The sequence below is a fragment of the Salvelinus fontinalis genome, chromosome 5 (genome assembly GCF_029448725.1).
Source record: "Salvelinus fontinalis isolate EN_2023a chromosome 5, ASM2944872v1, whole genome shotgun sequence".
Taxonomy (NCBI): domain Eukaryota; kingdom Metazoa; phylum Chordata; class Actinopteri; order Salmoniformes; family Salmonidae; genus Salvelinus; species Salvelinus fontinalis.
The window spans coordinates 11,738,451-11,851,791 of NC_074669.1; the positions used below are offsets into that span (position 1 = coordinate 11,738,451).

At 44.0% G+C, this 113,341-nt stretch overlaps 4 protein-coding genes across 6 annotated transcripts; 3 read left to right on the top strand and 1 right to left on the bottom strand.

The window, feature by feature from the left end:
• Window positions 1–3,225: 3,225 nt before the first annotated feature.
• Window positions 3,226–20,184, top strand: LOC129855109 (uncharacterized protein C1orf21 homolog). Its single transcript, XM_055922446.1, has 6 exons — window positions 3,226–3,333; window positions 10,161–10,290; window positions 16,065–16,150; window positions 17,581–17,651; window positions 18,182–18,242; window positions 18,519–20,184. The coding sequence occupies exons 2-6, from the start codon at window positions 10,200–10,202 to the stop codon at window positions 18,564–18,566; spliced, it is 357 nt and encodes a 118-aa protein (XP_055778421.1). The 5' UTR covers window positions 3,226–3,333; window positions 10,161–10,199; the 3' UTR covers window positions 18,567–20,184.
• A 5,309-nt stretch (window positions 20,185–25,493) lies between these two features.
• On the top strand, window positions 25,494–53,221 carry LOC129855108 (procollagen galactosyltransferase 2-like). Its single transcript, XM_055922444.1, has 12 exons — window positions 25,494–25,824; window positions 38,870–38,980; window positions 39,344–39,461; window positions 39,656–39,790; window positions 40,268–40,472; window positions 43,251–43,370; window positions 44,852–44,925; window positions 45,149–45,255; window positions 45,591–45,723; window positions 47,513–47,640; window positions 47,793–47,999; window positions 52,358–53,221. The coding sequence occupies exons 1-12, from the start codon at window positions 25,574–25,576 to the stop codon at window positions 52,635–52,637; spliced, it is 1,869 nt and encodes a 622-aa protein (XP_055778419.1). The 5' UTR covers window positions 25,494–25,573; the 3' UTR covers window positions 52,638–53,221.
• Window positions 53,222–60,833: 7,612 nt separating this feature from the next.
• LOC129855111 (Krueppel-like factor 9) lies at window positions 60,834–66,166 on the top strand. Its single transcript, XM_055922450.1, has 2 exons — window positions 60,834–61,217; window positions 64,293–66,166. The coding sequence occupies exons 1-2, from the start codon at window positions 60,875–60,877 to the stop codon at window positions 64,514–64,516; spliced, it is 567 nt and encodes a 188-aa protein (XP_055778425.1). The 5' UTR covers window positions 60,834–60,874; the 3' UTR covers window positions 64,517–66,166.
• LOC129855110 (ral guanine nucleotide dissociation stimulator-like 1) lies at window positions 65,651–97,795 on the bottom strand. Of its 3 annotated transcripts, none has more exons than XM_055922449.1 (17): window positions 97,467–97,795; window positions 92,949–93,059; window positions 88,435–88,643; window positions 88,031–88,105; window positions 87,667–87,860; window positions 86,080–86,213; window positions 85,622–85,941; window positions 83,394–83,475; window positions 83,203–83,292; window positions 82,969–83,055; window positions 78,696–78,728; window positions 78,456–78,577; window positions 76,080–76,169; window positions 75,647–75,830; window positions 75,171–75,419; window positions 74,941–75,055; window positions 65,651–74,836 (listed from the first exon to the last, which is right to left on the bottom strand). In XM_055922449.1, the coding sequence occupies exons 1-17, from the start codon at window positions 97,509–97,511 to the stop codon at window positions 74,649–74,651; spliced, it is 2,328 nt and encodes a 775-aa protein (XP_055778424.1). In that variant the 5' UTR covers window positions 97,512–97,795; the 3' UTR covers window positions 65,651–74,648. The 3 variants fall into 3 exon arrangements, with proteins under 3 accessions (XP_055778424.1, XP_055778423.1, XP_055778422.1); XM_055922448.1 differs by having other exon boundaries at window positions 92,949–93,080; XM_055922447.1 differs by lacking the exon at window positions 97,467–97,795 and adding an exon at window positions 94,900–97,438 and having other exon boundaries at window positions 92,949–93,080.
• Between the last annotated feature and the right edge of the window lie 15,546 nt (window positions 97,796–113,341).

Genomic DNA, 113,341 nt, shown 5'->3' on the forward strand with positions numbered 1-113,341 from the left:
CTAAAATAACCTTCAATTGTCTGGTAAATAACCTAAAATAACCTCTCCTTCAGGTTGAGATTTAAAAGGGAATAGAGACATTAAATGCCATTTTAATTCACATGTGCCGAATACAACTGGTGTAGACTTTACAGTGAAATGCTTGCTTACAAACCTTTCCCAACGATGCAGAGTTTTAAAAAATGTAATAGTAACTAACACGAGGAATAAAATACACAAGATTGGAGATATGTACAGGGAGTACCAGTACCAGATCAATGTGCATAGAGGTACTTGAGGTAGGTACTGTATGTTCATGAAGGCAGGGTAAAGTGACTAGGCATCCAGATAGATTATGATTATAATAGAAGTAAAATAAAGAACAGAGTAGCCGCAACAAATGAGTGTAAAAGTGTGTGTGTTGTGTGCATATGTATTGTTTGAATTTGTGTGGGAGTGTCAATGTAGTGTGTGTGTGTGAGTGAGCATGTATATGGTGTGTGTGTATATAAAGTCTAGTGAGTGTGTGTGTGTAGGGTCAGTGCAGGTAGTTTGAGTACCATTGATGAACTATTTAGCAGTCTGGCTATTTGGCAGTCTTATGGCCCGTTGGTCCAAGAGTCAATGCTCCGTTACTGTTTTCCGGATGGTAGCAGAGTGAACAGTCTGTGGCTGGAGTCTGGCAATTTTTCAGCCCTTTCTCTGACACCGCCTGATATGGAGGTCATGGATGGCAGGAAGCTCGGCCCCAGTGATGTACTGGGCTGTCCGCACCACCCTTTGTAGCTCTCCCACCTTTGTAGCTCTTTGCGGTCAAGATGCCCTTTATGATGCAGCTGTATAACTTTTTGAGGATCTGCGGGCCCATGCCAAATCTTTTCAGCCTCCTGAAGGGAAAGGGCGCTGCCGTGCCCTCTTCAACTGTGCAGGTGTGTGTGTGGACCATGTTAAGTCCTTAGTGATGTGGACGCCAAGGAACTTAAAGCTCTCAACCCAATCCACAACAGCCCTGTCGATTGTAGATGGGGATGTGCTTCCCCCTCTTTCTCCTGTAGTCCACTATCAGTTCCTTGGTCTTACTGACGTTGAGGGAGAGGTTGTTGTCCTGGTACCACATTCTTTATTTTAAGAATGTGAAATGTCAGAATAATAGGAGAGAGAATGATTTATTTCAGCTTTTATTTATTTCATATTCCCAGTGGGTCAGAAGTTTACATACACTCATTTTGTAGCATTGCCTTTTAAATTGTTATAACTTGGGTCAAATGTTTCGGGTAGCCTTCCACAAGCTTCCCACAATAAGTTAGGTGAATTTTGGCCCATTCCTTCTGACAGAGCTGGTGTAACTGAGTCAGGTGTGTAGGGCTCCTTGCTCGCACACGCTTTTTCAGTTCTGCCCACAAATTTTCTATGGGATTGAGGTCAGAGCTTTGTGATGGCCACTCCAATACCTTGATTTTGTTATCATAAAGCCCTTTTGCCACACCTTTGAAAGTATGCTTGGGGTCACTGTCCATTTGGAAGACCCATTTGCGACCAAGCTTTAACTTCCTGACTGATGTCTTGAGATGTTGCTTCAATATATCCATATAATTATCCAGCCTCATGATGCCATTTATTTTGTGAAGCGCACCAGTCCCTCCTGCAGCAAAGCAGCACCACAACATGATGCTGCCAGCCCTGTGCTTCACGGTTGGGATGGTGTTCTTCGGCTTGCAAGCCTCCCCCTTTTTCCTCCAAACATAACAATGGTCATTATGGCCAAACAGTTCTATTTTTGTTTCATCAGACCAGACATTTCTCCAAAAAGTATGATATTTGTCCCCATGTGTAGTTACAAACCGTAGTCTGGCTTTTTTTATGGCGGGTTTTGGAGCAGTGTTTTCTACCTTGCTGAGCGGCCATTCAAGTTATGTCGATATAGGACTTGTTTTACTGTGGCTATAGATACTTTTGTACCTGTTTCCTCCAGCATCTTCACAAGGTCCGTTGCTGTTGTTCTGGGATCGATTTGCACTTTTCGCACCAATGTACGTTCATCTCTAAAAGACAGAACGCGTCTCTTTCCTGAGTGGTATGACGGCTGCGTGGTCCCATGCTGTTTATATTTGCGTACTATTGTTTGTACAGATGAACGTGGTACCTTCAGGCATTTGGGAATTTCTCCCAAGGATGAATCAGACTTGTGGAGGTCTCCAATTCTATTTCTGAGGTCTTTCTTTTGATTTTCCCATGGTGTCAAGCAAAGAGCACTGAGTTTGAAGGTAGGCCTTGGAATACATCCACAGGTACACCTCCAATTAACTCAGGCTAATTGACATCATTTATCAGAAGCTTTTAAAGCCATTACATAATTTTCTGGAATTTTCCAAGATGTTTAAATGCACAGTCAACTTAGTGTATGTAAACTTCTGACCCACTGGAATTGTGATACTGTGAATTCTAAGTGAAATAATCTGTAAACAATTGTTGGAAAAATTACTTGTGTCATGCACAAAGTAGATGTTCTAACCGACTTGCCAAAACTATAGTTTGTTAACAATAAATTTGTGGAGTGGTTGAAAAATGAGTTTTAATGACTCCAACCTAAGTGTATGTAAACTTCTGACTTCAACTGTATGTTATGTTTTTAATATTATACAATATTTATGAATCATTTCTGATGCTCAATCTGCATGGATCATGCTGTGTAACCCTATTATCACATGTAATAGAATGTCTCTGTCTTTCTGCCAGTGAGGGGGGATAAAATCTCTTAGGGCTGCCACTGAATTGAAATGGGGCCCCCTATGGGTCTATTGATTTTATACTGTGCTAGTCAATGGCTTACATTTTCTCAGAGCTTCCACTTTTCTTTCCAGAGAACAACTACTGAGCTTGTATGGTTGAACTATAACTCTCCATCCATGATCTTGGTCAATTTTGAGAAACAAATGTCATGCATTTTTTTAAGCACTTTTAATTTGGACACAGTACTACGTAAAAAAATGTACATGTCAATCTGTCATTTCCTAGAAAAGTAGCCCCTCACATGCCACTGATTTCTTCTGTTGTAAAAGTAATGTTTTTTTTGTTGTTGCCACGAATAAATATTATTTTGAGTTCCAAAAAATATCTGCTATATTTTTATTGCCAACAAGTAACCCGGATATTTACATTACAGTAAAGTCCTCAGCAAGATGGCTGCATTACTGCGCGAAATACTGGCATCCTGGTAAAATGACGCAAGCCAGAGTTTACGTTCAGTGTGGTGGTCATACGGTTCCCAGCCACTCCACAGCGTCAGCTCCCGCCCGACTGTCCGCGTGAAGCTCGGCGAATCTAAAGTGGACCGAGCGGAACCGGTTCAGTAAAGTAAGTATCTAGCTACATTAAAAATATACTCGCTATTAGTTTCAACACGTTATTAGCGGCGTATAATTTACATATTATGTATTTCTGTCGTAGTCTTCTGTTTTGTTGTTGTTTCCTGAGTCGGGCTGTGATTGCCCGGCGCTTTCCTTCCTGTGTCTTGGGTTCGGCTCTCGGACATGTCTGTGTTTACTACATGCGTCAGGAGTGGACTCAATGAGAAAATAGTGGAAATGGAGTAGTAGCGGTGTTTTGGTTACCGTTAAGCATACCGTTCGATCTCAATGCTTTTACCAAAATGTCATGTTTTTAATCCTCGAGGCTCTGCCCCCCTTGCCCCGTCGCTTTCTCTTTCTCTCCTCCCTCTCGTTTGTTAGGCCGTCTGTTTCTGGACTAAAAGCAACAAAAACAGAGAGAACACCTGGGCTGGCATAAAGACAGACACGTTTGTGTAGAAACTATTCTAGTATGTGTATCTGTGTGTACACACGTAGAGCCGCTACTCTCCCTTTTCCTGCGGGAAACAATGCGCCCAGTGTCTCTCTGCAGCGCAGCTGGATACAGCTGTGTGTTCAGAATAGCAGCAACTATGCTCGGACAGGCTAGACCTCGGTCGCCCGCTCTGCTGTCACTTGGTTCGATCTTAATTCACACACATTAACACACATGACTTGTATCGAGATTTTACGGTTCCTCTGAGAGACTGAAAGTTGACTCTAGGGTGAATTGGGGATTATTGTTCATGTCCACTTCTGTCTGTGGCTATCATATCTCGTCCTGGAGACCGCTACAGCTCAATATTATCTGGCCACTGATTTTCTTGTATTGGGCAACGTAGGATACCTTTCATTGTTTACGTTACATCAACATCTCCATAAGAATATAGTCTTCTGTTTAACAATAACATAACAGTAGTCTGTGCACCTGTTATACTGATTTGCTGGTCAATCGCCAGATTCAATCCCCTGCTGGTCCACTGCAATAGCTGGATCAATGCACATGCATAAATATGTATTTGAGTAATTGCTTAGCCACTATATCTGGCTAGTTGAACTCTTATACATTGGGTAATATACTCTTTGAACTCTGTTGTGGTTGGATGATCAGCCTGCCCATCTGTCTGCCTCCATCTGCCTGCCTCTCACCCCTCCTCCCTCTATCCTCCATAAATGTGATGTGTATTATTTGCAGCTCGCTTATAGCTTTAGATCCAGCGGTGAATTAAGACAGAGCACAGCTTGCTCTGAAGTTAGCATCTCCCAGGTAGCGTGTGAAAGAGGGATCAATCTGTTATTATGCGTCCAGTCCTTGCTCATCTGCTCATCTCTCTGCCTCTCAATCTCTCCAGTTGTGCTCTCTCACTCCATGTTCTCACTGTCTCTGGCTCTCAGGTTGTGATTTTGGCCTGTATTTGGCAGAGGGGGAGTGCAACCCTAATTAAGATTGATATGGTGCAATGTCAATGTGACATCACTCTGAGGAGGAGGCTGGGTTTCCATAGTTACTGGGAGGCGTGTGTGTGTGTGTGTCCTGACTGCTTGTGTGTTAGTACCTTTGCACATGCTGAGTGTGGTGGTCAGTCCCTGCACATTGGCATTGCTGAGTGGCATTAGGTGTCAGGTGCAGTGTATAAAGCACAAGGCCAGCACAACCTGATCCCTCTAGGTACTTACTCACAAAGCTCACACATTGCAGGCTGCGTGATTCACATTGCTGTGTGTGTGTGTGTGTTTCTCTCCCCAACTCTGAGTCAGTGTGTACATAGTGTATACTGTATATGGAGTCCAGTGGTACATATGGACAGACCAGGGTATATTACTTTGTTTTGGACAGAGGGACTTGGCACATATTGCTTGCTGCTGAAGCAGGAGACCAGCAGTGCAGAGAGTGGTGCTAGAGAGGCGTTGCATTGGGTTCCCAGAACAGCAGATGGGTGTTGCTCTGTTGAAGGCCAGATAACCTGGACCACACTCAAAGATATGGATCTCAGAGTACAACCAGATAAGAGAACACAGAACACAGCACTGTACAGTGAGAGGTGGAAAAAGTCTGTACTCGTTTGCAGTGCAAGGCAGTGAAAAGATCTTCTTGCCGAATGAATTATGACCTGGAATATGCTCATTTGCACTCATGTTCCAACTCTGTTCCATTATTCAGGGTTTCTACTCTGCAAATTAGGTCCAATACAATACAAACCAACCCTGGTCAGTCACACACAGGAAAGTGCTTCACCAATTATCCTACTGCAGAGACGCATTTAGATCCTGATTTTTAAATATATCTGGTGCAGTGGTAATGATTGCTAATGAATATTCATGGCAATTCTGTATTTGTCTGCTAAGCAGAGAGAGAGAGATGGGGGAACAACAGGCGTGGTTGACCTGAGCTCTGCTGTTTGTTGAGCTGGGAGGGCATGTCTGAGAGGGAGCAGGGAGTAGGTCTAGAGAAGGTGATAACATGGTGAATGAGTAAAGAAAGACACACAGAGATACTACTGTACCAGGACACTGATACAGTCTGACACACAGGCCAGGCCACTGTGATACGGCAATGAATAGGGTCAGGAGTGTTACCCTGACCATGTGACATGAGGAGGGGAAAAACCCTGGGTCCCTACTATAAAACTCCTGGCCATAATCCTAAACACTGCCCTGTCTGAACATATGTAGAATAGTTGAGGCTGAAGCAACTACCAATGCTGTATGGTTTTCTCTGTCGTTGTGGTTCTCCTAGTTTTCCCTTTTATGAACCTCTGTCTCAGGAAAATGTCCAAAGTTGTATTTTGTATGACTCCCTGTGGCTGTGGCTGAAAACTAGGTTAAATTAATCTAAACTTTAAAGGGATACTTGGGGATTTTGGCAATGAGGCCCTTTATCTACTTCCCCAGAGTCCGTTGAAATCATGGATACCATTTTTATGTCTCTTGAGTCTAGTATGAAGGAAGTTAGAGGTAGTTTTGCGAGCCAATGCTAACTAGAGTTAGCACAATGACTGGAAGTCTATGGGTATCTGCTAACAATGGTATCCACGAGTTCATCTGACTCTGGGGAAGTAGATAAAGGGCGTCATTGCCAAAATTCCGAAGTATCCATTTAACTCAACATTCGGGTTCAATTACTCTTCTGATTAATTAAAGTAACAGTGGCCCTCTGAGCTCTACTCATTCACACTTCCCTCTCTGGCTCTTTCCTTCTTTCTTTCATTCCTTCTCTCTCCCTCTCTGTCTTGCCCTAAGCCACAGAGGAGAGACAGAACAGGAAATCTAGTGAGCCATGCAGACATCTAATTTCCAACTCAGTTGGCTTAATTGGCCTGACAAAAAACATAGTCCTGTCCTGGTGCCAACGTGTACGTAACAACATGTCTTGAATCTTCTCTCTCGTCTCACTCCCTCCCTGCCTGTCTGTATCTGCCTCACTCTGACTATCTATATGCCTCAGTGTCTCTCTCTATCTGCCCATCTCATTGTCACATGACAGAGTTCTCCCAAACAGAGGAGCTGTTATTTGTACATCCTCCTCCTTCCCCCCAGCCACTCGTGCCCACTACAACAGAGGGAGAGTGGAAAGAGGTACTCACAGCAGAACACAAGAGAGTGGAGACATGCACAAGGAACAGTAACACCACACTCAGAACAGGTCTTCCTTGTCGGAGTGTACAAGGCTACAAGCGCACGCGTGTGTGTGTGTGTGTTGGCACGGCTTGCCGGCTGATGTAGTGTTTAAACTGGGACAAGGAAGAGAGAAGAGCTACAGGGGTTGCTGCTGGCTAGAGTAAATATTATGGTGCTTTGGCTGAGTGTCCTGTTATGTCAGAGAGAGAGACAATGCAGGGTCTATCAGTCTCAGCCCTTGTCCAATTGCTGGCTCTGTCCCTGTCACTGTCATGGCTGACGATGGGTCTCAGAGACCTGGCCTTTGAACCCGACTCTGAGTCCCTGGAAGGCTCGGCTAGCCCTTCCTCTTTTTCTTCTTTCTCCTTCGCTCCCTCCTTCTCTCCTTCCCTTTCCAGGATAGGCGGGCCCACAGCCAGTTTTTCAGGCTCTGCGGTGGCTCAGATAGCTTCTGGCACAGCAGTGTATTTGAGAAGGTTCACACTACTGAGCCTGTGTGTGTCTTAGAACGTAGTGGACACACTACGGAGCTTGTTTACGCATGTGTTTACGCAAGCACACTTGTGCATGTACACATCCCCTCAGTGTTATCTGAGTTCAACTACTCAGACCTGCAGGTAATGTGTGTGTGTGTGTGTGTGTGTGTGTGTGTGTGTGTGTGTGTGGTAAAATGCTGAAACGTGGCTTGCAGCCTTTTGCTGATCCTTGAGTAAATAAGTATCTATGATGTAAGCAATCTAATAGTCTTTTCTTAGTGTACAGTAGCTGTAGACTTTTGGTATAATGTAGGGATAAGCCTAACGCAGAATATTTCGATTGGGTTTGTAACTTGCATGTTTGTTTGTTAGTTAGGCATATCTCTGCCCATGCACCTTGGCATAGATTCTACAAGTGTCTGGAACTCTATTGGACGGATGCAACACCATTCTTCCACGAGAAATACCTTAATTTGGTGTGTTGTTGATGGGAAAACGCTGTCTCAGGTACCACTCCAGTGTTAAGTGTTCAATTGGGTTGAGATCTGGTGACTGAGACACACACCCTTTAAACCCCATATGCTCCTTTGAGACCCCTCTTTCAAAGTCCCTGAGATCTCTTCTAGCCATGCTAGCCAAAATACTTTTTATACAAGACCCTAAGCATGATGGGATGTTCATTGTTTAATGAACTCAGGAACCACACCTGTGTGGAAGCACCTGCTTTCAATATACTTAGTATCCCTCAATTACTCAAGTGTTTCCATTATTTTGGCTGTTACCTGTAACAGTGTATTGATATCATCGGATGAGAGTGTGTGTGTGTGTGTGTGTGTGTGTGAGTGTTGGATCCGGCTGGTGTCAGGGTCTTAACTGGTAGCGTAAGCTTGTCCCATTGACACACTTCCACATCTGTTCCTAGCTGACAGGCCTGCATTGTACACATGCCATCTGTGCTAACTCAACGCTCTCTGATTTAACACACAGCCCAAACACCATTAACACTGACCTGGCTAGGATTCTACACAGAAGACGGAGAGATTCTTAACTAGACATCCATTCATGCAACTGGAATTTTCACAGAATTATCCCGTATGATTCAGTCAGGAGGAGAGCTAGAGGTTCACTCACTCAAGGATCAGCAAGGCTGCAAGCCACATTTCAGCATTTTACCCCTTACACACACATACCGTCTGCACTCTAAGAGATGTGTCCAGACAGACTCCATGGTCTGAGCCATAATTGAGTTGCTCCAGCTCTGACACGAACAGGCAGTCCACAGTGCCTAAGCAGCCTGGGCTGCAGGGGAAGGCCTCACCGTCAGGCCACAGATAACTCTGTCAGACACCGACCCATCCTCTGTAGTCAGGCAGTATTGGGCTGTTCTGGCCTGATCTGTCTGAGCTCCTGCCAATGAGATAGCTGTGTGTCTGCGCATAGCCAGCCCCCAGAAGAATCCCTTCACACTCGCTGTACCTTTAAGAAAGACCCGTGCAAGCTCACATCAGGAGATTCATGTTATTTAGCCAAGAAAGCTGTGAAAGACACACACATCAAAACTACACACACAAATTTCACAAACCACTTATACACACACGCAAACAGAACAGACACCACAGTGCACACACGCTCCCACTCTAAATTCAGTCTACACACAGACACACACTCCTCTCTGCACACCTGTTGCTTTGTGCAGTGGAAAGCCAGCTCATAGGGAGGCTGGGTCTGAAGTGGACACTGACCTCCTGTCAACTTCAAAGAGGAGAGGAAAATAGAGGAGGGAGGAGGAGTGTCGGCAGCCTGTTGATGCTCTGGAACATTTCTCTCCACTCTATCTATTCTCTGCCCTCTCATTGTTCTTTCTCTTTTACTCTATCTCTCCTTCAACCTGTTTCTCTCTGTTTCTTCCTCTCTCTGTCTCAGCGACAGGGCTCAGGGCCTCTATTATTGGACTGCCAGTGGCTTGTTCTGAGGTGTGGGTGGACTCTGATGCTGCCTTGTTCTGCGGTGTGGGTGGTGTCTGATGCTGCCTTGTTCTGAGGTGTGGGTGGTGTCTGATGCTGCCTTGTTCTGAGGTGTGGGTGGTGTCTGATGCTGCCTTGTTCTGAGGTGTGGGTGGTGTCTGATGCTGCCTTGTTCTGAGGTGTGGGTGGTGTCTGATGCTGCCTTGTTCTGAGGTGTGGGTGGTGTCTGATGCTGCCTTGTTCTGAGGTGTGAGTGGTGTCTGATTCTGCCTTGTTCTGAGGTGTGGGTAGTGTCTGATGCTGCCTTGTTCTGAGGTGTGGGTGGTGTCTGATAATACCTTGTTCTGGGGTGTGGGTGGTGTCTGATGCTGCCTTGTTCTGAGGTGTGGGTGGTGTCTGATGCTGCCTTGTTCTGAGGTGTGGGTAGTGTCTGATGCTGTGTCTGTTATAATCTACTGCGGGTGTAACACTGACAGTCTGCCTGTGACCGTGTTTTCCTTTGTGCCTGTGACAACAATACTGTGTGTGGCTGACAGTCTGTGCTTGTGACAGTGTATTGCCTGTGACACTGTGTGCGTGACTGACACTCCTGCTCCACAGTGACAGGCTCAGAGGCTGCGATATTGTTGGTTTGTCCCAGTCGTCACTAAAATACAATGCCTGTGTTAACCAATGTAGTTATCTCTCTATAGCTTCTATGGACTTTAACCATATCTCTCTCTCTCTCCCCTCACCTCCCTATCCCTCCCTCCCTCTACCTCTCTTTTTATCTCCAGGTGAGAGTGCCATGAGGAGAGGAGCCAGAGAGTGAGGCGATGGGCTGCACCTCGGCTAAGCAGGTGTCGGCCGTGCCCAGCGATGAGGAAGGCCGGGGCAAGGCCTACAGCAACGGAGACCTCTTCTCCGGTCAGTACACACTATACACACTCCTATATTCTCCCTCTATTCTAACCCTGGCTACTTTCAACTGTAAAACATCCTTCCCACCTGAAGGCTTTTCTATGGAAATATAGTGACGTGCTATAGGATATTCTTCCTGTCTACTCCACACACACTGGCCCACTGGCTATGTTACCTGTTATACCTCTCCTCTAATCTCACTCTATATCCAGTCTCTAGTCTACAAGTACATTATAATTAGCTATACATTTTATTAATCAATGCCAAGTTGCCAACCCGGCTGAGGAGAATAGGGAATATTTGTATCATGTTTCCCATTCTATTCCTCCTACCCTGTGTGAATACTACTTAGCTATCCTAGAGGCTACTGCACTGAGTGGTTTTGGTGTTGTGTGTCCTCTTAGTACTTCATGTTTTAGAGCTTGGACATGGAGAGAGGGTTGAGAAAGTGTATCTAGTTAACAGCATCAATTATAGCTGCCTGCTGGACAGGCTGAGAGAGAGAGAGGATGAGGGATTAGCGACAGATTTAAGAATTAGGAGCAGCACGCTGGAATAACCACACAGGAAATGGCAGATGACTAGCCACAGGAGGCCTCGTTCTGTTCTCCCTCTGCTGCCTCTCACTCTTCCTCCCTCCGTCTCTCTTTCTCTTTATCCCTCTCTCACCGGCTGTCAGACCCATGCCGTCATGAGTCTGGCCTTATTTGTGCACCTCCCACTCTCTCTCTCGCTCTCTGTCCCTCTGTCTGTCTCGCCTTCTGACCTTCTCTGACCCTCCCACTCTCCCTCCCTCTCACTCCTTCCCTCCCTCCCTCCCTCTATCACCCCCTGGAGGGGGAGAGGGAATGTCCCGTGAGAGAGGAGGATGACGTGGGTTAAAGATTCAAGCTTTTCCCCCTCCCTTTTTCATCTCTTCCTCCCTTTCCCTTCCAAGGCCTCACTTTCTTGCCTTCCTTGCTCTCTCTCTGTATTAGACCATCTCTCCTTCCTTTTCACATCCATCCCCAGCCACTGCGACGTCTCTCTCCCTTCCACTCCCACTCCCCATCCCTTTTCCCCCTCCCTCTCATCACAGCATTCGGTCACGGCCTTGTGTCCTCCACCCCCCCACCCCTCATCTGCTAGACTGCAGCCTGCCTCCCACTATAAGATGGTGGTAGACGTTAAATGGGGCTGGGCTCTCTCTGCAGCACTAGTGGGCAGGGCATGGAGGACGCTGGATAGATGATTCTATGAACTGTCTGTTTGACGTTGATGGTCACAGAGAGGGAGGAAGAGAACTGTTGACCTGGATACTGTCTGTGGATTACAGCCGACCACCCAGCCACAGCACGTTGATTCTCTCCGCCGCTCGTTTCTTTTTCTCTCCCACGTCCTTCTGCTCATCATCCCTTCTTCCCAGTTCAGCTCATTGGGCTCCTATTGATAGAACAGGGGGCTTAGTGTGTCTGGTAAAATGAGCAACACTCATATCAATCACAGTGATCTGATCCAACAGATTGTGTGCCAGTCAAAATGTGTCATTGTTTGAGCGCCTGGTGTGTTTGTGTGTGTGTGTCGCAGTTAGGAGTGTTGAGGTGACGGCAGTCTCCGGCTTATGCTCCTTTACTCCCTCGCACAATAACAGGAAAGGCTGAGCTCCCTTACCCAAACACCAGGGGAAGAGACAGAAAATAGCAACACTTTCTGATTGCAGCCTGTTTGAAGTTGGTTTATAATCAGAGTAGTAGCTTGTGTGTCTGCTACAACGGAGTGTGTTACCTTGTTTGTTGTAGCACGTCACTTGTTGTCTTGTTGCAGTTTTGCGATTTGATTTGTAGTTGGCCAGACTGTTGTGAGTGGGTGTATTGGTTGTATTGTAGTGTAAATATAGTCGCTATGTTGCTATTGTTGTATAGACATTCAGAACTCCAACAGAAATATGAGGCCTCACTACACTATGTATTTCAGAACTTATCTAACTGACTTTAGATTACATGTGAATAAAAAACAATCTTTAGACTTGAACTGTAATGTAATATGAGACTAATAATCTTTCCTGCTATGAGATTAAATGAAGCCCCTGCTACGAAAATAGTGGCATAGTCCTATTGAGTCGGTGGACCAGGCCAGGCAGGCTGAGGGCAGGGCAGTGATAATGACTTCTGGTCTGACATTAGTATATTGTTATTTCACCAACCCAGGCAGGGCGGGGCAGTGGCAATGTAAATGTCATATCTGCTGAGGCCTTTGGAGACAGTCAGGGCTGGAAGGGAGCCAGGCAGGAGGCTCTGACTGACAGACTGCAGGAAGGGGAGAATGGCACAGATTGCCCTGGCCACTCCACTCAGCCTGACAGTGCATGGAGTGCCCTCAAATGGACACACACTCATGCTCAAATTGACTCAGACACACACACACACTACTTTCAACTGACCGAGAGCAAGGATTTTCACAGAGATCTCCTAAAGGTCGACACAGGGTCCCGGCTCCTAAGGATAAAGATGTCCACATCAGAGAGACTTTTTTTCCTCAAAATAATCTGTCTCTAAAATGTCCTTTGCCCCGAAATCATCATGATGAAGCAAGCAGCCCTGTCGCCACAGTGGAAATGAGAATCTCCTTTTCACCCCATCATCTGTCATTCAGTGCCAATGGAGACACACACACACTGATGCACATCCTCTCCAATATGGCCAAATGTATCCTGGTCCCAGATCTGTATGTGCTTTAGCCAACTGACTGTCATTATTATTGTCATGCCATACAAGCACATACCTGTACAGATTTGGACCAGGCTATGACAGATAGATCCATTTTTGTATCCATGAAATATTGTCATTTTTCTTTTTCCTTTTATAGGCTCATCTTCAGTGTGTTTATGTGCCTTTGATGTCTGCTCAGTGTTAGTCGTTTTTCTCCTCTGTTACCTGTCTCTGTTACTAAGCCACAGTGACTGATGGTTGGCTTAATTCAATGTGTGTTGCTTTAGGTGTGTGTGTGTGTGTGTGTGTGTCGGCGTGTGCAGACAGGCTGCTTTGCCATGACATGTTTGCATTCTCCAGGCAGGCAGCTGTAGAGAACATCCCTCTCTCTCTCTATCTTTCCTCCCCCTCTCTGTGGCAGGCCTTGCAAACTATCACAGATTACAAAGGGAAACCCAGCCGCGATCTGCCCAGTGACGCGAGCCTACCAGACGAGCTAAATGCCTTATATGCTCGCCTCGAGGCAAGCGACACTGAACCATGCATGAGAGCACCAGCTGTTTCGGGCGACTGTGTGATCACGCTCTCCGTAACCGATGTGAGTAAGACCTTTAAACAGGTTAACATTGTGGTATGCCTGATCATCGACAACGATGAGACGGCCTATTGGGAGGAGGTCAGAGACCTGGCAGTTGTGATGCCAGGACAACAGCCTCTCCCTCAATGTTAGAAAAACAAAGGAGCTGATTGTGGACTACAGGAAACGGAGGGCCGAGCACGCCCCCATTGACGTTGCTGAAGTTGAGCGGGTCGAGTGCTTCAAGTTCCTCGGTGTTCACATCAATAAGGATTTATCATGGTCCAAACACACGAACACAGTCGTGAAGAAGGCATGACAACAACTCTTCCCCCTCAGGAGGTTAAAAAGATTCGCTATGGCTGCATCAGGATGCTTGGCATGCGACTGCAAGGAGCTACAGAGGGTAGGGCATACGACCCAGTACATCACTGGGGCCGAGCTCTCTGCCATCCAGGACCTCTATACCAGGCGGTGTCAGAGAAAGGCCGTAAAAATTGTTGGACTCCAGCCACCCAAGTCAGACTGTTCTCTCTGCTACTTCATGGCAAGTGGTACCGATGCACCAAGTCTGGAACCAACTGGACCCTGATAAGCTTCTACCCCCAATACTACTAAATAGTTAGTCCGGTTAGTCTATTGACCCTTTTTGCACTAACTTTTTTGGGGTGCAAAGTGGGAGGAAGAGAGTGAGTCGGACAGTGGGAGGAAGAGAGTGAGTCGGACAGTGGGAGGAAGAGAGTGAGTCGGACAGTGGGAGGAAGAGAGTGAGTCGGACAGTGGGAGGAAGAGAGTGAGTCGGACAGTGGGAGGAAGAGAGTGAGTCGGGCAGTGGGAGGAAGAGAGTGAGTCGGGCAGTGGGAGGAAGAGAGTGAGTCGGACAGTGGGAGGAAGAGAGTGAGTCGGACAGTGGGAGGAAGAGAGTGAGTCGGACAGTGGGAGGAAGAGAGTGAGTCGGACAGTGGGAGGAAGAGAGTGAGTCGGACAGTGGGAGGAAGAGAGTGAGTCGGACAGTGGGAGGAAGAGAGTGAGTCGGACAGTGGGAGGAAGAGAGTGAGTCGGACAGTGGGAGGAAGAGAGTGAGTCGGACAGTGGGAGGAAGAGAGTGAGTCGGACAGTGGGAGGAAGAGAGTGAGTCGGACAGTGGGAGGAAGAGAGTGAGTCGGACAGTGGGAGGAAGAGAGTGAGTCGGACAGTGGGAGGAAGAGAGTGAGTCGGACAGTGGGAGGAAGAGAGTGAGTCGGACAGTGGGAGGAAGAGAGTGAGTCGGACAGTGGGAGGAAGAGAGTGAGTCGGACAGTGGGAGGAAGAGAGTGAGTCGGACAGTGGGAGGAAGAGAGTGAGTCGGACAGTGGGAGGAAGAGAGTGAGTCGGACAGTGGGAGGAAGAGAGTGAGTCGGACAGTGGGAGGAAGAGAGTGAGTCGGACAGTGGGAGGAAGAGGAGTGAGTCGGACAGTGGGAGGAAGAGGAGTGAGTCGGACAGTGGGAGGAAGAGGAGTGAGTAGGAGAGTGGGAGGAAGAGGAGTGAGTAGGAGAGTGGGAGGAAGAGGAGTGAGTAGGAGAGTGGGAGGAAGAGAGTGAGTCGGACAGTGGGAGGAAGAGAGTGAGTCGGACAGTGGGAGGAAGAGAGTGAGTCGGACAGTGGGAGGAAGAGAGTGAGTCGGACAGTGGGAGGAAGAGAGTGAGTCGGACAGTGGGAGGAAGAGAGTGAGTCGGACAGTGGGAGGAAGAGAGTGAGTCGGACAGTGGGAGGAAGAGAGTGAGTCGGACAGTGGGAGGAAGAGAGTGAGTCGGACAGTGGGAGGAAGAGAGTGAGTCGGACAGTGGGAGGAAGAGAGTGAGTCGGACAGTGGGAGGAAGAGAGTGAGTCGGACAGTGGGAGGAAGAGAGTGAGTCGGACAGTGGGAGGAAGAGAGTGAGTCGGACAGTGGGAGGAAGAGGAGTGAGTCGGACAGTGGGAGGAAGAGGAGTGAGTCGGACAGTGGGAGGAAGAGAGTGAGTCGGACAGTGGGAGGAAGAGGAGTGAGTAGGAGAGTGGGAGGAAGAGGAGTGAGTAGGAGAGTGGGAGGAAGAGGAGTGAGTAGGAGAGTGGGAGGAAAAGGAGTGAGTCGGAGAGTGGGAGGAAGAGGAGTGAGTAGGACAGTGAGAGGAAGAGGAGTAGAACAGTATACTGGCTGCAGATGATACATTTCAGATAGACTGACTGCACATGTTAGGTGCCTTCCCTCCCTCCTACTGTCTCACTATCAGTCTGATATGAGTATTTCAGAGAAAGGGTGAAATACACAGAATGGAGCAGATAAGACAGTGTGCGTTTTATTAGCGGTGTGTGTCAGTGTTGGTGGGTGAGTGCTGCTTTGTCAGAAAAACCTAGGCAGCTACTCAGAAAATAAAGTTACCTGTTATGTCCACTGTTGGGTGGGGTTCTCTCTCTGTGTATCTTTTCAGTGCCACTGATTTGCAGGAGTAGCTCTTTATTTGTCTAACTGTACTCTGTTTTTCTCTCTCCATACAGACGAGTACAAGATGAAGGGAGTGGAGGAGGTGAAGTACATGCGTGGAGAGGAGGACCGGGTGAACGCACGTAACCAGGAGAACCTGGTGAGAGAGGAGCCATGCACGCACACACACACACACACACACACACACACACACACACACACACACACACACACACACACACACACACACACACACACACACACACACACACACACACACGTCTCTTGGACTGTCCATCAACATGCAACAAACAGTTCTCTTTGACAGTCCATCAACACATACCCCCCCCCCCCCCCCCCCACACACACACACACACACACACACACACACACACACACACACACACACACACACACACACACACACACACACACGTCTCTTGGACTGTCCATCAACATGCAACAAACAGTTCTCTTTGACAGTCCATCAACACATACCCCCCCCCCCCCACACACACACACACACACAGATGCACACGCTACACAAATGCAAACACACACAGCCGTGGTGCCTCCCGAGCAGGTAGAGACAGCGTGTTGGCGTGTATGGAATGTGGGAGTTTCGTAAGGTTGTTTTGACCCCTTCCTTCATGGTCCAATATCTATGATTTAGTCTTTCCTACAAATGCTGTAAAATAACCAGAAAAGTGCACACCCTTTTGGATGAGGTAACAATTGAAGGAAAAGAAAGGAATCAAAACTCCAAAGAGAAATGAAAGTCCTACCCTACTGTTGATTGTCATTGCATTGTCTCTTTATTCCACCAATTGTTGTGACTGTGCTGCCGTCGTCATAGTGGCATTAGTTTCCTCATATGCCACAGTTGGCTTAAAACATGCAGCAGAACAAATAACCTCATTTTCAGACGTGACCTTTAAAACATTTTGACAGATTAACAAAAAGTACTCACAGGGAACTGTTTCTCACAGACGCACATTTAATCCTGCAGAGTCAAAGTGCACACACACACACACACACACACACACACACACACACACACACACACACACACACACACACACACACACACACACACACACAGATTTACGTGTGATGCTGCATATCCATGAAATGCCTGTAGTTAGCATGCACAGTAGCAGAGAGATCTACACCCTGAGAGGACAGCTCATAGTTTAAAACATTCTAAGCCCTTGGCATGTCCTGTTCCTCCAGAGCACAGCCAGCACCTCTAATGATCCAGCCCAGTGAGGTCTTTCCCCTGGTCAGTCCCCCTGGCCTACCAGTCTCCTAGCTTCCCTGCCAGCATGTACAGGGCCTAACTCTACATGACTCAGTCACAGGCAGCGTCTCTCTTCCCAGCTCCAAGGCAGCAGGGGTAGGCAGCCTCTCTATCCCCAGCCTTAGGGCCCCAGCTGGGCCAGGCTATTCTTCCTTAGGGCCCACGCTGGCAGGGGGCAGGTAGCTATTCTCTCCCCAGCCTCTAACCTACTACATGGGTTCCCGAGGCTCTCTCTGTATAGTCCCAGGGGGGGTAGGAACTGTGAGCTGATGTGTGTGTGTGTTTTTTAGGAGAAAAGCTCTGTACAGTACAGGGGCAAACAGCAGAAAGAAGGCTCTGGAGCCAACGCCAACAGGACAAAGTGAGTCATAATGTGTGTGTGTGATAACTGTATGCGTGCACACGTTATCACCTAGTCATCGTGTTACTTAACAATCACTGCAGTGGTTTTATACAGCATGTATTCATAAATGCTATCAGGCAGTGTGATTTATTATCATTGTAGTGTTGCTGGTAGCTGAGTGGTTAGTGTCTCTTGTTTCCAGACGTGTAATGAGGCTCTATTTCCTGTTTGGTGACATTGTGTGTTGACATATTGGGTGCTGTATCAGTATTTAGTTTGTCTTTAGATTATAGACTCCTGGGTGAGCTCTCTATAAAATGATTATTCAAATTCCTCCACAATCACAAAGGCTCTCACCGAAGCAGGGGTTTAGAACTGTGTGTGTTTGTGTGTGTCTCCCCTGTGTGGGGGGTGTTATGGAAAATTCTTGTGGTGTGTTTGTTGCCTCCTGTTTCCTCCCCCTCTAACTTCCTTTTTCTTTCTCTCGCTCTTTCTCGTTCTCACTCTCTCTCTCTCGCTTGTTCTCACTCTCTCCCTTTCCTTCACAGCATCCACACGTCAGAGAGCCAGCAGGAGTTCTTCAGGATGCTGGATGAGAAGATTGAGAAGGTGGGGGGAAGGGGAGGGACTGGGCAGCAGGGCCTGAACATTTAAAGAGACAGTCTCCTGTGGGATTGGGGGCTGCTATAGGCTGGATCTGACATACTTCAAATACTTCAACTTGAGCTACATCCAGATTGGGCCTTTAAAAGACACTACATTATTCCTATCCACTTCACCCCTGTCTTATCTCTCCTCTCCATCTCTCCTACGGTGATGCTATCTGTCCTCCCTCTATCATCTCTCTTCTCTTGGTCTCATCTCTCATCTGTGGTGTGTCCACAGGGACAGGACTACTGTTCGGAGGAGGAAGAGGCGGAGGACGGGACATAGCACACAGGCCCCTGACTCAACCCCCTACAGAGAGCCTCCCAGAGTGTGTATGGGTGCATGTAAGAGAATCCGTGTGTGTTTGTGTGTGTATGTTTGACTGCCTTGTGATTCTGTATGTGTATGTGTGTGTGTGTGTGTGTGTGTGTGTGTGTGTGTGTGTGTGTGTGTGTGTGTGTGTGTGTGTGTGTGTGTGTGTGTGTGTGTGTGTGTGTGTGTGTGTGTGTGTGTGTGTGTGTGTGTGTGTGTGTGTGAGAGAGAGAGAGAGAATGCTATCCTCAAAAACTGTTGCCTCCCTCTTGGCCCTCGTCACATTGGGTCCCTTAGTGGATTGCTGGAGGGAGAGACGAAATGTGGACTCACTACAGCCAGGCCAGTGTTCCTGCTCCCCTGCAGGACTATGGAGAGATACTACCCCACCCCTCTACCGCAACTACCACCCCAGTGAACTGTACTGTGGTCCCTGGTCCAACTCTGTGTATACCACCCCCTCATGACTCGTCGTCGGCATCATAGTCTCGGGAGACAATAGATTTCTTGTGCCTGGGTGTTAGGTCATAGCGCAGTGTCTGCTGTGGCTGTGAACTCCAATCTGTCTGGGAGACACCCTCCTGGTTTCCACCCTCCATGGCTCTTGCTGTTGTGCTTCTCCTGCGAGGAGCAGAGATATGGATGGAGATAGAGGGGGGGGGGGGGCACTTCCATAACCCCCACCAGCCCTCGTCACAGAACTGAGGCTCGCTGCTGGAGTGAGCCGGAGGGAGGGAGGGAGGGAAAAGAGAGAACCCCTGATATTTTAATAAGAGAGAGAAGAGGGAGTGGGTTCTTTTGGAGCTCTGAACTTCTGCCCTTTGAAGGACCTTTTTCTTTTAAAATTCTGTTCATCCAGTTAAGTTTTTTTTTATTTAATTAGAATTTTAATGTTTTTTTTTTTATATGCCTTCTATCATAATGCATCACCTCCTGCAGGCTACAGCTCTATAGGCCAGAGCTCCTGGGTCTCTACACAACCTGTCCTCTTAAATATACCCTCAACACTACTACACCAGACCCTGGCTTTGTGAGACTAAACACATACTGTACACACACATCTCCACACACACTCAACCTCATATTCATAGATGCACTCATATATTCACACACACACACATAAGTACAGACCAAAGCAGCTGGACACAAACACACAGAGATGCCATTGTATTCCTGTCATTTTGTTAGCCCAGTGTTATGTAAGTATGTTAGTAGGCTGTGGTGTTGATGGGTTTGGGTGAATGTAGGAACCAGCAGCCATGGGTTATTTGGTTCCTGCTGCTGGACTTATTCATGTGCACCTGCAGTGTTCATTACTCTTTCCTCCGCATTGGTCGCTCAGTCGCTGCTTCTCTTCGACTCAGTAGTATTGAAGCTTACTGGCAGAGTGGAGTCACCCTCTGTTGACACACACACACACACACAGCCTTTCATGGACTGAGAAGTGAGTTGAAAGAAAAAGAGGTATGGTTGCCTGGGAGACACAGCCCTGATCATGCTTATGTCATCATCATTAATGGATCCTTTCTTTTTCATTTGATTTTTCAATACTTTTTGTTTTTCTATTAAAATTAGAAACACAGGAGCTGTTCATCTTCTGTGTGTCTCTCTCTGTGTGTCTCTCTGTGTGACTCAGAGGTGGTGTGTTAAGTTTCAGTAAGGAAAGTCCTGTCATGCTTACATCACCGTTGGATTGAAAAGTCGTGATGATTTTCCTCTGGTAATAGTCCCAAAGCCATGTTGCAGTTTCTACAAATGGTGATGGACCACTTCAGGTCAAGACTGATGCTGTGCGCAGTCTGGTGGTAGAATATCAGAACTGCACCTGAGGCGTCATGAATTACAAACAGCCTGTTCTGTGTGAGACAGATGGACATAGTGGATATATGTAAGGACATATAAGGACATACAGGAGAAAGTTTCACATTATGAAATGCATTCTCACAACTATTGAAAGCTAATATGTTAAACATCTGAGATCTCTGTTTGCCTTGAGTCATGTGTGTGGTCACAGGGATGGATGTGGACTTCTATTTAGAAACCAGTACATAGTAGTCAGGTTTATAGTGTTGGTTTATAGCGCTACTGTACCTCACAAGGGGCTGGAGCAGAACACACACACACACACACATAGTCTCTCTGTCTCACAGGGACACATGAGGTTATAATCAGCAGCCACTGTACAGCAGCACAGGGAGAGAGGAAAAAGTCCCAGTGGGCCTACTTCTCACAGCTAGCCAATCTCTCCCACTGAGAGAGAGATGGATGTTGCCCGTTAACCTCAGACAGGAATATGGGCAAGACAATGTTCTTTCCACTATGATGTAAGGGCCCAATAAACCCCTCCCTCCCCTTGTGAGTGTGCACTCATTAGGGTACAGCATGTTCTAGCAGTCTGGCTCAGAGAGGTTTAAGGCCCACTTTGCAGTGTGTTGCACACCTCACACATACACACACATAGTTCCTGGAGGTTTATCTCCTGGAACTGTGTGTATGACCAGTGTATGTGGGGCTACTATTTCTGTGTGTGTGTCACAGTGAGATCCCAGTGGAAGTGAGTGATGGAGCAGTGCCTGGAGAAGGGAGGTGACCAGTAATGATTGACAGGCTCTAGCTCTGCCCTTATTGGCTGATCTCTTTCTGGGATTTCACTTAGCTATTAATGTTAACTCAATCCAGCAGCTTCTAGCTCTCTGACTCTCTCTCCATCTCTCCTATTACCCAGCTAATACACCCGCCAGGCAGCTCTTAGTACCTGGCTTTAGCTCCACTGCAGTAGCTGCCTCTCCAACTGTCTCCCTATTTCTATATACAGCCTTGAGATGCTGATCCATATGCACTGGATTACTCAGGCAGACAACCTTCAGATCAGAGCCACAGCTATTGATACACTATAATGGATTGAAATGCATTCATGGAGCGCCTCCAAGTGCTTTACATGGGAATTCAGAGAACTCCAGGATGTAGTCATAGCATTCTACTGGGAATAGTGCCTGTCACATACTGCATCTACTTCACATGATAAGGGAGGGAGCAGTAACATCCGGTTGTGTATAGTACATGTAGGCCCAACTATGTATCACAGGTTGGTGGCACCTTAATTGGGGAGAACAGGCTCGTGGTAATGACTGGAGCGGAATCAGTGGAATGGTACCAAATACATCAAACATATGGTTTCCATGTGTTTGATTCCGTTGCATTTGCTTCGTTCTGGACATCATTATGAGCCGTTCTCCCCTCAGCAACCTCCACTGGTATGTAGGCTGTGAGAGGAGAGGAGGCTGTACGTGACAGACTACTTGTGTCTAAGACACTCTCTTCTCTACCCTCTGACCCCATGGAGTGTTTTGTTCCCCATCTGTGGCTGAGAGCCCTGGAAGAATTAAAGGATGGGACCTCAGACCCCCCATCTACCCCAACTTCCTCCGTCCCTCCCTCCCTCTGAGTGTGTTGGCCACAGTGAGGGCTCCTTCTGCTGGGCAACCTGCTCCAGAAATGTTTCATAAAAGACACTTTTGAAAGCAGCAAACAGAGACAAGACATATTGTTTCTGTTGTCATATTTTTCAGTCAAGCTTGTGAGCAAATGTTGGGTGTGCATAATTCCTCTCGCCGGTGCTCTACAGGGTTCCACAGCAGTGTTTCCCAACTCCAGTTCTCCAGTACCCCCAACAGCACACATTTTTGTTGTAGCCCGGGACATACATACCTCATTCAACTCATTTAGGGCTTGATGATTTGTTGACAATTTGGGACCAATACATGTACTTGAGGACCATTACATTTTCAAACTACGAGGATCTACCCTACTATTTTTAGGGGCTCTAAAATTGTAGATCTATGCAGTTAGGGAATGTGTTGGATGACAGTTTAGAACAGCATAAACTTGGCAGTAGTCATCAAAGCATGTAGTACTGGTGATTTAGAAATTGTTTCCCTTCCAGACAAAATGGAACCATGCATTTATCCCAAACAGAAGTGGAAAATCAGCCATTCTTTGAGTTCTTCATTACACAAAGGTTGAAAGTGAAGTACAGTACCAATCAAAAGTTTGGACACACCTACTCATTCAAGGGTTTTTCTTTATTTTGACTATTTTCTACATTGTAGAAAAATAGTGAAGACATCAAAACTATGAAATGACACATATGGAATCATGTAGTAACCAAAAAAATGTTTAAAAAATCAAAATATATTTTAGATTCTTCAAAGTAGCTACCCTTTGCCTTGATGACAGCTTTGCACACACTTGGCATTCTCTCAACCAGCTTCACATGGAATGCTTTTCCAACCATCTTGAAGGAGTTCCCACATATGCTGAGGACTTGTTGGCAGATTTTCATTCACTCTACGGTCCAACTCATCCCAAACCATCTCAATTGGGTTGATGTTGGGTGATTGTGGAGGCCAGGTCATCTGATGCAGCACTCCATCACTTTCCTTGGTAAAATAGCCCTTACACAGCCTGCAGGTGTGTTGGGTCATTTTCCTGTTGAAAAACAAATGATAGTCCCACTAAACGCAAACCAGATGGGATGGCGTATCGCTGTAGAATGCTGTGGTAGCCATGCTAGTTAAGTGTGGCTTGAATTCTAAAATCACTGACAGTGTCATCGGCAAAGCACCACCACACCTTCACCTCCATGCTTAACGGTGGGAACCGTACATGCGGAGATCATCCGTTCACCTACTCTGCATCTCACAAAGACCCAGGGTTTGAACCAAATTTCTCAAATTTGGACTCATCAGACCAAAGGACAGATTTCCACCGGTCTTGTGTCAATTGCTCGTGTTTCTTGGCCCAAGCAAGTCTCATCTTCTTATTGGTGTACTTTAGTAGTGTTTTTTTTTGCAGCAATTCGACCATAAACGCCTGATTTCACACAGTCTCCTCTGAACAGTTGATGTTGAGATGTCTGTTACTTGAACTCTGTGAAGCATTTATTTGGGCTGCAGTTTCTGAGGCTGGTAACTCTAATGAACTTATCCTCTGCAGCAGAGGAGCTCTGGGTCTTCCTTTCCTGTGGTGGTCCTTATGAGAGACAGTTTTATCATAGTGCTTGATGGATTTTACGACTCCACTTGAAGAAACTTTCAAAATTCTTGACATTTTCCGCATTGACTGACCTTCATGTCTTAAAGCAATGATGGACTGTCATTTCTCTTTCCTTATTTGAGCTGTTCTTGCCATAATATGGACTTGGTATTTTACCAAATAGGTCAAATCTTCTGTATACCCCCCTACCATGTCACAACACAACTGATTGGCTCAAACACATTTTAGAAGGAAAGAAATTCCACTAATTAACTTTTAACAAAGCCCACAGGTTAATTGAAATGCATTCCAGGTGACTACCTCATGAAGCTGGTTGAGAAAATGCCAAGAGTGTGCAAAGTTGTCATCAAGGCAAAGGGTGGCTACTTTAAAGAATCTCAAATATAACATATTTTGATTTGTTTAACACTTTTTTGGTTACTACATGATTCCATATGTGTTATGTCATAGTTTTGATGTCTTCACTATTATTCTACAATGTAGAAAATAGTAAAAAATAAAAAATAAACCTTGAATGATTAGATGTGTCCAAACTTTTAACTGGTACTGTATGTAGCGACAATTGTAAAGCAAAGGCTTTGGGATAAAACGGAGAACATATGGTAAAACATTTCAGAGTAGGAGGTATACAGACATTGCAAGAAAAAACTGTCTGCATTATATGCAAGTGCATAGATACAATTGTTTCAAAATGTAACTAAGGGCATATCACAAAACAACATACTGTAAGTCTGGTTCTGGAAATCTGAATTCACGAAGATTGACTACTATTGACTAATGTTGTCTTCAGACTACAAAAACAAGTCAAGCCAGGAAATAAATGAATACATGGTGTGGCTTACATTCTCAGGCTCATCTTTCGGATTATTACTTTATAAAGCTTCATAATCATTACTGTTTAAAGGAACGTTGATGGATTCCAACTGTCACTACTTTATTGGGGCACTAGGGGGAGCTAATTGGATTGCATGGACCCTGCTTCAACACAATGGACAGATGAACAGATCTCTCATCAGGAACATCCATCCAACTACAGGGTTAATGGTAATGAACACTCATTAGACCATTTCAATCAAGAATGGAAACATCAACAGGTGGCTTCACTATTGGGTAAATAAGTGTCTGTCCTTCTGCCTGTATGTTTGTCCGTGTCTGTCCTTCTGCCTGTCCGTCTGTCTCTCTGCAGCTGGGACTGATGTCACTCATGGTACTCTGAGAACCCTGCTGCTGCAGCTGCACCACCCAAGAAACAGTCAGTCAGAGAGGAGGGATGGAAAAAGAAGGGAAATACAGAGAGAATAAGGAAGTGGGGGAAAGGAGGCATGCAGACAGGGGATTGTGAAAAGGAATTATGTACTTACCATACATGTAAGGAAAGGAGGAGAGTTATAGAAACAGCAGAGGGAGGGAGGACAATGTAGCCATGCCCAAGCAGTCAAACCACATGCTGTTAAAAATAATCTGACTTTACAACCACAAACAACCTATGTTAGTCACACATTTATACACATATTCCCTCTAGAATAGCATACAGTTTATACAATGCACATGCATAGACTTGAACTGACAAATACAGCATACTAGGCTATCAGTTCTACAGCGCAGTAAAGTGCTGGATTTGAGTAAGAAATGTTATGTGTTACTTACTGAAATTAAGTTATTCTTGAACATGTGCACATTTGACCCCTGTAATGTCCATGTATTCTCTCATAGCGAGAGCGAGAGAGAGGGGGCATTGGGAAAGCCGTAGGAACGCTTTAGGAAAGTTTGGGGGAGGAGGTTGACTCTAGAGGTAACCTCTCTCCCTCGGTCATACACTCCATCCCCTCCCCCTTCCTACCTTATTTGCTCACTCCCACCATCGCTAACGTTCACTCTCATATTCAGTCGCGGCGGAGCTCAGGTCTGAATAACGGTGCGGGCGAATGATGCTGGGAATGATGCCTGCGTTTGGAGCCGTGGGAGTCGGGCTGTTCTGCGCTCTACTTGTCGCCCTCGTGCCCGGTGGCATGTCAGACATAGCGACTCTGGTGCAGGACCCGGTCCGACCCGAATCGTCCCTGCTGAAGCCAAAAGTCATGATCGCCATTCTGGCTCGCAACGCGGCGCACAGCCTGCCGCACTACCTGGGCTGCATCGACAGGCTAGACTACCCGAAGGAGCGGATCGCTATATGGTGAGAAACGCAACTAACTTTCTAATAACTTTCTTTTGGAAAACGTGTCTTCAATACAGCACCAAGTGACGTATAGATCCGCGCACCCGCCACTATTCCTGATTTGCAATTTATTGGGCTACAAAAAAGTGCACGCATAGAGGTAGGCCAACATAAAGCTGTTATTGTTGTAGGGTAATATAATAAGAACCTCATGTCCACGTAAAGAACAGAGATGCCGCTGTCAGCGTGAACGTGACCTGTTGCTGTGTTTTACAACGCGCTCTCTTCGCGTGTCTCCCGGGTTCCTAATTTCATGTTAGGATAAGATGAAAGGGTAAAGGATGTTAATGATGGTGCTATTTTTCTTTACGCACACATTGCGGAAATCAGGGGTCCTAAAACAGCTTCCGGGGATGGGGGCCCCTACATTTTCCATAGGCAGTTAATGTTTAAGGATCGTGATTGCAGTAATAAGGCCTGGCCAGCAGGCAGCCTGCCTGGAGATGCGAGAGAGTACGTAGACACCAGACACTGAGCGGCTCTGACAGAGGCACAGAAGGTGGGAGCTCAGCTAGCACACTAAGGAAGTCATGCGTAAAGTGCAGTGGAGAGAATCACGGGAGAAATGGAGCGATCTGGATGACTAGTCTACAGGGACAAAACAAGTCAGTACAGAAGCATGTGGAGACTGCCCAGATACCTCTTCTGTTGCACATGACATCGACACTTTTTGAGAGACTTGATATTTTATTAATGTATTTTCTCTGTTTCTCCCAGAATTGCTGTCATGCCCTGTGGGGTGCTTTTGTATTGTGTGTTCCACTCATCCTTTCAAATGCTTGCTTTTGTTTGCAGCTTTATGTCTTTCTGCTTCTCAATGAGACCATGCACCTCCCAACACACACACCCACACACACACACACACTAGGACTAGACCCACTAGGACACTTCCGCAAGTGTAGACGGCCAAATGACTGAGCCAACATGTTTATGTGGAGCCCTTTAACTAACAAAGACAGGGGCCTAGACCCATCAATGCCACTTGTGGCATCCAGTACACAGCCACACACTGGATAGAGACAGTAGAATCAGACACTAGAGTCTGTGGTTCTGTTTGGAGCAGGGCTCTGCTCAGTTGAGCCTGAAATGTTGTCTTATGCATCTGCCCCAGATTTAATCCTATAGAGGCATTTTGATTTTCCACAGGAAAGTAAAAGTTTGGATTCAGTACGTTTTACTGATAGTGTACTGTACCTGACTTATAAACATCCACGGTGAAGTTCATCTGACTTTACATCTTCCATGACCTCATAAAGCAGATTCTCTCATATTTACCACTGTACACCCTCTTTTCTACCTCTCTCTTTATCTCTCTTCTCCCCTCCATAGCCTTCCTGAGAGTCAAAACAGTTTGCGTCTGACTGAGCACTAAGCAAAGTAATTTAGGGAGGGACGAAAAGTCCCAGCGTAGCCTGAGGGTGGAACCAGCTGTGGAACATCATGTCCACATAGCACAGTCAGATGTATAGAAGCAGCAGACCCTATAGCAGGGTTCCCCAACTGGCAGCTCGCAGGCTGAAATTAGCCAGAGGGTGGTTTGATTTGGTCCCCCAAGTCTTCTGAGCAAAAATGTTCATTGTTGGACACAAAAGACTGTAAAAACACCAGGAAATCAGCTCCAAGTGATTTAAATTTTGGAAATCTGTTCCCAAGAATTCAAACGCATAGTAGAGAGACACGTGATCATATACAAATGTAAGCAAGGTTTGAAATTATTATGTTTTAGTCAAATATTATATCTGTTTGGGCTTCTTGCGGTCAATTTGCAGTCTACAAATTATTTTAAATGACGTTCTGGCCGCCTGACGATCTACTCAAGAGAAATCATCTCGCGGCTGAATCTAGTTGATGATCCCTGCTGTATAGGATCTGTCTACTGCTGCACTCTACTGTCTGTCTGGAAGCTTCCTCTGAGTCAGAACCGATAAGGTCTCAGTACAGCTCTGCAAGCTCTCAATACTGACTGCCAATGAGAAGTGTTTGGCAAAGAGACATTTATTGGGTGGCTTAGCAGCCTACAGTAGACATTCAGTGTTGATAATGACTATACCATAAAGAAGAGTTTTGTAAGTATGACAATCTGCCAGAGCTAGACTACAAAATGAGTCAAAATGTTTCTCCCAAGCTTGCCTCAAATCTCACTGTTTCTAGGTGGTGTATTTCACTCGGTTCTTATATAAGAGAGGAAAATCCATGCTCACTGTTGCTGTGATCATTTCATTGTTTTGTAAGTGCATGAGCCAACAGCCTCCTCCCATCCTTTTATGACAGTATTGTAAATGTCATACAACACACAACAAATGTCAAATGTTGTCATTCTGTTTTACAAACTAGTGGAACCAGGTCCCCATGAGAATGTGTTTTCAAATGTTGAAATACATATGTATTGTATTAACAGCTGTAGTTATACAACTTCTATAAAGAGAGAGGTAGTGAAAAGCAACAGAAGTGGTAGAGTTACGGTTTGTGAATCGGCTGGCCACAGACCTGGTGCCAGTGGCTGATTAATGTGTGTGCGTGTGTTTGTTCTGGGGCTGAAGGGTACAGCTTGGACACTGCTCATCTTTCAATTCCCCCCTGCTCTCCCCTGGGACAAGGAGCTGTCACTGTTCAAGTGGGGAAAAAATGGGGGGGAAAGTGTGTGTTAGTGTGTGTGTATTTAGGGGCACATGCAAGTTTCTTCTCTGTGATGGCTGGAGGAAGAGCAGTCTGTGTGTATGATAGAGAAAGATTGGTTGGGATAACGCACTCTCCCCATAGAAGGCTTCAGTAGTCTGAAAATCAAATGGAGGTATCGGAGTCTGACAGAGAAGACAAAGAGAGGTGTGAGAGAGTCTCTCACTGTGCTGCGAAAGAATGCAGGGAATTATGTGGAAAAGGGAGACAGGGGCGGGGTGGTCGGTAGGCTTGTGTTGAGAATTACCCGGTGGCATTGAGCAAGTTAGTGAGTGAAGCCACATTCCAGCCATGCTCAAACAGTGTACCCTCCTCTCTCCCCTCACCTCCTTCCCCTGCCCTCAGGACAACACTAAGCTGGCCGCAGGCCAACGATTGGACATGGGCCAGAACCCAGGCTCGTGATTGGTTGATAGAATTAAAAATATATATATTTATCTGTTATTTTACCAGGTAAGTTGACTGAGAACACGTTCTCATTTACAGCAACAACCTGGGGAATAGTTACAGGGGAGAGGAGGGGGATGAATGAGCCAATTGTAAACTGGGGATTATTAGGTGACCGTGATGGTTTGAGGGCCAGATTGGGAATTTAGCCAGGACACCGGGGTTAACACCCCTACTCTTACGATAAGTGCCATGGGATCTTTAATGACCTCAGAGAGTCAGGACACCCGTTTAACGTCCCATCCGAAAGACGGCAAAGAGAATGTGACTCAGCCCTGTGATTGGTCCCCAGAGGTCATGACTCTGTGTTGTGACTGGAGTAGAAGGTTGAGCTCATCATTGGGGCAGTGTTCAGGAGTAACTCTGTAGCCTGGAGCTGAGTCTGTGGGCTATTTATGGGAAGTGCTTTTCCAGGTGGTGAAAGTGAACTGAAGAGAGATGATGTGTTGCTGTGTTTTGACTGTGACAACAGAATCTGTTCTCTGAACTTTGTTTGTGTGAAAAAGCCTAATACATATATTCCATTGTCGTTTCTATGCTCTCCTGATTACATATTTGATGATGATAATGTGATGCACAAACCACGAAGTCTGAACCACAACAGAAAAGTATGAACAACAACCATCCTTTTTCAATGATAATGTATATGACTGAGAACACCATCTAAACCATGTGTGCCTCAGCTATTATGACAGACATCGTCAAGGACTCCAGTCACCCGAGCCACGGACTGTTCACTCTGTTACCATCTGGTCCTGGACCAAAAGGCTCTGAGAGCCTCTACCACCAGGCCATCAGACTGCTGACAAGCTAAACATAGCTGTCTCCCTGCACTTTAGAGACTATTTACACCAGATAACCAATACATTATTACTGTAGAAATTATTTGTACAGACTACCCACACATCCAACCCTTACACACAAATGTACACACAAACACCCATAAACACACACGCACAAGCACTCTAAGAGCTCACATACACTCACACACAAAGTCAACTCTGCTGTTCTAATATATACTATTGATTCCACTGCCCACATTATACACTGCTCAAAAAAATAAAGGGAACACTTAAACAACACAATGTAACTCCAAGTCAATCACACTTCTGTGAAATCAAACGGTCCACTTAGGACGCAACACTGATTGACAATAAATTTCACATGCTGTTGTGCAAATGGAATAGACAAAAGGTGGAAATTATAGGCAATTAGCAAGACACCCCCAATAAAGGAGTGGTTCTGCAGGTGGTGACCACAGACCACTTCTCAGTTCCTATGCTTCCTGGCTGATGTTTTGGTCACTTTTGAATGCTGGCGGTGCTTTCACTCTAGTGGTAGCATGAGACGGAGTCTACAACCCACACAAGTGGCTCAGGTATTGCAGCTCATCCAGGATGGCACATGAATGCGAGCTGTGGCAAGAAGGTTTGCTGTGTCTGTCAGCGTAGTGTCCAGAGCATGGAAGCGCTACCAGGAGACAGGTCAGTACATCAGGAGACGTGAAGGAGGCCGTAGGAGGGCAACAACCCAGCCGTAGGAGGGCAACAACCCAGCAGCAGGACCGCTACCTCCGCCTTTGTGCAAGGAGGAGCAGGAGGAGCACTGCCAGAGCCCTGCAAAATGACCTCCAGCAGGCCACAAATGTGCATGTGTCTGCTCAAACGGTCAGAAACAGACTCCATTTCCCAATGGATGTCTTTTTAATCATGTCAGGAGGGGAGCCTTTGACATATTTGGTGGTATTTGTTTTAAAGAAAGGACAAGAGAAGATTTTGTGGGATTTGAAGTAGCCAATTTGGGCTCTGATTTCTCTCTCTCTTTCTCGTTTTCCTTCTCTTGGTCTCTCTCTTTCTCTTTGTGGATTAGATCATATCGCTGGCACATGGCTGGTATGTGAGTGTGTGTTTGATTATCCTTAGTGCTCTGGCCCAGTTTCAGTCTGTTGGGGTCTGCATGTGGTGGTGGTGCGGTGTGCATCTGTGTATTTCTACTAGCCTTGGGCCAGACTTGTGCTTAGTGAAGGCAGTAACTCAGTGACACAGGAACTCCATCACTCATACAACAGAGACAGTACCACCTCCTAACTCACACAACAGAACACACACTTATGATTTATTCAACACTTACCATTTTTACATGAGGAGTGTTAATACTCAGCCAGTGGTTTCTTCATAAAACCTGAGAGGAGATGGGACTATCCCCAGACCTGTGTCTGCCAGCAGAGAGAACAGCTCCATGTCCCCTGCCAGGAGTTGTGGCTATACTCAGAACAGCCCTGGCCATGTGTCAGTGAATCCCCAGAGGAGAACTGAAACATATTACACATAGATCCTCACATAGATGGTCCTGTTGGCATGGAAGTGATTGTCTCTTGACCAGTAGTTCCAGAGGTGGAGTTGGATAAAATTGTGAATTCTTCTCCCTGTTGCCCATGTATTCCAGCACATACTAGCAGGCCAACAATGGATCTGGCTAATGCTGAAACAGACTGGCATCCAGACAGGCAAAGCATTCCATTTCTCTTCAGAAAGACAGGAAAAGACTGAGAGAAAGAGAGGTGGGGAGGTGTGTTTCAGTTTAAGTGTTTTAAGGGGTGTTTTGTGTGTGTGTGAGAGAGGGAGAGGGAGGTGGGGAAGCTGTGTAAACTGTTTTGAGGGATGTTACAAATTATTTATTCAGCAGTGGCCGGAAGGACTTCGTGTTGTCACAGAGGAACTATAATTTTAGCCAAGTCAGTCTGTCTGTGTGTGTCATCACCCTGGCTTAACCACAGAGACACACTGTACTACCTCTGTTCACGTTCTCTTACTCTATATCCCTCCCTTTCTCCCTCTCTCTTTCCCTCCCTCACCTTTCTCTCTGTCTTTCTCATTTCCCCTTACAAACAAAATTATTGTGATTGTATGTTTTTCTACCACTTTGCATTTATCTAGACATCACCGAGTAGGAAATATTTGTTTTGCTGTCTGTGTATTTCATGTGAGTGAAAATTCTGTGTGAATTTGAACGTGATTTGCAGGTAGCATAGTGGTTAAGAGCATTGCTGGTTAGAATCCCTGAGCCGACTAGTTGAAAAATCTGTCAATGTACTCTTGAGCAAGGCACTTAACCCTAGTTCCTCCTGTAAGACACTCTGTATAAGAGCATCTGCTAAATGACTAATATTTATATTTTTGTGAAGGACATATGTGGGGTAGGACAGAGGGCAAGAACACAGAGATTTTCTGACTGATTATATTTGGAAGTTGTGTGGCCTGATTGAGAGTGTGTATGGATAAGTCATGGTAGGTCATGGTGTGGGAGGATGAGGTAAGAAGGGGTGTTGTGTAGGCTCTTGGGGGGAGGAGCTTGGGTCATTCTGCCCTTTGTTGACGGTGAATGTTCTGAGGAATACGGCTAGGAGGTCTCAATCACCCCTTCACCCGCCCGCCCTCCCTGACAGGACAGCATGTATTGCTGCAGCCACGTCAGCCTGGGGGGAGGGGAGTTACTGCAGAATGCACACACACACACACACATACAGTTGAAGTCGGAAGTTTACATACACCTTAGCCAAATACATTTAAAAATTCAGTTTTTCACAATTCCTGACATTTAATCCTAGTAAAAATGTCCTGTCTTAGGTCAGTTAGGATCACCACTTTATTTTAAGAATGTGAAATGTCAGAATAATAGTAGAGAGAATTATTTATTTAAGCTTTTATTTCTTTCATCACATTCCCAGTGGGTCAGAAGTTTACATACACTCAATTCGTATTTGGTAGCATTGCCTTTAAATTGTTTAACTTGGGTCAAACGTTTCGGGTAGCCTTCCACAAGCTTCCCGCAATAAGTTGGTTGAATTTTAGCCCATTCCTCCTGACAGAGCTGGTGTAACTGAGTCAGGTTTGTAGGGCTCCTTGCTCGCACACGCTTTTTCAGTTCTGCCCACAAATTTTCTATGGGATTGAGATTAGGGCTTTGTGATGGTCACTCCAATTTCTTGACTGTGTTGTCCTTAAGCCATTTTGCCACAACCTTAGAAGTATGCTTGGGGTCATTGTCCATTTGGAAGACCCATTTGCGACCAAGCTTTAACTTCCTGACTGATGTCTTGAGATGTTGCTTCAACATATCCACATCATTTACTTTCCTCATGATGCCATGTATTTTGTGAAGTGCACCAATCCCTCCTGCAGCAAAGCACCCCCACAACATGATGCTGCCACCCCTGTGCTTCACAGTTGGGATGGTGTTCTTCGGCTTGCAAGCCTCCCCCTTTTTCCTCCAAACAAAACGATGCTCATTATGGCCAAACAGTTCTATTTTTGTTTCATCAGACCAGAGGAAATTTTTCCAAGAATTATGATCTTTGTCCCCATGTGCAAACCGTAGTCTGGCTTTTTTTATGGTGATTTTGGAGCAGTGGCTTCTCCCTTGCTGAGCAGCCTTTCAGGGTTTTTTTCTCCTTAATTTAACTTCTCTGGGATATGTGGGACGCTAACGTCCCACTTGGCCAAAAGCCAGAAAAAATGTAGCATGCTACACATGTTGTGATTAAAGCTACACAGCCAACATGTCTGATTTCAAAAAGGATTTATGGTGAAAGCACACCAAACGATTATGTTACCTCAGTACATAGCCACAGAAAAACACAGCCACTTTCCCAGCCAAAGATAGTAGTCACAAAAAGCAGAAATAGAGATAAAATTTATCACTAACCTTTGATGATCTTCATCAGTTGATACTCATAGGACATCATGTTACACAATACATTTAGGTTTTGTTCGATAATGTGCATATTTATATCCACAAATCTCAGTTTGCATTGGCGCCATGTTCAGAAATGCCTCCAAAATATCCGGAGAAATTGCAGAGAGCCACGTCAAATAACAGAAATACTCATCATAAACTTTGATGAAAGATTCATGTTTTACATAGAATTAAAGATACACTTGTTCTTAATGCAACCGCTGTGTCAGATTTAAAAAAAACTTTACGGAAAAAGCACACCATGCAATAATCTGAGACGGCGCTCAGATATAACAACATTTCTCCGCCATGTTGGAGTCAACAGAAATATGAAATTACATCATAAATATTCCCTTACCTTTGATGATCTTCATCAGAATGCACTCCCAGGAATCCTAGTTACACAATAAATCATTGTGTTGTTCAATAATATCCATTACTTATGTCTAAGTAGCTACTTTTGCTAGCATGTTTAGTGCACATGTCCAAACGCTCGCGCAGATGCAGGCGAACTCGGACGAAAACTTCAAAAAGTTATATAACAGGTCGAATAAACTGGTCAACCTAAGTAGAGAATCAATCTTGAGGATGTTGTTACCATAACTATCCAATAACGTTCCAACCGGAGAATTCCTTTGTGTCTCTAGAAGTTATGGAAAGCAAGACGATATCGTTTGGAATGCGCGTGACCAGGAACTGGCATTCTGCCAGACCAATGACTAAAACACCTCCCATCCGGCTCAACATCACAGTAGAGACTTCATTCCACGTTCTACAGACGGTTGACATCTAGTGGAAGGTATAGGAAGTGCAAACAGATCTATATCTTACAGGGAATTGAATAGGTGATGAGTTGAACATCGACCAGCCTCAGAATTCTCACTTCCTGTTTGGTTTTTGCCTGCCATATGAGTTCTGTTATACTCACAGACATCATTCAAACAGTTTTAGAAACTTCATGGTGTTTTATATCCAATAGAAATAAAAATATGAATATATTAGCATCTGGGACAGAGTAGGAGGCAGTTCACTATTGCGTGCCGCAATTCATCCAAAAGTGAAAATGCTGCTCCCTATCACAAAGAAGTTAACAAGGCAAGTCAGTTAAGAACAAATTCTTATTTTCAATGACGGCCTAGGAACAGTGGGTTAACTGCCTTGTTCAGGGGCAGAATGACAGATTTTTACCTTGTCAGCTCGGGGATTCGATCTTGCAACCTTTCGGTTACTAGTCCAACACTCTAACCACAACACTCTAACCTGCCGCCCCAGGACATGTTGATATAGGACTTGTTTTACTGTGGATATAGACACTTATGTACCTGTTTCCTCCAGCGTCTTTGCTGTTGTTCTGGGATTGATTTGCACTTTTCGCACCAAAGTACTTTCATCTCTAGGAGACGCGTCTCCTTCCTGAGCGGTATGACGGCTGCGTGGTCCCATGGTGTTTATACTTGCGTACTATTGCTTGTACATATGAACGTGTTACCTTCAGGCATTTTGGAAATTGCTCCCAAGGATGAACCAGACTTGTGGAGGTCTATAATTTTTTTTCTGAGGTCTTGGCTGATTTCTTTTGATTTTCCGATGATGTCAAGCAAAGAGGCACTGAGTTTGAAGGTGGGCCTTGAAATACATCCACAGGTACATCTCCAATTGACTCAAATTATGTCAATTAGCCTATCAGAAGCTTCTAAAGCCATGACATCATTTTCTGGAATTTTCCAAGCTGTTTAAAAACAGTCAACTTAGTGTATGTAAACTTCTGACCCACTGGAATTGTGATTAAGTGAAATAATCTGTCTGTAAACAATTGTTGGAAAAATACTTGTGTCATGCACAAAGTAATGTCCTAACCGACTTGCCAAAAGTATAGTTTGTTAACAAGAAATTTGTGGAGTGGTTGAAAAACAAGTTTTAATGACTCCAACCTAATTGTATGTAAACTTCCGACTTCAACTTTAGGTAAAGTGATTTAAGTCTGTTAACACTAGCTACGGTAAAAGGGCATATCAAATGCAGATACGATGGAAGGATTTTAGGCCTCGTAACTTTCACATGAGTGTTTGTTCAGTGTTTTTGGGCCCGGTGTAACCCTTCCGTCCCCTGACCCCTCCCATTGATCTTGCTCAATGTTAGCTCATCACACCCCCTCCTCACTGATGAAAGGCATAGCCAGTCCAGGTGGGACTGATAGATCGAGGAGAGAGGAATAGAGAGAGAAAGAGATGGTAAGAGTGTGTAGGTGAAACCTAATAGCATGTGGTGTCCAGATGAGGATCATAAAGAGAGAAAGTAGAGCTGCAGCGCTCCAGGACTGAAAATAATAAGCCATAGAGTTACTGTAAACCTCAAAGAGCGCAGAGCGGAGGAACAAAGTGACGGATAAGTGAAAAGAGGGAGGGAGGAAGACTGGATGAGTGTCCAGTCCAACCCCCCAGAGCCTGGATTGTCAAACACCTTCAAAATGAGCTGACATTTTAACACGCTCTCTCACACATACAGAACACAAACACACATGAACCGAAGTGCTAAAACACACATTATGATGCTATGTGCACCTATGAGTGTACAGATAAAAAAATATATATATATACAGTATCCTACAAGCACATTTTTCCATTCACACATCATTGGCATTGAATTTCAGGCTTGGCTGCAGTGCGTGTGAGTGTGGTTAGGGGGATGTGGGGATGACCAGGGACTCAAGCTGCTGCTCTGTACCCTCCTTGGCTGATTCAGCCCTGGGGAGAGGAAATCGAGAAGCCTGGAAAGGATAGATCCTGCCGGAAACAGGACATGCATGTGTGGAATAGGAGATGGAGAGAGGAGATGGAATGATGAAGATTCACATAAATAAATTAAAGAAGAGACACAAAGGTGAAAGATAGAAAACCTGGCCTGTGTGCTTGCCTGTCCTCTGCCTGTACAGGACCATAGAATCCACACACGCGCACACACACACACATCACACACACACCATACATCACACACACACACACCAACTGTTATCTTACATAAGGCAAAATGACATGCCGCTTCCGTAATAGAAAATATCATAGTGTACTATGACAGAGCTGTGTGTTATGGCTGAAAGGGGCTGATCCAGTGAAGAATGACATACAGTCAGAAACCTTCAACTGCTAAATGCTTGAATAGGCTCCTTCTGGAATTGTGGGCAGATTTGAAAACGTTAGCATTTTAGTGGGGAATGTGGAAACCTAACCATATTGTCATCTGTTTGTTTTGTCTGTGTTCTAATGAGCATGGTGAGACATTTACTAAATAGGTTTTAGTTAGTATGAGACCTCACTGACTTGTATAAGGATGGCAAGGGAACAAAGGAATGAGAGGCAAACGCATGCTCCTGCACGCATACATGCACACACACGCGTCCTCATACAGAACGTATGGAGATTCTTCTGTTTCTGAGCTTCTCACAGATCCACCCCATTCAAATCCTAGCCCAGAGCTCATTTGAAAATGACACGTACCAACACATTTATTTCCTCCAGCAATATGGAATTTCATGGTTGAAAAAGACATGTCAAAGAGTGTGCACATCCATTCATTACCTCCACTAAATGTGTTTTACCCAGTGACAAAGACAGAGACCAGTTGTCAGAAGCGGGACTCATCCTTTACAGCATGTGTCCAACTCATTCCACAGAGGGCCGAGTGTCTGCGGGTTTTCACTCCTCTCTTGTACTTGATTGATGAATTAAGGTCACTGATAAGTAAATAACTCCCCTCGTCTGGTTGTCTAAGTCTTAAAGTTTAACACCCCTGCTTTACAGTTTACGTCCACATACCCAGTCATGTGCAAACACACACACTCACTGTTTTAAAATGCCTTACATTACCATAAAACATGTATGTATTCTTCCTCACACAGGCTCAAACATGAACTCACACACACACACACACACACACACACACACACACACACACACACACACACACACACACACACACACACACACACACACACACACACACACACACACACACAGACACCCCTGACACACACACGGTTGTTATTAACCCCAGGATTACCCTTGTGGTCCTTCGGGCAGTAAGGCCTACATTCTCTCTCCAGCTGTACTGACTGTGTCTGTCTGGAGATCTGTTAGTATCTGGGTGTTAATACCAAGTCAACTGTCTGTCTGGAGATCTGTTATTGTCTGGGTGTTAATACCAAGTCAACTGTCTGTGCCGAAAGATCTCTCTCTGGACAGGGTTTCTGTGTGTCTTACAGGTGTCAATATTGTTATCTCTGAGCTCAGTGTGTGTGATGAATTGTGTCTACAGTGTTATCTCATGGTAAACTGTGTTAGCAGCTGTTTTGTTAAATGGGTGTTTACACACTGCTATCTCTGGTTTGTCTGCACTCTAACGTAGGGCGAGAGTTTGTCTGGAGATGTTACAGCCAGGAATATTACAGCAAGCAGTGGAAAACTCCAGTTTGTGTTTGTGTGTGTGTGCTTGCCGTCAGTGACACAGCATCCTCTCTACAGACACTAGCCTCTCTCTCTCTGTCTCTCTATTGACCTTTTCCTCCATTAAGCACGTATTAGATGCAGAGAGAGAGAGAGAGTACTGTAGTTATCATCTCAAGGCCTTAGGCTATTACTGTCAGGCTACGACTCTGTAGAGGTAAGAGCGTGATAGCATGGGGTGAGAAAGGAAGGGTGAGTGTGTGACAGAGTTAGGGTAGGGGTGTGTGTGTGTGTGTGTGTGTGTGTGTGTGTGTGTGTGTGTGTGTGTGTGTGTGTGTGTGTGTGTGTGTGTGTGTGTGTGTGTGTGTGTGTGTGAGGACAGGGAACACGGTGTGCAGACAGTGGCAGCAGTGTGTGTGAGGACAGGATAGAGTTGTCCCAGCTGCGGTGCTGAACTGTACGCGCTGGCCTGTTTGTTTGTTGCCCCTTTTACTCTCCTGACTCACATAGGACACTGTGTGTCTGTGTGTGTTCATGTTTTGATCCTACACACACAGGATCAGCTGCAGCTATGTTTCCGTGTTGCTGTTGCCGTGTCGACACATTATCTTGATGCGTTATGTAGAAAGTTAGTGCTTAAATGTCTTGTTCCTGCATTGTCATGTGCGTTGTGTTGATATAGTGTCCCATGTTATATTATGTCTCAGGGCAGCGACAGACCACAGTGTTGACAACAGCACAGCCATGCTGAGGGAGTGGCTGAAACAGGCCCAGGACCAGTACCACTATGTGGAGTGGAGACCCATGGAGGAGCCCAAGTAAGTCTGACCACCCCCCCCAGTGTCTGACTCCCCCCGTGCCTCTGACCACGCCCCCCAGTGTCTGACTCCCGCCCGTGCCTCTGACCACGCCCCCCAGTGTCTGACGCCCCCCGTGCCTCTGACCACGCCCCCCAGTGTCTGACTCCCCCCGTGCCTCTGACCACGCCCCCCAGTGTCTGACTCGCCCCCTGCCTCTGACCACGCCCCCCCCAGTGTCTGACTCTCAGCCTCAGGGAATCTCTCCCCACCCCATCTGTTCAGGTTCACATTCCTTAATTCTTGGAATCTCTGAAGTTCACTGCTCATTAAGGCATGGTGAATATGAGGTACTGATCGTAAAGCTTTTTGTCCTGTCCTCAGGTCCTATACTGATGAGTGGGGGCCCAAGCACTGGCCTCCGTCCCGCTTCAACCATGTGATGAAGCTGAGGCAGGCTGCTCTGAAGGCAGCACGGGAACGCTGGGCAGATTATATACTGGTGAGACAGAGATAATATTATACCTGTGAGATTATGTGTGACTTTAGTTTGTGGTATAATTGTATGTGAATGATGATACCTGCTTTCTCTCCGTCTCCGGTTGTCTTAGATTGTATACCTGCAATACTACATGTTTGTTAAATTACATTCTGTGAGATTATACATTATTCTGTTGTCTTTCTCTGTGTGTTTAGTTTGCAGACAGTGATAACCTGCTGACCAACCCCAGGATCCTGAACCTACTCATGGCTGAGAACCTGACTCTGGTGGCTCCCTTGCTGGAGTCTCGCTCTCTCTACTCCAACTTCTGGTGTGGCATCACTCCCCAGGTAAATAACCTGCAATAACCATGTAGCCCCACATAGACCTCACTCCTCTTTATGTGCCCTCTCTCTCCGTCAGCAAGCAAGTGAATGTTATGACCATTTGGTCTCTGTTCTTCACAAAGCTTACATACCTCTTAAAGTGATGCTCTAGAACTTTTGTATAATTTCAGCCAGTTGTTTTGAAAGTGCTGCTCTCGAGCCAAAACGGGTCCCCGTTTTTTGTGCACTATGTCATCCAATTGTGTACTACGTCATTCATATCGTAGGATATGTTACGTTCTGCAATTATTGTATTTTTTTTGCAGTTCGTATGTTACGAATCTAATTCGTACAATATTTTACGAATTTGTTGTGCTTAAGATCCCGGACTGCATCTTTAAGAATCGCGGACTGCATCTTTAAATCTATCTATATTTCCCGTCCCCCTCTCCCACCTTCTCTTTTTTTCTTTCTCTCCATCTCTTTATCTCTGTCTCCCAGGGTTACTATAAGCGTACTCCAGACTACCAGCCAATCAGGGAGTGGAAGCGTCTGGGTTGCTTCGCCGTACCCATGGTGCACTCCACCTTCCTGTTAGACCTGAGGCGTGACGCCAGTCGGGAGCTGGCCTTCTACCCCCCTCACCCTGATTACAGCTGGGCCTTCGATGACATCATGGTATTCTCCTTCTCCGCCCGACAGGCAGGTCAGAGTTTAACTCCCTCCCACACCCCGCCATGTGTGGTCACCATGATCCTGTCCAGACACAACCCCTAGTTCATGTTGTTGGATGTGTTGTAAAAACATAGCCCTGAGTACAAGACACCCCACCCACATACAGCCTGGTTCAGATACAACCCCTAGTTCATGTTGTTGGATGTGTTGTAAAAACATAGCCCTGAGTACAAGACACCCCACCCACATACAGCCTGGTTCAGATACAACCCCTAGTTCATGTTGTTGGATGTGTTGTAAAAACATAGCCCTGAGTACAAGACACCCCACCCACATACAGCCTGGTTCAGATACAACCCCTAGTTCATGTTGTTGGATGTGTTGTAAAAACATAGCCCTGAGTACAAGACACCCCACCCACATACAGCCTGGTTCAGATACAACCCCTAGTTCATGTTGTTGGATGTGTTGTAAAAACATAGCCCTGAGTACAAGACACCCCACCCACATACAGCCTGGTTCAGATACAACCCCTAGTTCATGTTGTTGGATGTGTTGTAAAAACATAGCCCTGAGTACAAGACACCCCACCCACATACAGCCTGGTTCAGATACAACCCCTAGTCCCAACCACCAACACAGTGAAATCAAAGTCCTTATGGCTGCACCCATCCTTCCATTCAGGCGCAGGGGGTCATTTATTTAACCAGGCAAGTCAGTTAAGAACAAATTCTTATTTACAATGACAGCCTACCAGGGAACATTGGGTTAACTGCCTCGTTCAGGGGCAGAACAACAGATTTTTTACCTTGTCAGCTCGGGGATTTGATCCAGCAACCTTTCGGTTACTGGACCAACACTCTAACCACTAGGCTACCTGCCATCCCAAATGTAAGAAGCTTATGCCATATTATTTTACACCTATCCGATTGCTTCAGATCTGCAAATACAAATACTCTGTGTTTTAATAGTTCTGAGGGTTCTTCTGTGTCTTGTGTTGAATACATGTTTTACAATAGAACCCATCATGTGTTTAATGGAGGGAGACAAGGCAGGCTGGGTAATTGACACCGGATTTGTGACTTTCGGACTTCCCTGATTGTGTGGGATTATTTGATGTGGCTTGTGATCGGTAGGGCACAAACAGAACTAGTAAACACATAACTTTTAAATACATAACACAAATTCTTACATACACTTACATACACACAGTAATACACACAGCCATTGTGTGTAGCAATCTACACACAATACCCCATAATGACAAAGCGAAAACAGTTTTTAGATTTTTTTTGCAATGTTATTAAATATAAAAAACAGTTTCCATTGATCATCCTTGAGATGTTTCTACAACTTGATTGGAGTGATTGGAGACACTTCCAGAAGGACAACCATCTCTGCAGCACTCCACCAATCAGGCCTTTATGGTAGAGAGGCCAGACGGAAGCCACTCCTCAGTAAAAGACACATGACAGCCTGCTTGGAGTTTGCCAAAAGGCACCTAAAGACTCCCAGACCATGAGAAACAAGGTTCTCTGGTCTGATGAAACCAAGATTGAACTATTTGACCTGAATGCCAAGCGTCACGTCTGGAGGAAACCTGGCACCATCCCTACGGTGAAGCATGGTGGTGGCAGCATCATGCTGTGGGGATGTTTTTAAGCGGCAGGGACTGGGAGACTAGTCAGGATTGAGGCAAAGATGAATGTAACAAAGTACAGAGAGATCCTTGATGAAAACCTGCTCCAGAGCACTCAGGACCTCAGACTGGGGTGAAGGTTCACCTTCCAACAGGTCAACGACCCTAAGCACACAGTCAAGACAACGCAGGAGTGGCTTCGGGACAAGTTTCTGAATGTCCTTGAGTGGCCCAGCCAGATCCCAGACTTGAACCAGATCAAACATCTCTGGAAAGACCTGAAAATAGCTGTGCAGCAACGCTCCCCATCCAACCTGACAGAGCTTGAGAGGATCTGCAGAGAAGAATGGGAGAAACTCCCCAAATACAGGTGTGCCAAGCTTGTAGCGTCATACCCAAGAAGACTCGAGGCTGTAATCTCTGCCAAAGGTGCTTCAACAAAGTATGAGTAAAGGGTTTGAATCCTTATGTAAATGTAATTTTTCAGTTTTTTATGTTTAATAAATTAGCAAAAATGACTGTGTGTTGACAGATGTCCAGGTGTATGTGTGTATCAGTGTGTTTTTGATTTACTCTGTGTGACTGTGTGTTGACAGATGTCCAGGTGTATGTGTGTATCAGTGTGTTTTTGATTTACTCTGTGTGACTGTGTGTTGACAGATGTCCAGGTGTATGTGTGTATCAGTGTGTTTTTGATGACCTCTGTGTGACTGTGTGTTGACAGATGTCCAGGTGTATGTGTGTATCAGTGTGTTTTTGATTTACTCTGTGTGACTGTGTGTTGACAGATGTCCATGTGTGTGTGTATCAGTGTGTTTTTGATGACCTCTGTGTGACTGTGTGTTGACAGATGTCCAGGTGTATGTGTGTATCAGTGTGTTTTTGATTTACTCTGTGTGACTGTGTGTTGACAGATGTCCAGGTGTATGTGTGTATCAGTGTGTTTTTGATTTACTCTGTGTGACTGTGTGTTGACAGATGTCCAGGTGTATGTGTGTATCAGTGTGTTTTTGATTTACTCTGTGTGACTGTGTGTTGACAGATGTCCAGGTGTATGTGTGTATCAGTGTGTTTTTGATAACCTCTGTGTGACTGTGTGTTGACAGATGTCCAGGTGTATGTGTGTATCAGTGTGTTTTTGATGACCTCTGTGTGACTGTGTGTTGACAGATGTGCAGATGTATGTGTGTAACAGAGAACACTATGGCTTCCTGCCGGTTCCTCTGAAGGCCTCACAGAATGTTGACGAGGAGAAGGAGAGCTTCACACACACTATCGCTGAGGCCATGAGTAAGCACACACACACACACACACACACACACACACACACACACACACACACACACACACACACACACACACACACACACACACACACACACACACACACACACACACACACACACACACACACACACACACACACACACTACCTTCTAAATCAAAATAAACGCCTCTTTTACTTTGTCAGATTTCTACCTCTCCTTCAAAAGGATCCTTTATCTCTGTTATCTCCCATTTTAATTTAGCCTCTTCTCTGACAATACACAAAACCTATCCTTAACCCTGAACTTTTCCCTTACCCTAAGGCCTGCTACAGTGCCTCTATTTCACTCTCTTTTTCCTTCCCCCTCCTCACCCTCCCACCGTTTTCTCTCTGCTTATGGGAATGGGAAATAAACCAGTGTGACCCTAGAGGAAATACTCTCTCTGATTCCACGCTGCTGTATTAACTCTAACTCTGACACCCTCTGTCTGTATTAACTCTGTATTAACTCTGACTCCTCTGTCTGTATTAACCCTGTATTAACTCCAACTCTGACTCCTCTGTCTGTATTAACTCTGTATTAACTCTAACTCTGACACCCTCTGTCTGTATTAACTCTGTATTAACTCTGACTCCTCTGTATGTATTAACTCTAACTCTGACTCCTCTGTCTGTATTAACTCCAACTCTGACTCCTCTGTCTGTATTAACTCTGTATTAACTCTAACTCTGACTCCTCTGTCTGTATTAACTCTGTATTAACTCTAACTATGACACCCTCTGTCTGTATTTACTCTGTATTAACTCTGTATTAACTCTAACTCTGACACCCTCTGTCTGTATTAACTCTGTATTAACTCTAACTCGGACTCCTCTGTCTGTATTACCTCTGTATTAACTCTGACTCCTCTGTCTGTTTTAACTCTATATTATCTATAACTCCTCTGTCTGTATTAACTCCAACTCTGACTCCTCTGTATGTATTAACTCTAACTCTGACTCCTCTGTCTGTATTAACTCCAACTCTGACTCCTCTGTCTGTATTAACTCTGACTCCTATGTCTGTATTAACTATGTATTAACTCTGAATTCTCTGTCTGTATTAACTCTGTATTAATTCTGACTCCACTGTCTGTTTTAACTCTATATTAACTATAACTCCTCTGTCTGTATTAACTCCAACTCTGACTCCTCTGTATGTATTAACTCCAACTCTGACTTCTCTGTATGTATTAACTCTAACTCTGACTCCTCTGTTTGTATTAACTCCAACTCTGACTCCTCTGTCTGTGTTAACTCTGTATTAACTCTAACTCTGACTCCTCTGTCTGTATTAACCCTGTATTAACTCAAACTCTGACTCCTCTGTCTGTATTAACCCTGTATTAACTCTAACTCTGACTCCTCTGTCTGTATTAACCCTGTATTAACTCTAACTCTGACTCCTCTGTCTGTATTAACCCTGTATTAACTCTAACTCTGACTCCTCTTAATGTGTTAACAGTTGACCACAACATAGCGCCCTCAGAGTACTTGTACAATCCCCAGATGCCGCAGGACAAGATGGGTTTTGATGAGGTACAGTAAGACACTGGCCCAGACTGTTTAGAGGAATTGGTTTATATTGAGAGCTCATCCGCCTTTCTTTGATGTGACATTCATTTCTTCCCCTCCCTTTCCTGCTCTTCCTTACATCTGTTTCCTTCCTCCACTACCCCCATGGCTCTCCCCCTACTTCCTACTCTGCCTTCCTACTGATTGCTCCCTCCCTCTCTCTGCCCCCTCCCTCCCTCCGTCTCAGATCTTCCTGATCAATCTGAAACGTCGTCTGGACAGGAGACAGAGAATGTTGAGCACCATGACCTCTCTGGGTCTGCAGGCCACCCTTACTGATGCAGTGGATGGCAAGTAGGTCTCACCCATGCACGTACACAGGACTGCACAGCTGCATGGGACACTATGGTTTACATTAGTTCTCTGTTCATTGATCCCAATCTCTCTCTCTCTCTCTCTCTCTCTCTCTCTCTCTCTCTCTCTCTCTCCTCTCTCTCTCTCTCTCTCTCTCTCTCTCTCTCTCTCTCTCTCTCTCTCTCTCTCTCTCTCTCTCTCTCTCTCTCTCTCTCTCTCTCTCTCTCTCTCTCTCTCTCTCTCTCTCTCTCTCTCTCTCTCTCTCTCTCTCTCTCTCTCTCTCTCTCTCTCTCTCTCTCTCTCTCTCTTTTTTTCCTTCCCTCGCTCTCTCTCAGGGCTCTGAACACTTCTCAGCTGCAGGCGTTGGGTATAGAGATGATTCCAGGTTATAAGGACCCGTACTCTGGCCGTGTTCTAACCAGAGGAGAGATAGGCTGCTTCCTCAGCCACCACTCCACCTGGGTACAGGTGTGCTCAACTAACCTCACTAAATCAAATCAAATATTATTACTCACATACACAGTTTATGGCAGGCATAAAAGGTGTGCCAGCTCCCTCAACATTGTAGTACAATAATCCATATCCATAATAGACATATAAAAAATAACAAATAGTAGTAGCCTGATATGTACACAAGAGGATCTGCAGTGTAGATAATGAATGTGTCAAGAATGACTGTATTTACAAATTGAAAGTGGGTAGTGTGTTGGTCACGCAGTTGAACAAATTATATATAATAGAACAGCAGCATTGGTTGTGTGTGTGTATGTGTGTGTGTGTGTGTGTGTGGGAGTCTGTGTTATTATGTGTTTGTTTATGGGTGGTTGTGTGTGTGCTTGTGTGTAAGGGGTGGATGTGTGGAGAGTCAGAGAAAATAGTCTCTAATGTGCAGATAGTCTCTAAGGTGCAGATAGTCTCTAAGGTGCAGATAGTCTCTAAGGTGCAGATAGTCTCTAAGGTGCAGATAGTCTCTAAGGTGCAGATAGTCTCTAAGGTGCAGATAGTCTCTAAGGTGCAGATGGTCTCTAAGGTGCAGATGGTCTCTAAGGTGCAGATAGTCTCTAAGGTGCAGATAGTCTCTAAGGTGCAGATAGTCTCTAAGGTGCAGATGGTCTCTAAGGTGCAGATGGTCTCTAAGGTGCAGATGGTCTCTAAGGTGCAGATGGTCTCTAAGGTGCAGATAGTCTCTAAGGTGCAGATAGTCTCTAAGGTGCAGATAGTCTCTAAGGTGCAGATCGTCTCTAAGGTGAAGATGGCCTTCATTTCTCAGAACAAGAATACACTCAGTATTTCAGAAGAAAGTTTCAGAAGAAAGGTCTTTGTTTCTTGACATTTTGAACCTGTAATCGAACCCACAAATGCTGATGTTCCAGATACTCAACTAGTCTAAAGAAGGCCAGTTGTATTGCTTCTTTAATCAGAACCACAGTTTTCAGCTGTGCTAATCTAATTGCAAAAGGGTTTTCTAATGATCAATTGGCCTTTTAAAATGATAAACTTGGATTAGCTAACACAACGTGCTATTGGAACACAAGAGTGATGGCCTCTGCACGCCTATGTAGATAGATATTCCATTAAAAATCTGCCGTTTCCAGCTACAATAGTCATTTACAACATTAACCATGTCTACACTGTATTTCTGATCAATTTGATGTTATTTTAATGGACAAAAAATTTGCTTTTCTTTCAAAAACAAGGACGTTTCTGAGTGACCCCAAACTTTTGAATGGTAGTATAGGTTTAGCTGTTCAGCAGTCTGATGGCCTGGTGGTAGAAGCTGTCTCGGAGCTTGTTGGACCGAATCCCAATGCTCCGATACTGCTTGCCAGATGGCAACAGAGTGAACAGCCCATGGCTCGGGACTGGAGTCCGTGACGATCTTACGAGCCTTCCTCAAACACTGCCTGGTGTAGATGTCCTGGAGGGCTGGGAGCTCGCCCCCAGTGATGTATTGGGCCGACCGCACCACCCTTTGTAGAGCCTTGCGGTTGAGGGCAGTGCAGTTATCATACCAGGCAGTGATGCAGCCGGTGAAGATGCTCTCGATGGTGCAGCTGTAGAACTTGAGAATTGAGGGCCCATGAGGCGCTGTTGCGCCTTCTTCACCACAGTGTCGCTGTGATTGGTCCATGTCAGGTTCTCTGTGAAGAGGAACTTGAAGCTTTTGACCCTATCCATTGCAGCCTGTCGGTGCCAATAGTGGTTGTGTGCTATTGCATATTCGTGACTCCATGCCTATTCTCTGTGCTGTTGTCAGTTGGCAGAGCGTGGTCTTTCCAAGGTGCTGGTGTTGGAGGATGACGTGAGATTTGAGCCCAGATTTAAGAGGCGAATGATGACCATCATGGAGGAAGTAGAGAAGGCCCAGCTGGACTGGGATCTCATGTAAGAACGATGTCTACAAGTAGCATTGTTATGATGTGTAATTATTAATTGTGAGCTTATGTATAATGAATTGAATCACTCTTCTTCACCCCCTCCCTTCTTTTCTATCTCTCTCTCTCTGTCTCTCTCTCCCTCCCTCTGTTCTCATACAGCTATGTGGGGCGGAAGCGTATGCAAGTGCGTCAGCCGGAGCGTTCAGTGGAAGGGGTTAATAACCTGGTGGAGGCGGACTACTCTTATTGGACGCTGGGCTATGCTCTGTCAGCGCAGGGTGCCAGGAAGCTGCTGGCTGCTCAGGCCTTCAGCAAGATGCTACCTGTTGATGAGTTCCTCCCCGTCATGTTCAACAAACACCCCAAGTAAGGGACTGGCTGGCTGCACTGTGGCTGACACAGACAGGGCGACAGACAGGGGGAGGAGAGAAAAATGTGCAGTTTTATTTTGCCTTAGGGTGGAGGCAAATGTTTTCAGTTTTTAATATGATCAATGGGCCCCACCCCGGTTGGTAAATCAAACACACTTTCTACAAGTTTAGATAGTCTAGCAGCCAGCTAACTGACCAATCTTTTCTTATTTTTTTTTGCTGACATGGGCTAATTAAGTGACTGCTGACGCACAACCAAATTTCAAAATTGCACCATGTGTATTCTATTATTCTAACTCTCAACAGTAAGTTGAGACCCCGACAGAGTTTTTAATTTATATGTTTTTATTTTTGGTCCGTGGGTCCGTCCCTGATATAGGCTCTGTGGTATGGTGAGAGGTGTTCCTTATTGGTGTTTTAGAGTTACTTTATTAAAGATATTTATTATATTTCACCTTTGTTTAACCAGGTAGGCTAGTTGAGAACAAGTTCTCATTTACAACTGCGACCTGGCCAAGATAAAGAAAAGCAGTGCGACAAAAACAACAACACAGAGTTACACATAAACAAACGTACAGTCAATAACACAATAGAAAAATCTATGTACAGAGTCTGCAAATGTAGAAGATTAGGGAAGTAAGGCAATAAATAGACCATAGAGTTTAAATAATTACAATTTAGCATTAACACTGGAGTGATAGATGTGCAGATGATGATGTGCAAGTAGAGATATTGGGGTGCAAAAGAGCAAGAGGATAAATAACAATATGGGGATGAGGTAGTCGGTTGTGCTATTTACAGATTGGCTGTGTACAGGTACAGTGATCAGTAAGCTGCTCTAACAGCTGATGCTTAAAGTTAGAGAGGGAGATAAGTCTCCATCTTCAGTGATTTTTGCAATTCGTTCCAGTCATTGGCAGCAGAGAACTGGAAGGAAAGGCGGCCAAAGAAAGTGTTGGGTTTGGGGATGACCAGTGCAATATACCTGCTGGAGCGCATGCTACGGGTGGGTGTTGCTATGGTGACCAGTGAGCTGAGATAAGGCGGAGCTTTACCTAGCAAAGACTTATAGATGACCTGAAGCCAGTGGGTTTGGGGACGAATATGTAGCAAGGGCCAGCCAACAAGAGCATACAGTTCGCAGTGGTGGGTAGTGTATGGGGCTTTGGTGACAAAAAGGATGGCACGGTGACAGAATACATCCAGTTTGCTGAGTAGAGTGTTGGAGGCTATTTTGTAAATGACATCGCCGAAGTCAAGGATCGGTAAGATAGTCAGTTTTACGAGGGTATGTTTGGCAGCATGAGTGAAGGAGGCTTTGTTGCGAAATAGGAAGCCGATTCTATATTTAATTTTGTATTGGAGATGCTTAATGTGAGTCTGGAAGGAGAGTTTACAGTCTAATCAGACACCTAGGTATTTGTATTTGTCCACATACTCTAAGTCAGAACCTTCCAGAGTAGTGTTGCTAGTCGAGCGGGCAGGTGCGGGCAGCAATCGGTTGAAGAGCATGCATTTAGTTTTACGAGCATTTAAAAGCAGTTGGAGGCCATGGAAGGAGTGTTGGATGACATTGAAGCTCGTTTGGAGGTTTGTTAACAGTGTCCAAAGAAGGGCCAGATGTGTACAGAATGGTGTTGTCTGTGTAAAGGTGGAGCTGAGAATTACCAGCAGCAAGAGCGACATCATTGATATATACAGAGAAAAGAGTCGGCCTGAGAATTGAACCCTGTGGCAACCCCATAGAGACTGCCAGAGGTCCGGACAACAGGCCCCCCGATTTGACACACTGAACTCTATCTGAGAAGTAGTTGGTGAAACAGGCGAGGCAGTCATTTAAGAAACCAAGGCTATTGAGTTTGCTGATAAGAATGCGGTGATTGACAGAGTCGAAAGCCTTGGCCAGGTCAATGAAGACAGCTGCACAGTACTGTCTTTTATCGATGGCGGTTGTGATATCGTTCAGGACCTTGAGCGTGGCTGAGGTGCACCCATGACCAGCTCGGAAACCAGATAGCATAGTGGAGAAGGTACGGTGGGATTCGAAATGGTTGGTGATCTGTTTGTTAACTTGGCTTTCAAAGATTTTAGAAAGGCAGGGCGGGATTGATATAGGTCTGTAGCAGTTTGGGTCTAGAGTGTCTCCCCCTTTGAAGAGGGAGATGACCGCTGCAACTGTCCAATCTTTGGGGATCTCAGACGATACAAAAGAGAGGTTGAACAGGCTAGTAATTGGGGTTGCAACAATTTTGGCGGATAATTTTAGAAAGAGAGGGTCCAGATTGTTTAGCCCAGCTGATTTGTAGTGATCCAGATTTTGCAGCTCTTTCAGAACATCAGCTGTCTGGATTTGGGTGAAGGAGAAGCGGATGGGGCTTGGGCAAATTGCTGCAGGGAGTGCAGAGCTGTTGACCAGGGTAGTGGTGGAAAGCATGGAGAAAATTGCATGGAGAAAACGCCATGGACTTTACATAGTCCCAAAACTTTTTGAAATTAGTGCTACAGGATGCAAATTTCTGTTTGAAAAAGCTAGCCTTAGCTTTCCTAACTGACTGCGTATATTGGTCCCTGACTTCCCTGAGAAGTTGCATATCGTGGGGGCAATTCCATGCTAATGCAGAACGCCACAGGATGGTTTTGTGCTGGTCAAGGGCAGTCAAGTCTGGGGTGAACCAAGAGGTATATCGATTCTTAGTTCTACATTTTTGAATGGGGCATGCTTATTTAAGATGGTGAGGGAAGCACTTTTAAAGAGCAACCAGGCACCCTCTACTGACGGGATGAGGTCAATATCCTTCCAGGATACCCGGGCCAGGTCGATTGGAAAGGCCTGCTCGCTGAAGTGTTTTAGGGAGCGTTTGACAGTGATGAGGGGTGGTCGTTTGACCGCAGACCCATTATGGATGCAGGCAATGAGGCAGTGATCGCTGAGATCCTGGTTGAATCTCTGGCACTCTTCTTTTCTTTCCCTCTCTTTTTCTCTTCACCTCTGTCTCCCCCTCTCTCTCTCCTGTACAGAGTGAGTCCCTGATACACAGGCCAGGGATTGTTCCCAGGGATAAATGGGTACTCTCTGTCTCTGCACCCTGCCCTCTGCCTCTCCTTGCTCCCCTGCCCATTTTCCCTCCCTCCCTCCCTCCCTCCCTCCCTCCCTCCCTCCCTCCCTCCCTCCCTCCCTCCCTCCCTCCCTCCATTTCTCTCTCTCTCATCTCTCTCCCCTACCCCACTCTGCCCCCCCCTCTCTCTATCCCTCACTCTCCTCTACCCCTCTTTGCCCTTTCCCCTCTGTCCTCCCCTCTCTTCCCTCTCTCTCGCTCCCTTTCCCTCGCTCTGCCTCTCGGAGGAATGTGGGTCCGGAATGTCTCTTCCTGCTTCTGGTGAGAGGGACAGGATTCCCATTGATCCAGAGCTCAGTATGAGGGTGGGGTGTAGATATGTGTGTGTATTACTATATAAATACACAGGAGTGAGTGTGTGCGAGTGTGTGTATGTATTAGTTTGTATGCGTGTGTGCTTCTAAGTGCGTGTGTGCATGTCTGTGTGTGTGTGAGAGTATAAATCACTACATAAATACAGAGAGAGAGAGAGAGAGAGAGAGAGAGAGAGAGAGAGAGAGAGAGAGAGAGAGAGAGAGAGAGAGAGAGAGAGAGAGAGAGAGAGAGAGAGAGAGAGAGAGAGAGAGAGAGAGAGAGAGAGAGAGAGAGAGAGAGAGAGAGAGAGAGAGAGAGAGAGAGAGAGAGAGAGAGAGAGAGAGAGAGAGAGAGAGAGAGAGAGAGTGTGTGTGTGTAAGGGATGCCCTGCAGTCTCTCTTCTGCCAATTCTGAGAGGATCAAACACTCAGACTAAGTCCTGCCTCTCAGGGTTCAATTCCCTGGGAAGTAATAAAGGCATCAGGTTACTCTCTTTGCGCTGGCACTGTCTAAACGGCTGCAAGGGGGCTGACCTCTGGCTGACAGGGCATGACTGATTGAAGCTGATGTGTCTCGCTCCTCTCCCCTCTCTGCACCTCTCTACAACTCTCTGGCTCCCTTTGATGGCATGTTAAAGTGTCATGATCAGCGCTCCTTTCTGACAGATGCTGGAAGTCTCTGCCCTACCAGAGTGCACTCTGATTATGTGTTTCTGACCTCTCTGTGATGCAATCTCTCTCCATGCTTAACTTTGACCAAGTGGTGCTGATTCTGCAGGGCTGAATTACCATACATGACCTTCTCCTTTCTGTACACCTCTATCATTTTGAATGGTGCACAAAATGCACTTTGATGACAGTTTACTATGTCCTCTCTCTCCCCCTTAGTGTGTGATTCTCTTTGATGACGTGTCATATAACCCTCTCCCCCCTCTCTCCATCAGTTCTGACTTCATGTCTCACTTTGAGTCTCGGGACCTGAAGGCCTTCTCCGTGGAACCCCTCCTCCTCTACCCCACCCACTACACGGGCGAGCCAGGCTACGTCAGCGACACAGAGACCTCCACCATCTGGGACGACGAGGCCACCGCCACCGACTGGGACCGCCAGCACCAGCACGCCAGGAAGACAGAACAGCAAGGCCGCATCCACACCGTGGCCCAGAACAGTGTGACGGGAGACTCACCTCCACCCGCTGCCCGCTCCACACGAGACGAACTATGAGGAAGAAGAGATAGACTTGTTTACACACAGACATACACATAGATATACACACACACACACACACCTGGACGGACACACACTGTACAGGCATGTGCACTGCACACACACACTCACACTCACAGACCCAACCAACTGGATACACACTAAACTGCTCCGCTCGGTGCTCTTTCTCATTGGCTATCTGCTGGCTAATGGCATAACAGCAGGCTGAGATGCGAATCCCATTGGCTGCCTGGTGAGGGGCGGAGTGGTCTGTGCACTGAGGAATAGGAAGTGGGCTTCAGGCCCAGGACCCCAGCTTAATTTATTCCCCATGCACTCTACATGACACACACACACCTCGGAGAGATGCAGAGAGGGACTGGGGGGGCCTGAAAAACCACACCATGCTGGGACTATATGAGAGAGACTGGGACAAACCGGGACTCTGCAACATGTGGAAGACAGATATTGCTGTTGGCAGTGCAGAGATACAATTCACAAATACATCTTTTTTTATTGTTAAAAAGGATTATTATTGTAATTTAAAAATAACAGATGTGGTTTTTGGGCAGGAATAAAGTTATCTTACAGCTGTCTGAAAACGTGTTAAGTGTGTGTATGTGTGTGCTTCTGTGCATGCAGGCTGGAGACTGACATACTATACCCAGGAGTACTGTCAATTCCAATGATGTCACTGTCACTCACAGACACACCACATGCATGTGTATGTATATGTCTGCAGAATGTGTATGTGGTGCAAGGCATATACACACACACACACACACACACACACACACACACACACACACACACACACACACACACACACACACACACACACACACACACACACACACACACACACACACAGAGAGAGAGAGAGGCATAATCATTTGCCATCAGATTCTTTCCAAGAGACAGGACAGGCATGATGGAGGACAGTGTTCCTCTGTGGCCTTGTAGTAGTAGTTAGCAGGCTGGCCCTGTTACACATGGATAAGACTACACTCGTCTGGCTTTACACTTTGCTGAGCCTGGCCTTTCATCTAACTGGAGAGGTGGTTGGATAAAGTTCTCAGCTAATAAAACGTCTTGACCAAATGTGTTTTTTTTCACTCTGCAGTTTGTTTGTGAGTAGGCCACAAACACCTAAGTTATGGCTACAGTGTTTGAATAGACTAGCCTGTGTATTGCTGTTATTTCAATTGTATCACTAATCTAAACTTCTACACTTTTCCCACAACCTTGGGATGCCAACCTCCCTCTGTGTAGCACAGACACATCTCCGGTCAATGTTAACATTTCAGTCTATAACACAGTTCATGTACTGTATGTCACATTTAGTATCACCTGGTCAGAAAGTAATCCTTGTCATAGCCAAGTCGGGTACTGTATGTATGAACAGGTAGACAAGATACTGAGGCATTCAGCTCACTATTCAGTACAGTACATCATCCCAGGGTGTGCACCATGCCCTGGTTATAGGAACGTATAGGAAATTCCTCTCTGGGTTTTACTGTTCCTGTCTGAAGAGCTATCAGTCAAGAAGGCTCAGGCCTGCAGGGGAAACAGAGAGGAACAGAGATAGAAGATGAGAAACTGTCCAGAACAGAGGATTATACAAGACACATGATTTTCATAAAGAGACAGGCAGGGTGGATGTGGAGATACGCTTCTGAGCCCTGAAGACCTATGTTGCTGGACAGGAGGAGATGGACAAGGCCACAGTAGCCTACAGTACAGGACAACATTACTGCCCAGTCTGACCATTCACAAACAGCAGCTAGCTATTATGAGGGCCCAGTGCGGTGTTTGTTTGCCTTAATGATTTACCTAACTGAAGAAATACCTGTGAACATGTTATTCTGTCTGAGTTGACAGTGTCTGTGTCTCATTCAGCAGAAGCAGAAAGAGAGGTCATGCAGAAAGCGAGGCCTTCTGGTCATGAACAGTGATTAAATTGGGAACTCAGAGGTGGAGGAGCCCTATTGGGGGGGGGGAGTTGGATTAGGGTTGAGCCATGCTCACTGTCATCTGCCATGTCTCTCCACACTTTCTTCATTTCCTAAACCCTAGCCATAACTCTAACCCTAGCTTCATGTCCACACCCTGGCTCAACCCTAACACTGGCCATAACCAGAACACTTAACCTAGCTTCATGTCCACATCCTGGCTCAACCCTAACACTGGCCATAACCAGAACACTTAACCTAGCTTCATGTCCACATCCTGGCTCAACCCTAACACTGGCCATAACCAGAACACTTAACCTAGCTTCATGTCCACACCCTGGCTCAACTCTAACACTGGCCATAACCAGAACACTTAACCTAGCTTTATGTCCACACCCTGGCTCAACTCTAACACTGGCCATAACTTTAACGCTGGTTTATTGTACCCTTTTCCTACTTTTCATGCCAAGGTGCAGGGGCCTGGCTCCAGGTAGCTCAGGCTCAATTTAACCACCGGTCATGAGTAATACTGCAAGTTATCATTGATTAGAGTTATTGCCTGAATGAGAAGGACAACCAGCCAGGGGATACTGACGGTACTGAAAGTCTGACTAAGGCCTAAATTCCATCAGATCAAGCATTAACCGGCAATAGCCGACACCCACATAGCTGATGTTTTGACAGGTGTAATTGCGTTGGAGCTGTCAAATCAGTGAGCAGCTGCTCTTCTGATCATTGTCACGAAGCCACACCTGTCCCACTCACATTAGAAGTTCAGAACAAGAGAGTGTTGGCTATATAGAAATAATGATGCTCAAATAATAAATCATTAAACTCCATAATGAGGATTTCTAATAGCCTAATCAAGGTGTAGATTACATCTCACATTCCCGTATGAAATTTTGTAAACAAGGCTGCATGGGATGTTTCTCACAGCCATATTCGCTTTAGGTATAGGGGAGAATGGGGTAAGTTGAGCCAAAGGAGTAAGCTGAGCCCCCCTTGTTTCTAGGAAACCATACACAAAATGTATAATGTGACCAAATATTTAGGAAGAGGTCACCATTTCCTGAAGTCTGTGAAGGAAGAACCCACATGGAAAAAGTGGAAAGCAAGTTAAGTCCCAAAAATGGATTTCCACCAAGTAAAATTACTGTATTTTGTTAGAGGTTTAATGATGCTTGTATCTAAACAAAATTAGATTATTTTAATATTGTTCTATAAGCTTCAATATGAGGTCCTAAACCTAGCATGAAAGTGCATTATTGTAGCTGTGTGGGCTAACATAGTCAAAATGATTGCCTTGGGGTAAGTTGAGCCAATGGCAATGGGTTTTAAGTTAAGCTAATGGGTTTTAAGTTAAGCTGGGATATGAGGTAACAACAGGGTCTGGCCTATGCTAAAAGTGTTTAAAAAACGTACAAAGGGTTAAGCTTGTACTAAAATATGCTTAAAATTATTAAAAAACTATTGTGATTGTGTTGAACTGTGTTTGAGAAATAAAGATAGACATGGTTTTAAAAGGAAGTGGTACAAAATGTGTCAACTTACCCCACTCTCCCCCAATGCTAGGGGCCCCTTGTGGATTTGACAGCTCTAATGCAGTTCCACCTCTGACAAAACAAAACAACCTTTATGTGGTTGTCGGCTAGCTCGGATCTGATCAAATCTAGCTCTAAATCAACAACGGCTTGGGTCACTTACTAGTAGTCCTCTGTGCATTCAACGACCATATAGTACAAGGTTGCATTCTGTTTATTAAAATACTTTGGTTCACTCTCAAGCTGTGGTTATAAAGTGCTGTCAGGCAAAACACATGAAGATACTCACCGAAATAGGCATTTGCAGGCCTACAGAGCCGTTCACAGAGCTTTGGGGGGATATTTATTTTCTTTAACAACACAATCACTGATCACACATTGTAAGAAAGCTAGTGCCAGTGACTTCTAGGTCTACTAACTAGAGATTATTAAAATCAGGGGGAAGTGTGGCGATCAGCTGATCATAGCGAATGATGATGTTAATCTTCTAGCTAGCTAGATATCTATGCTATCGAAACAAACTCGTTTTTACTGCTCCTGGCATCTAGTTTTACAAAGCCACCTGATCCCGCGAGCTTGATAGCGAAGCGTGAGTCAGTCTGGTATTTACGTCGCTGACTAAACTCCACTCCATGGTGAAGGGAGTTTCTGATGAACTGGAGCAGAGACAAAGATGTGAATATAATGACACCCTAACAATTAGATTCGTTGTCCACTCCTGACTATTCCTCTTTCTTTAGATTGGTGGATACATCTCGTTATTTTTATACTTTTTTGAATATTCGATGGGGGGTGTTGACATCAACCACCTGTATTCAATGGAGATGTTATGCTACTAGCCTCATGCCATAAATATGCATAGCCATCTTGAGAAAACTTTCTCAAAGTTTGCCGGGATGCCAAGTGTCCTACTTATATCAGTACACTCTTAACAACCTAAGTAAGTATTACAGAACTTCTATTCAACCAAATAAACCTCATGTAGCAAATAAGCCATAACATTTTTTGTTGACCAAATTCGACACTCTCTCATTGATCTCTATATAAAAATTCCTTGTTTGGTGAGCTCTCATTGACCTCCATACAAAAACTCCTCGCTTGGTGAGCTCTCATTGACCTCTATACAAAAACTCCTCGCTTGGTGAGCGCTCATTGACCTCTATACAAAAACTCCTTGTTTGGTGAGCTCTCATTGACCTCTATACAAAAACTCCTCGCTTGGTGAGCTCTCATTGACCTCTATACAAAAACTCCTCGCTTGGTGAGCTCTCATTGACCTCTATACAAAAACTCCTCGCTTGGTGAGCTCTCATTGACCTCTATACAAAAACTCCTCGCTTGGTGAGCTCTCATTGACTTCCATACAAAGCTCCTCGCTTGGTGAGCTCTCATTGACTTCCATACAAAGCTCCTCGCTTGGTGAGCTCTCATTGACCTCTTTACAAAACCCCCTCGTTTGGCTCATTGACCTCTATACAAAAACTCCTCGCTTGGTGAGCTCTCATTGACCTCTATACAAAAACTTCTCGCTTGGTGAGCTCTCATTGACTTCCATACAAAACTCCTCGCTTGGTGAGCTCTCATTGACTTCCATACAAAACTCCTCGCTTGGTGAGCTCTCATTAAGCTCTATACAAAACCCCCTCGTTTGAGGAGCTCTCAATGCCACCTGCTGGAGAAGACAGATTTTTGGCCCAGTTATACCCCCCACTTAGCCTCTTACTCTCTAGCAGAGACCAGGCTTTGATGAATTCAGCTCAGACATCGATTCGCCCAAGATCAATACAAGAAAATTAGAATGATGCAACGCTTACCTTGTACCTACGTTTGTCCTCTAATTGAGTGCCTTTCTTTGTTTGCTGAAATCCATACTTTTTCCAAAAACATTAATCAAATACAATCACCTTCCTTGTTGAGATTCAAATGGCACACGCGCATTTGCTCTGAGTTACCATCTAAGAGCAACAGCAATCAGGGGCAGACTGGGACAAAAAAAATTCTCTGGCATTTTAGCCACACCAGCCCACCTCACCACGCATGTGACACATAACATAGGCAGTACACTGTACCAGTGACTAATGAAAAACATAGCCTTCCACCTTTTTTAACCAGCTCATGTAAAAACACAGATACAACTCACCACTATAACTGTGCCTCTGTTACCTCCTTGTTGTGCAGTCTGACTCTGTATCTTCTCTGCTGTCACTCCTAAGTGTAAATTGCTATTACATATAAAGCCAACATATTAAGGAACTGTCAGTATATCCGCGTCTCTATGTTTTCTTCCTACATTCACTCACCACTGAGCTGTCTCTGCTAAGCCTAGCATCCTTTCCCACGGCACTGTACAAGAAGACCATGACACGCCCCCCCCCCCACCCCCACATCCGAAGGGTTAATTACTATTACATATATAGAGACAAAATTTTAAAACAGTCAAATATTAAAACTCTCGCTCTGTTCTCCCGACCTCCACTGCACTTGACTACTGCAGCAGCAGCAGCTGAGCTGTCTGTGGTGCTAAGCCTAGCATCACTGGGACCAGAAGACTAGGGGGCCACACTGTCTGTGGTGCTAAGCCTAGCATCACTGGGACCAGAAGACTAGGGGGGCACACTGTCTGTGGTGCTAAGCCTAGCATCACTGGGACCAGAAGACTAGGGGGCCACACTGTCTGTGGTGCTAAGCCTAGCATCACTGGGACCAGAAGACCAGGGGGCCACAATGTCTGTGGTGCTAGCATCACTGGGACCAGAAGACTAGGGGGCCACACTGTCTGTGGTGCTAAGCCTAGCATCACTGGGACCAGAAGACTAGGGGGCCACACTGTCTGTGGTGCTAAGCCTAGCATCACTGGGACCAGAAGACTAGGGGGCCACACTGTCTGTGGTGCTAAGCCTAGCATCACTGGGACCAGAAGACTAGGGGGCCACACTGTCTGTGGTGCTAAGCCTTGCATCACTGGGACCAGAAGACCAGGGGGCCACACTGTCTGTGCTGAGCCCAGCTATCTCCAAGAGTAACACTTTATTTAAGGATCCATAATAAACAGGCATTTATAAGGCAGTTACAAACCGTTTGCTCATTATTTATTAATCATTACTCCCACATTTGTAAATGTTAGTAAGCTGGTTATTCACACATGTATATATATTTCCTTAAGCCCCCTGGTTTGTGTGCTTATTCTTTACCAGTTACTGAAGGAATGTCTACCAATGGCATGTCCATCTTTTTGTGCAAAATTTCACTGGTTACTAAAACATGTATAAAGTATTTATAACATGTAAATAGCACTCACTTTAGGGAATGCAAAAATACTTTACTAATGAGTAGTAAATTGTTTGTTAATGTGGGGGTAATGATTAATAAATGGTGAACACACAATTTATAAATGCCTTATAAATGGTTTATTACAGACCCTTAAAATAAAGTGTTTCACATCCTAGTTGTGAATGAATTAACACATATATTAGACAAAGAAGAAAATCACTGAATAAATGTTATATATACACTGAACAAAAATATAAATGCAACATACAACAATGTTAAAGATTTTACTGAGTTACAGTTCATAAAAGGAAATCAGTCAATTGAAATAAATTCATCAGGCCCTGATCTATGGGTTTCACATGACTGGACAGGGGGAGTTTTTTCCCCACAAAAGGGCTTTATTACAGACAGAAATACTCCTCAGCATCCCCCCAGCCCTCCTCAGACAATCCCGCAGGTGAAGAAACCGGATGTGGAGGTCCTGGCTGGCGTGTTTACACTTGGTCTGCGGTTGTGAGGCCGGTTGGACGTACCGCCAAATTCTCTAAAACGATATTGGAGGTGGCTTATGGTAAACAAATGAACAGTCAATTCTCTGGCAACAGCTCTGGTGGACATTCATGCAGTCAGCATTCCAATTGCATGTTCCCGCAAAACTTGAGATATCTGTGGCATTGTGTTGTGTGACAAAACTGCACATTTTAGAATGGCCTTTTATTGTCCCCCGCACAGTGTGCTGTGTAATGATCATGCTGTTTAATCAGTTTCTTGAAATGCGGTGGATGGATTATCTTGGCAAAGGAGAAAATGCACATTGAGCAATTATTATGCATTAATTCAGTGTTTTGTTGAAAAATATGATGACTTGCATTTAATAAAAAGCAGCCCGAAATGCCAGATGGTCTGATCCCTTTTTAGCCCAGCGGGCCTGTCTAACTTGGGTTTTTTGCTCAAAATTATCATTATCTGGCTAATAATGGAGGCCTCATGGAAAAGAATGGGCTGGTGTGTTAGAAATGCCAGGGTCGATTTTTTGTCCCAGTCAGACCCTGCTTGATCCACATTTGGTGCAATGTGTGAGAAATTGAGGAAGGTTGACATTGTTGGTTTATTGCACAAGTGATAGATTTTGTATTAGTTTGTCCAGTGCCATTTAAGAAACTAGACATTAATTGTGGAGGCAGTGAAAAGATTTTTGGATCTCCAGGACTTCACGGTCTAAACATTACGGGGAATATTGAATGATGTCTCCCTCTTTCATGCTCTTGAAGCTGTGTAAAGATCTGAGTATACATTTGAATCCGACTGAAAGAGTACATTTTAGTTTTTTGTTTACTTGTGGAAATTAGGAGTATGTTTTTCCCCCTTCCCAGATTATTTATGATAGTTGCAGTGTTCCCCCCATCCAGTAGGTGGCGGCATGCACATCTAACGTATGTTTGAGGGACCAACATAGTCCCATAGAAGAAGAAGAAATAGAAGATTCAACATCATGGCCGTTGCCGGGGTTATTGATGAGCATGGAAGGTTTCAGCCTATGTTGGCCTTGCAGGATTATAGTAGTTCTTCAATTGGAGGAATTGATACAGACATCAACATCTCATGCGGGGAAAGCGGCTACCACACGATGTCCGATTCCACCAATCCAACCCCAAATTCTACACCGACGCCTGTATCCATACTCGCGCGCATATCGCTCATGCCAGGTGGTGAGCGACACGGATTATCGCACTCTCCAATTGTTAAAAAGAAGCGACATGTTTGTACGTTTGATGGCTGTGTCAGGGCCTACGGAAAATTGTCTCACCTGAAGTCGCATATAAGGACACATACAGGTATGTGCAAAGCTTAGCAGTACGTTTACATGCTGACCACACCGGCCTGGATGCGTGCGCGAGTTTTGCTAAATAAATGTACACATACATGTTATTCAATCATTTCATCCAAACTGCTCGCACGAGTCAATGATCGTCTGTGTAGCCAAGAGCTAAAGTAGAACTTGGTTCTATTTTAAACGCTTGATGTGTGCTGCAAATCCTGTCTCTCCCATCTCATTGTTTTTTAGGAACATATTCCAATGCGGGTGATTTGAAAGATAAAGGTCCACACTTAGGGTTGCCAACTTTTTCACTACCAAATAACGGACAAAATGTGGCGTGCCAGTGCACGGTGCCACGGCGGCGTGGGTATGGTGTTGTGTGAATGAATATACAGTATATTCTTATTCAATTGGAAAGGAAATGCATTTTTATATTCCATTTGGTCTATAACTTTACTAAAACTGTATCATTATGTAAACTTGTGACTAAACCTCAAAATAAATTATCAAAGAAATCACAATTAAGACCTTTCAAACATTTCAAATGGAAAAGAGGGGCATGAGTCACCCACCAAGTCTTTTTCCATTGATATTTTTTTGCTGCTCTTGACTGATTCAAGCAGTTTTGCATAGCCAAAGAGAACCCTTACATGACAAGTCACAGTTCACAGATATTTGAAGTGAATATTTGATCAGCTCTGTGCTGCATCTTTTTCTTGAGTGTGATCATGTAATGGTCATCAGAGAAAATCCTCTCTACAAAGACATTTGAGCCTGGCACACTGAGGACAAATGAAACAATTCTGAACACGTTGATCAAGTTGGTTTTTCCTAGGTTTTGGAAAACTGCCACCTACTTCTCACTGGTGGATTTTGTGGTATCCTGTCTGGATTTCTTCCCGGATAGCACTAAACTCTTCATAGAGTTGGTCCATACTGACTGTCTCTGTCATTTTGAGGCCAATCACCACCTGTTCCAGGTCAGTGAAGGAGAGCTCCTCATAGAGGCCGATCGGTTTCAGTTTCAACATTACATTTCCTGGTGAGAAATCAAACCACTTGTCAATGTATGTAATGACAGTGTCATAGAACGTAAGTCCTGTTGCTACTTGGACATTTGTGCTGACACTTGTTTGTCCATCAGCTGCTTGGTCTGGTATCCAGAAAAACTGTCCTGTTTCCACTGAAGCATTTTCATTTTGGACTTCCTCTTAAACATCTGTGATGCGGAGTGTTGTTTCCTCCAGGTTTTTTTACACGTTGGACAGAAACACACCCTACGTTGTGTAAAAAGCACAGATAAATCTCAGCAGCTTCCGTTTTTTTCTTCATACTTAAAAGTACTCTTAAGTGCCACAGGACAGGTCTCCCCAAGGGACCTGAAGTACGAAGTAAGAGCTGGCCAGCTTTGCAGGAGACGATCGACAGCTGGGTGAAGAGAGAGCCACCGTGTGCAAACATGTCGCAGAATTTCACACCACTCAATGTCTCAACAAAGGCAAAAAATGCACGCAGTTCCTCTCTTCAGGAAGCAGATACTGAGAAGTGGCTGTAGATCTTTAAAACAATTGCCTCAATATCCACTGACAGCTGATCGCAGGCATTATGAGCTATGTGAGCTGGGCAATTAGCTTTCAGAATGCGATTGTTGGCATTGCTCAATAACTGGTAAACGGAGTGGTGTTTTCCAAAGTTGACATTGGCATTCTCTGCTGCATAGACTGGGATGTGTGTAATATCCAGTTCATGCTTTTCCAGACACATCAAGCTCTGATGAACTATGTCATTTGTAGTTTCATCACTGTCTTTATAAAAGTCAAGTAACTTGCACTGCACTCCGTCAGACAGAGAGAAATATCTCACACACACTGGAGACATGTTTCTCTTTCCCTTGTTGGAGGCGTCACTGAGAAATACACGAGCTCACCTTCGGTCAGGGACAGATCTTCCAAAATATCCCACACAGTCTTTGGTCCTAAAACATTCATTGGAATCATCTCAGCTTTCGTTCTTCCCAAGTGCATCTTCTTCACAACATTTGAGTCGTGAAACAAAGCACCGTTGAGTTTAACAAGACAGTCGGTTCTGTTGTAGCTGAGTCCGTGTTTAACTGTATGGTACACATACGAGGCTGTGATTTGTCATTTTCCACAGTAGACGTCACGAAGAATGTGCCGATATTGCTAGCACGTTTAGCTAGCATGGCCTTCTTGTGCACTTATGTGGATGCATGCTGAGTTAGGTCATTCTCCCCTCCATGGCCAATTTGAGAATTCCCGATGGCATAAAGTACAGAAAGCTTTCGTCGAGTCACCACTTAACCCACATCTTTTTTGCTTCCCATTGTTTGTTGTAGTAGCTGCACAGTCTTTTTTCAGGTTTATCCATATTTCCTTGACATGCCAAACTGACCGAACAACAACAAATTACTTTGCAGAAATTGGCGCATTTACGCTATACTGTGATTGGATGAATATACGGGACAAGGGAGGTCCTGTATGAGACAAACCAATTTAGCCCAATATAAGGGATTCCCGGCTAATACGGGACCGTTGGCAAACCTATCCACGCTCCAGTCCCGTTGGTTGCCAACGGCCATATAAAATCCACAGAAGAAAGCAACTAAAGGAGGAGAGATTACTAAAAACTGACTAGGCTTCCCCTTTTATCTGTTCATTAATTGTCAAAGTAGAGAACACAATTTTGTTTGACTCAAAGTTGGGCAAAATTATATAAAGATCCAGCAAAAAAGAGGAAATTGTACAAGCTAGCTAGCTAAATGTCCATGAATGCTTCAGATATTTTGACCTGTCCCCAAATCAATATAGTGTGTTCAGAGTTAGTTTTGCTATTTAAACCTCCGTGTCCTGATCACGTATGGTGTGGATGGACAGAATCAACATGCGCCCAATGGTGGACGCGGGCGCGCCTGGTCTAGTCAGCATGTTGGCCTCCATTGGTCATCTATTAGCCTACAGTCCAATGTAATGGATGACCGAGCAATCGAGGCTATGCTTACCATGTGTGTGCATCGCATAGAGTAGCAAGTATGTTGGTTGTGAATAATAACTGTTTCTTCATCCCATCCCAGGTGAGAAGCCCTACAACTGCTCCTGGCCCGACTGTGACAAGAAGTTCTCCCGTTCTGATGAACAAATCCGCCATCTGCGGACTCACACGGGCGAGAAACAGTTCCAGTGCCCACTGTGTGCCATGCGCTTCATGCGAAGCGACCACCTGCTTAAGCATGCCCGCCGCCACCCTGGCTTCGAACCATCCATGATCAGCCACAAGGGCAACCCAATAATGGACTAAAGGAGCCTAACTGTACTCCTTATAGTCCAAGGACATTACATGCTGTTTAAAGGCAAATTGGCTCTGGAAGCCAAAACAGCCAAATACTCAATCTAAACGTGAATTGATTCTCAATACGGTTCTAGAAACATAAATCACTTTATTTTCATTTCACAAATACTCACTGTTAACTGGTTTTAACAGTTGCAGCTGACAGTCACTTTTTCAGTGACAACACGTTTGTGGTGTCCTTCTGTTTACACACAGGTGTTCGGAGACAGATTGCTAATGGACACAGGTAGTCCACTCAGTCTTCTGTCTTTTCCGTAAACAAGCACTAACATAGAAATAAGGCTGTGTGGGAACCCTAACCCTATGTAATTGAACTGTGAGTCATGATCAAGGGCTACCATAAAGGGGGGGAGGTAGGGCCTTGGGTGTATTCATTAGTCCGATTTAATAGACAAATGTTTGGTATGTTGCAAAACATTTTGCAACAGTTTACTCCAAACAGAAAATGTTTTGAAATGAAAACAAGTTTCTGTTGGACAAATTCAGGTAGGCCCCTTCCTGTTTGGTTGTGTTTAGTTCCTGGAGTAAATGGTAACCGTTGCAAAACATTTTGCAACAGACCAAACGTTTTGCAATTGAATCTGACTAATGGTTGGACTCCTGGTCAGACCAATGGATCTCCACTGGAAGCAAAGGTGCGGGATAGCAGAGGAAGAGGTTCTGTAGCTATGCCCTGGTCCCAGATCTGTCTTAAGACAACTCCTTTGACTATTGTCATGATGCCATACATTCATGTTTGGCTTGACAAGGACCACACGTGGCACAGGAGAGTTGGCTAAATCACACATACAGATGGGACCAGGCTACTGTAGCCTACTTCACTCAGCCTGTCTCAGATAACTCATCTTGTATTATTGATGATCAATACCCACTGGTTAGGTTTCGTTCATGCTAAGATAATAGATCATGTTTAAGTTTTGTACGTTTTATAGCTTTTGGTATAGTGGAGATAATAGTAAGATTACTGTGGATAGCAATTGTTTATGGAACAGTTCTTATATTTGGTAAACTTACTCCTGGTACTGTACTATAGATATGTTAAACCGTTTGTGTGTTAAACTGAGCTGAGATCAATAATGGCACTAAGTTTTTTAATGATTTATTTTATCCCTTTGGTGCAATTTTCACAAGTATGTTGTACATTTTCACAACGCTTTGTACCAAACTCAAAAAAGATCATTAAAAAGGCAGTTTCACAAGTCTTAGCACATTATTCGATTGACTAAGTACAACGCAATCATACAGTCCGTTTTTCATCTAGAAATACATGTTCATATGAAGTAATTGCCTTTCACAATGCAATGCTCACATTACTTTTGATATGATTGTCTTCTCATTTGTTTAAATACATTTAATTGACTTAATCAGACTGCTCTTAATTGATAATCACTTTACCATTTGGTAAACCTATATAATGGTTTGTCTGCAACATTTTGAGAATAATGAATGTATGTTTAAGGTATGAACATAAAGTATGATATACTGTAATGTAATATTATGAATGATTTTACTTCAGTAAGTTCAAATAAATCTGATATTAAGATCAGATGTATTGTATCTAATGCATCCCCTATACAGTAAACATGTATCCAAAATGAAGTTGCTGGGGTCTTTGTGTGGTGTTTCAAACTGCTTTCTAATATTGCATTGGCCAACACAGTACTGTAATACCGTAACATATGCAATTTACGTAGCAGAAGTTTTTAACCAAAGCAACAAGTGAGTCCACACATTATTGTAGGTGACCCCAGTGAGAATTGAACCCACCACTCTGCTGTTGCTAGTGCCATGCTCTTACTACGTAACCCACACAGGACCACTAAAATACATGACCACAATACAGGTGGAAGGTGTATGATCGACACCCCCATGAGAGTACCACCCTACTCCAGGTCATGAATGAGGCAAGCAATGACGTCAATCCAGACCTATGACAGGCTTGGATTCGCCTTGCCAAAACGTTTTTTCCTCAGGTGCATGAACAACGAGCATGTTACAGAAGCGAATTATGTCGATGAGAACCTATGGCCAAATGCTCAAGACAGACTTGATTCAAACTAGTGCCTGCTAAATGTCATGTTTCTTTCATTTGATAATTATATCTGAAACATTGATTTCTAAAATAAATGTATTGATCGTGAGATGTTTTCAATGATCACACATGGGATAGAAAGATTCATTTAACATTGATAGTGCGAGTATTGACAAATGTGAATTGTAATTTACTGTTCTGTAGAAGATTATTCAAAAGGGCAATTTGTACATTTACAGTGTACAAAACATTAGGAACACCTGCTCTTTTTAAGGCAGACTGACCAAGTGAAAGCTATGAACCCTTATTGATGTCACTTGTTAAATCCACTTCAATCTGAATCCGTGTAGGAGAGGAGACATGCTAAATAAGGGTTTTTAAGCCATGAGACATGAACAGTGTATGTGTGCCATTCAGGGGGTGAATAGGTAAGACAAGATTTAAGTGCCTTTGAATGTGGTATGGTAGCAGCACCGGTTTGAGTGCATCAAGAACTGCAACGCTGCTGGGTTTCACACAACAGTTTCCAGTGTGTATCAAGCAACCCAGTATCACAGATTGTGACACACACAAATTGCTTATTGGAAACGTGGGAAAGTATTTTTTTGTGTGCAGTACACGATTTTGTATACAGTGCATTACAATCACAGATAAAGACAGTCGGTTAACTTCTTATGGCTGGGGGCAGTATTGAGTAGCTTGGATGAATAAGGTGCCCAGAGTAAACTGCCTGCTCCTCAGTCCCAGTTGCTAATATATGTATAGTATTAGTATATTTGGATAGAAAACACTCTGAAGTTTCTAAAACTGTTTGAATGATGTCTGTGAGTATAACAGAACTCATATGGCAGGCAAAACCCTGAGAAAAAATCCAACCAGGAAGTGGGAAATCTGAGATTGGTCGATTTTCAACTCAGCCCCTATTGATGATACAGTGGGATATTGGTCATGTTACACTTCCTAAGGCTTCCACTAGATGTCAACCGTCTTTAGAAATTTGTTTAAGGCTTCTACTGTAAAGGGGGGCTGAATGAGAGGGAATTGAGTCAGAAGTCTGGCAGAGTGCCAGGAGCTGGTCATGCGCATTCACATAAGAGGTAGCTCCCATTCCATTTGCTTTTTCTGAAGACAAAGAAATTCTCCGGTTGGAACATTATTGAAGATTTATGTTAAAAACATCCTAAAGATTGATTCTATACATCATTTGACATGTTTCTACGGACTGTAACGGAACTTTTTGACATTTCGCCTGCAACTAGTGAACGCGCTTCGTGAGTTTTGATTTGTTTACCAAGCGCGCTAACAAAAGTAGCTATTTGGACATAAATGATGGACATTATCGAACAAATCAAACATTTATTGTGGAACTGGGATTCCTGAGAGTGCATTCTCATGAAGATCATCAAAGGTAAGTGAATATTTATAATGTTATTTCTGACTTCTGTTGACTGCACAATATATATTTTTGTCTTGATTGGGCTCTGAGCGCCGACCTCAGATTATTGCATGGTTTGCTTTTTCCGTAAAGCTTTTTTGAAATCTGACACAGCGGTTGCATTAAGGAGAAGTGGATCTAAAATTCCATGTATAACACTTGTATCTTTGATCAACGTTTATTATGAGTATTTCTGGAAATTGATGTGGCTCTCTGCAAAATCACTGGATGTTTTTGGAACTACTGATCATAACGCACCAATGTATACTGAGATTTTTTGATATAAATATGAACATTACCGAACAAAACATACATAAATTGTGTAACATATAGTCCTATGAGTGTCATCTGATAAAGATCATCAAAGGTTAGTGATTAATTTTATCTCTATTTCTGCTTTTTGTGACTCCTGTCTTTGGCTGGAAAAATGTCTGTGTTTTTCTGTGATTTGGCGGTGACCTAACATAATCGTTTGTGGTGCTTTCGCTGTAAAGTCTTTTTGAAATCGGACACTGGTGGGATTAACAACAAGATTACCTTTAAAATGGTATAAGATACTTGTATGTTTGAGGAATTTTAATTATGAGATTTCTGTTGTTTGAATTTGGCGCCCTGCACTTTCACTGGCTGTTGTCATATGGATCCCGTTAACGGGATCGCAGCCATAAGAAGTTTTAAGACAGAAACGATAGGAGGGTGGTTGGTTGGGGAGAATGGGTGGGCGTTAACAAAGGTTGTGTGTTCGAATCTCATCATGATGAACTTCACAGGGTGGTGAAAGTGCAAGGTGATGAGCTTGATGTGACTTTCCAATAAATATCGAGGGTCTTATTCTGGTGACATGATCATCGATGCTGGGCTGCTGTTTGACAAATAAAACTACATCTCACTCTTTTGTCCATAATAATCTAATGTAGACTATACTGCACCCTGCTGGCTAGAGTGCACATGCCAATACCAGAGTGGGCACATTTTTGGTGAGAAAACCATCAGTAGAGTTGAACGTGATGGAAACCCATTTAACTTGTTTTTTTTTTTATTCGGTACATGGGAATTTAACGGCAAAAAGGTATTTAAGTGCACTACATCATCACGCACAGCCTTTTATATGAAACAAGTCAATTTGATGGAATCACATCTCTGGTGGGAAAATGCGCATTTTGTTTTTATGCAGATTTGAGAAAATTCACATGAAAATCTGTCATCCATTGAATGGAAACCTAGCTATTGTATCACTAATTAATGGTAAAGAAATGACCAAGTAGATAGTAATAACCCATTTATGCTACTTGTTTGTACCAGAATAATAATTGGAAGTATCGTTCAACTCCGTAAATCTTATAAGTTGTTAAAGGGTCGAACAAATAAACGACATCATAGTAATGATCATTTATTTAGGTAGAGAATTTTGGCAGTGAAGACACACACAGAAACTGAGTTCATGAGAGAAAATTCACAAGTGTTGCATGAGAATCAACACAGGGAGAATCGACCACAGTACATCTTGCCCAGCATTTAGTACTGAATGACCAATAACAGACCAGTACACTGCTCAGTGAGATGGCCAGAATGTCAGTTTTAGAGAATGAGCGTTATAGTAATAACCAGTGTGATGGAGAGAATAGGTATGAAACATAGGAGTGTATATGGTAGGGACCACAGTAGGGACCGGTTTCACTGTGTGGGTTAGACAGGTGGGGTGGAGGTGTTAATGCTGGTTAGGCAGTGTGTGGGAGCCGGTATCTGTGGGATTCCGTTAAAAGGGGGGTGAGTGTCGGTGTGTAGAGGCCTAGGCACAGGAGGAACTGAATTAGTGTCAGTGTGGGCTCGTGTGAAAATCTAATTAAAATCGTTTGTGACAAACTATTGGGGGGGAGTGTTTGGGTGAGGCTCGGTGCACAGGGAGCTGGCTGTTCAGAATGTTGTAGATAGAATGCCTATTCTGAATGACAGTCTGTTCTGCACAGTACATTTCTAACTGAACATCCTGTAAAAGGCTCGGCACACTTTACAGTTTATGCAAACGGAGTATAACTCCGTACGTGAATGTCGTTTTTTGTCACAAAATGTGTGGCTCTGTGTAGTATGTAGGCCTGTCCACGTTGCTTGCTACGCAGATGTTCTCCACTCAAAGTTTAAAACGGAATGTATTATTTCTTGCGCCACACTGGTTGAAATGGAACCAGAAACATAGATTTTGTTCCTCTTTCGGCACAAAGTTCACAAAATAATTAACTTGACATCTATCAATTTAAACTGCTGTAAGAAATAAGCACCAGTGCTGCTATAAAGTGAGTAAAGAGGTGAAAGGCTGTTTATTAACTGCACATTCTCTAAGCTCTATGGAAGAATTTGTAACTAGAATTGTAAGAAATTTACTTTAAAACAGCAACATTCTCTCCGCTGCCAAGAAGGAGGCTCTAAAATGTTCTTGCTCAGGGCCCCGACTACATTCAGCCGCGTCGACAGGTCGAAAGCGCCCACAGCCACCACCTAATGCCCCCCTTTTTTAATAGATTTAGAAAAAAAAATGTACTACCCCCTTTTTCGATTTTGTCTCATCGCTGCAACTCCCCAACGGGCTCGGGAGAGGCGAAGGTGGAGTCATGCGTCCTCCGAAACATGACCTGCCTAACCGCGCTCTTTAACACCCGCCAGCTTAACCCGGAAGCCAGCCGCACCAATGTGTCGGATGAAACATCGTTCAAATGACGACGGGGTCAGCCTGCAGGCACGCCACAAGGAGCCGCTTAGGCGTGATGGGCCATGTAAAGCCGGGGGGGCCAAACCCTCGCTTAACCCGGACGACGCTGGGCCAATTGTGCGCCGTCCTATGGGACTTCCGGCCCCGGCCAGTTGTGGCACAGCCCAGGAATGAACCCAGATCTGTAGTAATGCTTCTAGCACTGCGATGCAGTGCTTTAGACCACTACGCCACTCGGGAGGCCCTAAGCCACTTTTTGATCCAGAAAACCCCCTCATTATTTAATTACAAATCTGATTATTTCACATTGGGAAGATGTGGGAAGCTAAAAGGCTAGCTTGCTTGCTGTTTTTAAACAACCAACTAGCAGGCACAAAATTAAGTAATGTAAATGTAGCTATTTTTCAAACATGCAGTTTTAATTTTTTCTTATTAACTCAGTGGTGATGTTTTCAACGTGATTCTTCTTTGCTTTACTACAAATGGGAAGACGACAAGAAAATATCTGCTATCGCACACTTGTGAATGTTGCTATTCGCGGGTCTAGGAACACATGGACCGGCGAGGGTATCATGTTACCAAAAGGTGCGCATTGCTCCAGAAAATCTGACTCTACCCAAGAGTACACACACAGTAAATGATAGAGTGATCTGTGGATAGACCTTAACGCTGCACCGTCCTGAATAAGCCCCAGTACTCATGAATGTAATGTGCAAACACTAAGCATTAAGAATGGGAGAGTGTCCCTCTGTCACGATTCCAAATGCATCACAGCAAATCTGGCACTGGCTTTTTTCTGACATCTGAATTCACATATTTAAAAACATTGTCTTCCATTACCCTCTTCAAGTTTTCCCCTTAAAAAAAAACACAGAAGAGAAACAAAACGACACTTAACTTTGTTCAGCGGTGAAAAGGAGAGGAGCAGATGACTGATGGCAGATGGCTGTTCGCCTACTAATCTCACGGCAACCCCCCCTCCAGGTCGGATCACTACTGTGTTTCCTTTTCTGTCTCCCTCTCCTCCAACTCTACCCACTCATCCCCTACCCAGATGCTAATGTGCCGTCTCAATCTTCACTCTCTCTCCCACTACTTTCTTCTCTTCTATCCTATACATTTCTCCCTTCTAATCTTCGACCCTATTCTCCTCACTTTTCGCATCCTATGACTTGCGATATCCACTTTTCTCGCGGCCGGCTCGGCCTTCCTCTCCTGCTCCGTGGCTGAGTGACTTATTGCGAGGTTACAGAACAGGGCTACGGGCAGCTGAGCGAAAATGGAGGAAAACTAAAATGACCAATCATCATTTTACTTCCTCCTCTTCCTCTGTATCCGCTGCTAAGGCCACTTTATATCACTCAAAATTGTACGTTTCTGCCTTTAACCCTAGGAAACTCCTTTTCCACCTTCTCCCTCAATACCCCACCCCCTCCCTCCATTTTTGCGTACGACTTTGTCAACCACTTTGAAAAGAAGATTGACGACATCCGCTCCTCATTCATTCAGCCACCAGTCCACTGGTCCCACTCACACAGAACTACCCTACGCCTTGACCTTTTTCTCCCCTCTCTCCAGATGAAATCCTGAGACTAGTGAGGTCCGGCAGCCCGACAATCTACCCACTCGTCCCCATCACCACCTCCTTTCTCCAGACAATTTATATTCCTCACTTCAATCATCAACTCATCCCTGACCACTGGCTGTATTCCCCTTTGACTTCAAAATGCCCAGAGTCGCTACCCTCCTCTAGAAACCAACACTATGTAAAACATTTTTTTACCGGTATCCCTTCTTTCTTTTATTTCTAAAACAATTGAGCGTGCCGTCTCTGACCAACTCTCTTGCTCAGAACGATCTTATTGAACCAACCAGTCAGGCTTCAAGACTGGTCACGCCACCGAGAATGCTCTCCTCTGTGTCATGGAGGCTTGCCGCACTGCCAACGCTGACTCTCTCAGTTCTCATCTTCCTAGATCTATTCGCTGCCTTAGACACCGTGAACCATCAGATCGTCCTCTCCACCATCTCAAGGCTACGCATCTCAGGCTCTGCACACTCCTGGATTGCATCCTATCTGGCAGGTCGCTCCTACCAGATGGAGTGGAGAGGATCTGTGTCTGCACCACATACTCTCACTACTGGTGTCCCCCAGGGCTCAGTTTTAGGCCCTCTCTTTTCTTTTTACACCAAGTCACTCAGCTCTGTCATTTCCTCACATGGTCTCTCCTATTATTGCTATGCGGATGACACTCAACAATTTCTGACACCCATGTGGCGACACGCATCTCTGCGTGCCTGGCAGATATCTCAGCATGGATGTCAGACCCCCACCTCAACTCGCTGTTGGCTGGGATCTCTGCTTGTGCCATCAAACCCCTGCAACTTATCCAGAATCCTGCAGCCTGCCTGGTGTTCAATCTTCCCATGTCCGCAAGCTCCACTGGCTGCCAGTCAAAGCTTGCATCCACTACAAGCCCATGATACTTGCCTACGGAGCAGCAAGAGGAACTACCCCTCCCTACCTTCAGGCTCTGCTCAAAACCTACACCCCAATCCAAGTACTCCGTTCTGCCATCTCTGGTCTCTTGGCCCTCCCACCCCTACGGGAGGGCAGCTCCTGCTCATTCCAGTCCAAGCTCTTCTCTGTAATGGCACCACAATGTTTGAACCAGCTTCCTCCTGAAGCTAGGACAGCAGAGTCCCTGCCCATCTTCCAAAAACATCTAAAACCCTACCTCTTCAAAGAGTATCTTAAATAATCCCCCTCCCCCACAATATATTACCTTTCATAAACTAACACTCCCCCCCACTTGCTCTGACTTTTCTGATAGCTACTTTATACAGGAAAAATGTACTTACTATGACTGTGATATGTGGTTGTCCCACCTAGCTATCTTAAGATGAATGCACTTACTGTACATTTCTCTGGATAAGAGCATCTACTAAATGACTAAAATGTCAATGTCACTCATTCCACCTACTTCCCACCTCCTGACATCACCTAGCCACTAACAAGTGCATCTCTATTAGGACTGCTAATCACTGCGTCAGGCAGCGCAATCCGGGCCGCACAGAGACCCATCCTATTTGTCACTACACTCTAAAGGTGAGATAGGACAGCTAAACAATATCAAAAGGACAAAAACTTGTTAAAACCAAGTAGTAACCTATCAGAATGCCTCTATACTGGCATTCATCACACAGCTAACAATGAGAGGTGCAGTCCCGCGAGGTACACACAGTGCACACTATGAAATAATGGAAACAAAGAAGGCATCACACAGCTCCTGTCAATCAATCACACAGATTAACACCGACACAGGAGCCGATCATTCATCACCGTTAATAAAGGCAACAGGACATCTCAGTCTCGCTCTCTGTCCAGGCTCCCATCTCCCTCTAATAGGAAACATACAGGCTCCACAGGAAAGAAAAGAGTCGATCAAAAAAGCTCAATACTGATGGGGGCTGGAGTCACTCTTCCTACCTGTGCAAAACCTCTTCATGTGGAGAGGAGGGACGACGACTGTCTCGCTCTGCCACAGACATCTATATGGCACCACTGTCCCACTACACATCCATAATAGTCCATAGGGGTTTGGGGGAAGTGCCAGAAAGGGAAGGCCACAGGCTGCTACTGAAAGGGATGCTGGGAGAGGGAGCACTAAGAGATGGGGGTCTGATTAGGGAAAGGGGATGTTGGAATAGAGAATTCAGAGTCTAAACTCATTGACTTCAATTCGTTCCCCCATGTCTGGTCCTTTTCACTCTCCCACCACCACTCCCAGCCCATCCAGTCGGATGTCCGAAAATGTATGCACTCACTACTGTAAGTCACTCTGGATAAGAGTGCCTGCTACATGACAAAAAATTAAATGGTTCCCTCCAGGCATAGTGCCCCTGGGGGTCACAGGGTGACCTTGCAGAGGCGCAGCGACAGGCTAGAGCGCTGCTGGGCGCGGGGGAATGTGGAGGCGTAGCGACTTCTCAGTTGGACCGACCGCCCAGCAGTGCCTCGCACACGCAGCAGGAAGTCAAAGTTGGCTGAGGTGTTCATGGCGTAAAACACATTGGCGGTGTCTGGAATCACCAGCTCTGGAAAAGGAAGGATTTTCCCCACAATATCACAAGTCAGTAATTACAAATGAGAGTATAAAAGACAGTGTGTGATATTTGAGTGACAGGGAGAATATTTGTACCTCTTTCGTCAGAGATGACCTGCACCAGCTCGTATCCCTCCCCAGGCTCACTCTCCAGGTTGTGTTTGGCCACGGCTCTAGAGATCACTGCTGGAGTCTTATCCTGACTCGTCAACTGGGGAGGGAACAACACCATGTACCAATCAAAAACCACTTTAAAGGGTTCCATACATTTATTCAAAATGTCTTGGCCATCTGAATCAAAGTACTAATCTCCTGCTGAGCCATACCATGATGCTCTTGTAGAGGTTGCCATTGCCCTGTTCCAGGCTGACTCTGATGATGCAGGCGTCCTGAGCCTGGGTGTTGTAGGCAGGGGGCAGGGGAGAGGAGGGGGACATGGGTGTCAGGGAGTCCAAGCGATGGTGTATGCAGAGTGGGCCAGGGAGGAAGGGTGAGGCCGGGGTCACAGGAACACTGGCTAAGGACAAGGTAGTGTCCATGGAGTGGAGAGAAATGCAATAGCAAGACTCGGACACCTGGACACAAACAGATACATTAGTTAGCACACATACAGACTCAATGCTGACATAATTACAACAACTAGTTTATACCTAGAATTATTTACACATGATATGAAAACAAAATGTGACAATACAGAACAAAGTAAATGAAAAATATGGAGTGTGTAAATCCCTCACCAACTTAGCTCGTAAAATATACTTGAAGTAATATAACAATAGGGGAGTGGGTGTTATTGCTTTACCTTGTTCTGCTGTGCATCTGAAGTGTGTTTAGGTGTCATGCCTAGGCCCTCGCTGTCTGAAGGGCTGGAGTCACTGGACGACACACTGGCTGAGTCCATGCTCTCCCCTGAGCTGCCAGTAGGGGGCGACCGAGGTGTTTCCCTCACTGGGGAACAGCCTGCTGAGTCTGCTCCTTGGAACAGTCTGGTGACAGAGGGAAAATGGTCAGGTTAAAAAAAAAGAGCAAATGGGTCAGATAGATCTAACATCACACTGATATAACTGTTTTCTGTTAAAACATAACAAATATTATGTCAAAGGCTAAGGTTCCAAATCTGATAGTCCTAGGAATTCTACAACAATACAATGTCTATATTTCAGGGTAGATTTCTTGTAAATCTAAATGTAAAGTACAGTATCCTTCATTTTTTAATTCCTCCAGTGTGTACTTACAGACTGAGTCTCTTAACCATGCTCTTGCGAAGTTTGGGTAAGGTTGGACTGCTGTCTCCCACTCCTTCAATGTCACAAGACATAGCATGGCTGCAGGAGATGAACAGAGAATAATTATGACATCACTGCTACCAGCCTATTTAGCCTCAGCATAATGAATCAAACAATCAGAATGAAAGAGAGCAAAGCATAGAGAGAGAGCAAAACACCAGTCTCAATGTCAACAGTGAAGAGGCGACTCCGGGATGGTGGCCTTCTAGGCAAAGTTCCTCTGTCCAGTGTCTATGTTCTTTTGCCCATTTTAATCTTTTCTTTTTAGCAGCCAGTCTGATGACTTTTTCTTTGAGACTCTGCCTAGAAGGCCAGCCTCTCGGAGTCACCTCTTCACTGTTAACGTTGAGACTGGACTGGTGCACTTCACAAAATAAATGGCTTCATGAGGCTGGAAAATTATGTGGATAAACTGAAGTAACATCAGTCAGACATCAGTCAGGAAGTTAAAGCTTGGTCGCAAATGGGTCTTCCAAATGGACAATGACCCCAAGCATGCTTCCAAAGTTGTGTCAAAATGGCTTAAGGACAACAAAGTCAAGGTGTTGGAGTGGCCATCACAAAGCCCTGATCTCAATCCCATAGAAAAATTGTGGGTAGAACTGAAAAAGCGTGTGCGAGCAAGGAGGCCTACAAAGCTGACTCAGTTACACCAGCTCTGTCAGGAGGAATGTGCGAAAATTCACCCAACGTATTGTGGAAAGCTTGTGGAAGGCTACCTGAAACGTTTGACCCAAGTTAAAAAATGTATAGGCAATGTTACCAAATACTAATTGAGTGCATGTAAACTTCTGACCCACTGGGAATGTGATGAAAGAAATACAAGCTGAAATAAATAATTCTCTCTACTATTATTCTGACATTTCACATTCTTAAAATAAAGTGGTGATCCTAACTGGGCTAAGACAGGGAATTTTTACTAGGATTAAATGTCAGGAATTGTGAAACACACACACACGCATGTGCATGCACACACACACACACTGCCTTCAGAATGTATTCATACCACTTGACTAATTCCACACTGCTGTGTGACAGCCTGAATTTAAAATTTAAAATACCCCAAAACATGTTTGTTTTTTATTTTAGCAAATTTATTTAAAATGAAATGCAGAAATATCTAATTCACGTAAGTATTCACACCCCTGTGTCAATTATTTGTAGAAGCACCTTTGGCTGTGATTACAGCTGTGATTCTTTCTGGGTAAGTCTCTAAGAGCTTTCCACACCTGGATTGTGCAATATTTGACTATTATTAGTTTCAAAATTCTTCAAGCTCTGTCAAATTGGTTGTTGATCATTGCTAGACAACTATTGTCAAGGATTTTCAGGTAGATTTAAGTCAAAAAACTAACTAGGCCACTCAGAAACATCCAGGGTAGATTTAGCCTTTTGTTTCAGGTTATTGTTATTGGATTTGCCCCAAACATAACTTTTTGTCCTGAAAACAAAGTGTTATTTGCGTCGCCGATTTTTTTTGCAGTATTATTTTAGTGCCTTGTTGAAAACAGGATGCACGTTTTGAAATATTTGTATTATGTACAGGCTTCCTTTTCACTCTGTCAATGATTTTAGTATTGTGGACTAGCTACAATGTTGTTGATCCATCCTATCACAGCCATTAAACTCTGTAAATGTTTTAAAGTCACAATTGGCCTCATTGTGAAATCCATGAGTGATTTCCTTCCTCTCAGGCAACTGAGTTAGGAAGGATGCCTGTAGCGTTGTAGTGACTGGGTGTATTGATACACCATCCAAAGAGTAATTGATAACGTCACCATGCTCAAAGGGATATTCAATGTCTGCTTATTTGAAAAAGATTTACCCATCTACCAATAGGTGCCCTTCTTTGCGAGGCATTGGAAAACCTCCCTGGTCTTTGCGGTTGTATCTGTGTTTGAAATTCATAGTTTGACTGAGGGACCTTACAGATAATTGTATTTTTGGGGGTACAGAGATGAGGTAGTCATTCAAAAATCATGTTAAACACTATTATTGAACACAGAGTGAGTCCATGCAACTTATTATGTGACTTGTTAAGCAAATCTTTACTGCTGAACTTATTTAGGCTATCCATAACAAAGGGGTTGAATACTTATTGACTCAAGACACTAAAGGTTTTCATTTTTAATTAATTTGTAAACATTTCTAAAAACATAATTCTACATTGACATTACGGGTTTTGTGTGTAGGCCAGTGACAAAAAAAATAAAATGTGCAATTTAATCCATTTTAAATTCAACAAAATGTGGAAAAAGTCAAGGGTTATTAACACTTTCTGAAGGCACTGTGTACATATAGCGTGAATGATGATGTTGTTTGTACCTCTCCACCTCGCTGTGTTGAGGCTGGTTCTTGAACCAGCGCAGGAAGGCATCATCAGCACTAAGACAGTAGCTGTTACACGCAGACTGCAGCAGCTTGATCTGAGCTATCACCTCAAACTCCTGAATAAGAGAGTCAGAGAGAGATCAAGGTCAGTCATATCAATAAAGCTGACTACTAACAATGACTTGTTTCCTTTACCTAATTAGTGGTTTAGAACAGGTTAAAAATGAGACTCACCCTTCGCCTCTTCTCAAAGTTGATTAGCCCCCCCTGCAGACATCACAAACGCAACAGTGTGACAGACAGAACGCAGATACACTACAAAAGTATGTGGACACCCATTCAAATTTGTGGATTCGGCTATTTCAGCCACACCCGTTGCTGACAAGTGTATAAAATCGAGAACATGCAATCTCCATAGACAAACATTGACAGTAGAATGGCCCGTACTGAAGAGCTCAGTGACTTTCAACGGTCATAGGATGCCACCTTTACAACAAGTCAGTTTGTAAAATTTCGGCCCTGCTAGAGCTGCCCTGGTAAACTGTAGGTGCTGTTATTGTGAAGTGGAAACATCTAGGAGAAACAACAGCTCAGCCACAATGTGGTAGGTCACACAAGCTCACAGAACATGACTGCCGAGTGCTGAAGCGCATAGCATGTAAAAATCGTCTATTCTCGGATGCAACACTCAATAACGAGTTCCAAACTGCCTCTGGAAGCAAAGTCAGCACAAGAACTGCTCGTCGGTTGCTTCATGAAATGGGTTTCCATGGCCAAGCAGCCGCATCATAAGCCGAAGATAACCATGTGCAATGCCAAGCGTCTGCTGGAGTCGTGTAAAGCTGGCCGCCATTGGACTCTGGAGCAGCGGAAACATGTTCTCTGGAGTGATGAATCACACTTCAGCATCTGGCAGTCCGACGGACGAATCTGGGTTTGGCCGATGCCAGAAGAACGCTACCTGCCTCAATGTATAGTGCCAACTGTAAACTTTGGTGGAGGAAGAATATTGGTCTGAGGCTGTTTTTCATGGTTTGGGCTAGGCCCCTTAGTTCCAGTGAAGGAAAATCTTAACGCTACAGCATACAATGACATTCTAGACGATTCTGTGCTTTCAAGTTGGTGGCAACAGTTTGGTGAAAGCCCTTTCCTGTTTCAGCATGACAATGCCCCCGTGCACAAAGTGAGGTCCATAAATAAATTGTTTGTCGAGATCGGTGTGGAAGAACTTGACTGGCCTGCACAGAGCCCTGACCTCAACCCCATCTAACACCTTTGAGCTGAATTGGAACGCTGACTGCGAGCCAGAACTAATCGCCCAACATCAATGCCCGACCTCACTAATGCTCATGGTTGAATGGAAGCAAGTCCCAGTAGCAATGTTCCAACATCTAGTGGAAAGCATTCCCCGAAGAGTAGAGGCTGTTATAGAAGCAAAGGGGGGAACAACTCCATATTAATGCCTATGATTTTGAAATGAGATGTTCGACGAGCCATGTAGTGTACCATAGTGCGCAGGCTAAACAAACAGTGGTGGTGGACTACTCTAAAAACTGCCAAACAAATACTAAAATGCTAATGGAAACTCATGCTCTAGTTGCAAACAGCAGTACCAACACACCAGGGAAGGGCATTTGACATATTTTGACCGTTCGAGTACTGAGTTTCTATTTTTTTTATTTTTTTTTTAATCTATTCAGACCCCTTCATTTTTCCCACATTTTATTAATCAATTCTAAAATCTATTGTCTGTTTTTCCCTCATCAATCTATACACACACATATACCCCATAATGTGAAAGCAAAAACAGGTATTTAGAAATGTTTGTAAAAAAATTCAGATAACTGAAATCTTACATTTACATAAGAATTCAGACTTTGTTGAAGCACCTTTTGCAGCGATTACAGCTTCTAGTCTTCTTGGGTATGACGCTAAAAGCTCGGCACACCTGTATTTGGGGAGTTTCTCCCATTCTTCTCTGCAGATCCTCTCAAGCTCTCTCAGGTTGGACGGGGAGCGTCGCTGCACAGCTATTTTCAGGTCTCTCCAGAGATGTTCGATCAGGTTCCAGGCTCTGGCTGGGCAACCTCAAGGACATTCAGAGACTTGTCCTGAAGCTACTCTTGCGTTGTGTTGGCTGTGCTCTTAGGGTCGTTGTCCTGTTGGAAGGTGAACCTTCGCCCCAGTCTGAGGTCCTCAGCGCTCTGGAGCAGGTTTTCATCAAGGATCTCTGTACTTTGCTCCATTTATCTTTCCCTCAATCCTGACTAGTCTCCCAGTCCCTGCCGCTGAAAAACATCCCCACAGCATGATGCTGCTACCACCATGCTTCACCGTAGGGATGGTGCCAGGTTTACTCCAGACATGGCGCTTGGTATTCAGGCCAAAGAGTTCAATCTTGGTTTCATCAGACCAGAGAATCTTGTTTCTCATGGTCTGAGAGTCCTTTAGGTGCCTTTTGGCAAACTCCAAGTGGCTGCCATGTGCCTTTTACTGAGGAGTGGCTTCCGTCTGGCCACTCTTCCTTAAAGGCCTGATTATTGGAGTGCTGCAGAGATGTTTGTCCTTCTGGAAGGTTCTCCCTTCTCCACAGAGTAACTTTGGATCTCTGTCAGAGTGACCATCGGGTTCTCCCTGACCAAGACCCTTCTCCCCCAACTGGTCAGTTTGGCCAGCTCTAGAAAGAGTCTTGGTGGTTCCAAACTTCTTCCATTTAAGAATGATGGAGGCTAATGTGTTCTTGGGGACCTTCAATGCTGCAGACATGTTTTGGTACCCTTCCCCAGATCTGTGCATCGACACAATCCTGTCTCGGATAACTGTGGGACCTTATATAGACAGATGTGTGCCTTTCCAAATCATGTCCAATCAATTTAATTTACCACAGATGGACTACAATGAAGTTGTAAACATCTCAAGGATGATCAATGGAAATAGGATGCACCGGAGCTCAATTTCGAGTCTCATAGCAAAGGTTCTGAATACGGTGTCCGTTTTTTAGTTTTAATAAATTTGTAAACATTTCTAAAAACCTGTTTTCGCTTTGTCATTATGGGGTACTGTGTGTAGATTAATGAGGGAAAAAAATGTAATCTATTTTAGAATAATAAGGCTGTAACGTAACAAAATGTGGAAAACGTCAAGGGGTCTGAATACTTTCCGAATGCACTGTATATTCAGAATAAAAAGATATTGCCATTTACGACGAATTTATGTAAAGCCTAATATCAACTGGTTATATTATATTGTGGAACACAGTCTTCAAAAAAGGCACTAACCTCAGCAGTGGTGCTAACTTGAAGAAGCCTATGGCTGTGCAATGACAGACATGTTTTGTTAATGTAGCAGACAAGACTCTTATTTCCCAAGCTCACAGTCAAGACAATAACAGAATAAAATAGAACAAAATATTTGTACAAATGAAAAAAGTTGCCAGTGCGAGGTGATCTGAAACAGTTGTTCTCAAAGAGGGATCATTTGAAACGGGGCTTAGTTTGGGGCATTGAAAGAAAAAAAATGTCAGGGTTACAAACCAAAATCTGTCTCATTTTGTTCTATATAGGGGAAGCAGGTAGCCTAGTGGTTAGAGTGTTGGGCCAGTAACCGAAAGGTTTCTAGATCGAATCCCCGAGCGGACAAGGTATAAAATCGGTCGTTCTGCCCCTGAACAAGGCAGTTAACCCACTGTTACTAGGCCGTCATTGTAAATAAGAATGTTCTTAACTGACTTGCCTAGTTAAAAGGTCAAATAAACATAGTCAGCCACAACATCCATTTGGTGAGTCGGCCTAGTTTTAATGATTCTGATGAAAATACGCTCTGTCTTTATCAAACTAATGTTTTTGCCTATTTTCAGTGTGGAACCTATCTATGTTTAGGGAGGTTATAGCCTAGGCTAACCAATTCTAAAATGGCATTAGCAGTTCTCAAAGTTGCGGAAAACAGACGTGACACAATTATTCCAGAACAGCAGCACATTGTTGTCCATTTTGAATTTGTGATCAAACTGTCATCATTTGGCAAGGAATGTAGCTTGTGTATCCCATCAGCTAGAGGCCCCCCCCCCCCCACCGTCCTACTGTTATTACAGGCATTTATTTCTGTTGGCCTAACAGGAGATTGTGTGGAAATTCAGCATGTGTGTGTATAGGGAGCGGTCTGAATGCAATTGAGGGAGTGAGACACTGAGGTGAATGGGAATTTAGGGAGAAGTACTGTGTGCTGCTTGCCTTGGTTTCTTTTTTGTTGTGCCCCGCAAATGCACATGTACAAATGGACACAAAGCAAATGAACGTTATCTTTAAGACAAAATAACATTTGTTTTTCTGGTACAAGCCACAAAGCACATTCCACCAAATAGTTTTACAGTATTTGAAGAAAGAAAAAGATCTCTGCTTAAAGATCGGGTTTTGACGTCCATTTGAGTACTCATGCCAATCCCTACAACACACACAGGAGAAGTCTACATCCAAGCAGAATGAGTGAGTAGGATGATAGTAAGGCTCACCTCTACTAGGTCTGACCGGGCAGTATCTAACATGGTCAGGTCTGTCAGGAAGGTGCCCAGGTAAGGTATCGTCCCCTGCATGGCACCCTGGGAGGAGAGACAGAGCAATGGTTCAAAATCATACCGATACATCAGCAGGCACAGCCAAGCTTATCTCACTTTGACTCCCCTCCTGAAACAGAAACAAACTGGGCCTCAAACTGACAGTGGCTTGTAGCTTGCTCCATCTCTCACCATTTCCTTCTGCAGCTGGAGTCGTTTGTGAGTGCGTTTCTGGTGCTCCTTAGCACAGCCTTCCAGATTGGCAAACTTAGAGGTGCCCTCCTGTATGGGAAAAAGTAGATTGATTGTAGTAGTGATTCGACATTCACTACACCAAAAACCAAACCCTCTCATATGATGGTATTAACAGAGCAGAGTCTCACCCTCATCAGCAGCTCTCTACTGGTCAGGTAGTTGTGATCTGAGAAGATGTCTGATAGCTCTTCAAACGTAGACATGCTGTCTCTGGGGGAATTACATAGAGAAAGGTTAGAACAAATTGGGAATGCATAGGAATTCTATCACGAGTTGTGACTAGGGCTGTGGCAGTCATGACATTTTGGTCAGCTAGTTATTGTCATGCAAAAGAGCTCCGGTCTCCAGGCCTCCATGCATACAAGCCGCTAATGCACACCTTTGAAACATCTACGTTTAAAAAAGTAGATTAAATAAATGTTATATACACCATCACAATAAATCCATTTATTTTACGCAAGTCTAAAGAAACATTATGATATGAATAGTTGATTTTTTTCTAGGGAGTTTTTCCTAGCCACCGTGCTTCTACACCTGCATTGCTTGCTGTTTGGGGTTTTAGGCTGGGTTTCTGTACAGCACTTTGATATATCAGCTGATGTAAGAAGGGCTATATAAATAAATTAGATTTTTTCAGAGGAACAGAATATGAGTTGGCCTACTGTATGTAATCTGGCTATGCACCATGCCATAGGCTTGTTCATTTAGCTGACACGATATGCTTATAAGTCCCGTGACATTATTTTATAGGCTATTATATGATTTTGTAGTAAGAAGAAAATAATTGAACGTAGCTGAATAAAAATAGAAAGGATATTTTTCCCACTCCGGCGTGAGTGCGCATATGAAGTGGCTATGTGAGCATAAACGTGATCATTTGAAACAGGTCATATATGCTACATTTAGAGATATTTGGCAACTTTAGTTGCTAATGATACAAACCTTAGAATGTCTTAAAAATCTAAACTTACATGGGCTGCATGAGTTGACTATAGGCTATTGATGATTTGAGAAAGAAGCAAAAAAAGCTTGAGCTGTGTTTGTCTCAGGCTGGACATGCAGTTTTCAAATCTAATGTTATTTGTCACATGCGCCAAATACAACAGAATACAACAACACCTTACTGTGACATGTTTACTCACAAGCCCTTAACGATGCAGTTCAAGAAATAGAGTTAAGAAAATATTTACTAAACAAAGTAAAAAAATCAATTCAAAAAAGGAACAAGAAAATGACATAACAAAACCGGGGCTATATACAGGGGGTACCGGTACCGATTCAATGTGCGGGGGTACAGGTTAGTCAAGGTCATTTGTAAAGTGACTATGTATAGATAATAAACAGCAATCACTCTTATCAAGTGATCATATTTTCTCTATTCTAACTTTAATCTTGTCTTTACTAATATGCTAAATTAGTTTTGATTTAGAATGGCCTATCATCAAATGGGCAGGAACAGGGACAGGAACAAGAACAAAAAGACATGTCATCCATATGCACTGAAATAATGAATGGAGGCCGTTTTCCCGCTGGTTTGTTTTTCAGGCTACTCCGGTAATTTCACTCCAGGCATCAACCACTGTTTGAGGAGCATGCAGCCCCTTGCTGCGCGACAGGTGATATTCTGCCCAAACTTTCCAACCCTGTTCCTGCATTTACCCAGTGCTTCATTTGGGAAACCTAGTTTCGAAACATCAACAGTAAAATGTTTTTACAACGAAACACATTTCATTAAACTGTTGACAGTCCCTATCTCTTCGCACTGGAGAAAGGAAGGAAGGAGAGAGGAGATGGAAACTCCCGATGGTGAGATATTCTGTAGCTAAAGGTAATGTGTCAGCCTATTCATTATGAATGTATAAAATATGCACAATTACTAGGCAATGAACCAACAGCATCGCCTATGCCTATATGCCAGCGGCACACCACCCTGAATTCCACTGCCTCTGAAGCTGGTTCTGGTCAGTCACTTTTTCCTCTGGTCTAAAAATGTCTATATAATATCCCAGGGCAGTGAATGGGGACATTACCCTGTGTAGGGTGTGGGTTTCCATGTGGGATGTTAAATGGGTGGCCTGACTCGGTGGTCACTAAAGATTCCATGACACTTATTGTAAAAGTAGGGGTGTTAACCCCAGTGTCCTAGCTAAATTCCCAATCTGACCATCAAGGCCACCTAATCATCGCCAGCTTTGAATTGGTTCATTAATCCCCTGTAACTATTCGTTGCTGTAAATTAGTCACTCAACGGTCACATGGAATTTTAATACGGTCATGACTCATGACTGCCAGTAATACGGTCACCGCAACATAATGACTAATCATTATGCACCCAGGTTGTGAAAGAAAGACTCACTTGGGCACCCAGGACCAGGCCCTCTTCAGTCTGTAGAGTGGGTTGGACTGTAGAGCAGACACAATGGCACGCAGCGACGAGAAGTTCTTAAGCATGCGGCACTCCTCAGCGATGTCTATCCAGCGCTTGATGACCCGTGCCCTGAGGTGTGGGCGGATCTGTTGTCGGTGCAGTATGGTTCTGACCACACATGCTGCCACAGCGTTGAACTGGGTGATGGTGGCACGGATGGTGGGAGCACTGTGCTTGTTCTGTTTCTTATCCCTCTGGGACCAGATGGAGCCCAGGCAGTGGTGAGGAATCACCTTCTTGAACAACAACTGGAAACAGACAAACAATGAAACGATTAGTATTAAAACACATAACTTATATTTATCCTGCTTTGTAAAAAAAAAAATAATATCCAACCTGGCAACCCATACTCCCACACAGACTCTCTCCCTCAGCCTTTCTCTTACCGCATCCATATAGGTCAGCTGGTCGGCCACCAAGTCTGCATCAAATGACAGGAAGCCTTCCTGGACCTCAATCTCTACTCCCTCATCCTCAGCCAAGCAGAAGGAGCTGTTGCCGTGGAAACCACCAGAAAACCCTATCAGGAGTAGGAGTAATGATCAGATTAATGATGGAAGGCCAAACAGAAATAAAGGTATTTAGAGAGAGAAAGGAAGGAAAGGGAGAGATACACAAAGATAAAAAGACTAAAGAATTGAGAGGATAGCAGAGGTGGGACCAATTCATTGGTTTACAAGTCACAAGTAAGTCAAGTCTTAGCACTCAAGTCCCAAGTCAAGTCCCAAGTCAAGACAGGCAAGTCCGAGTCAAGTCTCAAGTCAAGACCAAAAAGTATCAAGTCAAGTCTCAAGTCCTAAACTTTGAGTTTCGAGTCCTAAACAAGTCATAATGTGCTCTTCACCAAATGTAATACCATTTCATATTTTTAACAAGAGTAATAGTTAGTATATTACATTTATGCAAATTATGAATGATTTTAAAAAATATATTATTTATTACTTTCCAAATAAACTTTATATTTCCATTGAAATACAAGAGTAGCCATAAGAAAGACCCCCCCCCCCAATAGTCATCGACTATCGAGGATCGCTTTGGGGGCGCATTCGGGCGATATATCAAATCAAATCAAATGTATTTATATAGCCCTTCGTACATCAGCTGATATCTTAAAGTGCTGTATAGAAACCCAGCCTAAAACCCCAAACAGCAAGCAATGCAGGTGTAGGCTTGTTCACAATCACCCAACCTTACCACACACACACAAACTGTGTGTGTGGTTACAGTAGGCTAGCATATGTCAATGGCTTTAGGACCAGCAGTAACATCAGGCCGGATTTAGGCTACCAACTGCCTAGCCAGTTGTAGCTCAATCTTGGGTGCAATGATCACGTTCCCGCACTGACTGACTGTGCGGATGCTCATTGATTTAACGTTGCGTTAGCCAACATGCAAACTGGCAAAGTTATGAATGATATAGCTGTCGGCCACATTAGTCATGACTTACCGTTCTTTGCGCAGCTTCAAATGTCGAACAAAGTTGGAAGTTGTTGCGCGTCCGTCTGCCATTTTCTTCTTGCATGTTTTGCAAGTTGCAATCCATTTTTTGTTGATACAGCGTAGTCTTTACATCCAAAAATAATAACTTTGGGTATCATCTTTCCAAGGGCTCCATCTGAATTCACTCGCCAACGTTCCTCTGCACTGCCACACGCAACTTTTTCTCAGCTGGCACAATTTGATTGGCTGCTGTTCAGATTCAAACTGTAATCCGTTAAATTAAGAGTTGATGCGCTGCACACTTTTTTATAGCATCATTTTTTATATTTGGGCTTGGGGAGGGTATCAAGTCAGGTCGAATCAAAAGGTTCAAGTCCAAGTTAAGTCACGAGTCATTGGTGTTAAAGTCAAAGTCGAGTTGCAAGTCATCATATTTGTGACTCAAGTCTGACTCAAGTCTAAGTCATGTGACTCGAGTCCACACCTCTGGAGGATAGAGTACTAATTAACTAGATATCTTACTGTTCACCCACCCTCTGAGTCTACATCCAGACTGGCCTCAGCCTTCAGCTGCTCCAGTAGACTCTGGGCTTTATGCATGGGCTCCGATCCAGGCATGGCCCTCTGTAGGTAGGCCATCACTTTGTGGAGGCAGGGGTAGGATGGAGGCTCCTGGAAGTCCTCTGGACACTGGTCCAGCCAGACTCGCAGGATGGAGGCCAGGGCACTGAGGGGGATGATGGAGGGGGCAGAGTGTCAAGGAGGGTTGCTGGGAGCAAGCTGCTGACAGAGAGCATGGCAGACTGGGGAGCTACAAAGTAACAACTGCGCTTGAATCAATATGGAAAGACAGACAGACTAAGTAAAAAGCAAGCAGGAGACATTGAGAAATCTTACGTTCGAATGGCTCCTTTGGTTTCAAAGGGTCTACATCGCTCAATCTTTCCTTCTCTATCCTCTGGAATTCCATACCTGAGAGAAAGACAAAAAAACTAAAATTCAGCACCACTGTCTACCATCAGTCTAAAAGCAGTGAGACCAGTAAGTCTCCTCAGCCTCTCAATGTAGAGCAGTAGTGTTCTTCAACCATGGTTCTGGAGAGCCACAGTCTGTACACGCTTTGTCCCAGCTCAACACTTACGCGTGCCTTAATCAAAATCATGTTGATTATTGAACCAGGTGTTATAGCACTATGGCTGGGACAAAAGCCGGCACACACTAGGTCCCACCAGGACCAGCTGTTGTCAGCGCCTGCTATACACTCTAGCCACCATGGGCCCCCAGCCCAGTACCAGACGTACTTGTCTAGCAGCAACTGCAGCACAGTGTGCGTGCTGGCGAAGGTGCGGTATGTGGACAGGAAGATGTTGGTGTAGGTGAGGTCATTGTCCCCAAACGCAGTCAGCAGGGTCTCCACCAGACGTTCCAGCGTTCCCGCCCGGATACTCCGGATCTTATAGGTTTCCAACTGGCTCACAGTGTGGCCGGGAGGCAGCCGGTCCACCTCCACCTGCGATGCGACAAGATGGAAAGAACCAGAGATATTAGAACGATGAGAATGGGGGAGAGGGAGATGGAGGGACAGATGGAGAGGTGTTGAGACAAAGGGCACGCTATATTGAATTCCGAAGAAGATGTGTCCGAGTATGGTGTCTGTTGGGAAGAATGAGGGGAGTGAAGAGAGTGAGAGAGAGAAAAGGAAGGGAGAACTTGGTGCTGCTTGCATGCTACAACAGGAAACTCTCCAATCTGTGCCCCTCCTCCACCCCGTCCACTGGCTCAGAGGGAAGCAAAGAGGACAGCATTTAGTCAAACTCACTAGCTCTTTACTCTCAGTCAGCACTGCTCTCTGGCAAACATCTAGCCACTGGAAATGTATTGACTGTCGAGTAGCAAAAATATACATGCACATTCACACTATTTGCATTTGTATAACATTTCTTCTGATGGTACCCTATGGGCAATGCCACAACAAACAAAGCACCAGTGTGGCTCACCGTTTACGTTATCTTGCTTTCCCACTAAATAAATGAGGGGATTACAATCATCAACAACCACAGAAAGACAACATCTTGCTTTCACTGGCTTACTCATATGTGACTCATTTCAGAAAACTAGGTGTATGTCTTGTCACTACTTCAGGCGAAGGCCGAGAGCCGTGCGTCCTCCAAAACACACCCCAACCAAGCCGCACTGCTTCTTGACACAATGCCCGCTTAACCCAGAAGCCAGCCACACCAATGTCGCGGCAGGCTGCGACAGAGCCTGGACTCGAATCAGGATCTCTAGTGGCACAGCTAGCACTGCAATGCAGGTAATCGTTTCTATTGCGTCTTTTTTGAAAGATATCACAAAGAACTGCAAAAGTGTTGCTTATACTCTCCACTTTCTGGAGGACGATCGTGCCATGCTGACTCTCTTGGACTCTGAAAATGAATCAGACGATGAAGAAATCCAGATTTAGGTAAAAACATTTTCATTGAACCAGACATTGTAAAGTCTTCTGGAACAGCAATCAACAATGTTGTTGTCACGGAACGAGTTTTGAAATCAGTGGAATGCCCGGTGGAAGCAGAGTATAATAGCTAGCTAGCTACCTGTCTAAACAAAAGACTCCACTATGCAAGTAACCATTTCACTGTACCATTTACACCATATGTATCCTGTGCATGTGACAAACTTTGATTTTATTTGATATGGTGTGTGTTTACCAGAGACAGTATTGTGAAGAACAACATGACCTGCACTGAAGTCAAATTAGGATATAATGTTAGGCCAACGAGACACTGTACAAGTTCTAATATTCTCTGGAAGAATGCCCTGCTTTGATTTTGTCACACTCACATCCGTAAGCTATTTTCTTTAATTAGTTCACCATTAACTTGTAAATAATGATATTGATGTGAGTTTATATTCCTGTAATAATTAATACACATTTGCTAAAGTTAAGGCAATGTCAGCTATGATATGGTCATTATTGAGCTGGCTAGCCAGCTAACTTAACTTTTGCTAGCTAGCTAACAAGCTAGGAACAAACCAAAACATTGTTTAGAAAGTTGCTTTTAGTTGCCTGGTTTTCTAGATTGACATACACTAAATTAATTTCTAAACAGATGAGTTATTGGTGTTAAAATACTCCAGTTATGTTATTTTGGACCCCAGGCTGCAGATGTCATGCAGTCTGTCGTTTTTGTGTTTATAACAAGTTTGATGTTGGACGACAATAGAATGTTCATGATGTCACTGCGACAACTGTCCACAGACATGTCGATAAACGTAGTATAAACCAGCCTTAATCTTGAAATCTTTGTTTGTTTAGTACACTACCGTACTGACTTTGTTAAACACATGGCCTCACATGTGACTCCTTAAAGAGATGGGTGGGGCTAAGGCTTAAGAGGGTGTGAACGATGGTGAATGGGTGTAGACAAAAAAAGAGCTCTCCAGAAGGTATACCAAAACATTCAATAGCCATTTTCTCAGAAGTGGGGTTACAAGTTTATCAACTTTCAAAGCAGAATTAATTTCCCATTGTTCCTCAACTGTAGTGTATGATATACACTTTTCTAGCTCTGAGTCTATACTTTTATCCAATGTAAAAAAAAACTGTTAAAAATGTTGCTACTTAAAACTGAATCGAACTGGTAGGTCACATATATAGAACACCCACTTACTCCCACTCACGGCCTGGATAATGCTCCAGTACTCAGAATATGTACTGTCATGTGTTAATGTAGCATAGCGTTACTCCTCTATATGCCTTGCTTTTACAGGATGCAACATGCAGGGAAAGAAGAATTATGATGGCAGTTGGAACCGGCAAATCAGGAAATCCCATTTAGCTAAACAGTTGAGTAGGCTACTCATGAAACTGTTGTCTTTTATATGGCCTGCGCAGGATGAGACACCCTGTGATTGCAAATTGGTATTACTGTATATCTTACAATGAAGCTGACAAGCTCTATCCACAAAACTATTGCCATAAACTTTGCACAAATAATTAGCCTATAGACTTACAGTTGAAGTCGGAAGTTTACATACACTTAGGTTGGAGTCATTAAAACTTGTTTTTCAACCACTCCACAAATTTCTTGTTAACAAACTATAGTTTTGGCAAGTCGGGTAGGACATCTACTTTGTGCATGACACAAGTCATTTATCCAACAAATGTTTACAGACAGATTATTTCCCTGTATCACAATTCCAGTGGGTCAGAAGTTTACATACATTAAGTTGACTGTGCCTTTAAACAGCTTGGAAAATTCCAGAAAATGTTGTCATGGCTTTAGAAGCTTCTGATAGGCTAATTGACATAATTTGAGTCAATTGGAGGTGTACCTGTGGATGTATTTCAAGGCCTACCATCAAACTCAGTGCCTCTTTGCTTGACATCATGGGAAAATCAAAAGAAATCAGCCAAGACCCCAGAAAAATATTGTAGACCTCCACAAGTCTGGTTCATCCTTGGGAGCAATTTCCAAATGCCTGATGGTACCACGTTCATCTGTACAAACAATAGTACGCAAGTATAAACACCATGTAACCACGCAGCCGTCATACCGCTCAGGAAAGAGACGCGTTCTGTTTCCTAGAGATGAACGTACTTCGGTGCGAAAAGTGCAAATCAATCCCAGAACAACAGCAAAGGACCTTGTGAAGATGCTTGAGGAAACAGGCACAAAAGCATCTATATCCACAGTAAAACGAGTCCTATATCAACATAACCTGAATGGCTGCTCAGCAAGGAAGAAGCCACTGCTCCAACACCACCATAAAAAATGCCAGACTACAGTTTGCAACTGCAAATGGGGACAAAGATCGTACTTTTTGGAGAAATGTCCTCTGGTCTGATGAAACAAAAATAGAACTGTTTAGCCATAATGACCATTGTTATGTTTGGAGGATAAAGGGGGAGGCTTGCAAGCCGAAGAACACCAACCCAACCGTGAAGCACGGGGGTGGCAGCATCATGTTGTGGGGTGCTTTGCTGCAGGAGGGATTGGTGCACTTCACAAAATACATGGCACCATGAGGAAAGAAAATTATGTGGATATATTGAAGCAACATCTCAAGACATCAGTCAAGAAGTTAAAGCTTGGTCGCAAATGGGTCTTCCAGATGAACAATGACCTCAAGCATACTTACAAAGTTGTGGAAAAACGGTTTAAGGACAACAAAGTCAAGGAATTGGAGTGGCCATCAACAAAGCCCTGACCTCAATCCTATAGAACATTTGTGGGCAGAACTGAAAAAGCATATTCGAGCAAGGAGGCCCTCAAAACTGACTCAATTACACCAGCTCTGTCAGGAGAAATGGGCCAAAATTCACCCAACGTATTGTCGGAAGCTTGTGGAAGGCTACCTGAAACGTTTGATCCAAGTTAAACCATTTAAAAGGCAATGCTACCAAATACTAATTGTATGCATGTAAACTTCTGACCCACTGGGAATGTGATAAAAGAAATAAAAGCTGAAATAAATAGTTCTCTTTACTATTATTCTGACATTTCACATTCTCAAAATAAAGTGGTGATCCTAACTGACCTAAGACAGGGAATTTTTACTAGGATTAAATGTCAGGAATTGTGAAAAACTGAGTTTAAATGTATTTGGCTAAGGTGTATGTAAACTTCCGACTTCAACTGTATACAACTCTGCAAATTAATACAATCTGTCCAATGTCTGTCCAAGATTAAATCTATCTATGGACATAATGCATTCAGCAGGGTTATTGTTTGAGCCTGACAAGGTCTCTCACAAGTTCGCTTGCTTTCAATCAGTGTGTTGTAGTGAAAGAGCAGAGTGGTCCACTCACCCCCAGCCATCTTGCTCCCTTGTTGGCAGCCTGCTGGATCTGGCACCTCTTCAGTGTCACATTGTATATGGCCCCCTCCTCCACCTCCTCCCCCCGGTCCTGCACCGAGCTCTGTGGGAGAGCCATAATGAGCTGTTAACACAAAGACAAACCATCCTCTAGATTAGAACACAGGACTACGAATCAAAGTTTATTGGCCACGTACACAAATGCTATTGCAGGTGCTGCATAATGCTTGTGTTTCTAGCTACAACAGAGCAGTTATACCTAGCAAAACAATACACACATAATCCAAAATGAAGAAAAAAAATAAAGCTATATAAATATAAGTACCAGTCAAAAGTTTGGACACATCAACTCATTCAAGGGTTTTTCTTTATTTTTTTAATATTTTCTACATTGTAGAATAATAGTGAAGACATCAAAACTATGAAACAACACACATGGAATCATGTAGTAACCAAAAAAAGTGTTAAACAAATCAAAATATATTTGAGATTCTTCAAAGTAGCCACCCTTTGCCTTGATGACAGCTTTGCACACTCTTGGCATTCTCTCAACCAGCATCATGAGGTAGACACCTGGAATGCATTTCAATTAACAGGTGTGCCTTGTTAAAAGTTAATTTGTGGAATTTGTTTCCTTGTTATTGCGTTTGAAAACATTAAAAACAGCAGCATTCATTCGTGAATGCAATTTCCGAAATGGAACGGTTTATTTATTGTTTACGCTAATTATTCAAGGGCCGCTTAATTTTATTTTAAAACAAAAATGCTTGATTGCATTTCAAATCACGAATGACTCATATGGTGCGTGATGACATGAAAGAATGATTGATACAGTAGCCTATATAAGTATTGAAATATAGACCTAAGTAAGTTACTGTATTAAGACTTAACAGGATGCGCTCTTTGGCCTACAGCTTGATGGTGGTTATACAAGGCTGCTAGACTAAGCCTACTAATGATAATGAAATTACTTATTATAATGATCATAATAACAATAATAAGAGATCAAGAAAAATTAGAGTTATTATTATAAATATAATTTGACAATTTGGAAGCGTGTAAACACAAAATAAATGATAAATAATACTAGACAGGCTGTTCTAACAACATCAAAAAAGTGTAAAGCCTTTATTACATCAAAGCAAATATTAATAACAGCCAAATTTGTGAAATTTTTATCCGACATGTGGTTGTGTGAGGCTTGGTGCTCACGGAATCAGTAGGTTATTAAACAAACACTCAAACAGGCAGCAGAAGCAAGATCTGTCTTATTTCTGTAGATATATTGATAGTTTATAAAGCCAGGCACATTTAACAGTTAGACTATTGATTAAAGACCTAATTAAGTTGGGGTTTCCTCTCCTCACTTTTCTTTTTTTTTGTTTTTTATTTTATTTTATTTTTTAATTTTTATCCTATTTTCTCCCCAATTTTCGTGGTATCCAATCGCTAGTAATTACTACCTTGTCTCTTCGCTACAACTCCCGTACGGGCTCGGGAGAGACGAAGGTCGAAAGCCATGCGTCCTCCGAAGCACAACCCAACCAGCCGTACTGCTTCTTAACACAGCGCGCCTCCAACCCGGAAGCCAGCCGCACCAATGTGTCGGAGGAAACACCGTGTACCTGGCCCCCTTGGTTGGCGCGCACTGCTCTCCTCACTTTTCATAGACAATAAGACAAGGGCTGTTCTCATCTTCTCATTCTGCTGCTGCCTCCGCCGCATTGTTCTCAACCCCAATATGCTGTTTAACTTTGCTATAATGCACATAGCAACATGGTCTAGGAAAAAGCGCCAATTCAACAGCGCAGTGATGTTTCAGAAACGCAGACAGCCACCGCTATCCGACTCGGGAGAAAGCACATTTGTTCGAAAATAAGATCATTTTGATTAGTGTTGCACCATCATTTAAGTAATATAACCATATACAATTTCAGTACCACCTCATAGTGGTGATGGATTGTGCCATGGACACCTGCCAGTCGAACATCTCGTTCCAAAATCATGGGCATTAATATGGAGTTGGTCCCCCCTTTGCTGCTACAACAGCCTCCACTCTTCTGGTAAGGCGTTCCACTAGATGTTGGAACATTGCTGCAGGGACTTGCTTCCATTCAGCCACAAGAGCAATAGTAAGGTCGGGTATTGATGTTGGGTGATTAGGCCTGGCTCGCAGTCGGCGTTCCAATTCCTCCCAAAGGTGTTCAATAGGGTGTATGTATAGTGAATGTATAGGGGAAGGTGACTAGGCATCAGGATATATGATAAACTGAGTGGCAGCAATGTAAATGGTGATTGTATGTGAGTGTGTTTGCGTAGTCAGTACAAATGTGTGCATGTTATGTGTGTGTTGGGAGTGTCAGTGTGCGTGTAGAGTCCTGTGAGTGTGCATAGAGACAGTACAAAAAGAAAAGGGTCAACTCAGTCTGTGCAGCCATTCCTTAAGCTATTTAGCAGTCTCATGGCTTGGGGATAGAAGCTGTTCAGGAGCCTGTTGGTGTCAGACTTGATACATTGGTATTGCTTGCCGTGCGGAAGCAGAGAGAACAGTCTATGGCTTGGCTGGCTAGAGTCTATAATGATTTTCATGGCCTTCCTTTCACACCGCCTGATATAGAGGTCCTGGATGGCAGTGAGCTCAGCCCCAGTGATGTACTGGGCTGTCCGCACCACCCTCTGCAGCGCCATGCGATCGATGGCGGTGCTGTTGCCATACCAAGCAGTGATGCAGCCAGTCAAGTTGCTCTCAATGGAGCGGCTGTAAAACCTTTAACTTCCAGAGGGAGAAGAGGAGCTGCAGCGCCTTTCTCACGACTGTGCAAGTCAGTGAACCATTTTAAGTACTTAGTGATTTGGACACCGAGGAAGTTAAAGCTCTCAACCCGTACTCCTCACGGTGCAGTCTCTACTCTGTCTCTGAATCCGTCTTGGCGACACATCAGTTATGCAGAGCACACAGACACAGAACAGCAGTTTACCCTCTCAAATTCAAAAATATGCCCAGTCAGGGACGAAGGCAGGCAACAGAGCCACATCCAGTGTGACGGCGACCAGGGCTCATTTTAAACCCATAAAGAGGAGCTGTTTAGATGACAGCGCACTCCAGCCAAGTCCACACTCTCACTTTCCACCAGCATCACAACAGCCGGACAAAGTCCACTCTCTCCCCAAACAGAGTGGTGGCAGCTAGAGTTAAAAGGTCACGGCTTGCTGTTAACAGGCTCAATGTCCAGCTCTGAAGGCCAATGGCACTTAGCCCGGGGCGGTTGTGAGTGGCTGTTTCGGTTCTATCAAAAACAAAGCATACAGGGCCAGGCAGGAAACCCACCCCAAACAATCAGCCAGACACTGATAAACAGTGTGTGATGGCAATGGGCTCTGGTGGAAAGAGAAATAGTGAGAGAGAGCAAGAAGGCCACAGAGGAGTAATTGAGTGCAGGAGATAAAATGGCCCAGCATGTATGCATTTCCCATTCATTTCCCGTACAGTGCTGCCCCTCTGTGAGTTAAATACTTCACTCAGTGAGTTATGTAGTCTAGTCCACTCCAAAACAAAATCAGGAGGTCCTTCTGCTCACTGGCCCAGCCTGCTGAGTCCACAGTATGTGCACAGAGACTGCTTTTTTTTGTGCCAAGCAGAAATGTTTTTCAGACAGGGGTTTAAAGGTCTACCTGCTTTGTAGACCAAGATGGGGCACATGGTGTACCAAAGGCCCTGGGCGGAGTTGTAAAAAGAGAGATCAAACAAGTTATGCACAGTTATGTACAGTGTACATTTTAGCCTCTAAAAAGGACCCATCTAAAAGGCCTATAATACAATTGCAAATCTGAGAAGAATACAGTTGTGAATAAGAATGAGTTTAGATACTACAAGGTATATTAAATGGCCCCAAGATATAAACTCAAATTTCAGACTTGCTGGACAGGCTCCAGTTTGGAAGGATGTTGCAATCCAGTGGAGGTGGAATGCAGACTACAGAAGAGACTATTAAACTCGGGCAAATATAGGAGCAGTATGTATTAAACCCCCTACTGACAACATCACATAACACACACTGGTTTTATTACCTATATTTGAAAAGAATACGCTCAAGGTAACAACAACGGTGTCAAGTCTTTGGACTTATCTGGTGTTGGCTTTGTGCTCAGATTGCTCCAGACGCAACTAGGACCGGTAGAGAGATCGTCTCAGGGCTCATTTCACTCTCGGCTAGGAGACAAGTGTTTTTGTCTTCAGCGAAAAACGAACTAGCATATTAGGCCAGAGTAAGATTTCCAGACCGCGTCTTTACGCAAAACGTTTACGCGCAAGATATTAATGAAGACTATTCAAAGTACACCACGATGGCGTCGAGGGTGAGAAAACAAATATAACTAAATGTTCAAATGTATCCCCCTCGCTGTCCCCTCCTCCTTTCCTTTATCCGCTACTTTCCTAAGCCTAAAAGCTGACTCTCCAACCGCAAAATCAACAAAAGTCTGCAGCACGGAAAACAGAGTAACTTTTTACCATTTTATCTTTCCAGGCGAATCTCATTGTCAGCGCTTCTCTCATGATCCGGGGACAGCATCAAAAGATGCTAACAGTCCATCCAGGCAAGAAATGTTTCCAGTTCCTAGCAACATACAGCGCGGTCCTGCTCTGTAAAATATACTCTCCTCTACTACACACACAATCAGTCACAGCTCTCTTGTTTGTGTTGCCCCCGGCTTTCGAATCCTCATCCTCCTCCTGTCTTTCAACACATCCTCTTCCTTCGTCCCGCTGTTGAATAGCCGAGCTCCGCCTACTGCACTCGCGGTCCTCCCCATAACCCCCCCCATTCCCATTTCCCCTTAAAATGTCGCATTTTAGATACAATCTTACTAAGTAGAGAAAAATCATAAAATAATAATTTAGCAACTACTGAGATTTTCATTTGTGGCCTGCACATTTGTGGCCTGCTGGAGGTCATTTTGCAGGGCTCTGGCAGTGCACCTCCTTGCACTAAGGCGGAGGTACCGGTCCTGCTGCTGGGTTGTTGCCCTCCTACGGCCTCCTCCACGTCTCCTGATGTACTGGCCTGTCTCCTGGTAGCGCCTGCATGCTCTGAACACTACGCTGACAGACACAGCAAACCTTTTTGCCACAGTTCGCATTGATGTGTCATCCTGGATGAACTGCACTACCTGAGCCACTTGTGTGGGTTGTATACTCCGTCTCATGCTACCACTAGAGTGAGAGCACCGCCAGCATTCAAAAGTGACCAAAACATCAGCCAGGAAGCATAGGAACTGAGAAGTGGTCTGTGGTCACCACCTGCAGAATCACTCCTGTTTTGGGGGGTGTCTTGCTAATTGCCTATAATTTCCACCTTTTGTCTATTCCATTTGCACAACAGCATGTGAAATTTATTGTCAATCAGTGTTGCTTCCTAAGTGGACAGTTTGATTTCACAGAAGTGTGATTGACTTGGAGTTACATTGTGTTGTTTAAGTGTTCCCTTTATTTTTTTGAGCAGTGTATAATACCACAAGACCTAGACCTACACTTTGAAATATTGCGGGGCATTGTACAATGAATAGTATATTTTTTTATTGATAAAAAAATAATAAAACACACACAACAACAAGGGCACTAGACTTGTTTCCTTATTTATTAAGCTGAAGACAGGCACTTACTAGTCTTTTTTTTTTTACTCTTGAAATTGTAACTTATTTTTTATCAAATGTAACATGTGCGCTTTATGACAGAATGTTAAAATTTGGTGAAATCAAAAGTACATTATTTACTCACCATAACAATTTCAAATATAAGGAACAATAATATAAACGCAACATGCAACAATTTCAAAGATTTACTGAGTTACACTTCATATAAGGAAATCCATCAATTGAAATAAATTCATTAGGCCCTAATCTATGGATTTCACTTGACTGGGAATACGGATATGCATCTGTTGGTCACAGATACCTTAAAAAAAAAGTCAGTATCTGGTGTAACCACCATTTGCCTCATGCAGCGCGACACATCTCCTTCGCATAGAGTTGATCAGGCTGTTGATTGTGGCCTGTGGAATGTTGTCCCACTCCTCTTCAATGGCTGTGCGAAGTTGCTGGATATTGGCGGGAACTGGTACATGCTGTCGTAGATGTCGATCCAGAGCATCCCAAACGTGCTCAATGGGTGTCATGTCTGGTGAGTATGCAGGCCATGGAAGAACTGGAACATTTTCAGCTTCTAGGATTTGTATACTGATCCTTGCGACATGGGGCAGCGCATTATAATACTGAAACATGAGGTGATGGCAGCGGATGAATTGCACAACAGTGGGCCTCAGGATCTCATCCCGGCATCTCTGTGGATTCAAATTGCCATCAATAAAATGCAATTGTGTTCGTTGTCTGTAGTTTATGCCTTCCCATACCATTCCTGCAGTCAACATGCCAATTGTACACTCCTTTAAAACTTGAGACATCTGTAACATTTTAGAGTGGCCTTTTATTGTCCCCAGCACAATGTGCACATGTGTAATGATCATGCTGTTTAATCAGCTTCTTGATATACCACACCTGTGAGGTGGATGGATTATCTTGGCAAAGGAGAAATGCTCACTGACAGGGATGTAAACAATCTTGTGTACAACATTTGAGAGAAATAAGCTTTTTGTTTGAATGTAACATTTCTGGGATCTTTTATTTTAGCTCATGAAACATGGCACCAACACTTTACATCTTGCGTTTATATATATTTTTCAGTATATATAAATATACAGTATATATATATATATATATATATATATATATATATATATATATATATATATATATATATATATATATATATATATCACTGCCAAAGTTTTGGCTTGGTGGCCAAAAAAAGGATCTTCCATTGATTAATATCTAAAGAGTAATTTAAGAAGCCAAATTAGGGACCAGTTTAGCCACCCTGTAGACTAGATGTTACAGCCATGCATTTCTGGAATATAGTCAGGCATTACATGCATTTGAGCAAAGATTTCGTTTTTTTTACCGTATGGGGCAAGACCGTGTGGGATGGTTTGAAGCTGCTCTGTTCAAGTGATGAGGATCAAGAGGTCACTGTTAGAGAAAGTCTACTGTACTGTTGGAGAACAGGCCATTTAGTGGGTGTTATCAGAGCTCTCTCGCTCTGTCTCTGTGTGTGTGTGTGTGTGTGTGTGTGTGTGTGTGTGTGTGTGTGTGTGTGTGTGTGTGTATGAGTCATAGAGAGTTCACAGCACGGTCAGGAGCTCATAGAGAAGCCCTCTAAGCCAGAAGAGAAGAAGCCCAAAACAATGAATCATCAGAAGATTTCTCAGTGCAACTTAGGAAGAATGATTATATTTTGGACTGGATGGGAAGAATTGCACTGAGTGCCTTCCTTAAGCTTGACATGAGCAAACAAAGAAGATTCATCCTCACTATTAAAGCATTGGCACCAGTTAAAGCCAGCGACTCCAGTGGAAACTCTGTCATTGCATCACTGCATAGCAAGCAGTACTAGGAAGTACCTCTCAGCATCCAATGTTTGTCTGTCTGTCTGCCTGCCTGAGAGACACAGGGAGTGATCACTTCCCAAAGCCTTTACTCACACTACTACTGTCATTATTGTGACTACGTTGGGTCCGGAACAATTTGTGCCTGTGTGTAGGTGGGCCGTGTGTCCTGCTGTATCTGTCTGTGTGTGAATTATGTTGTCTGCGCATGCAGATTAGTGTGTGTGCATGTTTGTTTGTGTTTTTACCACACTGTCCAGTGTCCAGTAGGGGGCAGTGTGTATGTAAAATGGTGAATTTCTCCAGAGTCAGCACTGGGTTTTTCAATGTAATGTGCAGGTGCCATAATGCCAGAGGAGTTGCTTGTTTGTATGACTTTGGGTTATGATCTGTCATAGCTTCATAAAACCTAAAAGCTGCGCAATCAAAGAGCACAAAGTCAGTGCCTACTAACAGGTGGAATCTCTGTGACTGTTCAATCATGCAGATTACAGCTTCCCCCCTCTCCCTCCATGTTTCTCCCCTGTTCCACCCCTCTCCCCCTTCTTCCTCATGTGTTACTCCCCGCTCCACTTTTTTGCATTCCCCCTTTCTCCCCCACCTGTTCCTTTCCTCTCTCTTCTTCCTGTACTCTCTCCTTACTGCTACATGCTCTTCCATCGCTCTTTTCTCCCCTCTATCCCCATTGATTGTGTTTCTCCTCACTCTTATCTTCTCCCCTTCCTCCTGTGTTTCTCTCCTCTCTCTTGCCTTGCCCCTTTTCTCTGCCCCTGCCTCTCCTTTCTCCTGTCTCAGCAGCCCGTCTCAGCCTGGTCTCTGATCTACTGTTCCCAGAGAGGAAGTGAGGCTCTACCAGTGGCCTCCTGGCCTCAGCAGCACAGTGATTCATATAGCCGGCCAGTCTCCAGAGGAATAACACCACCCCTGTCAGTAAACCCCACTAAGACACTCAGAGCCCCTCCCCTTTGGACGACCACCGGGCTGGGGTCGCATTGTCTCACAGTAATCTTGCGGAGCACACAGGCAACGTTACACCATGGCTTATACAGACTGATCCTAGAACTGCCTATAAGAGTAGGATGACAAGGTTCTTACATGCGGAGGTCAGTTTTACATTTCCTCTAACAAAGCTTCTCCTAGATCTGTGCCTAAAGGCAACTTATATCCAAAGCTTCAGAGAGGTAATATTAAAGGCTGATCCGGAGTGTTCCACGGTGTTCATCTGGGGTCAATAGTTTTGAGCTGCCCTCGGCACCAAAACAAGGAAAAAAATCCTCAGTTCTGGGCTGTGTTTTATGATGACTCATACAACCATGTCTAATGTCTTATAGACATTACGGTGACTTGGGGTATCCCCATAGCCCTCCATCCTCTCCCCTGCCCCCTGCCTATAAGCCCTAATTAAGAAGCGTGGGTCTACCTGTCTGGCCTCCTATTACTCTCACGATTACTGTACCACCCTAATACTGCATATTAATCACTGTCCTGTACACCCCCCTGCACTGCCCACCTGGACATCAGCCCCGTCACTCCCCTCCCTGTTTGATTTTAAAAAGGTTGGCGTAGTAGTCACCATTTTTCCGTACTTTTGGGTCAACACAGAAACACATTTCTATGAATGACTATTGAGTGTCAGTTTCCTTCCATGGGCTGTAGCTATGGGAGTTTGTTAATTAAATGACAGTGTTTTGACAGACACATTCAGTTCTCCTTTGTGTCATAATGACCCACATCCATTGACACGGCGTACTGACACATGACTGCAGTGCCAAGAAATAAAAAGTGAGCTAGAAAGGAAACATTTTAACCTCACAAGAAAGCACAAGAAAAGAAGACAAAATGGGAAGGAGGAGTGCTTGGTCAGGTTTTCTGTTTTTCCTTGGAAACCACATCATCATTGTAGATTTACTCTCTTGATCTGCTATTGCTCAGATTGTTCAACGACCCACTATCGAAAGGCCCGGTGGGGTTTGTTACCAGTCATTGGGCTGTGCTGAACATGGCCTGTATTCTAGGTAGGGATATCCTTGTCTCATCGTGCACCAGCGACTCCTGTGGCGGACCGGGCGCAGTGCGCGCTAACCAAGGTAGCCAGGTGCACTGTGTTTCCTCCGACACATTGGTGAGGCTGGCTTCCCGGGTTGGAGGCGCGCTGTGTTAAGAAGCAGTGCGGCTTGGTTGGGTTGTGTTTCGGAGGACGCATGGCTTTTGACCTTCGCCTCTCCCGAGCCCATACGGTAGTTGTAGCGATGAAACAAGATAGTAATTACTAACAATTGGATACCACGAAATTGGGGCGAAAAAGGGGTAAAATTTAAAAAATATATATATTAAAAAATAAAAAATACTCATACAGTGCCTTCATTGATACCCCTTGATTTTTTTCCACATTTTGTTGTGTTACATCCTGATTGAAAATTTGATCACCCCATCTACGCACAATACCGCATAATGACGAAGTGAAAACGTGTTTAGAAATGTTTGCAAATTTATTGAAAATGAAATACAGAAATGTCTAATTTACATAAATATTCAATACATGTTAGAATCACCTTTGGCAGTGATTACAGCTGAGTCTTTCTGTGTAAGTCTCTAAGATCTTTTGACACCTGGATTGTAAAACATTTGCACATTATTCTTTAAAGAATTCTTAAAGCTCAGTCAAGTTGGTTGTTGATCATGGCTAGACAGCCATTTTCAAGTCTTTCCATAGATTTTTATGGCGATTTAAGTCAGAACTGTAACTAGGTCACTCAGGAACATTCAATGTCTTCTTGGTAAGCAACTCCAGTGTATATTTGGCCTTGTGTTTTAGGTTATTGTCCTGCTGAAAGGTGAATTTGTCTCCCAGTGTCTGTTGGAAAGCAGACTGAACCAGGTTTTCCTCTAGGGTTTTGCCTGTGCTTAGCTCTATTCTGTTTATTTTTATCCTAAAAAAACTTCATAGTCCTTGCAGATGACAAGCATACCCATAACATGATGCAGCCATCACCATGTTTGAAAATATGAAGAGTGCTATTCAGTGATGTGGATTTTTTGGATTTGCCCCAAATATAACGCTTTGTATTCAGGACATAAAGTTAATTTCATTTGGTGGCCTTATTGCAAACAGGATGCATGTTTTGGAATATTCTGTACAAGCTTCCTTCTTTTCACTATCAAAAGCGTTGAAAAGAGGAACAAAGTAATATTTTTATCCGCCCTAGGGCCAGGAGTTTTCCAGGAGTTTTATTTTAAAGCATCTGACCTGATTTACAAAAAAATCTGATCCCATCATAGCCCATATCAAACCATTTTTTTACAGCTGATTTACCTGGTTAGATTAGCCTACCAGATCAGGAAAAACTCTGGGCCCCAGGAAGACAATTTCCTCCCCATCACTCTGGGGCCTGCCACCATTGAAAATCACCACACAATGTTACAAATAGGAAAACAAATACATTATATTCGTATGAGCTACCATCTCAAAATGTTGACTTACAAAACACCAGTCTTAACGTCAACAGTGAAGAGGCGACTCTGGGATGCTGGCCTTCTAGGCAGAGTTCCTCTGTCCAGTGTCTGTGTTCTTTTGCCAATCTTAATCTTTTATTTTTATTGGCTAGTCTGAGATACGGCTTTTTCTTTGCAACTCTGCCTAGAAGGCCAGCATCCCGGAGTTGCCTCTTCACTGTTGACATTGAGACTGGTGTTTTGCAGGTACTATTTAATGATGCTGCCATGTAAAAACGGTCTGAGTTCAATCACTGCTTTATTTTATGGCTCACCTAGTTTCATAACTGATCTTTAAGAAGGGAAGAGAAGGGTGGGAGAGACAGATAGATAATAGGGCACATTACAACAACACTTCACAAGCCAAGGGAGCAGTACTAGTGGACATAAATGCATAACAGGCATACATGTTATGAAACTGTAGTCTATTAAAATGTTAAATTGGAGCATTTTCTCTCCTGTAACCAATAACAGGAGGAAGAGCAGTCATAAACAGAAATGCTATAATACATATACCTGTGTAATTCGAATAGATAATATAGGTTAAGAAAGTGTGCCATCTCTGATAAACAATAAAACAAACAGGATTCAGAGTGCCTCTAACACAAACAGACTCATTGTTTGGTGTGTCAGCGCCAAAACTAGCTTATAATATGCCATTTAGCAGACGCTTTTATCCAAAGCGATTTACAGTCATGTGTGCATATATTTTGCGTATGGGTGGTCCCAGGAATCAAACCCACTACCCTGGCGTTACAAGCGCCATGTTCTACCAACTGAGCTACAAAGCACACACTGTTATTATGTGTACACATGCATACACGCGCAAAATCTGTGTGTGTGTGTGTGTAATTCATTTGTTTGGAATCTGTTTGTGTGAAATCACAAATCTGTTTGTTGTGTGTGTGTGTGTGTGTGTGTGTGTGTGTGTGTGTGTGTGTGTGTGTGTGTGTGTGTGTGTGTGTGTGTGTGTGTAATTCATTTGTTTGGAATCTGTTTGTGTGAAATCACAAATCTGTTTGTTGTGTGTGTGTGTGTGTGTGTGTGTGTGTGTGTGTGTGTGTGTGTGTGTGTGTGTGTGTGTGTGTGTGTGTGTGTGTGTGTGTGTGTGTGTGTGTGTGTGTGTGTGTGTGTGTGTGTGTGTGTGTGTGTGTGTGTGTGTTTGTTTGTTTGGAATCTGTTTGTGTGAAGTCACAAGTCTGTATGTTTTGGAATCTGTATTGTTTGGAAGCTGTATATGCGAGCGTGAGCAGTGGTCAGTGGGAGAGGTCTGCCTTCCGACCTGGCCTTTCTGTCCGGGAGCAATGAGCGGAAACTGTCCAGCTAGTCGGGAAGAGTTGTCACCCAGGATGTCAGAGGACCAGAAGAAGACTATCTCAAAGATACAGAATGTCACACTCTCTATCCACTGAGCACACAGAGACCATACAGATTCTATTCATATTCACCATATCAACACTATGTACTTTAGGGCAATTCCACAGTAAAATACTGGCACTGAGATTCAGATGTTTCACTTAAAAATGTATGTCAAACATAAACCAATGATTGCAAGGTTAAATTATACAACTCTACGAACAAGGACTACTTTTAACAATTTCCACAGAGCATTTACAAAAACTGATGCAAAGTTTGGTAACAGAATGACAGTTTATGCCGTTTGTGCCATCATTCTGTGAACAAACGTTGCATTTGCATTGTTCTTCAAGTAAATGTGTTTTTGTAAAAATGTAAGTAATCCTTGTGCATAGAGTTGTATGGTTTGTTTAACTTTGCAATCATAGATTTTTGTTTGACATACATTTAAAAGTGAAAGATATGAGTCTCAATATGACTCTGCTATCGTGGAATTTCCCTTTAATACTGAGCCACAGACCTACTAATAGTTGTATTGGTCAAACATGCACAGACCACCCAAAGACCTACATTTTCCGACACCATATCAACAATGTTTAGGTAAATTCCAAATTAAAAAGATTCAGGGATAAAATAGGTATAGACATCCATGCTTGCATCTCTCATGAAAACAATAAAAGTGACATGGATAATAAACTGTTATTAGGCTACCTCACTGTAATACGCACACACTAATAGCACATAACATGTACACACAACCACGGGTCATGTTCCAGCTTCATGGCTGATAAACTGTGAAGCAGTGATGCAGGTTGCCTGAATGCATGGATGGCCACTCAGCAGGTCAGGGGTGGTCAGAGAAAGCAACAGTGTGTTACCAGCGGTCACTGCTAGCTACATGTGACTGTGCAGCAGAATTGCTGGTGGGAGCAAGAGATGAGGCTTCGATTTCCCGCTCAACAACCCCCTTCCTTATCCTCCCGTTTCCTCAAATCACCACAACCACACAGACCGACATTTGAGGAATAAACAGAGCTCAGCAGAACTACAGGTCACATTTCCCTGTGAAGGTGGTTCTCTTTCTCTCTGCTTTCCGTCTCTCCTCGACCATCATCACTGTACACAATCCCATTGGACTGTTAATCTTAGTATACTTTGGACATTGAATGGTCTGTCACTGTCTACTTTTCTGTCAATTTCATGAATCCCTTTGTACAGGGTCTCTCACATCTCAGCCCAACAATGAAACTACCAAAACATACACTCCCCTCTGTATGTATTTGGGGTCATTCCACCTCAAAAATCACAAGAAAGAGGATTACGACACCCACCATAACAGATCGTTCTGAAAAAGTTTATGTTGTTAGAAACAGATAAGATTAGCATTCCTGCAACATTATTTTGTGGAAATACTTTATACTTTGATCTGAGAAATTAAGCTAATTGATTGCACCAAATGGTCAATTTTTATTTGTAGGATTCATATAATGTTCAATAAATATAGTACCTAACATTCGATTTGGACCAAGCTTTTTCTAGCAATGAGTTAGATATTAAAAATCAAAAGAAATGGTCAAAAGCCACCTACAGATCTCCCCCACACCCCATGCCCAACACCCCACGCCCCACACCCAACGCCCCATACCCAACGCCCAACGCCCAACTCCCCACACCCAGAGAAATGTGTAATTTGTTGTTGGTTTTATGTCCCATCCTACATTCTGATATTACCAGGTTCAGACCACCAGATGGTGCTTTTCCTGCTACTAGGTACTTTCTTTTAAAAATCCCCCCACTGTTAAATGGAAAGTTCACCCAAATGACAAAATTTCATTTTGGTTTTCTTACCCTGTCAGCAGTCTATGGACCAAGTACGACAAAAACACATGCTTTGGTTTGGATTACCAGGCCATTGTCTCAAATGCTAACTTTTTAGCATTTTTGTAACAAATCCAAAATGGTACCTACAGTTGAAGTCGGAAGATTACATACACCTTAGCCAAATACATTTAAACTCAGTTTTTCACAATTCCTGACATTTAATCCTAGTAAAAATGCCCTGTCTTAGGTCAGTTAGGATCACCACTATATTTTAAGAATGTAAAATGTCAAAATAATAGTAGAGAGAATGATTTATTTCAGCTTTTATTTCTTTCATTACATTCCCAGTGGGTCAGAATTTAGTATTTGGTAGCATTGCCTTTAACTTATTTTACTTGGGTCAAACGTTTCAGGTAGCCTTCCACAAGCGTCCCACAATAAGTTGGGTGAATTTTGACCTATTCCTCCTGACAGAGCTGGTGTAACTCAGTCAGGTTTGTAGGCCTCCTCGCTCGCACACGCTTTTTCAGTTCTGTCCACAAATTTTCTATAGGATTGAGGTCAGGGCTTTGTGATGGCCACTCCAATTCCTTGACTTTGTTGTCCTTAAGCCATTTTGCCACAACTTTGGAAGTATGCTTGGGGTCATTGTCCATTTGGAAGACCCATTTGCGACCAAGCTTTAACTTCCTGACTGATGTCTTGAGATGTTACTTCAATATATTCACATAATTTTCCTGCCTCATGATGCCATCTATTTTGTGAAGTGCACCAGTCCAGTCCCAAGACCCATTTGCGACCAAGCTTTAACTTCCTGACTGATGTCTTGAGATGTTACTTCAATATATTCACATAATTTTCCTGCCTCATGATGCCATCTATTTTGTGAAGTGCACCAGTCCAGTCCCTCCTGCAGCAAAGCACCACCACAACATGATGCTGCCACTCCCGTGCTTCCCAGTTGGGATGGTGTTCTTCGGCTTGCAAGCCTACCCCTTTTTCCTCCAAACATAACGATGGCCATTATGGCCGAACAGTTCTATTTTTGTTTCATCAGACCAGAGGACATTTCTCCAAAAAGTACGATCTTTGTCTCCATGTGCAGCTGCAAACCGTAGTCAGGCTTTTTTATCATGGCGGTTTTGGAGCAGGGGCTTCTTCCTTGCTGAGCGGCCTTTCAGGTTATGTTGATATAGGACTCGTTTTACTGTGGATATTGTTACTTTTGTGCCTGTTTCCTCCAGCGTCTTCACAAGGTCCATTGCTGTTGGTCTGGGATTGATTTGCACTTTTCGTACCAAAGTACGTTCATCTCTAGGAGACCGAACACATCTCCTTCCTGAGCGGTATGACAGCTGCGTGGTCCCATAGTGTTTATACTTGCGTACTATTGTTTGTACAGATGAACGTGGTACCTTCACGCGTTTTGGAAATTGCTCCCAAGGATGAACCAGACTTGTGGAGGTCTACATTTTTTTCTGAGGTCTTGGCTGATTTCTTTTGATTTTCCCATCATGTCAAGTAAAGAGGCCCTGAGTTTGAAAGTAGGCCTTGAAATACATCCACAGGTAAACCTCCAATTGACTCAAATTATGTCAATTAACCTATCAGAAGCTTCTAAAGCCATGACAACATTTTCTGGAATTTTCCAAGCTGTTTAAAGGCACAGTCAACTTAGTGTATGTAAACTTCTGACCCACTGGAATTGTGATACAGTGAATTATAAGTTAAATAATCTGTCTGTAAACAATTAGATGTCTTAACCGACTTGCCAAAACTATAGTTTGTTAACAAGAAATTTGTGGAGTGGTTGAAAAACTAGTTTTAATGACTCCAACCTAAGTGTATGTAAACTTCCGACTTCAACTGTATATTAGCATTTTCACGCTTCAAGTCCAAATCATCTTAAAGTATCTAAAAATGTATTGTGTAAAACTGTATGTTACTTATAGGGGATTTGGATATGAACCGCGAAAATGCTAACATACAATACCAGTCAAAAGTTTGGACACACCTACTCATTCAAGGTTTTGGAATCATGTAGTACGCAAAAAAGCGTTAAACAAAATCACAATATATTTTATATTTGAGATTCTTCAAAGTATCCACCCTTTGCCTTGATGACAGATTTGCACACTCTTGGCATTCTCTCAACCAGCTTCATTAGGTAGTCACCTGGAATGCATTTCAACTAACAGGTGTGCCTTGTTAAAAGCTGATTTGTGGAATTCTTTCCTTCTTAATGCGCTTGAGCGAATCAGTTGTGTTGTGACAAGGTAGGGGTGGTGTACAGAAGATAGCCCTATTTTGTAAAAGACCAAGTCCATATTATGGCAAGAACAGCTCAAATAAGCAAAGAGAAAGGACAGTCCATCATTACTTTAAGACATGCAGTTCAGTCAATCCGGGAACATTTCAAGAAATTTGAAAGTTTCTTCAAGTGCAGTTACAAAAACCATCAAGCACTATGATAAAACTGTCTCTCATAAGGACCGCCACAGGAAAGGAAGACCCAAAGTTACCTCTGCTGCAGAGGATAAGTTCATTAGAGTTACCAGCCTCAGAAATTGCAGCCAAAATAAATACTTCAATAAATACTTCAAGTAACAGACACATCTCAACATCAACTGTTCAGAGTAGACTACGTGAATCAGGCCTTCGTGTTGTGAGAAGGGAGAGAGAGAGAGAGAGACACAGCTGCATGTGAGCTCTCGCATTTTTCAACATGTTTTTTACAAAAGGATAGATTCGGAGTTAGATAAACTTCGATTTTTCGGGCAGGGACATGTGCAGGATTCTACCATCCACAGCATGGCCTTCGCTCCAGATCAATACTCCAAACCTACAACCTAATTTTGGACAAAATTACCTGGAAGGATTACTGCTACCAAGGACTCCTTTTTCCAAACTATACGGAGGGTGCTCTGGCAAACATGCAGCAGAGACCTGAAGAAACCATCCAACCTGGAACTGAGTGAGTAGTGTTTGGTCTGACGCTATTTTGAAAGCCAAGAAGAAAAAAGAAAAGAAAGTACATTAAAATGATATATTTTACTTTATGTGTACTGAATGTATTTATATCTATTTTTCCATGTATTTATTTCCTTTTTATATTATGATTTTTCTATTTTGTATTTTGCATTTACTTTTTAAAATTATATATACAGTGGGGCAAAAAAGTATTTAGTCAGCCACCAATTGTGCAAGTTCTCCCACTTAAAAAGATGAGAGGCCTGTAATTTTCATCATAGGTACACTTCAACTATGACAGACAAAATGAGAAAAAAAAATCTAGAAAATCACATTGTAGGATTTTTAATGAATTTATTTGCAAATTATGGTGGAAAATAAAGTATTTGGTCACCTACAAACAAGCAAGATTTCTGGCTCTCACAGACCTGCAACTTCTTCTTTAAGAGGCTCCTCTGTCCTCCACTCGTTACCTGTATTAATGGCACCTGTTTGAACTTGTTATCAGTATAAAAGACACCTGTCCACAACCTCAAACAGTCACACTCTAAACTCCACTATGGCCAAGACCAAAGAGCTGTCAAAGGACACCAGAAACAAAATTGTAGACCTGCACCAGGCTGGGAAGACTGAATCTGCAATAGGTAAGCAGCTTGGTTTGAAGAAATCAACTGTGGGAGCAATTATTAGGAAATGGAAGACATACAAGACCACTGATAATCTCCCTCGATCTGGGGCTCCACGCAAGATCTCACCCCGTGGGGTCAAAATGATCACAAGAACGGTGAGCAAAAATCCCAGAACCACACGGGGGGACCTAGTGAATGACTTGCAGATAGCTGGGACCAAAGTAACAAAGCCTACCATCAGTAACACACTACGCCGCCAGGGACTCAAATCCTGCAGTGCCAGACGTGTCCCCCTGCTTAAGCCAGTACATGTCCAGGCCCGTCTGAAGTTTGCTAGAGAGCATTTGGATGATCCAGAAGAAGATTGGGAGAATGTCAGATGAAACCAAAATATAACTTTTTGGTAAAAACTCAACTTGTCGTGTTTGGAGGACAAAGAATGCTGAGTTGCATCCAAAGAACACCATACCTACTGTGAAGCATGGGGGTGGAAACATCATGCTTTGGGGCTGTTTTTCTGCAAAGGGACCAGGACGACTGATCCGTGTAAAGGACAGAATGAATGGGGCCATGTATCGTGAGATTTTGAGTGAAAACCTCCTTCCATCAGCAAGGGCATTGAAGATGAAACGTGGCTGGGTCTTTCAGCATGACAATGATCCCAAACACACCGCCCGGGCAATGAAGGAGTGGCTTCGTAAGAAGCATTTCAAGGTCCTGGAGTGGCCTAGCCAGTCTCCAGATCTCAACCCCATAGAAAATCTTTGGAGGGAGTTGAAAGTCCGTGTTGCCCAGCAACAGCCCCAAAACATCACTACTCTAGAGGAGATCTGCATGGAGGAATGGGCCAAAATACCAGCAACAGTGTGTGAAAACCTTGTGAAGACTTACAGAAAACGTTTGACCTCTGTCATTGCCAACAAAGGGTATATAACAAAGTATTGAGATAAACTTTTGTTATTGACCAAATACTTATTTTCCACCATAATTTGAAAATAAATTCATAAAAAATCCTACAACGTGATTTTTTTTTTCTAATTTTGTCTGTCATAGTTGAAGTGTACCTATGATGAAAATTACAGGCCTCTCTCATCTTTTTAAGTGGGAGAACTTGCACAATTGGTGGCTGACTAAATACATTTTTGCCCCACTGTATATATACATATATTTGTTTTACCTTTGTTTAACTAGTTAAGGCTGCCAGGCTTGCTTGGACAAACCAGATACAAATTCAATTAGCACGGTGTGAAGTGAGAGGTGTCGAGGCCTTTGGGCTAAACAGGAGTCTCTCGCAGCCTGCCCCACCAAAATCCAGAGGCCTTTAAAGCCCCCTCCCGCTGTTCAGAGACAACCCACTGGCATTTTCTACAAGAAATCTGCCTCCAGAAATAAAATCTTCTCCCAAGTGGGTGTGACACCTACTCTTGTTGCATGTTGCATTACTGCTTGGATTCCACCTGGCAATCTGTTCACCGTCTGCCCTGGCCTGTTTCCCCCTTTGTCTGGTACAGGTACCCCCACCACTTTCCCCCCTCTCTCCCGAGCTCTCGCTCACCTCCAGCACACACGCACTGTTGGGTCAAGTGACTCTGAACTTACAATGGCTATCCGCAAGTCGTTATATATTAAACATTTCTATTGTGCATTTTGCTATTTGCCTCATGACTCCTGCATGCTTTGTTGACTGAACTTTCTTGTTTACCCAACCGTGGGACAGACAATGTTTGTTCCCACACTTGGCACTCTCTATTGGTTACACAGACTTTTGGACTCCTATTCTATTCTAACCACCTCTCGCCGGCTTTGTATTCATGTTATCTGATCAAATTGCTGTACAATATGATCTTGTTGCCATCTAATGCACATTTAAATGTCATAAATCATCAATATGCTCTGATATCCGCTTCGCTGATTTCTGCTCTCGTAAAAGCCTGGGTTTTCTGCACGTTAACACTAGAAGCTTATTACCTAAAATGGATCAATTTAAAAGTGTGGGTTCACAGCTCCAATCAACGCTTGAACCTTCTTTTCGATATTTTCAGTGGTATTGTTAACAAACACGCCCCCATAAAGAAAATGGGAATTAAAAACAGGTTCAGCCCCTGGTTCGACCGTGATCTTGCATCTCTCCACCTCAAGAATTGCATTTGGCGAAAGGCTCGGCACACGCATACTCAGGCTGACTGGCTCTCGTTCAGGCAAATGAGAAATAAGTGCACTCAGGGTATCCGGAAGGCCAATGTTAGTTACTTTAAGGAGCAGTTCTCTCTCTGTGGGTCTAACCCCAAGAAGTTCTGGAAAACGGTTAAAGCCCTGGAGAATAAACCCCCCTCCTCACAGCTGCCCATGTCCCTTAATGTTGAGGATGTGGTTGTTACTGACAAAAAGCACATGGCTGAGCTCGTTAATCACCACTTCATTAAAAGTCAGGATTCCTATTTGACTCAGCCATGCCTCTTTGCCCATCCAACATTTCCTCATCTCCCACCCCTTTTTATGCGAATATCCCCGATGCTCCTCCCTCTTTTTCCGCTGCCACGCTACAAAGTTTCTCCCTGCAGGCGGTCACTGAGGCTGAGGTGCTTAAACTTGACCCCAAAAAAACATCTGGGTCAGAT

Coding starts and splice junctions, on each gene's coding strand:
- LOC129855109 (XM_055922446.1), top strand. CDS start 10,200: ATGGGCTGCACCTCGGCTAAGCAGGTGTCGGCCGTGCCCAGCGATGAG. Junction 10,291..16,064: donor CAACGGAGACCTCTTCTCCG/GTCAGTACACAC, acceptor CTCTCCATACAG/ACGAGTACAAGATGAAGGGA. Junction 17,652..18,181: donor GCCAACGCCAACAGGACAAA/GTGAGTCATAAT, acceptor TTTCCTTCACAG/CATCCACACGTCAGAGAGCC.
- LOC129855108 (XM_055922444.1), top strand. CDS start 25,574: ATGATGCTGGGAATGATGCCTGCGTTTGGAGCCGTGGGAGTCGGGCTG. Junction 45,256..45,590: donor ACTGATGCAGTGGATGGCAA/GTAGGTCTCACC, acceptor GCTCTCTCTCAG/GGCTCTGAACACTTCTCAGC. Junction 47,641..47,792: donor CAGCTGGACTGGGATCTCAT/GTAAGAACGATG, acceptor GTTCTCATACAG/CTATGTGGGGCGGAAGCGTA.
- LOC129855111 (XM_055922450.1), top strand. CDS start 60,875: ATGGCCGTTGCCGGGGTTATTGATGAGCATGGAAGGTTTCAGCCTATG. Junction 61,218..64,292: donor GCATATAAGGACACATACAG/GTATGTGCAAAG, acceptor ATCCCATCCCAG/GTGAGAAGCCCTACAACTGC.
- LOC129855110 (XM_055922447.1), bottom strand. CDS start 95,070: ATGGAAGCAAGTCCCTGCAGCAATGTTCCAACATCTAGTGGAACGCCT. Junction 86,214..87,666: donor TCTGGATGTAGACTCAGAGG/GTGGGTGAACAG, acceptor TACTCCTGATAG/GGTTTTCTGGTGGTTTCCAC. Junction 76,170..78,455: donor CAACACAGCGAGGTGGAGAG/GTACAAACAACA, acceptor CATCTCCTGCAG/CCATGCTATGTCTTGTGACA.